Source organism: Mesoplodon bidens (genome assembly GCF_964165515.1).
Source record: "Mesoplodon bidens genome assembly, chromosome: 8".
In the NCBI taxonomy this organism is placed as follows: domain Eukaryota; kingdom Metazoa; phylum Chordata; class Mammalia; order Artiodactyla; family Ziphiidae; genus Mesoplodon; species Mesoplodon bidens.
This window is the reverse complement of record NC_138165.1, coordinates 111,388,774-111,532,952: the sequence shown is the minus strand read 5'-3', so window position 1 is coordinate 111,532,952 and position 144,179 is coordinate 111,388,774. Positions and strand designations below refer to the sequence as shown.

The 144,179-nt window shown below is 48.4% G+C and overlaps 2 protein-coding genes across 18 annotated transcripts; both read right to left on the bottom strand.

Annotated features, from left to right (window-relative positions):
* Positions 1–23,872: 23,872 nt before the first annotated feature.
* On the bottom strand, positions 23,873–45,184 carry ASB1 (ankyrin repeat and SOCS box containing 1). Of its 2 annotated transcripts, none has more exons than XM_081242340.1 (5): positions 45,082–45,184; positions 40,897–41,038; positions 38,521–38,823; positions 30,979–31,364; positions 23,873–29,786 (listed from the first exon to the last, which is right to left on the bottom strand). In XM_081242340.1, exons 1-5 carry the CDS (start codon positions 45,119–45,121, stop codon positions 29,581–29,583), a joined length of 1,077 nt encoding a protein of 358 aa, XP_081098466.1. In that variant the 5' UTR covers positions 45,122–45,184; the 3' UTR covers positions 23,873–29,580. The 2 variants fall into 2 exon arrangements, with proteins under 2 accessions (XP_081098466.1, XP_081098465.1); XM_081242339.1 differs by lacking the exon at positions 45,082–45,184 and adding an exon at positions 41,369–42,078 and having other exon boundaries at positions 40,897–41,043.
* A 22,111-nt stretch (positions 45,185–67,295) lies between these two features.
* TRAF3IP1 (TRAF3 interacting protein 1) lies at positions 67,296–143,245 on the bottom strand. Of its 16 annotated transcripts, XR_014016555.1 has the most exons (21): positions 142,972–143,244; positions 139,751–139,819; positions 139,161–139,322; positions 137,232–137,375; positions 136,722–137,129; positions 133,772–133,843; positions 132,630–132,705; positions 129,368–129,469; positions 127,566–127,661; positions 124,307–124,399; positions 122,655–122,756; positions 120,521–120,604; positions 120,113–120,133; positions 119,070–119,154; positions 118,546–118,629; positions 115,725–115,848; positions 115,478–115,511; positions 112,382–112,458; positions 70,169–70,392; positions 68,989–69,654; positions 67,297–68,893 (listed from the first exon to the last, which is right to left on the bottom strand). XR_014016555.1 is itself a non-coding variant. In XM_081243110.1 (20 exons), exons 2-20 carry the CDS (start codon positions 139,808–139,810, stop codon positions 69,489–69,491), a joined length of 2,214 nt encoding a protein of 737 aa, XP_081099236.1. In that variant the 5' UTR covers positions 139,811–139,819; positions 142,332–142,492; the 3' UTR covers positions 67,297–69,488. The 16 variants fall into 16 exon arrangements, 15 of the variants coding, with proteins under 15 accessions (XP_081099231.1, XP_081099236.1, XP_081099223.1 ...); XM_081243110.1 differs by lacking the exon at positions 142,972–143,244 and adding an exon at positions 142,332–142,492 and having other exon boundaries at positions 67,297–69,654; XM_081243097.1 differs by having other exon boundaries at positions 67,298–69,654.
* Positions 143,246–144,179: the final 934 nt, after the last annotated feature.

The window sequence follows — 144,179 nt, the reverse complement described above, 5'->3', positions numbered from 1 at the left end:
ACCACGGGGAAGGCCCTGGGAGGCAGGTGGACACTTGTTCACAAGGGCCGTTGAGGGGTCCTTTCAGGAGCTTACATCGGCACCTGACTCTGCGGGCGGCTCCACACAGCACTGCTCGCATGAAGGAGCCAATGTCAGTTTAAGGCCCACATGGGCTGCTTGGCCAAACAAAATGGACCCTGATGCAGTAATACCGTGGAGTAAATTAGCTGAACTCTTAACCCAGCACTTAGTTTCCCAGGTTAATGGTACTGTTAGCTCCCCTAGGGTCAATGGGTGTGCAAGGACCCGGCATGGTTCTCTGACAGATGGGGACCACCTGTCAGAGAACCACATGTTTGGAAATGGTGGGGGGGGTGCTTTTGGTTGTCACAGTGTCTGGGACATTTATATTGGCATTAGTGGCCAGAACCAGAGACACCTGACACTGTGTAATGTCCAGAACGGAGCCACATGACAAAGATTTATCTCCTGCAGAATACCAGAGCACTTCCCTGACAAGGAACACTACCAGGGCCCATTCAGATGAATCCTCCAGAGGAAAGCAACAGTCCACCCCCAAATAGTACTGAAGACCCCTGAGACCAAAAACTGCATGTTGCTTTTAGATGAGTTTTTCCTAGGTTCTGCTTATTGGCCTCCTGACAGGTACCCTTGACTCCTTCAGCTAGAGTCTCTCTGTCTCTCCCCTGCCCTGTGACACGTATGTGTACTCAGTGACCTTGAGGGGAGAGCAGGCACAGACACATCACTTGAACACACAGCAGCACTTAGGGAAGACACCGTATCCCAGTACCAGATCCTGCCCAGTGCCAAGTGTTCTGTGCACTTTCTGATTTCCACAGTGGTTTCTGAGAGTGTTTTTTTCCCTTCTTTAAAGTGCAGCTCCGTGATGAAGAACCGGAGAGCCCACTTTGAATCTTCAAAGGATTGGTATCCAGAAGTTCCACAGGTCATTTGAACAAAAAATTAGATGGCTTTGTCGATCAGAACAGGCAAGACAGAGGATCTCTGTTTATAAATCCATTTTAGACCTGCCTAGAGCAGAGAAAGCATTTGGAAAACGTATATTTATTTTTACAGCAAATTACTCTAGTGTGAGGAATTCATTATAGAGTAGTAAGATTAAATGGTTGCATTTCATTTATAAGTATCGTTTCACAATGTGCTTCTTGCATCTGAAGGAACTGTTGCCTAACATGAAATATTTTCTGCCTCATGAAAAAAAAAAAAGTTAAGCAGAAAGTGGGTACTACGAGTGAGAGAAGTTAAGCAGAGTCTCATCAGTCTTACAGGGATAAGGGGAAAAAAAACCCTGAGGTTCAAGGCTACCAAGTCAGCCAAAACCTGAGGACTCAGGAGACCACGGAAATGCTCAGAAGTGAGCCCAACACTGCATCACTTATCTCTCCAAAGTGATTGCTAATTTGCAAACAGTACCCCAGAGGCTGACCAGCCCTGGAGAAAACAAAAGTTGAGAGTCTGAAAAGCCAAGCAGAGCTTTGGGCACTCTCACTATGCTGTGGAGTAACTAAGAGTTCAGGAGGCACTGAGGAGCATCACCCATGAATATGGATAATCCAGCAACACACTTCACTTTACAAAAACTGAAAATTGCCTCAAATCAGCTTACTACCGGATTGTATTAAATTAGTCTGCCCCAAATTTAATTGCCTGTCATAAGCAAAAGTAAACTCTCTCTGGAGGAAGATAACATCATTCAGAGCCACAACAATTTATGATCAAAATATCCAACATTCATTCAAAAATAACTAGACACACTGGACATGGGTCCAAGAGAAAAAAGTCAGAAGAGAATACTACTGTGAAAAACTTCAAGTGTCCGTCAACAGTAGAATAAATAAAATGTAGTATATTCGGGCTTCCCTGGTGGCGCAGTGGTTGGGAGTCCACCTGCCGATGCAGGGGACACGGGTTCATGCCCCAGTCCAGGAAGATCCCACATGCCTCGGAGTGGCTAGGCCCGTGAGCCATGGCCGCTGAGCCTGCGCGTCTGGAGCCTGTGCTCCTCAAAGGGAGAGGCCACAACAGTAAGAGGCCTGCGTACCACAAAAAAAAAAAAAAAAAAAAAAAAAAGTAGTATATTCATATAATGAATTGCTACATAGCAATTTTTAAAAAACAAATTATTACTACACAAAAAAGCATGATGTATCTCAGACACAATGTTGAGTAAACATGTCAGATACAAAACAGTACATACTATGGGATCCATTTATAGGAAATGCATAAATAGATGAAACTATGCCATGATGACAGAGGTCAAAAAATTGGCTGTCTTTGAGGAAAATATCAAATGCAAGGGACATAAGGGAGAGTCTGGGGTGTTAAGCACTTTAAATGTCCTGATATGGGTGATAACTGTTTGGATATGGAGATAGATATAGATATAGGTGTGTGTGTGTGACAATTCATCAGGCTAAATAAACACTTAGGTAACTTTACAGTCAGCCCTCCATATCCATGGTTCCACATCCACAGAGCCAACCAACCACAGATCATGTAGTACTATTATAAATATTTAGTGAAAAAAAAATTAGTGTGTAAGTGGACCTGTGTAGTTCAAACCTGTACTCTTCAACTGTATATGACTTTAAAAGCAGATCATACACGGCTGAAGAGAGAATTAAGAGAATTAAAAGACAAGTCAGTAGAAGTTAAATACAGAAAGAAATATGTAGATGAAAAATACAGAAAATCATTTGAGAGAAATTTGGAACAAGGAACATTTGACATGTGATCAAAGGAAAAATAACAAGGTGGTAGGTAGATTTAAGCCCAAATATATCAGTAATTACAATGTAAATTTAACTATACCAATTAAAAGACAAATTATCAAATTGGATAAAAATACAAAGTTCAACTCTATGACACTTATAAGAGACACACCTAAAATATAAGGATACAGAGAACGTGAAAGTAAAAGCATTTTTTAAAAAGATATACCATGCAAACACTAACCAAAGGAACGTCAGTGATGTTATACTTCTATCAAATTAAATTCAAAAGCAATAAGCATTAATAAAGAGATATTTTATAATAAAAGGGTCAATCCACCAAGGAGACATGACAATTCCAACTGTCATGCACCTAATAATATAGGCTTAAAATATATAAAGCAAATATCTACACAAATAGAAGTAAAAACAGATGCAACTGCAATCAAAATGGATTACTTTAACAAACATCTATGGATAGAATGGATAGAATAAGAAGCCAGAAATATCAATAAATATACAGAAGATTTGATCAACATGTTGAAATCTCACCAATTTCAAAGAATTAAAAACATACAGATCATATTCTGTTTTCTGACTACAGTGGAATTAAGCTACCATTGGGGAAAATTTTTAAATTCCGAATACTCTTTTAAATAACCTATGAGTCAAAAAGAATTAATAATGGAAATTAGAAATTAATTTGAAATTAATGCAAATGAAAATATAACAACGAAATTTATGAGACTAAAGCTAAAGCCATACTCAGAGGGATATTTTATAACTTTAAGTGCACATAAAAGAAAAGAAAGGCTAAAAATCAATTATCAAAGTCTCCATTTCAAGAAATTTACAAAGAACAGCAAACTAAACCCAAAGAAGGAAGAGAAACAAAGCTTAGAGGTTTATCTAGAAGAGATTTGTGAATGTAGCTTCTAATGGGGTAAACCCCAATGAGATTCACATGTAGCCCACAATTAAATTAGAAAAATCGCTGCCAGCCTAAACTGAACACAATTAAATTAGAAAAAACACTGCCAGCCTAAACTGAAAGGGACAGAGGTAGCCCTAAATTAAAGGAGCCAGTTTGACCCCAAAAATTCTACTGGCAGGTATAAAGCCATAAAAACCACTCCACTGCAAACATGCATTATCCTTCACAAAAAAGGAAGGATAACTCAGAGGGTGGAATCAAGAGGCCAAACACTATGAAGAATCATTTCCAGGCCTTGAAACCTAATCAAGGAACTGCAACTTGTGTCCAACTGGACGTTAGAATTGCTATGGACCAGGGACTCCTTTGTGCCTCCCATTTTCCCATTTTTAAAGAGAAATACCGGGGCTTCCCTGGTGGCTCAGTGGTCAAGAATCTGCCTGCTAATGCAGGGGACACGAGTTCGAGCCCTGGTCTGGGAAGATCCCACATGCTGCAGAGCAACTAAGCCCGTGTGCCACAACTACTGAGCCTGCGCTCTAGAGCCCGTGAACCACGACTACTGAGCCCACATGCCACAACTACTGAAGCCTGCGTGCCTAGAGCCCACGCTCCGTGACAAGAGAAGCCACCTCTATGAGAAGCCCGCGCACCGCAATGAAGAGTAGCCCCCACTCGCTGCAACTAAAGCAAGGCCACACACAGCAACGAAGACACAACACAGCCAAAATAAAGATAAGTAAAACAAACAAATTTATTTAAAACAAAACAAGGAATATCTACAGTGGTAGATGATCTTATGCCTATCTGACCATTGCATGTTAGGTATAGGAAGCAGATAACTTTCTCTTAATTTTCATGGATCCAAAGATGGAAAGGAACTATACACCCAAGGAGCTGTTCTTCAGGAACTGTATTTGAAGAGCCTCAAAGAGGGGCAGCAAACTTGGAGGAGCTGAACTATGCATGGGAGGAGACGGGTAAGGTGGGTATAGCTGGGGGAGGGTGAGGGGTTGAGAAAGATTGGAGGGGTGTTACATCAAAGAGACCTGAGCCTCCCATCAAGGGTTGGGAAAGTCTTCTCTGCCTCTCAAGGGAGGAACTGGAATGCTGCATGGTAACTGGTGTGGACACAAGAAAGGGTGAAAAAGCAGGGCCAGGCTTCCGCTGAGTTCCGTATCAGTACTTCCAAGTAACCTAGCCCACATTTTTCACTGGAACATCTCAAAGGTACCTTAAATTCGATATTTCCAAGACCCAGCTTCGTCTGGCTGCTTCCATCTCAGTGAATAACAAGACTCTACCTGGCTGCATACAGCAGAAATCTAGGGGGTACCTTCCTCTTCCTCATCATTATCCAAACAGCCACCAAGATCAGAAGCTCCTACCTCCTGAGCAATCCTAAGACCTGCTCACTTCTCTCCATCCTCCACCACCATCCCGCCAACCACCACGGCAGTCCAGGCCGCCAGGATCAAAGCTGGCCTCGGGAAAGAGCCAAATTGTCCTGGCCTGGACGTCAAGGCTGGCTCCCACAGCCAGTGTGCCCTTTTCAAAACACAAGGCCCCTTGTGACTTTCCCTGCTTCAGCCATTAAGTGGCTTCTCAAGGCTCTTGGGATGAGGATCAGAGTGCTCCCCTGGCCCAGCAGGTGCTCCATGGTCTCCACCTGCAGCTGGAGGGGCTGAGGGGAGGCAGGCAGCAAGGCTGGAAGGAGGGAGGAACAAGGTTGCTGGGCACCCTTCCAGCCCGGGCCTCTGCACAAGCTCCCCGCTCCCTCCGTGCTCAGACCGGCCCCCTGTCGATGAAGAATTCATCAGCCCATCTAAGAAAGAACTGGAAATTTTTATTTGAGCCAAATTTGAGAATTATAACCTGGGAAGAGTATCTCAAAAAGCTCTGAGAGGGGCTTCCCTGGTGGTGCAGCGGTTGAGAGTCCGCCTGCCGATGCAGGGGACACGGGTTCGTGCCCCGGTCCGGGAAGATCCCACATGCCACGGAGCGGCTGGGCCCGTGAGCCATGGCTGCTGAGCCTGCACGTCCGGAGCCTGTGCTCCGCAACGGGAGAGGCCGCAACAGTGAGAGGCCCGCGTACCGCATAAAAAAAAAAAAAAAAGCTCTGAGAACTGTTCCACCCGCTGGAAGTCAAGGCACAGTTACATAAGTTTTTTGAGACAGAGGGTTGTACTTCAAATGACATATCGTTGACAGTTTACATAATCCAGATCTAAGTGTCATCCTGGTGGGTCATCTGACCCCGTAGGATGAAGAAGGAGTGTTATCTTTTAAGGAGCTGTCTTGTTGATGCTGGGAGAATGTTGCTCCCTGTGGCTGAGTGGGTATTCCTGCCAAGGGAGGAGGTTTGGTCCATGCATAATGCAGACACACAGAGCACAGTGGGGTTGAGAAGTGAGACCAAAAGGCAGAGAAGATTTTTTATGTTTAAATGTTTCTTGCCGGGCTTCCCTGGTGGCGCAGTGGTTGAGAGTCCACCTGCCGATGCAGGGCACACGTGTTTGTGCCCCGGTCCGGGAAGATCCCACATGCCGCGAAGCGGCTGGGCCCGTGAGCCGTGGCCGCTGAGCCTGCGCATCCGGAGCCTGTGCTCCGCAACGGGAGAGGCCACAACAGCGAGAGGCCCGCATACCGCAAAAAAAAAAAAAAATGTTTCTTGCCTTGCCAGGAAATATGAATTATATTTCACACTCCTCTCCTAACAAACTCCTCCCTAACATCAGATTCCTGCAAAGTGCAGCTTCGTGGGGAGCCCTTTCACACACACGTGCACCACACGCACACACACACACGGCTCTAATGCATGCCTGATTAAACAGTGCTCCTTTCCTCAGCATCCCTTGTTCAGGTTCATTTAACCTCTAAAATAAGCCTAAGCTGTGGACAACACACGTGCTCAAGAAGAGACACAGGCCCAGGGAACTGAAGAGGAATGGCCAAGGTCACAGAGCTGGGGACAGTTCCCTCCTGCTGAAGAAACCAGGGTCAGTTCACGTCTGATTAAGGAGGGAAAAAGCCTATCAGGAAAGTACATCTTACCTGGAAAATGATGCTACTAAGAACAAGCAGAGAAGTAAAATGCTGTGATAGGGGTTCCTCACTCTTAAATTCCTTTCTTTCTTTTTCTTTCTCTCTGTTCCGCCCCTGTTCTCCTCCTTCCCTGCATTCAGTAGCTGACCTGTCTCCCTTTAAATACTTCCCAAGGAAGCAGCCTGAACAGTCTTTCCCACAGATTTGAAAATTCCCTGTAATAAAAATGTCAAGGGTGAAATAAGACAATGCATTTTCTCAGCCCTACATCAGGCCAAATTACATATTAAAGGACCAACATCTGAACAATAAAACTCAGGATAAAAGCCCCCTTCAACTTGCTGGAACCCTGGCTGAGGTCTGGGTTAAACGGAGTGGGCGATGGAGCTAAGGCTGCCATTCTTCAGGGTTTTTCTTTGTACACGGGCCCAACTCGGCTTGGCCCGTCCGCCCAGCCCCTCCCCTCCCCACACCTCGCTCCCCTGCCAGAGTGATTCAACCCTGGAGAGGCTCTGATGAACTGGGGCGGGGGGAGGGGTGATCGATTACTGCGAAATTTTTTCTTGCCAGGAGGAAAAGCCTGCATAGTGCCTGCTCAAAGCTCCTCCAGCAGAGGACAGGTACCCTGGGGGCCGAATGTCCCTGGGGCTCTAGAAGCCGTAGCTCTGCACTAGGTACAATGTACCTGCTGAATTCAGTGAAGGATTGTGATCACAAACACCCCAAATAGACCAGCTCTGGCTGCCACATGCCACAATTTAAAAAAAAAAAAAAAAAAAAGATAATGCTTGAAATCTGAGGTGCTTTTAAGTATCAGTGACAAGGCGACCCTGGGTTTAGGGCTTCCCCTGAGATGGCTGAGGAGCTATGATATAGACTTAGTCTAAAGGAAATTAGCACACACACATCCTCCACACACATCCTCTGCACTAGACCTCCTCCCCCTGCTCCTCCGGCGTCAGTGGAGGTCTAGTGCAGAGCCAAGACTTTCACCACTGCCCAGTGGTAACAAGGTAACCACCCTGCCATCCCACACCCCTGTGGTTCCGGGGGGCCATTCTCTCCATCCCCCACAGTGTCAGCAGAGGCCAAGAGGGGAACCCGGATTTCCACCCCACCTGACAGTAGCAAGGCCACACTCCCTTCTCCCAGGGACAAGGTGGCAGAGGTTGCCTGCTAAAACAGATTTAAATAAAATCCTGAATACTTAAAATGTCTGGGATACAACTGAAAATCACGAGTCATACCAAGGAAATCTCAACTTGAATGAGAAAAGATAGTCAACAGATGCCAACACCAAGATGACACATGTGCTGGAATTATCTGACAAGGATTTTAAAGCAGCCATCATAACCATGCTTAAACAAGGAACTATAAATACACTGGAAATAAATGAAAAAATGGACGCCTCAGCAAATAAACAGAAGATATGAAGAAGAAACAAATGGAAATTTGAGAACTGAATAGTATAATAACCAAAGTTTTGAGGTTTTTTTTTTTTTTTTTAACTCACTGGATGGCTCCACAGCGAATAGAGAAGGCAGAGGAAATAACTGGGAGAACAATAGAAATTACCAATCTTAACAAGAGGAAAAAAATACTAAAAAAAATAATAATAACAGAGCCTGAGGGGCCTGTGGGACTATAATGAAAGATGCAACATTCATGTCATCAGAGACCTGGAAAGAAGGGGGGACTGACAAATCCTCAAAGAGACAATGGCTGAAATTTTCCCAAATTTGGCAAAAAACAACAAGCCTACAGATTCAAGAAGCTAAACAAGGACCAAAAAGGATAAAACCAAAGAACTCTGCACCAAAACACATCATAATGAAATTTCTGAAAACTAAGGACAAGGAAAAATCTTGAAGGCAGCAAGAGAGAAACATGTTACCTAAATGAGAAAAATGACTTCAATGACACGATTTCTCATCAGCAACCACAGAGGACACAAGGAAGTGGGATGACATTTGTCAGGTGCTGAACAAAAGTGTCAGTGAAAATACCTTTCAGAAATGAAGGAGGAACCAAGACATTCTCAAATGAAGGAAAAACTAAGAGAATTTGTCACCAGCAGACCTGCCCTAAAGAATGACTAAAGGAAGATCTTGAAATGGAAAGGAAATGATAAAAGAAGGATCTTGGAACATCAGGAGGGAAAACTGAACAACAAAAGGTAAAAATATAGGTAAATACAATACATCAGGCTTTAGGAAAATATTCTGTTAAACATTCATGTTTTTTCAGGCCTTTTCAATGGTTATCATTATCAGAGGCATGGATGGTGAGCACCTGGGAAATAGCTGATACTTTTTTAATTTTTTTGAAGCTAATTTAGAAGCGTTTTATTCAGGTTTCATAAATAAAAAGCAATGTCTCTCTGATTACTTTGTTTGCTTCTCAAAATACTCACCATCCCTATTTATAGGTCAGATTTCCCACTGACAGAATTACATACTCATAAAAACTTTAATTTTATTCCCAAGTTTATTCCAAATAGAACTGCCAGATCTAGCAAATAAAAATATGGGGCGTCCAGTTAAATTTAAATATTACATGGGACATAGTTTACTAAAAATTAGTTGCTGTTTATCTGAAATTCAAATTTAACAGGGCATCCTGTATCGTCTGGCAACCCTATAGGGCTTGAATCATCAGCGCCTATAGAACAGAAAAACAGCTCTCCTGGAACCTCATCCTCTCTCAGCAAGAACCTGCCAAGGGACCCACCATCTCGTGTCGGCACGTATTAAACAATAAATAAAGTCCTTCTTCAGAAATGTCCCATTTCCATAGATGAGGAAGTTTGGGGGTTAAGTTTTAATTCATAAGGGTAAAACTTATCTGCTCCCAGGGACCCTACAGAAGAAACAAAAAGCTTTAGAGCTACCACCCTGTAGAGGCCAGCTGCGGTGGGGGGTTGTATAACGCAGACTCCCTGAGCACATGCCCCCAGCCCTGATCTACACACATTCACGGAGCAGACTGGAAGACCAAAGCCTGTACTCAGACCCTGATGACAAATGTTCAGGGGTGAGGTCACAGGCCTTGGGGAGCACAGGGGACACCATTTAGCTGGGAGGGAAGGGAAGGCTTCCCAGCAGAAATGGCATCTAGGGGAGGGTTTCCAGCACAGCTTGTGAGAAGGAGCATGGCACGTGGGGGGTGGGGGGGGAACGAAGCAGCTCCATGTGGCCAGGAGGTGGGGGTGGGGGCAGAGGGGCCACGTCAGAGCTGGAGACGACAAAATTTACTCAGGCAGGTGGGAGGCGGAGCCACACTCGGGAAAGCTCCTTCCAGCTGTGGGGGAGGATGGAGAGGAGCAGACAAGAGGCGGGATGCTCTCCCGGCCGGCACAGGAGCTGCCAGGGGCGGCCGTGGGGAAGAAGACGGAAGGGGAGAAGGGGGGCAGGAAGGGATGCAAGGGGTCAAGGTGCACCCACCCAAGTCCTGTTTAGCAGATTCTTCCCTTCTCTTCCCTTCCACAACGTGCTCTGAACCCCTGCCATGTGCCGGGCATGGGCCTGGGGGTCTTCCCTGCATTTCCATAGCAACGGATGGGGGAGGTGGGAGCGAGCTGAAATTGGCAACACTGGTCCACCAGGCTTTTCGAGGTCTGTCCTCAAGTAGCCCACCCTGGCCATTACTTGCACGTTAAGTGCGGTTTTATCTCGCACACCTGGAATTCCATTGGGGTTTTTTTAAAATAAATTTATGCATTTATTTATTTATTTTTGGCTGTGTTGGGTCTTCCTTGCTGCGTGTGGGCTTCCTCTAGTTGCAGGGAGCGGGGGCTACTCTTCATTGCGGTGCGCGGGTTTCTCATTGTGGTGGCTTCTCTTGTTGCGGAGCATGGGCTCTAGGGCTCACGGGCTTCAGTAGTTGCGGCACGCGGGCTTCAGTAGTTGTGGCACACGGGCTCAGTAGTTGTGGCGCGTGGGCTGTAGAGCACAGGCTCAGTAGTTGTGGCACATGGGCTTAGCTGCTCTGCGACACGTGGGATCTTCCCGGACCAGGGCTCGAACCTGCGTCCCCTGCATTGGCAGGCGGATTCTCAACCACTGCGCCACCAGGTTAGTCCCCCATTTGGGTTTTATAGGCCATGACACTCAAACTCTCCCGTGTCCTGGGCCCCTCGGTGCTCTAGAGCTGCCCTCGAACCCACAGCCCACCACAGCTGGGCTCACGCTCCTTCTGAAATAGTATGGATATCCCATTTGGATTTCAAAACCATAAATGCAGTTTCCAACCCCCCGCCCCAGGGCTGCTGGCCGTGAAGCCAGACACCCCAGATAGGAGACCCGGGGGGAGATGGGAGCCTCGGGGAACCCACTGGTGCACAGTCACCTGGGGCGAGAAGGCCTACATGTCAGGGTCTCAGCAAGGGGCTCTCCAGAAGCTATTTCAATCCACAAAATGATTTCACTTTTGCTGAAATACATCATTCACCTGCAGTTATGAGGCACCTACCAGAAGCCAGGCCCTGTACGAGGGGCCAAGGATACACAGCAAATGAATGGGAGGCCCCTTCAGAACAAAGGGCACTGGTTTCCCCAGAAAACACCAGTTGCTACTGCAACTTACTTCCTCAAAGAACAGCCTCTTCTTTGGCTGGAAAGGCACTGCGACCGACATCCAGGCACAAACAGATGTGCAGAGCTGAGGCCCTGGCTCCGTCCCTGCCGCCACGTGGGGGGGGGCGTGACCACAGCGGGCCACGCCCCCTCCTCCCTGCGCCTCAGCGCTTGTGGTGAAAGCCAGGCTGAGTCCAGGGCCTTCTCCCACCAGGAGGGTCAAAGCCAGTGTCCTCATGCTGGGGCCGCCATTCCCCGACACTCACAGTGGGGTCACGTCCCTGATGCATGTAAAAAAGCCCATTAAATCATTTGCCCTCTGTCCTTGGCCCAAGGATAAGCCACTTGAAACCACGGAATAGGCTTTACTCGTGTCATCAGTACATGTGTTTATACCCACAAGCACCTTGCCCTGGACCTCCGTGTACATCGATGTGCAGGACGACACAGCCTTGCAAGTCCGCCTGCAGCACACAGGAGACGTGCTCACCGCAGTTCCTGGCCAACATCAGGGCCGGCTGCCCGCTCCGAACAAAGCCGGCATGGAGGGAGTGTGGACCCCCAGCCACGCAGCAGCGCCCTCCTCGCCACTTGCTGTCAGCACGGGTCCCCACATACCTTTTTCAGCACATCTCCCATCCTCCTGGAGCATAAATTTTCAATAATAAACAGTACCAGAAGTTCCAATTGTCCCTTCTCAGACATGCTCTGAGTACACGTCTCTGGCTGACTCACAGTCTGCACATCAAGGCTAAATTCAAGTCGAAAGCAAACTATTCGATGGCATGGCCTTGGGACAGAGATTCTTCCACATCCCATCATGTATCAACTAAAAATATTTGATAAAGCAGCTCTGAGTTAACCCCTTTGAGTTCCCCCAGGCAAGAGGGCCAGAAACCCTGCCTCGCCTTTTCCAGCTTTCTTTGGTTCAGGGGTGCAGCACCCCAGCCTCTGCTTTGTCATCACAGCTCCACCTTGACCCTCCTGCCTCCCTCTTATAAGGAGAAAATCCAGGATAATCTCCCCATGGCAAGATCCTTAATTTAATGCCATCTGCAAAGTTCTTTCTGCCCTACTAGGTAACATATTCACAGGTTTCAGGGATTAGAGCACGGACATTTTGGAAGAGCCATTATTCTGGCTATCACAACACAATAGAAAGAATGTTTAAGGTGAAAACTTAAGCATAAACAATAATTGGTAAGTTACATGAAAATACGGAGCCCAGATAAACTGTACTCTGTTGCCCGGATGGCAGCCCCTGGAAGCTAACACAAGCCTTGCTTTGCAGCCCTGTGAAAGCTTCAGGATATGATCCGTTAAGACCAGGACTCCTGTGAAGACCATAATCTATCACACACTCCAAACGTATGAAAGGAATGCAATCAATGCCAGTTCACTGGTTTTCTTTATGAATTTGCCAGCCCTCTTTGGTGTTTCTTGGAGGGGCCCCCAAAGGCACACGCTGAGAAGCATCGGTCTGCAGGCTAAAATCTAAACTCGTCTCCACGACACGCTCTCTCGTGCTCCACCCCGCTTCAGCCCCTGTCCTCTGCCCCAGCCCCCCAGCCCCCCAGCCATTCTGAACCCGCAGGATCTCAGGACTGCACACTCTCAAAAAGCCACTTCCCTCCTCCTGGGACACCAGTCCCGTCCCGGTGCCCCAAACACACCCCCGCAGGCTTCCAGAGTCTGCCAGGCCACACCTCCGCCCCACGTGCAACAGAGCCCTCATCCTAGGAGGCCAAGGGCGTTTCAGGGACCTGCATGGACCATCTGAAGGTGTCAGGGTGTGGCCAGCATCAAGGGACTGTGGTACGCAGAGGCCCGAGAGGGGCAGGGGCACAAACAGCGAGGGGGAGGCGGGGAGGCCACAGGTGGAGATACAGGGAGTGGAACGTCTGCACACCCAGGAGAACTGCGCCCAGTGGAAACGGCCTCTCTCCTCGGCCACAGTGGGGAGGGGACGGCACAAGGAGCTAGAAGTGGAGGACTTGGAACCCCTCCTGGACCCCCTGCAAGCCAGAACACCCACCAGGGACAGCAGTCAGAACTTAATAGGTTCAGTGGAAACTTGTGGGGTTTTACTTAAAAGCAATTGGCAGTTTGTACTACTCTGAGTTTTCCAATCACGCCGAAGGCCCAGGATTGTGTGGCTTATTTTTCTTCTTCCTGACTGAAGACGAGGGGGTTTGGTTTTAACAGCTTTACTGAGGGATAAACCGACTTAACAGTAAACTGCACACATCTGAAGTGCACAGATGGATACAGCTGACACACGGGCCCCCTGTCGCGACACTCCAGGCGGTGAACACAGCCACAAGCTCCTTGGTGACCCCTGTCCTGCACCTCTCCACCGCCCCACGCCAGGCAAGGCTGGGCGGCTTTCTGTCACTATAGTTTGCATTTTCTAAAATTTTATATAAAGGGACTCATACAACATGTGGCCTTTTGTGTCTAGCTTCTCTCACTGAGCGTGTTTTCACGGTTCATGTTGTTGCAGTATCACTAGTCCATTCCTTTCTATGCTGGGTAGTACTCCATTACATGGGTGTATCACAGTTTATCTCCTCTCCTTGACAGATACTGAGATTTTTCCAATTTGGGACTGTTATGAATAAATACGAATATTTGTATACAAGTCTTTGTATGGACAAACGTTTTCATTTCTTTGGGGTAAATCCCTAGGAGTGGAATCGCTGGGTGCTATGGTAGGCGTATGTTTAACTTTTTAAGAAACTACCACACTGTTTTCCAAAGTGTTAGTGCCATTTTACATTTCCACCAAGAGTGACAACTCCTGACTTTTTGCCCATCTGTTAGGTATGTACTGGATTCGCACTGTGGTTTTCACTTGCATTTCCCTGATCACTACTGAAGTGGAACACTTTTCATGTGTCTGTTGGCCATTTGGATTTCCTCTTTTATGAAGTTCCTGTTCAGGTCTTTTCTATTTGGTTATCAGTCTTTTTTTCTTATTGATTTGTAGAAGATTATTTACTTATTCTAGATGCAAGACCTTTGTCTCATCCCAATTATCTTCTCCCACTTAGTGATTTGTCTTTCATTCACTTTATAGTGTCTTTTGATGAACAGAACTTCTTCATTTTAATGCAGATTAATTTATCAATCTTCTCTTTGTGGCTTACAAATTTTGTGTCTTTTTAAGACTCCGAGGTCATGAAGATTTCCCTATTTTATCTGCAATTTTTTTTTTTTTGCCTTTCTCGTGTCTATCAATAAACGCACCTGGAATTGACTTTAGTATGGTGAAATGTGGAGATCCATTTTCGTGCGTGCGTGAGTGCGTGCGTGCGTGCGTGCGTGCGTGTGTGTGTATGTGAGACTATGGATCCCCACTGTCCCAACATTATTATTCAACAGACCATTTCCCCCGTTGTTTGGCAGTGTCTGTTTCATCATAAATCAAGGACAAACACATACACATTGATCTACTTCTGGTTCTTTGTTCTGGCCATTTGTCTCCCCTTGTACATAACCCCATTCTCTCTCTTTAGCTTTATACTAAGTCTTGAAATCTGGTAGAGCAAGATCTCTCAGCATCTCCTTTTTCTTCCAGAACTTGTTGACTAGCTTCATCCTTTTAGGTTAGCATATAATTATTAGAACTGTCTTTTCAAATCCAAAAAGAAACATGTAAGGATCTTTATCTGGATTGCATTAAATCTACAGGTCAACATGCAGAAATTTGACATCTTTTATATAGCCTCCTTATTTGGTTCTTCTCTCATGTTTCCCAAAGTTTTCTTACGTGTCTTTTGTTATACATATTCCTGTGTACTTGATTTTTATGCCATTATAAATTGCACCTTTTTAAGTCTTAATTTCTAATTTTCTAGTTTTGGTGCACAGAATGCAACTGGTTTTATAGTTGATTATGTATTCAACAACTTTAAAAACTTCCTTATTAATCTAAAAATGTACCTGTAAGTAATTTTGGATTTTCTATATTTACATTGTCAAATAAGTTCTGTTTTCACCTTTCTAATTCTTATATCATTTGTTTATTTTGTTTGGTTGCTAATTGCCTTAGTGGACCCAACTCAAAAGTAAAGCTTTAAATTTTTCACCATTAGTTATAATGCTTGCTGTGGATCTTTTATAAATAACCTGTGTCAGAACAAAGACATTCCCTTCCACTCCTAGTTGCCAGGGGTTTTTTATTAAACACTTTCTCTTCATCTGTTAACATGATCATATCATTTTTATCCCTTAATAAGCTGTTAATATAGTGAACTATATAACTTATAAATATGGCTAGGTAAGGCTAAAACACACACATACACATACATACCTATGCCGAAGTGGGCACTAGCTCAAAACATGAGAAGTTTATCACCTGTTTAGCCAGGATGGTAGCTGGATTGGCAGGAAGCTCTTCATACGCCACCACCTTGTAACTCCTCCATCTCCAAGGGGCCGGTCATCATCTGCACCCGGAAAGCAGAAGGGGAAAGAGACGGGGAGGAGGCCCAGTGCTCTCTTCCTGAAAGCCTTAGCCTGGAGGCAGCATTCCACTGATGAGGTCACCTGGTCACAGCTGGGTGCTTCGCGGTGACAGCCCCGTACTATGAAAGAAGAGCACAGATTTCGGTGGAGAGCCAGCGGACACCAATACAAACCCAAGGTGGTCTTAATGCATCATAGTTTATATATTGCTAAATCCAGTTTTCTGAGTTTTTTTTAGCATTTTGCATCCATGCACATGACACGGCCCAGTATTCGTTTCCTCCTGCTGTCTTTGCTGGGTTTTGCCATCGAGGGTGTACCAGTGTCATAACATGACTTTCGTGGTACAGGTGGTAAACGCGTGGCCTCTCAGCCCTGACCCCACTTCCCACTGTCCTGCTTCTGGTCCAGACCACGTCTTCCTTGCAGCTGGCGCAACGCCAGGCTCTGTCGCTAGAGGGAGCCGGAGGGGCACTGGAGGAGCAAATTTCTCCTCCTGGCTCTGGGCGCCTTCCTTCCTCCTCGCTCCCCGGGTGCTTGGCTGGAGTGCTGTGCACCCAGGAGCTCGCCCCCCAGTGAGCTTCAGGGCATCTGAGGTGGCTTCCTGGTGGGGAGCTCAGTGGCACCCCTCTAAGCAGTTTCCAGAGGGTTCAAGGGCACTCCCTGGAGGGCTTCTCAGCTGCTCACCAGCAAGCCCAGCCACGACCCAGCAGGCTTCTAGGCAAAGTTGACAGCACCTCCCTTCCCATGGGTAGCTTCCAGGTGAATCACGTAGGCACCCCAGTGCAGGGGGTGGGGGGCGCTGGGGATAGGGGGTCCCGCCTTCCACTAGCTCAGAGTTCAAGCCCATCAGGCTTGCCCAACGCTGGCCCAGATCAACCCTGCGAACTTTTCTGCCATCTGTCTGTTGAGTTAAAACAACACCATCTCCAACAAGGTGTCAATCCAGCCTTAGGGAGGGCTCCCTGCCTTCCACACTTGTTCCTTCCCTGGGTACTCTCCCTTGGGGGTATTCCTTCGAATGCTCTTTTTTCTCCCTGGAAATAGTTAATAATCCTTATCTCAAACCTTCCTTGCTCGTATTATTGTGTGGTTACTGTATGCTGGACTGGACCCTGACTGATACAGAACTGCTACCGGGAGTGATCACAGGAGATGGACTTGCAAAGTGGGATCTGGGAATTGATCTGTTGTGATTTCAAGCTTAAGCAGTGTTGAGCTCTTTGCCAGTGGGAAACGGGAAGCTAGTAATCCGTGGCATGGCCGCATGCACCAGCATCAGAATTAATGAAGCCATCGCCTTCGGTTGCTTGTGATGAAGTGCTGACTGAAGCAAGTGACTTGGAGCGCCTGTGGCTACTGAACCTTTTTTTTCTTTTTTAAAATGGTAGTAAAGATGACTACAGGCAGTACAGTATGGGATAGAGCTTCGAATGCACTGGAGTGCATAGAGAGAGAAAATGACAAGTCACGGTGACTTAACTCTCAGGACAAGTAGTAGTGAGAACCAGAATACTTCAGTAAAGAACCTCTTTCTTTTCTTGCAGTCACAGGGCTGATATTTCTAAAAATCATACAGAAAAGTTCACTGTACTGCTTGTGAACAGCTAGATTCAGTCTCACCAGTAACTCAAGGGAAAGTCAGGCACTGTCTGAGAAAGGGTAGGAGCATGAAACTGGGAGTGGGGACGTGTGGTTAGGTCCAGGGAAACTGATCATCCTAAAGCCCCAAGTTGTTCTAAGCCTCCCTCATCAGTAGAGGTCGTCTGTCCGTGGCGTCTTCCTTTGCTTGAAAATCCGGTGACACCGCTGCCAAGGGGAGACGCCTTGAAAAGGGACACCTACTCTCAAGACCCAGCACAACTACCCCCTGTTGCCACCAGACACGTGACTAAGGTCAAAGCACAGCATGCTCCAGTGGGACAGGAATACACAGTGCTCCGGGAAGACTAGCTTGCCCATCTAGAAAATGAGCAAGCCTTTTCTAATATATACCAGAAATATGGGAAACATGTGCCATGGATTCTAAGGGTGTTAGACCACGGAGGGTGGAACATAACACTAGATCAGGCCAAGTTTATGGATGATGGTAAAGGGACTAGAGTCCAGATTTAATGCACTCACTTGAGCAGCTGGAGGTGTTTCTAAACAACATATCTGACTGTGTGACTGAGACTTATCCTCAAAAATGGCCTACCTTTAGCTAGGGTGAGATGCCAGAGCTTCCCTGGCATGGAGGAGGGAATCCAAAGGCCTAGGGAGATAGGAATGTTGGACTGGATTCATCCCGTGTGACCTGCACACCTCCCTCCCAACTACGAACTTCCGGAAAACCCAGAAGGCGTTCCTTTCACTAGGGCACCGAGAAACACATTCGTAAGGGAGCACTCACCTCCTTGGAAAGCTTCGGGATTGTTCTCCTCGACGGCATGCATGATGGTGGGGACGCTGCCACTGAGGTGGGCTCCCCAATGTCAACGGAGATGATGGGACTCCAGAGGAGCAGAGGCCAAACGGCAGGAATCGACCACCAAAGGCAAGGGGGGTGCCTCCACCAAGAAAGACAGCGGATGTGTACCCGCACTCAGAACACCCTGGTCCCCAGGGATCTTCAACAGTGGTTCACTGAACACAGTGCCCCTAAGAATAAGAGTACTGACTGATCTATAAAACAGGGGGGAAAAAAAAAAAAAAAAAAAAAAAACCTTGAGGCCTAAGAGCCAAAACCCTGACTTGAGTCACAACTGTGGCTAGGAACTGCCTCTCACCCAGTTCTCAGACCCAAGTCAATTCACAGGCCAGACCCCTTGACCACAGGGGAGGCCGGGTCTGAGACGCCTCCCCCAAGCCTTCCCAAATCCCAGCTCCACTGCTCAGCTGTGATACTGGAACTGGAACGCTGTTAAGCTGGTCAGGAGGGGGTGCTGGAGGGACGCTGGGAAGAGGGGGGTCTTCTCTTCACAGTCCCATAGCGCTCCCCTTCTTCCTAACCCCCTAGGCGCCTGGCTGGCATACGAGACACCGGTGGAGCGTACCTGCTGCAGTGTCAGCGGCACCCAGCAGGCAGCTTCCCAGCTGAGCTCCTCAGGTATCCTAACGGGCTTCCCAGAAACTTCAACTTCCCCACAGGCAGCCTCCCAGCTCTCCCCGGGAGTCCAGCCTGCTCCCGCCAGCGTCCCGCCAGGTTCAACGGAACCCCCTGCAAGCAGCTTCCCAGGGAATCTCTCTGGCACAACGCCAACAGGTGGTTTCCTGCCCACCAGCCTCAGACCAGCAGCCCAGGGCAACCAGCAAACCTCTCGGCCCTGGAGCAGGTGCAACCACTGCAGAACCTTTAGGTTATTTGCTGACGGTAAGCTTGGAGAGACATGCGTCTGGGGGCCTGGAGCATTTCTGTACACTCTCATTTTTCAGAGCCAGAGTTACCAGCACACCTATGAATGTGTGTTTAAAAGGGGCACACTGCCCCCTAACTTTGCCACAGACTCCCCTGTTCCCTACTATTACACCTAGTGTTTCTTCACTAATTATGGCTCCTACAGGGCCCCCGTAGGTCTTACGGTCGATGACACATGCCTACCGGGTTCTTAACTTCAGGAGACGAGGCTCCTAGAGAGGTGCTGGGAAGAAGCTTCCCCTCAGCAGTGGAACACCCCCTGGATACAAGGGACCAAACCCATACGGCTCTGAGATGCACTGGGGCTGTCACACCAACCACCCCTCCTCAGGGTGATCTCTGTGTCCAGAATAATCCTGCTTCCCAGGCCACGGGATTAAGCCCACTAAGCTTCAGTCATTCCCTGAAGGTCTTGAGCAGCAATACACACTAAGCCAAAAGGAGGCAGGTTTTCCCCCTCATTTTCTCTCCCCTTCCCCACCCGCCCTCTTAATGCTGGCAGACCCCAATCCTGTTCTCAACTCACCCTACACAGTAAGCCGAAATCCCCAGGTTCAAGGTGGCTTCAGTAACAAGGCCTTTATTTCCACACCCAGCAGAATAATGGGAGGCAGGCAGTTCCCTTGGAAGTCTGCCTTGGAAGCTGGACAAATCCATCGAGAGTCACAGGAGGCCAACAATGTCCCTGAAAAAAGGTAAACCATCCCTGAGAGCCACAGAAAGGCCCCAGCTGAGGTCCTCCTAGCCAATGCTGGGTCACACCCACGCCCTAACTAGTCAGGAAGGAGATGAGGCCCATCAACAGGCCCAGGCTGCTCAGGGGTCCCTCCAGGGACTGGAACGAGCACAGGTGACGAGTCCCTCCCAGCTGGCAGAGTGGTAAGATGGCTTCTGCCACGGGCACTGCCAGCGAGAGAACTCTGGCAAGGGCCCCGGGCAGGTGCGAGCACCCGAAAGCTCCCCACACACCTAGCACTCATCAGGAATATCCCGTTTGACCCTGGGAAGCTCAACTTCCAGCCAAGGGCATCCTCACAGAGGCTCCCTCAGTTCGTCTCTGGCACGCGTCCTGTTCCGCTGAACGAGGAGAGGACGCATTCCCTGCACACTTAAGGTATCTCCCCAGCATGAACTTCGTGACGCTTTACGAGGTGAGGCCCTTGACTGAAGGTTTTCTCACATCGTCTGCACTCATAGGCCTCTCTACCGCGAAAGTTCTGCTGCTAAATGAAGAAGCCTCTTGGGTGGAAGGCCTTCCCCCATCTCTGCACCCATGAGGTCTTCCTCGAGGGTGAACCTGCCAGGGGTGAATGGGGTTGGACCTGTAGCTTAACGCTTTCTCACACTGGGCATACTCAACAGACTTCCATGCAGCACAAGCTTGACGTTTTGGCAGGAGGTTTTCCCACGTCTGCTGCACTCCTAACACTTTTCTGGGTGGTGAACCTTCCAGTGTGAATCAGAGCACACCTTTGGCAAAACGCTTTCATTCCATGCATTCAAAGGGACTTGCTCCAGTATAAACTTTCTGATGCCGACTGAGCTTAGAGATGTCGCTAAAGGTTCTCTGATATTACTGCACTCATCAGGCTTTTATTTGGGGGGGGGGGGCGGGGGCGGTGCTGCGCCCTTTGGCTTGAGGGGATCTTAGTTCCCCGACCAGGGATGGAACCCGTGCCCCCTGCAGTGGAAGCGCGGAGTCCTAACCACCGGACCGCCAGGGAAGTCCCAGGCCTTTCGGCTGTGAACCTTCTGGTGCCAAACAAGCGTGTACCCTTCGTTGAATGCATCCTTCCCACGGTGGCTGCACCCATAAGGCTCTTCTCCAGCGTGGATTCTCCGCCGTTGAAAGAGGCGGGGGTCACCTGCACTAAGACCTGCCCCGGTGAGGCGGCCGTAGGCTCCCTCCCACTTGCCGTACAGTCCGGGATGAGCGGCCTCCCAGCCTGCGGCGCTCCTGCCGGCCTTCCCCGTCCTGGTGCTGGAGGAGGCCGGCGCTGGCGGGGACCCGTCCTCCCCGCACACCGAGGGCTTCTCTGACACGTGGACTCCACAGTGCCTCGCCACGAGGCCCTACCCTGCCCACCTCTGCTGGGTTTCTCTCGGCTGGGCTGCTTTGGGGCCGGGAGCGCTGAGGGCGAGGCCTCTCCCACACGCCTCCTCACTGCAGCTTCTGCCCGCGGCGGCTCCCAGGTGCTCAGCCAGGAGCAACTCGTCTTTCCAGCCTCGGCCACACATCTCAGGGAAGGCGCCCAAGCAGACGAACCTGCGAGGGGCGTCCTGACCTGAGACGCGCTTACAAAAGCGCCCCGCTCGGCCGGTGCCTCCCGCTCTACTCCACACCGACCACGCCGGGGCCGCAGGTGCCAAGTTCCCCCACGTCCAACCTCCACGCAGCAGGCGCCGGGCCACTCCTCCTGGGAGAAGCACAGGCCACATCCTCGGAGACCACGCGGCCCTGCCGCCAGGGGAGCCCCAGCCGAGAATTCTCCAGTACCGCCCCAGCCAGCTCTCGTGTCCTTCGGCTGATGGCCGACCCCCGAGCCGACGGGATCCCAGGAGGACGGTTCCAGAAGTCCCGCCCCCACCTCGTCCACACGCACAGGAACGCCCCCCTCCCGGGCCCTCATTGGCCCTCCACGTCGTGACGTACATCACAACGGGCGCTGAGAAATGGCGTTCCCACGTGGGGCGGGGCTTCACCTCCTCTTAAAGGAGACGCGCCAAGATTTCCGCGTCAAGTACTCAAATGCCACTTCCTTTCGGGCAGTAGCTGCCCCCGCGGCTGTCCGAGTACTTCCATAAATTAGATAAATTCTATTTTCTAGGAGTGTGTCCATTTCCTCTAAATTTTCACATTTACTATCGTAAAGTTGTTTATAATATACCCTTATCTTTTTATATGACCTATAAAATTGCCCTTTTAAATTCTTAAGTGATTTGTATGTCCTTTTTGTCTTGATTAGTCTCTCTGGAGGTGTGTCAATTTTTTCCTTAGAAAGCAGCAGCTTTGGGCTTTGTTGCTGCCCTCTGTCGGTTGTAATGAGTTCTGCTCTTTATTATTTAGCTTTCACCGACACACACTTCCCCACCCTCCATCCCCCCAGTAGCGTTTATGGTAGTAGGTGCATGTTATTTGGACTGTGTAAATACTAATCACAGCTGAGGCATCTAGTATTACCGTGGTAACTTTTTCTTTCTTGCCCAACCTTTTGTTCTCCTTGGAGTTATGTCCCTTGGTTTCCTGGGTACTTGTCAATAAATCAATCCCAACTCCTATCTAAACATGTTCAGAGACAACAGGTATTCTAATAATTAAGGCATCTTCTCCGGGGCCTCAGCCCCTCACATCTAGTCTTGATGGGGTGCCGTCTCCGTGCCTGATGCACAGCCGTCATCCTCAAGGCTTTCACTGTGCTCCTGGGAGTCACCTTGCCTCTTTGTGTTGGATCCCACATTTCCTGAATACCAGGTTTTCTCCTTTCTTGGTTTACCCCTTTGTTCTGGAAGAGTACATCCTCTAATAGTTTCTTAAGAAAGGGTGTGTGGAACATACATTTTTAAAGAAACTACAAGTCTTTTTAGCATGACTTTTATATGCATTTCCTTCAGAATTCTGAAAGGTCCCAATTCCTCTGTTATCCAATGTGACATCTGAGGATTCCAAAGCTATTTTGATTCCTGATACTTTGTATGTGTCCTGTTTATCCGTTCCAGAAGTTATAGACTCTTTTCCCCCCAGCATTCTGAAATTCCACAGCGATGTGTCCTGGCTGGTCACTAGCCGTGGTTAGTACTTGGCCAGTCCTTGTGACTTGGAAACACGGCCTTCGTTCTCAGAATTTTCTTGAATTATTCACTGGAACCCACTGTTAGAAGTGTGTGATTTTCTTTGGCCACGTTCAGTACTGGTATCTTTAGGTGTTCCCTTTTAGGCTGGTGAGATCTCTCAAGAAGTCTCTTTCTCCTTTACGTCCTGCCTGGAGGATACAGCCTGTTTCCTGAGCTGCGGATTTTACATACTGAAGGCCGATGTCTCGCCTCCCTCGGTCTGCCGCGGGACTGGGGCAGGAAGAGCTGCCCCACCGTGTGGAGTGGAGGGTTGTAACTGCTTCTGAAAAGGGCCTCCAGCCGGCCCCCCTGCTGTCACTCTGTCACTCCCACTTCTAGAGGCACCTGGAACTGCCAATCGCAGAGCCTCTGGGAGCTTTGCAATAAAATCGGATTCTCAGATGCTCTCATTTCTGTTTTACAACGTTGTCTCCTCGGGTATTTCTAAGTCAGTTACCATTCATCTATTTTCTCGAGAGGTTCCAAAATTTTGTTGCTACGTATAGTCATCCTAGTGGATTTATGCCTTTTTAAAAAATTAAAATTCCCTGTAACTTTAATGGGATTTCAGGAAGGAGCTATGGTAAATGGCCACATCGAGCTACAAGAAGTCTGGGAAATGAAGCCCTATTCAGAGAATTCAAGTCTCCAGCTAGAACTGTGGGTCTGTTATCATAGATGGAGGCAATGAAGGAAAACCAGCAATCTCTGCCACACAGATGCAGCTGGTTTTGAGGTAGACTGAAAGTGAGGCCATCTTTCAGTAGAGCAGGAGAAGTGTACATATGGGGGTAGGGGGTTGGGCATCGGTGTGAGGAACAAAGAAAACATCTGAAACAGCAAACGGAGAGACATGCCAGGGAGTCACTGAGAGATGAATAAATGCTTTATTTAGTTCATTCACTCCCGAAGCTTCACACCTCACCCTCCCACTTTCAAACGAAGTCACAAAGAACAGGGGCCCGCAGTCTCCACCACCTCCCCACCCGACAGAGCACAGTAGGGACAGTGTCATCCTGACTGAAAGCCATGTGTTTCAACCACTTTTAGGGGCACACTCTCTTCAAACTAGAAACCCCACCAAGTAAAACAGGCTCATCCATCAATTTAAACCTGGGCAACGTTTTGGGTGCCTCCCTAGAGCACCAGGGTCCCCCGGAGCAGTTTAAAACTCCTGTGTTAGATGAGCCCTTCTCTTCGAAGCATTAGGAACTCTCCAAAGAGCCAGCTTCTTCTACCTGAAGTTCATGTACAAAGATTTCACATGGTCAGTTCTTCTATCCAATGAGATAAACAGTCCACAAAATTAAGGCATTGGGGGAAAGTAAAGGGGAATAAAGCATTTACTAAAGTTATAATAACATATCAAAGATGTCCACTGTATTTCTGAAAGCTCTTAACCAGGCACAAGTGCAAAGAACAGTCATGGTCCCAGCTGCTGCGGGCAAGCACACAGTCATTACCAAAGGAGGAAGGAGAAACTGAGGGATGATGGTCAGCGTTCCCCTTCAGCATGTGTGCAGGCACACGGGCCCCAGTGCGTGTCACACCTCACGTGCCCGACCCCAAACAGAAGCAGCAGGAGCTGTGCAAACACCGCAGCGCGGAGCAGGGGCACTGCTGGCTAAATCACAGCAGCAAACTGATGTTATACACACGGCAGAGCCGTGCTCACAAATACCACACTAAACTGCACGTATGCACATGCATACGTCACTTGGGAGAGATCTGAAATCCAAGCGACTTAAAAAAAGAAAAGCTCCCCAAGCATTCCAGACACTGAGCAATTACAAGTTAAGGCAACAGAAGTCACCCTTCCCCCACCTCTCTTCTCCATCCGACTGTCTTCCTAGAATTTATAGCATATATTCCACACGTCACTGCACTTCAAACTCTGCACGTCCCCCCCCACCATGGAATTCTCCTAGGACGTGATCCCACTAACCACTCACGTGTGCACATCAGTTATTTTAGTCCACATCAAGAGAGTCCGGTTGGGGGCGGGGGATGAGGAGAGAAGTGAGGCATAAGCGAGCGAGGGAGAGAGAGGTCATGTGGCAAATGAGGCACTTCCAGGAGGGAGAGCCAAGCTGGCGGGGAACCCAGACCCCTCGGGACTGGCCACTGAGTGGCAGGCGGCTGAGAGGGGCACAAGCAGAAGTCGGCAGCCCCGGCGCCAGAAGGCCCACCCCCAGCGCCATCGCTCGGGGGTGCCTCAGGTGCCCAGGCCTGAGGTCAGGGGCAGCGTCGCTGAGGAGGCCACATGAACCTCCTGGGAGTGTCTCTCAGGGGATTCGGGGAGGCCAGAGGCCCATCACCCCAGGGACGTTGCTCTGCCGTGGGCAGGACACAAGCACGCACTTCCTAACAGCTCACGCAGTGATCTCAGAGCTTGTTCTTGGACTACCAGGCAGAGCAGATGCTGGGCTCTCCTTCAACCACGTACAGGATGTTTCAAGACTCCAAGAGAAACTCCTCGGCACGTAAACATACACTGTAGCGAGACTGCGGGTCCCCGATGCTGGATTTCAGAGACAGGCAAACTCAATAAGAAATTCTGTGCTTTGACAAAAGGGCAGCCGACGTTTTATTCTGCAACCAGGAGCATTTTAAAGTAAAAATATTGCCCTCTAGTATCACCTTCATTACATAAGAGGACATTTTATCACCCAAATTAGGAAGGACGTAATCTCAGAATAAAAGACAACCCTTTAAATTGAATGAACCTGACTTCCTATACTATTTAACATGTGTCCTTGTACTTCCGACCTGCACAGGAGGCCTATGCCATGGGCGCCGTGATTCTCGCTGCCCCCTGGGGCACAAGCCCAGCCGACCACCAAGATCACAGGCTGTCCCAGCACCATCATGGCCTCGAAGACCCATCCACTGAGAAGAGGGACCACACTCACAAGGACAGCAGTGCACACGTCGCAGGGATGGCTTAAGTGCAAAGTGCTTTCACATACGTTCTCTCACGTGTCCTCCCAAAAGCTCCGTGGGAAAGGCACGGCCAGACCCGGCCCGTGTAAGAGAGCAGCCTCCCTGGGAACAGGACCTGCTCAAGGCCAGGCAGGAGGCAGCAAGCACAGGAGAGCGCTTCTCTCTAGGGCAGGTTTTCCTTTGCTCAGCCTGACCTTGGCTGCACGTTCCTCTCTTTCTATTTATGCATGAACCTTTTATTTGAAGAATCAACTCATGGAAGCAAGAGGACAAAATTAAAATGATGGCACTCAGGCCTGATAACAGAAACATATTCAACATCAGGAAACTGCTAATTGTCCTTTCTTTTTTTAAAACTGCCTGTTTAACAACAAGCGCATGTTGACTACAACTTATCAAATGTCAAAAGAGAACATCAAAAACTAAGCATCACTGCCTTAAACCCTCTTCTGGAACAAGGTAGGGCATAAATAAGTAAATAAATACATAAATAGCTTAAGTAATATGAAAAGGCACAGATATGTATGACACTGATGGGTTCTGGAAATACATGCAGAAACGCCACCCAGGATGCCACAGCTGAATTCTCAGAGGTTCTCAGAGGTGTCAGCGCTGCCTCCACCACACACCTCCCCCCCACCCCCGCCTGTCCGCAGCAGCCAAGGCCCAGGCACAGGACTCCGTTCAGTGGCCGGCAGGCGCCCCAGCAGGGGCAACAGCAGGACACTCCCGGGACCAGGCTGGGGGACCTCGGGCTCCTTCCCACTGGTCCATCAGGCCCCTCCCTGCGGAGGGCTCTGGGGCTGCAGCTGCATCAAGTACCATCACGTTTCCTGGCTCTGTGGGACTGGTGCCCCAGGGCTTAGAAACATGAGTTTATAAAGTGCTCTGATGGAGAGAGTTACTTTTGCCTATTCTGTATCTTATCCCTGCCAACAAAAGAAAAAGGGAGCTTTAGCAAAGCGTCACTCAAAACAAGCAGGAATGACCTTAAGTAGCTATCTACGCTATGTTCAGATTCAGGTTTGGCAGCTGTGAAATGTCAAACCAGAGCATGAACCTCGAAGTTGCTGGGATTGTGAAAAAATCTCTAAAAGTTGGCTGCACAAAGAGAAAGCCAACCTGTCTCTGCAAAGGAAGAGCTGAGGCCCTGGCCCCTGCGGACCGGCCCTGAGCACACCATGCTCAGGGGCCCCACTCCCCGGCTCAACCCCTCCCCAGTCCCACTGCCTCCCCGGCCAGCTCTGGGCCAGGCCCAACAATGAGCGTTGACTCAGTCCGCTCCTTCCAGAGAGACCCCAGAAAAGCGGTTCCATCCCCCAGAAACAAGCCCTGCACTCACTTCACCTGCAAAGGAGGCTGACACCCACTCTGCTGGTGCAGCCCCAAGGTCGCACCGGCACGCCTGGGACCCCCGCGCTGGCAGCATTCCCACATGCTGCCTTCCAGAAGGTCTGAGAACAGAGACACCCTCCTACCCAGGGCCGGGCTGGGGAGGCTCTGTCCCTAACAGACCCCTGCAGAAAACACCCAGCAGGGCAAACTCAGTGTCCTGCGAGCCTGCAGCATGGCTCACCCGCAGGGAACCCGAGCCAAAGGGCAGCTGCAAGAGCTTAAAAAGTAAGGGGAGCTAACCACTCCTGATACTCCTCTCTCAGACCGACCAAGGAGGTGACAAGCCAGCGCTGACACACCCGCAGTGACATGAAGCCCCCTCCAGCGTCCCAGCCCACCTCTGGGTGGCCCGAGCTTCCACACCACCCTTCCCTAAATGCAGGCAGAGCCCCAGCTCCCCGCAGCTCCTGGCCCAGCCGCAGTCCAACTGTGGTGTGGTCCCACCACAAGTGCCACAGGAACGCAGCTGATCCCGGGCCCGGGCTGAAGCCCTGCAGCGCTCGGCTCCGGCTGCAAAGGGCCACATCGGCCGCCCACCCGCAGCTCTTCTCCTCTCAGGAAGCCTCTCGTGACTCCGAGCTCGGAATGCGACCAGCCAAGCAGGCACCCCGTCCCGAGGAGCAGCACACAGCCCGGTCTCGGGCCTCAGAAGCCATCCAACACTTACGCCTTGGCCACCGATTGTTATGAGGTGAAGCCTCCAGCGGCTATATCGGCGCCCCCCCAAATCATCGATGGCTGTTCTCCCCTCAGACCTCATACGTGCATATACGGGCCAGCCTGGCTTTCCAACACACGTCCATCCATGACACAGGAGGTGGAGTTCAGAATTCCATCCTCAAGCCACAGAAGACAATGACCAGGCACTGCCTGTCTGGTCGGTGAAGACACATAAAGACGCTAATAATTAAATAAACCCCTATCATTAGTTCAATTGTTACAAATTAGATTTCTCTTATTGTAGAAAATCCAAATACAGATTTGAAATCTGCCTGTTTCTAAACACTTCTAAAGGTCAGAATCATCCGGGATCCACACAATGGCCCTGAGGCCTCAAATTACCAGATGTGATTTCCCTGGAAACAGCAGCACCTGGATGCTCTAAAGAGGCAGCCACTGGCCCACCTGTGCCGACATGGCCACACACCTGGCCGCGCAGCCCAGGTGTGAGAGTGAGCCCCGCCCACAGCCGAGCCGTCCGTCAGGTGACAAGCCAGCTCATTCCTCTCACTTCTCACCACCCCCAGCAGGCCAGGGGAAGACCTCTGACCTCACTGCTATCCCCTTTCTTCGGTTCTAGGAGCAACTACCAAGACATTAGGTCCAAAAAAGTGAAGGTCAATCAACCAAACACCAGATGTCTTGTCCACTGAACACAAAGCAACTGAAAGCTTAGAACCATCCAGAAGATGACTAAAGTTTCCACTTTCTGGTACGTGCAGGGACTAGAAGACAGCGCCGCAGGCATCTTCTTCTTTTAGAACTGGCAGTGAATGCTGTTGGACGGTCCTTGGTCCGAATGTAGGCAGTCAATTACTGGCTATTTCAGCATTGGCCTCCTAAAATCAATCAACTGTCTGGAAGCTCCCCAAAGTGAAATGGCAGAGAACTCATGAGACCTGTTGGCATGATGCTAGGCACAGGTAGGTATCAGAACAGGTGCAGCGCTGCAGAACGCTGAGCGTTACCTCAAGAGGCTGTGAACAAGTGCAGGTATTGACTGTGAGGCAGTAAAGCCAGTCCATGTGGCTAGGAAACCATCCTTGAACGAAGACGATTAGTATGACGCCTCCGCCACACGGAGAGGACAGTGAAGCGGCAAGGAAAGGGGGTGCGCGTGATAAATGTCACACGTCTACCCCAGGAGCAGGGAAAACAAACTAGTAAGTTCAGGAACTGCATCTCTGCACTTTTATACTAAGACTCCTTTGCATTTCGCGTTAATCAAGCTATCAAGTTGAGAGGTAAACGCAGAAGCACAGTTCTGGGAGTGCTAGTCCCCCCACTGGGGACGTTAGCAGGCCTCCAACCTCAGCCCAAACTTGCTCACATTTCAAGGCCCATTTCATTAATTTCCAAAACACAGATATTGAGGAAGAACAAAATTAAGTTTTATAAGAGCCTTTCGGCTGATACCGACCTAAGGACTGTCCGACGCCCCAAGCACCTGAGATGGAGTACAGTCCATGAGAACAAGGCTGATTCCGCTTCACCAACAGCCAGGTGGGATTTAGTCAGCAGCACAGGACGTGGTCACAGGGGCAAGAATCGGTGTCGACTTGATCTGCAGATTGCTTCCTCCTCACTGCAGTCAACCACTGCTCGCGAATTCTGCTCATACAGTAGAAACTTTTTTATGGGGTCCGGCAGAGGCAGCGAGGGAATCAGATGGAGTCGGTATTTGCCAAGCGCTCTTCTCACGGCCACGCGGCACAGATTCAGCAAGGTCCTGGGGACACCTGGAACGCATGGGAAGAAAGGGAGAGACAGAGGGAGAGAGGTTAAATGCCTCTCCTAACCCTACAGACCACACGCTGGCTGTGAGGACAGGCGGAACTGCGCTAATGCTCGCTGCCACTCCCACCTCCAGAGGAGAGCAGGCCCTGCTGAGAAAGGTCTTGTCATCCGCTCAACCCTGTGGAATTCCCTAGACAGAGAAACAGAGCTGACCACTGCAAGCCCCAGCAGGTGTGAAAAACTGCCCTCTGCCCTCTGTCAGTCTCTGCTCTTGGTCCCTCCCAGAAGCTCCAAGGGGGTCTGGAGGGGACAGGCCGAGCAACACGGGAGGAGGGCAGGCTGACAGTTCTGCTCTGGGTCAGAAAAAGCCTCGCCGTGTCTCTGCGTGTGCAACAGGCGTGAGCACAGGGTGCCTAACTCTGTCAGTGCGGCTCCAGCTGACCAGCAAGCACCTCTTCTGGGGAAGTCTCAACAGGACCAGGTTTTAATGACTGGTTTAAGGAAGGCCAGTAACAAGAACACAACAAACGTAAGTTCTGCGAGAGGTAAGGGACTGGGGAAAAGGTGGTCACTCAGATGCCCTCAAGACCCAGACGGGAAAGGGGCAGGGTGTGGGCGGGTCAGAGGGCGCACAGGGTCAACTTCTGAGTCCTGGAGAGAGAAGGACAACAACTGCCAAGCCACGGATCCACTGCGAACTCCCTGGCCGTCAACTTAATTCACGGGCAAAATCCTTCTTCATGAATAAGCAAACTGTAGACCTTATTCTAACAAAAATCATACCTAGCACACAATGCAGAACAATGGTATTTGAGTGGAACTGAACAAGGGGAAGTGAGGCGCCCTAGAGAAGGAAGGGCTTGCAATTTGTCGTAAAGCAAACACTTAAAAGCCATAAACACAGCAGTGAAAGAATCTGGGATCACAAAGCAGAGCAAAGGGGTAAAGAGAACATAATTCTAGGAACTCTGAGAACATGCACTTTGATAGATTTCTTGGTATTAAGTCTTAGTGTCTGGGAATTTAAAAAGAGAAGACCAATCTGGAAGACCATTCTAGAAAATTCCTAGCCCTCACTGAAGGTTTTGACCAAGTGCTTAGTTGGAGGTTGTTTTTTTTTTTTAATTGCTACAACTTGGCTCATTCAATTGACTTAAAGAGACTGCCAGTCAGAGTTCAACTAAGGCCACTTACTTCTGGCCTCTTTAAAGACCTGCAGAGCCTCAGGGTCCACCTTCCTTCTGCCTCTTGACTCTGGGCCCAAGGATTCCCACTTCACCAGGTTCAGGTTGGCTCCGAACTCCACAAGCAGGCTAACGAAGGCCGCCTCACAGCCGTGACGCAGGACAGCATCCATGACGCACCCGGGGGAGCCCCTGTAGAAGCCCTGCGTATTGACGGGACCGTTGCAGTTGAAGTCCGGGTTTGCCCCAGCCTGCAGGAGCAGCTTGAAGCACTGGAGGTTGTGGTAGGCTGCGCTGATGTACAGAGGGCAGACCACCAAGGAGGTGAGCCGCCGGGAGAAAGGGGGCTGGACATCAGGAGTCAGGTGGTGGTTGACATCGACGTCGGCCCCGTACCTGCAGGGTAGACACATGGACAGTGAGACCTCACAGCAGGCCAACCGCAGCCAACGCATCCCCACGGCACCCGGTGGAGATGGGCCCGAACTCCAGGAGCGCTGGGAGCACCGGAGAGCCCCCCAGTCACAGTGGTCCCGTGACCACCAGCAGGTACCACGGTAGTTAGGAACCTTGGAATCCACTCACGCAAAAGAACTTGTAAGGGAGTTCTTTCAAACCTTTGAAGATCCAACAATCCCATGGCTAGTTTAACTATTTCAAAGCAAAGAAAAAGAAGGAAAACTTCCAAATTCAGCTTATGAAATTAACAAAACAATAATCTCCAAACCTGACAAAGGCCACACCGTAAAGAGAAACTACCAACCAACTGCACTTACCAATATCAACTTAACAACCTCCAATAAGACATTAGCAAAGAGAATCTAAAAACATTAAGAAAGCAACATACAATGACCTCATGGGGGTTATTCCAGGGGGTAGTTCTTAAATTAGAAACTCTATTAACATAATCCATCATATTCATAGAACTAAGGGGAAAATCCATGATTATCTACATAGATGCAAAAAAAAGGCATATAACAAAACTCAACACTTAAGCATGTTTGCAAATACTTAATAAAAAAGAAAGTAATGGATATTTCCTTAACATGATAAAAAATATTTCCTCAACCCAGAAGTCAGCCTCTCGCCTAGTGGGGGAACACGAGCAGCAGCTCTGCCGGAATCAAGGCACACAGCCCCACTTTCCAGCCCACTAGTTTTAAAGACTCTTTTTTTTTTTTTTTAAGTACTAGTGCAATTAGACAAGAGAAAGCAATTAGTTGACTAAAATTGGAAAGGAAGAGGTAAAACTTTCCCTATTTACAGAGGATATAACTGTCTGGAAAGCCTTAAATAATGAAAATGCAGTTAACAAGCAATGAGAGAATTTATTAAAGTAGCAAGTTTTAAACCAACAGCCTTCTATATACAAACAAAAACAAGTTGAAAGGTAAAATGAAAAAGACCTCATTTCTGATAGCAAAATAAATTTTAAAGTGAGATATCTAAGCATAAACTTAACAGTATATGTCCAAAATTTGCATGAGTAAAATTATAAAATACTACTGAAAGTCACATAAGTAGACCTAAGGAAATAGAAAGACACACCATAGTCTTAGACAAGAAGACTCAATATCATTAAGATGTCATTTTCCCTAAGTTTATTATATAAATGAAAATACCCTCCCCAGAACTAAATAAGTTGACTATAAATGTAAATACATAAAAATAACATCCCTGGAGCTACATAAGTTGATTATAAAGTGGATTTGGAAGACCAGGAAAAGATATAAAAACAAAGCTTTTTTAACATAAGTAAAGTAAAACAATAAGTGACAAATTGGGGGAAATGTTACAAAGGGTTGACATCCTTAACATATAGAGACCTTCTAAAAGGAAAAGATCAACAGCTCTATAGATAAATGAGCCAGAGATGGATACAGACACACGAGCAAACAGCTCTCAACCAGATGAAAAGAAGCTCAGCCTCACTCACAACAGAAATGCAAATTAAAACTACTCGAGACACCACTTCTCACCTATCAGATTGGGAAAAATCCAAAAACTTACTGACCAAGCTTTAAAGAAAAAGGAAGTCCTATTCATCGCTGGGGGCCAGGCACAATGGAGCGATCCCTGTAGAGGGAAATCTGGTGATAGATGGCAAACTTACCTATGCATGTACCCTCTGACTCACCAATCACAACTCCTGGAATCTAGTCCCAAGACACCTTTGCAAAACTCTGAAAAGATGCATACACAAGGCAATTCATTAAAACAGTACCCGTAATAGCCAAAGGCAGGAAACGAGCCACAGGTTCGTCAAGAGGGCCTGGCCCATCCACATAAAGGAGCGCTGCACCATCTGAAAAGGAACGAGGAGCAGGGCTAAGGACTGCTCTGCAGTGGCCTCCAGGACACCCTGATTGATAGTGAGAAAAGCAGGACGATGAACGTGAAGTATGCCACTGTTTATCCTGGGGAGGAGGCTGCAATACCAATGTGTACATGACACACGCCTAGACACATACACATATCTGCCTATTTTTTAATGATGGAAGGATAAACCACAAAACCTTTTAAATGGTTATCTATGGGCAGGGATGAAGCAGATGAGGATGGAAGCTAGACTGCTTTTAATATACTCTGTTTTATAGATTTGACTTTGGAACCACGTAAATACATACTATAAAAAACTAGGGGCTTCCCTGGTGGCGCAGTGGTTGAGAGTCTGCCTGCCGATGCAGGGGACACAGGTTCATGCCCCAGTCCGGGAAGATCCCACGTGCCGCGGAGTGGCTGGGCCCTTGAGCCATGGCCGCTGAGCCTGCGCGTCCGGAGCCTGTGCTCCGCAACGGGAGAGGCCACAACAGTGAGAGGCCCACGTACCACCAAAAAAAAAAAAAAAAAAAAAAAAATTAAACAGCAATCCTTAAAAACTGCAAGCAAAAAGAAATACTTAACCCAACTGTGTATCCAGTTGGTGCCATCATGTCCTGCCCGCCAGTGTGGCTCTTCTTTTCAGGCACACTGAACATCCAGAGTAGCCAGCCCATTCCCAGCATCAGATTCACCTAGAAGGACCTAGGGCAGGAAGCACAGCAAGGCAGCCTCGCGCAGCCGCCAGAGGTGGGAGCACTCACGACAGTCCCTGAGCTGATCTGTACGGCTGCCCAGGACTCTCCTCTTCTGACTCCCAGAGACAGCCCAGATGTGAGGATGCATCTCACACAGGCCGATGCAGGGGCCACCTGACCCGGAAGCCTCCTTTTCCACCAGAGCCAATCTCTAAACGACTCTACAGGCAGAGCCTTCAGGATCCCCTCAAGGGACCTGCCCTTGTCCTTGCACCCAAGGACGCCCAAATACATGGCTTTCTATGGGACATTTAGGGTTCTTCCAGGCCAAGCACAAACTACCAGCTGGGTCATTTTACACTAAGCAGGGGCCACTGACTACAGTAGGGAGGGCGGCCTGCTCAAGCTGTTGGGAGTCCTGGCCGAGTGAAGAGGGTGCCTGCTAAGGATGCTGCCTTGCAATGGTGCTACGGCCCATGGCGGGGGAGGAGGCATGTGTGGGAGGGGCAGCTGGTTCAATACACGGGATTTTGGCAAAATAAGTTAACATGTTAAAGGTAAGGGAACCAGGTCTCTCAATGTTGCAAAAGAATAATAAATTTGGAAAGGGAGAAAAGTAGGATGAACCCTGTGGTGCTGGATTGGATTAGAGGCATCAGGGTGAACTCTGTAACTGTCAATGTATAATAGATACAGAAATGTAGACAGAAACATGTTTAAGTAACCTTAGCTCTGTCCAGTAGGAGAGGCTGAAAACAGTGACACCCCATAAGCAATAAGCACTCCTAGCGCCCACATCTTAGCTTTTAAACAGCATTCGCCACGAAAAGAAACCAGGATTCCTTGGAGAAATGACTAATTCCAGGGATGAATCAGGCAAAGTACACAAGAGCCTAGAATAATTGTAACTCCACAGGAAACCATGAGTCTAACATAAATAAATGAATAAATTAAAAATCTGATGAGGAATAGGATATATACATGGTTCCAAAGTACCTAGCCACAAAAATATTTTTTAATTACAGAGGGAAAAAGAGGAGCTTTACAATGGAAAAAGCTGGCAGACACCACCTTAATCAAAACATGAAAGTGAACACCAGCAGTATTGGGACCAACTGAAAACATGTGCAACCTGAGAGGACGTAACGAGAAGAGCACAGCCTCACTTCGGTGAGACTGCTGCCCAAAAGGCGGTACCCAGCTCTACCGTGAGTGAACATTAGCCAGCACCTGTGTACTTGAGCTTCCATTGCCCTAGACAGTGCTGCAGTGCCTCACAAACTTTGTCATCACATATTTCATCTGAATTAGGAAATGACAGAATGTAGGAAGTAATGATGATGGGGCCTGACACGCAGGGGTCCAGGGCGGAGGGGAGAGCATCGTTTTCCATGCCTTAATAAAAACAGCTGGCCACCACTCACAGCCAGCAATCATGTTTTATCAGCCGTCTCTTCAGTACTATTCCAAGCATCCAAAGGAACTTCCCCCTGGAAGGGACACTGCTGCCTGTCAGCAGCACAGAGCTGAGGAAGAGAAAGGACAGCACAGACCCATGAGCTCACATGACAACCTGCTTCCCCACTGATGCCACGCAGCATCGTCAGCCACTACAAACGCAAATATCACCCAATATTCTCCAGGATATCCTAGGAGTGACAAGAGAAACATTCTAAAACACATACCAAACCAAGCAGAAACCGCTATTTCATTTCACACACTCAGCCAATTAAGAGAACTAGATTTCAAGCAGTGATACTGCTTTGTCTCCTTATTCTTACAGATATGTCTTCTAGAATGTTTGTAATTTGGGGCAATAAGACAATCTGGTATTAGCTGAGCTATGGGAAAGACAGTCCTTCATCCACTCATAAATATATAATGGATGGGATCCAGTTAATTTTAATCCTGAATATTTTCCAAAATTCCCCTACTGCTTTTAATATCACTGGCAAGGAACCACCGGGACGACTCAATAAATCAGTGTAACTTTTGCACATACAGAAATACCACTCCTTACCTTTTTAGAAAAACATCAGTAATATATACCAAGGGAAATGAGAAGTAACAAAATGGAGGTTACTTGCAGAGGGACACCAAATCACAACAGTGACAGAAGAGAGCCCTGCCTATGAGGGACAATGACACAGGGAAGGCAGGAGTTGCGTTTAGATTGTGTTTAGATTGTATTATCTGTTCAGTAACTTAACCCCATTTTCCAGAAGTCAATTATCTGGTAATTTAGAACCCAGAAAACTTTTCAATAGAACAATATATGCTCTTGGTACCTCACTGTAAAAGTAATGTCCTGTGCTCCAGCGGGGCAGCAAAATGTCTTAATAACGCTTCCTCAAGAAGGGCACCTGTAAATATATCTGAAAGTCAAGGCTGCAGTTAATTCAAAGCAGTTGTGCATCATGAATTGACTGAAATGCCTTATGGGATTTCTAGAACCAAGATGAAATTTCATGGATTGATCCTACTGAAAGACATCTCCAAATTAATGACTTACATTCTCCAAGATGCAAAGATACGGGACTGAGGTGGTTTAGATTATCAGGCTAGAAATCCTTCAAAAGAAGGGGAAGAAAGAAAAAAGCATCATCACGTCTTCATCACCCGCCAGTATAACCATCACCTCACCCTCAATTATCTTTCCAGAAGTCAATTCCAAAGCCATTTAATATATAAATCCTTTTGATATAATATATTCTCAGTACCTGATTTAAAAAACCATGTCCTGCACTGGGCGAGGGCGACACCAGGTCCCTGCTCCTCAGAACACCCCCAATGCAGGCCGTAACAATGCTGTAACCCTCTCCTGTAATACTTTCCCACACCGACAACCAGCTACCTGAACTGCACTCAGTCCAGCCACAGAACAAACAGCCTCTAGAGCCGGCGGGGGGTGGCGGGTGGGGGTGGCGGGGGCTGCTGGGCAAGGAAGCATCTTTAGTAGAAAGAAGTCACTGGAGACATGAGACTGAAAATGCAATCTGGCTCAAATTTTTAAAAAGGTAACCGTTAGTACAATTAAAATAAGACCAGAAATGGTCTAAAACCACAGAAAGGGAAAGCAAAGAAAACACAGATCATGGAAAAAAGATATAAAATAAAGGTAAAGTTAAGACACAGAAAGACAACAGTAATAGACCTAACATCAGCTATGGCAACAATGTTAACCGTATTAAAAAACAAAGAATCCCTTTATCCTACAAAAGCTTCTTGCTTTTCACCCCATTTTGCAGTTCTCGGAGACTATCCACTTCCTTAAGTGTGAAATAAAAGTTCATTTGTATCACCTAAAAAAAACAAAAGAATCCCAGACAGTCAAACAGTAAAAGTGAGCTCACAAAGAATTACTTAAACCCACTAAGATTAAAACTAAAAGTTACAGAATGCTACATAAATGAGCCCTCGATGAAACCAATGGTCTCCTTTTGGTTTGATAAAGGGCACAATCCATAAGCAAGAACTTTCATGAGCCCAATGAGCATGAAAATATGGTAAGCAAAATTATTAGAAATACAAGAGGAAACTGACAAATCACAACAGTAATTACAGACTAACAGACTTCTCTGAATTTGGGGCAGATCCAATGGTTAAAGATGTAAAAAGAAATGAGAGAGAGGGAGTCTGAATAACATAACTGAGGCTGTCATCTTGTACTATACAAATAAAACCCTGTGGTTATATACTTTATTACAAGTATCCACAACAACGTAGTTGGACATTAAAAAAATAATTTTAAAAAAGCCCAAAGAATCTTCAAAATGGAAATTATATGGTCCGTGTTATCTGAGCACAATACAATAAAACTGGACGTTCACAAAAGTTTTTATTAAAACTTTCTCCTCCATAACTATAAGAACAAAGAGGAAATCAACTTCGATTATACTGATTCAAAAAATGAGAAAAGGGGCTTCCCTGGTGTCACAGTGGTTGAGAGTCCACCTGCCGATGCAGGGGACACGGGTTCGTGCCCCGGTCTGGGAAGATCACACATGCTGCGGAGCGGCTGGGCCCGTCAGCCATGACCGCTGAGCCTGCGCGTCTGGAGCCTGTGCTCCACAGCGGGAGAGGCCACAACAGTGAGAGGCCTGCGTACCGCAAAAAAAAAAAAAAAAAAAAAGAGAAAAAAGCTTAGCAGACACAGCCAAAGCTATAGACAAAGGTAAATTCATAACCTTGAAAGTTTACATTATTAATCAAGAAAAAAATGAATAAGCATGCAACTCAGAAAGTTAGGGAAAATATTAAGTAAAATTAAAGAAAATGAGAAAAAATAAAGATAAACATAGAAATTAATCAGTAAGTAAAAAAATAAGAGAACTGATAAAGCTAAGAAGCAGCTCTTTAGAAAGACTAACAAAATAGACAAATCCTCTAACAAGTCTAATTGGAGAGAGAGAGAAAAAAAAGGCAAATACAGAAAACAAGAAATGAGAATGTGGCTGCGAGAACCTGCTCACGCAGCCACGCTCCCCGTGGTGGCAATCGCAGGGCAACGGTGGCCCGGCCCCTGTGGTACTGACCTGATGAGGGCCTTCAGGATGTCTGCCCTGCCCACCCGGGAGGCGTGGTAGACAGGGGTGCTGCGGTGGTGCCGGCTTCCATTGGGGTCGGCGCCGGCCTCCAGAAGGATCTGGGCGCTCTCCAGGTGCCCGTTCACCACGGCCACGTACAGGGCCGTCTGTCCCTTCACGTCCACCAGGTCCACCTCAGCCCCCTTCCGGATCAGGAAGTCCACGCAGTTCCCGTGGCCTGCTGTGGCCGCGATGCGCAGTGGTGTGCAGGGCAGCCAGCCGCAGCACCACACAGACTTCTCGTTGATGCGGCTGCGAGAGAGCACAGGGAGCCAGGCTGGGAGGGGCGCTGGGAGACGGCCAGCCACTCCACCTCCTCTCGGGCGGGACCCTGAGACACGGAGCAGGAGGGCAGCCTTCGCTTTAATAATGCTTCCAGGTGCTCTTGTTGCATGACATGCTTTCACGTACCCACCCTGCTGTGTCCACGCCTGAGGCAAGACAGGCAATAAATTAAGAGCCCAGTTCTACAGATGAGGAAATTCGAGGTGCAGGTAAGACTGCTGAGCACTAGAGTTAAGATCTCCAATTTCCTAACTCACGGTCCAAAGCTCTTTGCTCCACAAAGGGGAGAAGGGCCTGCCCGGGAGGCAGCGCAGGATGGAGGACAGCACACCTGCTCGGGACCTAGGTCAGGGCCCCGAGGCCCCTCTTCACCAGCTACTACCTGTGAAGGCCTGAGGCTGGACCGCTCTCTGGGCCTCGGTATCCTCACTGGGGCTAGGTGACCACTGTGGTCCCTCTACCTCTGACACAGCACAAAGGACAGCCTGCAGGAATCACCACACTCCTGGCCAGCAGCAGCAGAGGGAAACCGTCCAGGCTCAGCCCTCATTGCAAGTGACACTCAGACCACGACTCCCCCCACATCAAGGGATGCCAGGGTCATGCAATGCATGGACCCATCACGTGACCAGCTGAGGCTCTTCACCTCAAGCTCCCAGCGCAGCTCTGAACAAAGCTGAGGAATACAGATCACTAAAGCAGTGACCCAGAAACATGCAGCAGGTCAGGCTTCCTCCTTCAGCTGGTTACTAGCTTCCACTAGCCAAGGAGGCCAAGGAATGCTCCAAGGACTCATCACCAAAATAGTACATAGCAATAGCAAAATATCGTCAAGAGACCAGAGATTCACTGAACCTGAGTGAAAGAAAGAAAAACGGTACTTGAAAAAGCAATATGAACATACTTGGTCTATTTTAGTAGCTTAACTCTACTTTATTCTACTGTTATATCTGCAAATTTAAGGTTTTCTTTGGACTTGAGTCATTCATGTTAAATATTCATGTGCAATCCACCTAATTTCTCTTTATGACGATCCTTTCTGGCTCTTTGGCGCTTTTTAATTTTTAACATGAATATCTATTCTAATGAAATAATGTTAAGACATTAGAAGGGAAAGAAGAAACTTGTTCTTGTATTGTTAGAAATCCTTCTCTTGGGAACTGTCCCCGAAAAGTGGTCTAAGTTTCAGTATCAATACACAGGCATTTCTTCTATCAACTCACTGCCATCCTAGCCCTGGAGGGGAAACAGAAACACAGAAAGAGCCTGAAGGAGTTTCTGGCTGCAGGTGAGTTTCAAGTCTACTTGAGACTCCAATCTTAGACACACGGAGAACAGGCAGAGTCTCTGTGCTCCCCGGGTGTCTCGAGTGGGGAAAAGTAACAGCAAGACTCCGATGCCATGAGGTGCTTGAGCCGGTCTGGAGGAGCGAGCAGGATGTGGCAAGGCAACAGGCAGGGCGCTACCAACCAAAGGAGCATGTCCCTGGGTAATGAGACAGCTGGCCAGACGCTGAGCCCCAGGCCCTGGAGGCAGATGACTGAGGCCCTGAGAAGCCAGAGGAGAGCGCGTCAGGAACGCTGTACAGGTTTGGTCCATCAGGAAGTCCGGGCCCAAAGGGGGATAACGATGCAATAATTAAGGGAGGAGAATTTATGCGTGCGCCTTAGGATAAAGAGCCAGAAGAGACTCGCAAGGGAGCAGGGCCGCTGTTGAAGACAGTAATGAGGCTGTCGTCAAGGGTAACGTCAGGGAAGCTGACGCCCAGAGAGCACCAGAAGTTGCCGAAAAATACAAAGGTCAGTGACAGAACTGGACTTGAACTCGGGTCTCTCTGCCCTCGCCATCAGGCTGTGGCCTACAAGTCTGACCACGCTTCCGGCCATCCCCTCTTTTCCCATCCTCGGAAAGTGCAAATGCTCAGGGTCTCCACCTGCAAATCGGAGACCGCAGTGCCTCCCTCACAGCTCCCGAGCCTTAGCTTCATGCAGACCCACAGGCCAAACCCTGGGCAGCCCCGAGGCAGGCAGCCGCGCTCACATCCGGTAGCTCTCCTCCTGCAGCAGGCTCCGGAGGGTCTGGAGGTCCCCCACATAGGCTGCATCGTGGAGCCTCGTGTCCTCACAGCGCTCCAGCGGATGGTCACAAAACTGCTCCCTCAGCCACTCCTTCAGATTCGGACCTGCACTGAAGAGAGGGGCGCCTGTCAGCTCAGGGAAGCCTTGCCAACACCAACTGTGAGGGGCCACCCTCGGCCACCAGCCCTGCCTCTGCCCAACACAGGTGCTCTCCAACTCTCAAGAACACATCATTCCCCTGCTCCAGAAACTTCCAGAGCCAGAAAAATGTAGAAAGTTTCCCTTAATGAAGCTAGCACACTCCTGACACCAAACCTGGCAAGATTTTAAAACTTTGATGGGGTGGGCGATAATGAGCCAAAACTAGTTAAGGATAAAGATCCTAAATAAAATACTAACAAAGTGAAATTTAAAATATGTATCAAAAGAGTCACCATAGGGCTTCCCTGGTGGCGCAGTGGTTGAGAGTCCGCCTGCCGATGCAGGGGACACGGGTTCGTGCCCCGGTCTGGGAAGATCCCACATGCCGCAGAGCGGCTAGGCCCGTGAGCCATGGCTGCTGAGCCTGCGCATCCGGAGCCTGTGCTCTGCAAGGGGAGAGGCCACAACAGTGAGAGGCCCGCATACCGCAAAAAAAAAAAAAAAAAAGAGTCACCATAAAATTACTCTAATTTATTCCAAGAATGTCTTAGTATTGGGAAAAACCATATAATCAGCTGCTACATTACAAAAGGCCACCTGACTTTGGCAAAACTCAACAGCCAGAAAAACACTGCTGCTTGTAACCTGAATGACTCTGCCATGGGATCTGGGAAATGGCCTTGCCACGCGAGAGTCCCCGTGAGTGACAAATCTGACAGTAACCTAAGATGGGTGTACTTTTTTGAATATAAGCTGCACCACAGTAAAAAGGAAAATTTTTAAATACATGCATACAAATAGAAAGCCAGCCCTATACAATGAAGACAGAAAACAGAAAAACAATAAAGACTAGAATAAATGGTGAAAACCATACCATGTACTTGAGTGAGAGTCAATGCTAGGAAAAGTTTAAGTGATACCAAATAAATTAAGAGGTTTAACAAATCTCTTTGGGGTTTTTATATGAGATGTGACAAAAATCTTCTAGAAGTTTATTTGGAAATAAAAATAAGAATCACTTTTTGTTTTTTTTAGTATGTATGAGAAGAGATCTACCCTACTAGATAATAGAAATTCTCTCTCAACAGAATAAAAAGATAAATAGATCAAACAATCAACTGCCCAGAAAAGAGCTTAGTATAAAAACCTTGGTATGTGAGAAACGGGCAACAAAATCAGTGAGGAATGGGAGTAGTAGTTGCTATAAACTGAACGTTTGTGTCCCCCAAAATGCCCTGCCAAATAATATGATGGGAGTCCTAACCCCCAAGGTGATTAGTAAGAGGTAGGACCTTTAGGTCATGAGGGTGGAGCCCTCATGAATGGGATTAGTGCCCTTATAAAAGAGACCCTGGAGAGCTCCCTCACCCCCTCCACCACGTGAGGACACAGTGAGAAGACAGCCACCTAGGAACCAGGAAGCAAGCCCTCACCAGACATCAAATCTGCCCGTGTCTTAGTCTTGGACTTTCCAACCACCAGAGCTGTGAGAAATAAATTTCTGTTGTTTATAAGCCATCCAGTCTATTCTGTTATTACATCCTGAATGGACTAGAACAAGTACCGTTGATCACTGAACAACGCAGGTTTCATCTGCAGGGGTCCACTTACATGTAGATATTTTCAACAGTAAATAGCACAATACTGCACGATCTGTGGTTGGTTGAATCCACAGATGCCTAGGAACCTCAGATGCAGAGGACCGACTATAAGTTATATGCAGATCAACCCCCAAGTTGTTCAATAGTCAACTGTAGTCATCAAATTTGTACAATTAGATACCTACAGCTGACCCTTGAATAGCATGGTCTGAACTATGTGGGTCCACTCACACATGGATTTTTCTCACTAAATACATACTACACTACACAATCCGCAGTTGGCTGAATTCTTAGATGCAGAACCTCGAATATGGAGGGCCAACTGTAAAGTTTTATGGGGATTTTTGACTGTGCAGGGGTTTGGCAACCCCCACCCCGTGTCGTCAAGGGTCAACTGTAATTGAGTTCTTCACCTCACACTGGAGCCCAAAATATCTCTAGATAATTAAGAGCTTTATAAACATAATTGCACAGAGAGGGGCATAAGGAAAGCGCATGAACTCAGACGGCCTTCATTCAAGTCCCCACGGTGCCAGCTGTCCTAGTGTGTGACCACGCACAGTTTAAAGCACACCCTGCCACAGGTGGACTCTCTCCAATGCTGAAGTTGTTTTTTACATTCAAATCAAATCTCTTTTGAGTACCTACTGTATACAAGGCTGGGCCACAATACAACAGGGGTGATGCGTACGTTTCCTTACACTCCAGGATTTAATAGTTCAATGGCAGAGGTAAGACACAAAGGCCACAGGCAGGTGGGCAGAGCAGCGAGGGTTCACAAACGCACGGGTCACTCGAGCTCATGCCCCAACCAGACCTGCAGCAGATCAACAGGCAGGCCTCAAGGACCCCTTGGGCCCCCGTGCCAATCCTCCTTCGGTAGTTATCCTCCACTGTAGTTATCCCCCAGTTTCACTCCACAGGCTGAAAAAGTTCAAAGTAGGGGTAAGATTCAGAAGGGGTAAGGAGACTGACAAACTTTTGCTAAGTTCTCCCCTAGGCCTCCCTTTGCTGGCCTCTTTTTGACCCACTACCTGCCCAGGTCAACACAGCCTCCTCTTCCCCAGCTCCAGCTCCAAGATAACTTTAAGTTTGCATTTTTCTGATCAGCTTCTCCAATGACAACACAATTACTCGACACAGAAGTTAAGCTTTAACTCTGGCCCCTCTAGTCCCAGGCCTGCAACACACTAAATAGTAAAACAGCACCGCCTGGATATGGACAAGAGTGCCTCTGTTTAAGGCAGAGCCAGTCTTCCTGCCACAAGACTCTTCTCCACACTGGGAAGCAGCTGCCAGTCCTCTTCCCCCAAGTGAACACCTCTCAGTCCATCCCGCACTCTCACGTGAAGTGATGTCCCAGACCCTAAGGTCCTGGCTGTCCCTGGGGTCAAAGTCAATACCAACCGAAGCCCAGGACGGAAAAGGCTTTGTTTGTATTTTTATTCACTGCAGTATCCCCAGCCCCAGCCAGGTCCAGCCAATAGCAGGTCCTCAATAAACCGTTTGTTGGATGAATGAATGGATGGTGGGAGGGATGAAAGGCACTAGTTACACCCGTCTCCAAATCAACATTATACCTTAAATTCTGGCACATTTAAGAGTAATAAACTCCTTAGTTTATTTCTAACTAATAAACTCTTTGGAGAGGTATCTCTCCAGAGACACGGGTGAGCGTGTAAAGTCCAGGGCACACAGAAGCATTTGGTACCCGGGGCAAACTGAGACAACAGACCAGGAGGGCACCTCCCCCCACCCCCGACCCCGCAGGTTAAAAGGAAGCCTCTCCCGAAGCGGGGCAAACGCACTCCCCGCAAATTCACATTTGTTTGGCAGGAATAGTTCAAGGTGGAGACCCTCAGTCAGATGGCTATTTGGGGCGCGAGCCTTTCTAGCCGCCTAAACCAAACTATGGCACGGCTGCCTCCTCTGCCGGTGGGCAAGGGCCCCTGGACCTGCTGTGTCACTGACAGCTCGCTGGGGGTGGCGTTATCGCTGTCCCTGGCCTGTGCGGGGAGGGGGGCGGTTGTTGAGGGGGACCGATGTCAGGATGGAGAGAAGGCACCCGCCCTCCCGGGAGCTGACCTCTGGGGGCTCTCCCGACCGCTGCGCTCAGAGCTGGAGGATGACCCACGTCCTCTCTTTACAGTTGGGGTCCCATCCAGCCCTAGAGGCCAGCCGGCTGGCAGTTACGGTGCAAGTTCCACAGGAGGGGAAATCGGCGCGAGGGCTGCTCTCGCGAAGCCGGGCAGCCGGGCACCCCGTGAGCCGCGCTGACCGACCCCCGGCTGCGGGGCGCGGCTCCGTGGGTCCCGGCCGGCCGCAGGGCAACACGCAGGGACCCGGCCCGGGCAGCCGCCCCGGCCCCCCGCCGCCCCGCGGCCCGGCGGCCGCGCGCACGTTACCTGCGGGCCCAGGTCCGACCCGCCCGCCGCCCTCCGCCATGGGTGCCGGCCTTCAGCCCGTCGGCTGCCCGCCTCCCCCGCGGCCCCCGCCCGGAGCGCCTCCCGCAGACCGGAAGCAGCGCGACCGCGACCGGGACCACTTCCGGCGCCTCAGGCTGTGGGCCGTGTCGGGGGCGCGGCTTCCGGCGGGCGCGCGCCGCCCTCAGGGGCTTCTGGCGCCTCTAGCAGGGCGCCAGGACCTCCACCTCCCGCTTCGCTCCCGATGTGAGGACGAACGAGGGGCGGCGCCGGGCGCGCGCTGTCGGAGACGCGTGCTCAGGGGTGCGGGCTGTCGGGGGCGCGCGCCGTCGGGCCCCACCGGGGCTGTGTTTCACCACAGAAGCAGCAGAGGACTCTGGGAAATCACGCTCACCTGGGGGACGGAGCTAATTTGCATGTTCTGGGAACTCTGGTTGGTCGGGCCCGTCCCCGCCCCCAAGGAAAGGGCGAGGCCTTCTGCCGGGAGGGTGTGGGCGGGGCCGCGGGAGGTTCGGGCCGGGGTTTGAATCCCACCTGAGCCGGGCTGAATGGCCGTCCCCTGGGAGTGCCGGCTAAAGGAGGCCTGCGCCGGGCAGCGATGGCTCAGCGCCACTGTGTCCCCGCGCGCTCAGCCGGGGACTGGGAGCAGCCCCGGGAGAGCGTGGACGTGAAGGTGGGGGACTTCCAGCTCTGTTCCTTGCAACAGATTCTGCTGGAGGGGCACGGCACGGCTGGGCATATATTACTGTGGTATTAGGTGAATGCCCCCCCGAAATTCCTTCCATGAAGTCAGGAATCATGTCTATCAAATTACTATAGCCCAGTGCCTGACACAAAGCGTTTATTGAATAAATTAGTGAACAAAGAAATAACTTTTCTTGCCCACTCGCTTATTAAAATAATGTCGGGCCATGTGTACTGAGTTTTGATTTGTAAGCATGGATTCCTTAGGCTCCTTCCACGCTCCCCACGGCTGGGGAGAAGGGTTCTGCAGGAGAAGGAGAAGGAGGTCTCCAGCAGACGGGCAGGGAGGGGGGACTGAGGACAGGTGAAGAGCGTGTTCCGAGTTTTACAGGTGGAGAAAAGGAGCTCCAGCAGGGGACCGATGCGTGTGAGGCTGGAGACCCCGCCAGCAAGCGTGCATATGACCCGCTGGCCTGGCCTGTGTTGTAATCACAGGACCGGCCTGGCGTAGGTGGAGCCACACGGAGGGGCTTTGCATCCCAGGAGGAGTGCTCAAGTTCAGTGGGTGGCACCACCTGGACAGCAGGCCCTGCAGGGGTGTCTGTTGGGGGAAGGGAGCTTCCTGCAGCTCTGTTCGGGCTTGATAACAGCAGAGACCACCGCTGGCAGGAAAGCCAGGAGTGATGTGCCCTCCAGGGAGCCAGGGGCTTGCCATGCCCACTGGCCCTCCACCAGACCTGCACCTCGGAAACACCTGGGAGCTTGAAAAACTCAGAAGCCTGGACCACCCAAGTGTCCATCAGCGATGAATGGGTGGGTAAACAGTGTGGTCTACCCATATGGTGGGATATCATTCAGCCTTAAAAGGGAAGGAAATTCTAACGCATATTACAGCATGCGTGAACCTTAAGGACACCAAGCTGAGTGAAAGAAGCCAGTCACCAAGGGCTTCCCTGGTGGCGCAGTGGTTGAGAGTCCGCCTGCCGATGCAGGGGACACGGGTTCGTGCCCCAGTCCGGGAAGATCCCACATGCCGCGGAGCGGCTGGGCCCGTGAGCCATGGCCGCTGAGCCTGCGCGTCCCGAGCCTGTGCTCCGCAACGGGAGGGGCCGCAGCAGTGAGGGGCCCGCGTACCGCAAAAAAAAAAAAAAAAAGAAAGAAAGAAGCCAGTCACCAAAAGGCGAATACTGTTTGATTCCACTCATGAGTTTCCTAGAGAAGTCAAAGTCATAGAGACAGAAAGTAGATGGTGGTGCCAGGGGCTGGGGGAGGGAGAGCGGCAAGTTGTTTAATGGGCCCGGAGTTTCAGTTTGAGAGACGATAAAGTTCTGGAGGTCGCTTGGTTGCACAACAGTGAATGTACTCACTACAAAACTGTGCACTTAAGGTTAAAATGGTAAAGTTTATTATGTATATCTTACCACAGTTATTTAAAAAAAAAAAAAAAAGCAAGCCTGATGCCACCCCACCCCAGAGATCCTGATGCAGGCGATCTACGATGTGGCCTGGGCATCAGGATTTTTGAGGCTCCCAGATGATTTGAATGCAGCCAGGCTGAGACACCTGCCCCAGCCAGCTTCAGCTGCACTGCCCCCCCACCCCCTCACCCCCCCACCCCGTCCCAATATCAGGGCCTTTGTATCCAGAGGTTAAGTGGCCTGAGCAGAGTGTCACTCCCTGCGGGCGCCTGGCTCTGATATTGCCCTGGGGATCCCGTCTGTTCTCTAGAAAGACCTGAGGCCCCACTGGGTCAGAGGCATCCCACCCCTTCTCCTAACTGCCTGCTGGGCATGGGTCAATGCTCTCAACACCATCAGGTACTGGAGGTAGCACTAACGCTCGCCCTGTTTTTTTCACGGCCCTGAGGTCAGGGAGTCTTGGTACCGCGCCCACAACACACAGTGGCCCAGTCAGGACTCAAACCCAGGACCGTCCAGCCCTGCAGCCGCCTCTCCTCAGGTCTCACCTTCCCTCCAGGTCCTTTAAGCCCAAAACACCCACCGACAAAGGGCTGCCAATGAATGGAACAGATGGAATTCATCAGATCACACGACCGACCCCCTCCCAACAGGAACTCCCTGGTGCTGCCACAGCTCTGGGAGCAGCAGCCCTGGACAGACACAGGGCCAGTGCCACCTTCAGGCAGAGTAGGGGGCTGTCCCTGCACCCCTCCAAGTCCCAGGGGCACCCTGGCATTTTCCCACCCCGTCACTTCCTCCTACCCCAAAATCCCCCGTGGCCTCCTGCTGACATCTGACAGCTCAGGCCTGCCCCACAGCAGCCCACTTATCTGTGTCCCCAAAGCAAAACACCCAATGTCTGCAAATGATCCCTCCTTGGAGTCTGGACCAGTCTTTCTGGAGGGCAACTTGGCATAAAATGTTCATCATCCTTGACCAGAAATTGCTCTTCTAAGCGTTTATTCTAGGGAAATAATCAGATGCGTGAGAGATGTTGCTACAGTGTTGCTCATTAAGGCATAATGTTTACAGAGAGGAGTCCTTGCCCCTTCCCGGACCTCCTGAGCCAGAACGCTATTGTTGGACATTTTTTTCTGTAAACGTCCCCTCGCCGCTGCAGGGAGCCAGGACCTCCTCTGGAAACGCTGCAGGTGCTGGGGCAGCTAGAAGCCAGAGCCCCAAGCTCCGCGGGGGGAGGGCTCCTGCCCCGGGCTTGGCGGTGCTGGTGCTGCCGGCAGCTCGACCCCCGGAGCCCAGCCCAGGACGGGGCAGCAGACGGCCACCCCGCAGGGTGGGAAACGGGCAGCTCTCCTGATCCTGGGCCCCTGGGCCTGTGTTTGGGGCGTCTGCTGTCGGGGCCTCGGGCCTCAACCCCCTTTCGGAGATCTCCTTTGCTGCTCCCCTCCCCCCCGCCCTTGGCCTCGAAGGAGGAAGCAGGGCCACTCCTCACGTCTACCCGGGAGGCCGTGAGCGAGGGCAGCCCTCACCCTCGGCTTTGCCCTGGCAACACCTGACCGGCCCAGCTCTGCAGACCCTGCCTCTGCCCTTCAGAGTCCCCGTCGCGGAGCCGAGGTGCCGACCATCCGAAAGGGGGCGGAGCCTGGAGTCCGTCAGGAGCGGGGGGTGGGGAGGGGGCAAGTCCTTCTGGCCGAGTCACCGGTTCAAGGCGCAGCTCCTCCGGGCCTCGATCTCCTGTAAAATGGGGCGGATGACCCCTGTCTGCAGGATTACTGTAAAGACACGAAATTCCTCAGGAAGTGCACTCGCTTCCCGGTGCAGAGAGAGCCTCAGAACGAAACGGGCATCAGTGCCACGGGCTGCTCCGCTCTCCACCCAACACCAGCCCGGGGCACCTACTGCGCTGCTGGCCCCTGGGGGTGGGGGGCGGGGTCCAGACGTGGGAGAAGCCTGAACCTGAGTCCCCGGGGAGCAGAAGGGGCAGACTCTTGGAGAATGACTCCCCCATCCCAGGCCAGCCCAGTCTGCCCCAGGCTGAGGGGGTCCCAGAACGCAGGACCCCAGTTTTCAAACCGGAGTGAGCTGGGACCCTCCCCAACCACCCTGCCTCACCCTCCCTCCCTCCGGCCCCACCAGGTTGGTTCTGTGCCCTGCGACTCAGGCTCTGTCGCTCTGACCGACAAACTCCTAAATGGTCCCCAGAACTCCGGAATGTTCCTTCGCTGGGCATCTGGGGCCCTCTACAATGCAGACTCCAACCTCCCACCTAGAACCCAATGTCTGCACACACCCGGAGGCCCGTCCACACCCTCAGCCAGGGGACCTCCCTCCCAGCTCAGCAGATGCCTCCGCCATCCCCACCCGCCCAGCTGGGCACCTGGGCTCCTGGCCAGCCTCCACCCATGCGTGCTGGGCCCCATCTCCTCTCACCTTGACTTGCGGCTGCGGGAGGAGGTGTCTTATCTCTCCTGGCAGAGGTGCAGCTTCCTCGAAAGCTGCTTCTGCTCACAAAGATATTTAGATTCCCTCACAAGAGCTCGCTCGGGACTTGACATTGAACAAACGGCCAGAAGTGACAGCCACTTCGGCTGGGCACTGAGCCTGGTGCAGGGTGAGCCAGAGTGGACACTGACCATGGAGCCTGTGATCCAGTAGGTGGGGTGAATAGTGGTTCCCCAAAAAGATAAGTCCACCTCCTAACCCCTGAAAAAACCTATGAATGGGACGTTATTTGGGAAAAGGGGTTTTGCCGATGTAATTAAGTAAACGATCTCCATCATCCTGCATTTAGGGTGACCCTAAATCCAATGACAGATCTTTGGTTTTGAAACGAAGAGGGAGATTTGAGACTCAGACACAGAGCAAGAAGCCCACGTGAGCAGACAGAGCCTGGAGGGATGCGGCCACAAGCTAAGAGCCACCAGAAGCTGGAAAAGACAGGAAGGGTCCTGCCCGGGAGCCTCCAGACGGAGCGTGGCCCTGCCGACACGTTGATTTCAGACCTCTGCCCTCTGAACTGAGCAAGAGTACGTGTCCGTTGGTTGAAGCCTCCCAGTGTGCGCCGTTTGTCACGGCAGCCACAGGAAACTCACACCCAGCCATGGACCAGAATCACAGATCACCCGCGAGTGAGGGCCACAAAGGATGGAGCAGGGCCGGGGAGTGGGAGGACGTCTGCAGGAGTCAGGGAGGGTGAGAAGGTAACCACAACGAGAGAGGACGCCTCGCAACTGAGGCCCCAGACAGTTGAGCAAAGGCCCTTCTGGGGCCTGGGAGGGGAGGCCCTGTGGGCCTGGTGATGCCGGGTCCTGTGCTGGGTCACAGGAGGCCAGCAGGGTCTTACTAAGCAGTGTGGCGATCAGACCCAGGTTTGGATAGAGCCACGCTGGCTCCTGTGTGTGGGAAATCGAGGGGAAAAGGGCACAGACCCGGGCAACCCCGTCCCCACACCGGCTGAGGGGACAGGAGACGCTGGCCTTCAAGGGGCCGCTGCCCCCGCGTCCAGCGCTGAGCCATCCTGTGCATCCCTGTGAGCTAAGAGTGTGTCCTGTGAGAGACGGCCAGGCGGCAAAACAAACACAGACCAGGCGTCCCCGGGAGCTGGTTCAAGTACCAGGAGACTTTGGTTTGGTCTGGGGACACGGGGTGGCCTGGGCGTCAGGCCAAGCTGAGCTTGGAAGGCTGGCTGCACGGGACCCAGCAGCCTCTCTGCTCTGTTTCCCTCCTTGACATGCCGTGTGTGTCTCTTTGTGTCACCAGGTGACAAAGCGGTGGCCTCAATAATCACCAGGTGTCGTAGTATGTCATCCCGCACGGTTGTTGTGCGGTGGGAACCTGGGCCGGGCACGGCGGGAACCTGGACCAGGCACGGCGGGAACCCGGGCCGGGCACGGCGGGAACCTGGGCCGGGCACGGCGGGAATGGCTTGGCTCTGCCCCATGACTGCGGTCTCAGCCGGGAGACCCCGAGGCTGGGGTGGGCCATCTGAAGGGACACAGGCTGATGCTGGCTGTTGGCTGCGGCTTAGCTGGGGCTGCGGAAGGAACACCCGCATGTGGCCTCCCCACGTGGTTAGGGCTCCCACAACGTGGTGGCCTGATTCCACTGGGAGCATCCAGAGAGAAGGGGAGACAAAGAGGAGAGAGGGAGCGACGGAGGGGGATGCATGTCTTACGACACCTCGGAAGCCGTGAGCATCATTCCTGCTGTGTTCTATTGGTCCAAGAAGTTACAAAGGTCCGCCCGTGTTCAAGATGGCAGCATGGACCGCACCTATCTCTCTGTGGAGGAACATCAATGTCACGTCCAAAGAAAGGATGTGAGATGGGATATATTTTGCTGCAGCTATTCTGAGTAATACAATCTCTCTTTCTCTCCATCTCTCTCTGTCTCTGCCTTTGTCTCTCACCGTTTCCCTGAACCTTGGTGTTTCTCTGTCCCTCTCTGTCTCTTTAGCACCCTCCCTGTCTCTCTCCCTGCCTGTCCTGTGCATGTGCCCATCCCCTCTCTGCAGATGGACTTCCTTGGCCCGGCCGTCTCTCAGCTTCTGCCCCCGGCAGCCCTCAGTCTCACTGAGTCAGAAACTCCAGCCTGACTCTAGGTGACCAACAGTTCAGGCATCCACCTCCCCCTGGGTCTCTGGATTCATGTTCTGGGGACAGAACCCTGGCCAGCCAGTCGGCCATGATCAGCTTCCTCTGGCCCAGGAGCCCCTGCTCCAAGCCTGGACTCCACAGGCTGTGTCAACCAGCAGAGTCTGGCCACCTGGATAATTAAAAGCCTTTGCTGTGGTCTGTAGCTGAGGGGTTGTTGCCAAAAGCTCGGCCTCTGTGCACCGATGCTGAATCAGATCTTGGAGTTTTGGGTGAAGCAGAAAAGAGCAGCTTTATTGCTTTGCCAGGCAAAGAGGGCCACATGCCCCTCAGAAACTGTGTGTCCCAACCCAGGAAGATTTGGTGAGGAGTTTATAGCAGTGGTTCAAGGGCAGGTTTGCTGATAAGGATCAGGGTACTTGCAGGCCTGTGCTGCTTTCATCTGGCCTCAGGCGGTCTCCTCCTAATGAGCTTCTCTGGTTCCTTTCATCTGGCCTCAGGTGGTCCCTTGATGAGGTTATGTAACTGTGATGTTCTCTGGAATGAAGAATGCTGACATCTTCCATTTGTTGGGGGTTTTAGTTCTGTAAAGAGCTCAAATACATTGTTATATGCATCCCTGGAGGAGGGACCAGGACCCTGGCCCAAGGCTGCACTGTTGTTTCTTGGCTGCCCCTCCCTTGTCTCTGCATCCCCTCCCTTCTGTGATTAGCAGCTGTTTGGATCTGCGCTTTAGAACTCAGGGAAGGTCATGGAGGCTGGAGTCTGTTCCCTACAAACAAGAAACGGGGGACATGGAAAGGTGTCCGTGCCCAGGAGCCCCACAGGGTCCTGCTCAGTTTCAGAGTTTCCCTCTGAACAGCACAGTGAGTTGATGATTTGTCAGGTGGGGCTCTACTCAAACCAGTAAAGGAGAAAAGAATCTATTGACCTGTTGTAGCAGAAGCTCTTGGTGCCCTGGAACCGTTGCAAGGAGGTGAGAGAGAGAAGGGCCTGGGAGTTGCAGCCCTTACCTGAGGCAGGGTAAACTCTGACTGTGATTCATACCTCAGAGCCCCCCATGGGATCCAGCTGAGGCCTGAAATCAGAGTCCACCTGTTTCCACTCTTCCATGTCCCCCCGTTGCCACTCCCCGTCCCCCTCCCCAGGCAGCCACTGCCTTAATAAATCACTTGCACACACATCCTTGCCTTAGGGTCTGCCCAGGGAACAAGGAGTTGGCGCATGTAATTGAGAAAGCTGGCAAGTGTGAAGTCCAGGCTGGCAGCCTGGAAACTCAGACAAGAGCTGGTGTTGTCATCTGGAGCCCGAAATGTGTAGGGAAGCCTAGCAAGCTGGAAACTCAGACAGGATTTCTATGCTGCAGTCTTGAGTCAGAATTCCTTTTTCTCAGGGAAACCTGGTTTTGTTCTTAAGCTTTCAACTGGCTGAGGCCCACCCAGATTATCCAAGGTAATCTCTTTAAAGTCAAGTCAGTGAATTGTAGATGCTAATTCCATTTATAAAACACCTTCACAGAAGCACCCAGACAGGTGTTTGACCAATAACCTAGCCAAGGTGACCCATAAAATTGAACCATCACACCTACCAAGACATCTACAGAATGGGATGTCAAGGGTGGGATTGTCTTCAGGCACAGCTGGATCCAGGACCTCAAAGTCTGGCCCTAGGTCTCACCCACCTCCAGACTTGCTTTCCTCCGTGTGCAGTCTCCACTGTGACAGTTTCTTTTGTGTTGCATCACCACAGGCCTTCAAGCTCCTTGCTCAGTAACTGCAGGAGAAACCTCTCAGCCAACATCACACGTCCATCCCAAAGGGTACTCTGGCTGTCCTTCTGGGCCACGTGCCGACACAAAGACCAGTGCAAGCCCATGGCTGGGTCCTCCACCAGGGCACTGGGGTGAAGGAGGAGTTCCCCAGAGAACTGGAAAAAGGAGAGCCAGAAGGTGACCAAAGGAGCCAACACAGCACGTAGCTCCTCTAAGCCACGCTGCTCAAAGCGCCTTGCTTTGGTCACTTCCCTTCTCAGAACTTATGATGTTTGAAGACAACATAAATTTATCTTATTTTCTCACAGGTCGAAAGCCAGAAAACACATGCCATTCAACTGCCAGTGGACACTGAGATGGTCACCTTCATCCCGGTGACACAGCGCCACCTGCTCTGTTTTTCCCTGCAGTGGTCGGTCGCACTGGGGTCAGCATGAAGGGTGCATGCCCTGCACAAGGGCCCAATGAAAGGCTACTTCTGAATCCATAAAGTAACAGAAGAACGTCCTGGGTTACAATTAATAAAGGTCATTGTTACTAGATGTGAACAAAGCCGGCCTTCATTTCTTTATTTGGTGGCCCATTTGGTGAAGCACTTAAGAAGCGCCCAGGCCAACATACACGTATAATGGTTTTAATTACATCCTGTGAGTTTATTTTTCCAGAGAGAAATATTTCTCAGGGAAATGTCCATAAAAGCAGCTTTCGCAGCAGTGTGATTGTGTGTGTTTCCTAGAGGAAGTCTGTTTAGTTTAAGTCCCACTCTGAGTACAACTTTTTACAAAGACAGGGGGCCCGAGAAGGCTGCCAACAGCCCCAGAGATGGTGAGGTCATGGCCTGGGACACCGGGGATACTGGGCGTGCGGCCTGCCCCCCATGAAAAGAAGGCAGAGTGGGTGAGGGCTGAGTGGTTCCCACTGACTCACTCTCCGGGCAACCTTTAGTGAGTTTGCAGGGTCATTTCCACACTCAAAATAAGCTTGACAGAATGGCCAAATACAGATACAGCATCGTATGCAACCATTTGAAAGTACAGATTCTTTTCAAAGTAACATGAGAAGAACAAGTGTGGGCAAGCATGGAGGTTCCTCAACAAATTAAACAGAGAAAGACCACGTGATCCAGCAGTTCCAGTTCTGGGTATGTATCCCAAAAAATGGAAAGCAGGTATGCAAATAGATATTTGCACACCCACACTCATAGTGGCATTATTCACAATAGCCAAAAGGTGAAAGCAGCCCAGGTATCCACTGACAAGTGAGTGGGTAAACAAAATGGGGTCCATCCATAGCATGGAATGTTATTCACCCTCGGCAAGAAATGAAATTCTGACACAGGCTACGACATGGATGAACCTTGAAGACACCGTGCTGAGTGAAAGAAGCCACTCACAAAAAGACACATCCTGCATGACTCCACTTATATGAGGTCCCTGGAAGAGTCAGATTCAGATTCATCGACACAGAAAGTAAAATGAGTGTCGCCAGGGGCTGGAGGAGGAGGGATGGGGAGTGAGTGTTTCATGGGGACAGAGTTTCCGTTTGGGAAGATGAGAAAGTTCTGGCAATGGATGGTGGTGACGGTTGTACAACAATGTGAATGTGCTTGATGTCCCTGAATATACACTTAAAAATGCTTAAGCTAGTGAATTTTATGTTATGTGTATTTTACCACAATAAGAATAAAAGAGGGGATAATGACATGTCAAAATGTTGTTTGTTAAGCCCAATAAAGTGATACATTGTGAAAAAAAAGTTACATGGCATTTTATGAAATTGACTACATGTTAGGCCATATGCAGGCTCCACTCAGCTCAAAGGTGTGGCTGTTCCCATTCTCTCATGTGATGCAATCAAACCAGAAATCAAGAACAAAAAGATAAAATGGGGGAGGGGAAAGTATGTATCTGACAACAGGCCAAAGAAGAAATGATTATGGAATGAGAAAATATTTGCCGCTGAACCAAAATAAGCCCTCCATTCAATGAAATAGTTTTCAGCTATCAAACTGATGGTTAAGAGAACAAAAGGACAAGGGGGATATACACTAAATTCTTTCCTGAAGATAAGAAGTCAACATTGAGTAACAGTATAAGCCACATTGTCTCAACAGTGTAAAAATGTGTGCTGATGTGTTGCACATGCATAAAAATAGATGCGATTGTAAAAAAAAAAAAAGGAAATTTAAAGATGGGAAAACAGATACCAGCAAGCAGCATATAAATCGTTAACTTTGGAAGATGGGATTATGAGTCATGTTTATTTCCTTCTTGATGCTGTTTTCTAACTGAACAAAAATTAAGTAAGCAGGAAACTAAAACAATGAATGTCATTGGGACAAAAGTAACAGTAGCTGTGTGGGCGGAGCACAAGGAACCCCCAGCACCCAACTTTTGGTCCCCTGGGTGTTGATCCAGCCACTCAAGCAGGATCAATGGAAGGGCATTGGGTGGAAAGAGAAAGACACGAGACCCCGCTTCCATCCTCTGCCTTCCCAGGTGAGGGGTGCCCCCGGCGGGACCCCTGGAGGTGATGAGGCCAGTTCTGCTCTGTCTGCAATGCCCCCCTAAGTCCTCTGGCTCTCCTCTCATCCTGGAGCCCCAGCCGACCAGGCCAGACCCCGGGGAGCACCTCAGTACCCCAGAGCCTGCTAAATCAAGGGGACTCAGAACTTTCAGGAGGCCCTCCAGCCCCCAGTCAGAACCAGAGGTCCAAACGGAAGACATCTCCTCCCCTGATCGGAGGGAAGGGAATTATAAATATCAACGAGACAATACACAATAATATATTCTAAAAAAAATAGTGGTATAAATATGTGTAGCACACAACTTACAAACAGTAAGATATACAATACTCTATTATAAATTCCACAGAGGTCGATCATCGATTCTCACAGAATGCTTTTGTGGATTTTGCTGAACTCTTGTGTTCATAGTCAAACTATGGCTGTAACTGACAAACAAGTGTAGTTCTGACCTGAATGTCGGTTAACGTTTTCATTTATTTTAACAAGTAAGAGAAAAGAAATAAAATTCCTGCAGAGGAACTTCGCTCGTTTGGCAATGACACGAGTGATGACTTTGCTGAACTGAATAATCATTTTTGAACCCTGGAATGAATTGCCTCCGTTTTTTGTGCTATTCACCATGTAATGGCTACAGATACGCATACTTTATTATCACTCTCACTCTATCAAAGTTGCCAGTTTCCATGGTGTAAATACTTCAACCTTGGCCAAAAGGGACTTAACTGAATTTGGATTCGGGGAGAGATGCAACACACAGTAGTATTCCACCATACAGATAGCCCCAAAGGCAGAGATGAGAGTAGAAAGTGATAAAATAATTAAGAAGCGATGAGTTTTCAGTATCCACTACTTTTGTTTTTTAACACAACAGCTCGCAGAGTTCTGGAAAGTTTAACAATCGCTCGTACGAGCAGCTCCAGCTCACCGTGCACCACTCAACCTGTGCTCTGGCCCTCGGGGTGCCAGTGTTTGGGACATGTGGCCCTGGAGGTCTGGAGGTGCCCCTCAGGCAGGGCCCTGCCAGGCTCCTTCTGCGGGGACAGCGAGGGGAATACTCACCCCAGAGACAATTCTTCTCTTTATAAACTGTGACCTTTTCATTCCGTTGCTAAGGAGTCTAATAAGAGTTTTATTTTAAAACCACAAATGGTTGTTTTGGCAGCTGTAAAAATAGGGGAAATACTGAGATGGGTGTGCAGTCTTACAGGTGACAGGAGGGAGGCTTGTGGAGGGCTGGAGGCTGGACCACAAGCCCTGCCCGCGGGATTGTGCTGGCAGCGGGACACAGAAGCCACTGCTAAGGGGACAGCTTCCTTCCACAGCACTGCGGGCTGCAAGAGGCACATCCACGCGCTGATATGAGGTTCTGATTTTGCATCCATCCGAACGAGCTTAATGCCTGCCTAAAAGCCACGGTTTAAGAGCTTCTATTTGCAAGTTCTATTTTTAAATGCATCCCGGTGTTTGTACTGAAACTGCCCCAAAGATGCTTTCCTTCCGAACCATAATCCCTGAAAATGGAAAACCCACCAGAAGAATGCAGTTCTGCCCCACTCCCTGGGTGCGTCCGGGTAAAGTGAGGAGTGAGGTCACCTTCGAGTTAGGTCCAGCCACACTGGGGACCGGACGGGCGTGAGTCCCAGCAGCCGGGCGGCACTCAGGCTGCACGATGGTCCATGGCACTTGTGCCTTTGTGGGCCCTTCTTTCACAAAAAAATATTAAAAATTCTATTTTATAACCATATAGTTATAAAGGCAGATGTATTAATATTATATATTCAAACATTTACTCTGACCTAAAAGCTAATTTTTTTATTATACAAAGTTACAACACTTTCCCGGGCCCCTCAAAGTGCTGCACCTGCGTGCCCGGTGGGTTGGTGGGTCCTGCCAATGTGCCCAGTGGCTGTGGCCCTCGGGCTGATGGGCCAGGTATCAAGGTCTTGGCTCAGGTGTGCAGTTTGAGACGGGCAGGGGGTGACCGTCACCGTACAGAGTCGGGAGGGGAGGCGTCCTTGCTGGGGCACCAGCCAAAACAAACAGGGGCTTTTAGAAATCACTGACTCGCCCTTTCTTAGCTGTGTGCTTACCCAGATGACAGAACAAGGAACCCACCCCAGGGACCGGCAAGTGATGTGTTCTCAGCCCAAAGGCAAGCAGCCCTGGACCCGGCCTCATGCTCTTCAACTCAGCCCAGGTTTGCTCACCCCAAAGGCAGCCGGACAACATGCCTGGGGCTTAGACCTGGCAGAGGCCTGAGACTTGCTATCACAGCCTCGGTTTTCTCATCTGTAAAATGGGTAGCTAAGGCCTGACTCCCAGCCCCAGAGAGGCTCACATGAGAAGGTGGGAGGGAAAGATCTTTGTAAACAATTCCATGCCAGGAGGGCTCTTTCTTTTCCCCTGTAGCTCTAACAAAAGAGCGGAAGAGGCTTCCCTGACAGAGGGAGTTCCAGGCCCTGACCGAGTTGCCAAGCCCTGGAAACCTGCAGGGCAGCTACAGCCAACCCAGAGAGCCAGTGCCAGGCACGCGATTGCAGAGGACAACTTTCCCCGGGGTTTAAATGAAAACTTTGGAACACCCTGGAAGGGTCTCAGGCTGCTTGAAAGTGAAACAGAAAAATTAGCAAATGCTCCTGTCCCAATCGGTCTCTGTCCTGAGAGGCACATCGCCCTGAAGCTGCCTGTCCGTTGCCCCCAGTTTCCTGGGGCCACGATGAAACCTCCTGAAAGGCGGTTTGTATTCGGGAGAGAACGATGACATCCACCCCTGGCTGGAGGAGGGCAAGGCGAGGCCTCTCCCAGCAAACTTTGAGCAGCAGAGGGGAATAGAGGCTGCAGGTCCATCAGGGGAGCAGGAAGCACGGCTGGGCTCAGCCTGCAGGGTCTCCTGAAGACCACCTCTGCTGACCCGGCAGAGTCGGCAGGTAGAGCAGGGAGGAGGGTGGATGGAGATCTGGGCTAGTGGGATGGGTCATTCCTTGCGGTGGGCAAGGCCTAAAGAAGCAGAGGGAGCCTCCAGCGAACCCCCCAAGGCATCCCTGGGAAGTGGTCAACCAGCCTCTGCTTGCACACCTCCTGAGACGGGGAGCTCGCTATCCATACCACCTACAGACCGCTCTGTCTGAATGGACACGTATTCCTTACACAGGGCCAAGGCCATCTCCCTATATTTCGCATCCACGGTCAGTGCTAGGGCCACAGAGAACCTTTCATTTGAAGATAGTGGTCATCTCCCTGCTCCAGCTTTTTCTTCACTTGGCAAAATATTCCTGTTTTTAATTTTGAGAAGTGCTTCCAGAACACCCTCTAAAAATACTGACCGACTTACACACCACATCCTCAACCACACCATGCATTATTAATCTTTCTAACCTCTGCCAGCTGAAAACTTGTGCCAGTGTGATGCTGACATTACATTACGTGAATACTAGTCGATACTTATATAGCCCGTACAACGTGCCAATTATTGATCTTTGTACTTTATAACCAGTAACATATTTATCCTCTGACAACAAACTATGAAGCCGGTCCCATGTGGATTAACCCAATCAAACACATGGGCAAGTGAGGCAAAAGGTTAGGCCATTTGCCCAAAGTCACCAGCTAACAAAGGAGCCCTCCTCAGGCTGAGGGCTGGGCACCCTGACCTGCTGGGGTCTGAACCCGAGTCACTCTCTCCAGCCTGGACTCCCAAGCTGTCTGCCCCTTTATCCCTTGATGATAAGGCCAAACATTTGTTTCTGGCTCCTTCCATGAATTGACTGCCTATTTTGTCACTTCCTTCCATCATTCAACTGGGCCATAAGTATTTTTCTTATTAATGAGAAAGCCTTTGCCTCTTATGAATATTAACTCTTTGTTAGAGACATTGCAAGTATTTCTCCCAGGGAACCATTTTTCACTTTTGCTTGGCTATACAGAAATTTTTATTTCTTTTTCTTTTTCTTTTTTCTTTCTTTCTTTTTTTTTTTTTTGCGGTACACGGGCCTCTCACTGTTGTGGCCTCTCCCGTTGCGGAGCACAGGCTCTGGACGCGCAGGCCCAGCGGCCATGGCTCACGGGCCCAGCCACTCCACGGCATGTGGGATCTTCCCGGACCGGGGCACGAACCCGTGTCCCCTGCATCGGCAGGAAGACTCTCAACCACTGCGCCACCAGACAAGCCCAGAAATTTTTATTTCTTATAGAGCCAAGTATGTATAATATTTTTCCCTTAAGCCTTCTGAAAATGTCTTTTTTAGGACGTTCTTCTTCACCTTAAAATATGTTTAGCACTTAGTACCCTCTCTTCTAAGTGCTTTATTCCGATACATTACACTGCCTCTCACAAAACAGAACTATCATAAATAACAAATTTATTAATAGTATAATAAATATATCAATAAATTATATAAACATATTTATACATATTATAAATATAAAATATTCTTCAATTATTTTCTTCCGGTACTCTCATATGTTTTGAACTGTTTAATTTCTTGGAATTTACTTTTGTATGTAATAGTTTTGCCGTATGGAAAACCATACGTTCCAATGCCATTTAGTTGGACAACAATCTGAAATACTTCTGCTTTGAAGTACCACATTTATCAGAAATCAAAATTCCTAGATTTATGTATCTGGTGGGGGTTCCTGTGCTATTTCAGTGATTCACATTTTCCTACACCGGTACCACTCTGTTACAATGACTAGAGCCTCATCGAATGTGATCAGCTTACATTTCTTCAATAACGTCACTGGGATTTTAATTTTTACTGTTCAATTTCCAGGTTTCAGGGAGAAAGGTCAGTTTGCGTCCCTGAGGCCTGCACCCTGCCCATGCTCTGCACCCACCGGGCACGCAGACTCGCCGTTTCCCTGGCCCTTGCCTGTGCCGCGCCCTTGCCCACCTTCCTGGGCACCCCTCCTCCACCCCCCAGGCAGAGGAAGCTAAGGGTCCACACAGCAGAGCTGAACCCGGGCAGCCCACCGTGCTGGCTGGAGTGCAGTCCCGTGTCGGGCTGTCCTCCACGTGCCCACCCTTGGCCTCCTGTCCTGGGGGGAGCCGGCAGCCAGCCCTGCCTGGTCCCGCCCCTCCAAGCGCCCTGTGGCTCACGACCAGGATGAAAGCCGGAGCCCCGGAGAGATCTGTGCCCACCTAGCCCCGTCTGTCTGTCCCCTGGGCAGGGTGGGCACATCTGCACTCAGGAAGCTGGGAGTCTGGGAGGGCTGGGCTAGCCCCTCACTGCCCAGGTCAGAGGGCTTCATGCACTTTATGAAGACAGCACCTCCCAGAACCGTCAGGGCCCTCAGCCCCAAGGGGCCCCGTGCCATATCGCTCCTCGGTGCCACCAGCCAGGAGGCCCGAGTACCCTCAGTGGCCACAGGCCAAGGCAAAGCTGCCCCTTTTGTGTCCAGCTCTGGGTGTCCTCAGGCCAAGGCCTGGTCAGGCCTTTCCTAAGACCTCAGCTCAGACCACAGTCCGGTCTCTCACAGGAAAACGCTCGTAGCCAGCGATCCAAACGCGGACGAGGGGACAGTCCCGGACTCAACTGTGCGTCTGCGGCACATTCTCTCCTCGAGCCAGGAAGGAGACGTGCGACCCTCCAGCAAGATGGGGACACGGCCCACCTGCCCTGAAGGATGAAGGAGCTGAGCAGGAGCCCCCAGGAGCCCCTGTGTGAGCCGGAACGCTCTTGAGAAGCCCCCCGATGCTGAGGGGTCGTGGCGACCCCGTCCACAGGCATCTACAGCTCAGAGATGGTGTGCGGGGACACCTAGGCCACACAGCCTCCAAGTCCTGAGCTCTCCCCAGGCCACTGGCCTCCTTCCCACCAGGTCTGCCTTTGCCTGTGGGGTTTAAGGGAAAGAAAAGCATCTGTCACCAGAGGAGACCACCTCGGCAAGGGCAGAATTCACCCGGAGAGGTGGGGTCCGGCAGGGAGAGGGACCTGCACTCCTCCGTGGGGCACCTTGGTTCTTCTCTGCCAGCGGAGGAGAGACATGGCTCAAGTCCTAGTTGGGGGGCTGGGGGAAAGGTCCAGGGGTCATGGGGGGTGCATCCCGTCTGTAACCCTGGTGGCCAGTGAGACGTGCCCCCAGCTAGCACGCCACCCTCAGGCTTCAGCTACTGACCCGTCTGCCCCTTACTGTTGATGATGAACCTTGTTTGGGCTTTGTAACACTGTGGCATGATCCATGGACACGACAGAGACCAGTGATGGCAGCAAGTCACTATCTGGCCCAACCTTTGATTTTCAGGTCCATCGGGGGCTTTCAGTCTACAGTTCAGAGCAAGACCCAGGAACCAGCCCCCAGGACCGGCAGAGGAGGACGTCTTGCTCCACTTGGGAAAAAGGCTGCACAAGCCTGAGACTTTTCTTGAGCTGGGAGCTGAGGCCACAGGACAGGCACGCGGCACAGAACCCAAAAGAGGGCAGAGCCCAACCCAGAAGGGAGAAAGCCTGGAGCCCGGGGCCACCCTCCTGCGGGTGTTCTCCACAACCTCCCGGAAGACGCTGGATAGCTTTTCACCATGTATCCCTCGCAGTGTAGACCTGGGAAAGGGAGCAGCAGCCACTGGAGGGGCAACACCTCCTACTGGAAACTTCTCCCCCTCCCCCTCTGCGGGGCAGCGACAAGCACTGTCCGCTTCAGGGCACTGCAGGCAGGGAAGTGTACTGGGTCCAGACCTGCAGCCCAGGGCGGGCAGGAGTGCTGGGGGGCCGCACCCCAGGGACAGAGAACCACAGAGGACTGGGGTTAACCGAACAACAGAGGGCGCCCCTGCAGCCCCGAAAGCCAGGCCACAAGCGTCTGGCAACAGGAAATCCCGGAATAATGAATATGTAACACAACTAATTGATAGAGCAAAAGAAGAATCCATCCTGATCAGGCAGGATTTGATCTATGCCTGTAAGGATATTCTGACACCAGGTGACCTAGAATCTGACATCACCAGGCCAAAGGAGAAGAAGATACACTCTCCCTAACAGAAAAGAATGATTCAACGTCCATTCGTGTTGATCACTCTTTGTGAGCCGGGAATAGGACATGTTTTCAACATAATAAAAGTACCTTAAAGCCACGGTCAACACTGCTCTGAGCAGTAGCACTGGAGGGTCCATCCGTCAAGTCGGTTACAAAATGAGGATGATTAGCATCATTATTTGTTTAGCATCACTTTGGGTGAAAGGCAAAGTGGAAAATAATATTTACAACGCAAGACACAAAGGGCTTCTAGAAACAAATCAGAAGAAAAAGGCCAAGAGTCCACCAGAATCAAGGGCAGCTGATCAGAAGACTCAGTTCACAGAAAGCAAACATTCCTTAAACACACCGCCAGATGCTCGAACCCATTCGAAATAAGAGAAGTGCAAATTAAACCTCACTGAGATCCTCTTTCTCACCTGTCAGAGTAACAAAAGGCCAAACGTGTGACAATACGCTGCTGGAAAGGCTGTGGCGAAGCAGACATGCCTGCACCTATGCTGGTGGGAGACCAAATAGCACAGCCCACGACCATCGCCTTGAAGCGGAGGTGCCGACATTACGGTCCGTCTACCCAGCAACCCGGCAACCTCACTTCTGGGGGGTCCATCCACGGACACACCTGCCGTTTCTTACACACACGTAAGAAACGAAGCAAAACAAGGTTGGTCACTGCACAAGGCTGGGAACCACCCAAGGCCAGCAACAGGGAGCTGGGCCGCATGCACCGGGCACGTCCTCGGGACACTCCGCATAGCTCTGCAGGGAATGACGATGGCCTCTAGGGACTGGCAGGGTGCAGTCCCCAGGATTTGGGAAAATTTTTAAAACCAAGATGCAGAATGGCATATATATAGCATTCTACCTTTCGTGATACTGTGTGTTGTGGGAGTATAAAAATATGTATGCGTATTTCCCTAAAGAAACAGAGAGATAAAGGAGAATCTAATAAAAGAGGCTGCCTACAGGGGCAAGAAGAAACAGTGCAGACAGGGATGAGAAGGCGGAGGCGGCTCGGTGCAAACCTTCGGCATCACTTAAGATTATTGATCCATGTTAATATCTAACCTATTTCTTAAAAAAGCACTTTAGGGCTTCCCTGGTGGCGCAGTGGTTGAGAGTCCGCCTGCCGATGCAGGGGACACGGGTTTGTGCCCCGGTCCGGGAAGATCCCACATGCCGCGGAGCGGCTGGGCCCGTGAGCCATGGCCGCTGAGCCTGCGCGTCCGGAGCCTGTGCTCTGCAATGGGAGAGGCCACAACAGTGAGAGGCCCGCGTACTGAAAAAAAAAAAAAAAAAAAAAAAGCACTTTAAATAAAAATATGGAAGACATATTTTTTAAATTATAGTTATGCCACATACAAAAATGTGGAATTGGGCCTCCCTGGTGGCGCAGTGGTTGAGAGTCCGCCTGCCGATGCAGGGGATACGGGTTCGTGCCCCGGTCTGGGAGGATCCCATATGCCGCGGAGCGGCTGGGCCTGTGAGCCGTGGCCGCTGGGCCTGCGCGTCCGGAGCCTGTGCTCCGCAACGGGAGAGGCCACAACAGTGAGAGGCCCGCATACCACAAAAAGAAAAAAAAAAAAAAAAAAAAAAAAAAAAAAAAATGTGGAATGACTAAGAATACTGATACGTGAGAGCAGTTAACGGTCATTTTCTTTTTAAAAAAGACATTTACATGTAACACTGTCATCGGGTGTCACGCCGGGCTCCGTGGGAACATGGCCCAGCCCCGCCGTCCACGCGGACCAGCCGGGCCTCGCCTCCACGGGCACCCCCTGAGGTTGCGCTGTGCCGGCTTCACCACGGAACGCCCGAAGTGGGGGGGCGTCTCCGCGCGCCCAGCGCATCCTGACTGCGGTGCCAGGAGCCCCAGGGTTCCTCCTGCCGCTCTTCTCCAAGCAGGGTCAGCCTGGTCCCATCTTGCCGCGGCCTGGGGAGGTTCTCCAGGGCCTCTGTCCTTCCCGGTCAAGGTCATGCCAGCTGCACACGGCACAGACCAACCTCCTGGAGCTCCATCCAGACAGCTGGAAGGGCGTCCAGCAGGCCCCCTGCGATTCCCTTCAGGCAACGCCAGCTCACACGGGAGCCTTTGGGGAAGGCCCTGCAACAGTCATGAAGCCAAGACACACGTCCACGTCTCGCCGCGGGCAAGCAGAGGCCCTGTCACCTGTCTGCAGTGTGGACGCGTCACGAACGGCCCCTGACCTACGGCAGAGATGTGGCGACAGTGGGACCCACACGGCTCTCCTGTCGCTCAGAGGGGCCCCGTCACCCTTCACGGCCATGTGTCACCACTCCTAGGTATCAAATAGGGAGAGGGAGAAGGTCATTTGTCATCCAAACCAGGACCCTCCTGCAGGCGGGGAAGGGAGGTATTAATAATTATGCCTCAAGAAAAGGCACGGCTGCCACCGTCCTGAGCAGATCAGGGCTATGGCTCCGCTCCCGGGGGGTGAGCGTCGCGCCCCAAGTACAGGAGGGCGCAAGAGGCACCGCGCAACTGGCGTTCAGGCCGGGGTCCGGCAAGCGAGGCCCGCGATCGCTGGCCACCATCACCCGGCAAAGTGCTGGCTTTGACGGCGTCCGTAAACGGCAGACCTAAGTGTTTTTTGGTTTGTTACGTCACGGCGACAACAATGCTAAGAGCCTTTTCCGAGAATAGAACGGGAAGTCCGAGAGTGCAGTGCGGAACAGGACAGATGCTGTGAGTTAGCCGACAAGCTGTGGCTGCAAACTGGTGCGGGCGGAGCGCCCTGCGAGCTGCCCCGATTCGCCGGCCGCGCGCATGCGGGGTGTGCTGAGCCGGCGGTGCTGGGGGCAGAGGGCGGGGCTGCCGGGGAACCTCGCACACCGAGCGCACCCACCGCACTCGCTTACAAAGCCCTGGTTGCTCCTCGGCTGGCCGGCACAGCCTCCGTGACTTAGGCCTTGACTTCCTTCTGAACCCCGTTTTCGGTTTTTTTGCGGGGGGCGGGGGGTCTGCACCACGAAGCTTGTGGGATCTTAGTTCCCCGACCGGGGACTGAACCCACGCCCTCGGCAGTGCAAGCGCGGGGCCCTAACCACTGGTCGGCCAGGGAAGTCCCTGAACCCCATTTTCTCACCAGAAAGACCAACTTGCTTGGTTTAAGAAGATGATAATCAATCTGGAACTCAGCTCTAAATATGGACTTAAACACTAGTTTTATAGCTTAAAAAGCCATTTAAATGTCATTTCTCTCACTGAATTAAAAGAAAAAAAAGTCCTTCCCAAACTCCCTTTATGAAAACACACATAAGCGGCAGAAGGGGGACTCTTCCAGGGGACTCCTTCCGCCCTCCTGCAGAGCTTGTGTGAACTGTACTCACCCGAACACTTTTTAGGAAAACATGAGGCCTTTTGATTAGTGAAGTGCATCACAGGATAGAGGTGAACACAGCCCCGCCACGGCAAGAGCTCACCCCGGGAGTGGACGGGCCTGGGGCTTTCTCCCAGCTCGGGCGGTGGGCTCCTGGGGGCGGGCAGAAGACGCCGGAGCCGGGAGGGGGTCTGGGTCTGTGCGGAAACCCGTCCTTCAGGGCGGCCGCCTGAGCACAGGGTCCTGCGTGCGGCCTCATCCTGAACCCGATTCTTGTGGGAACTCAAGCAGACTGGTCGTCCTAAGCCTGCGACTGGTGACAGCAAGCTGGTAAAGGTCCAGCCACCTCTCCTCTCGCCCCAGGGCTGTGCCCCAGGGCTGCGCAAGTCAGCAGAAGACACATCCCGGTCAGTTCAGGGCAGCTTGGAAAAGAAGTCTGGGAATATCTCAGGGGCACTTGTCAAGAGACTGAGAATTCCAGACCGCCCCCATAATCCTAAACTGCACTTATACTGTCACTAAATAACATCATCTCTCTTCACAGATTCCAGTTATCATTTTTTAAGTTGCTTATTGAGAAGAAAAATAAGCATGAATATCAAAGTAGAAAGCTCGAATTTTAGTCTTGTTATTTTTTCAAAGGTTTATGTATTTCCTTTAGATATAAATATGTCAGCTCAACTTTTAAATTAAAATTTCTTTTTTTTTTTTTTGTGGCCGCACCACGCAGCATGCGGGATCTTAGTTTCCCCCACCAGGGACTGAACCCGTGCACCCTGCGGTGGAAGTATGGAGTCCTAACCACTGGACCGCCAGGGAAGTCCCTTAAATTAAAATTTCTGAAGTATGACTCCAGTACTTCTTGAAAACTTACAAGCCAAAGCAGAGAAAAACACTTAATAATCCCATTTGTGCATTCTATCAAAATAATTAATAACAGGATTTAATTCGTTTGTGATAAGATACAGTAATAACTACATGCAGAGACTTTCTAAAACTTCCTGAATGGTCTTAAAATTTCTGATAAATGCTTAACTGCCATATATAATTCTTCAATTTATACAGAAAAGGGGTGTCACAAAAAGTGAAAATATAAATTTCCCTGAACTTTCTTCAAAGAAAAACAAACTGCACACATTTGAAAACTAAAAAAAAATCCAAATGCTTACAAATGCTTTTTTCCAGGTGTGAACTGAACTGCACAACCCATACACTGATAGAAAAAATATCTGATTATTTTTAATGATTTATGTATAAAAGAAAAATAAATTTTATGATACAATTTGAGAGACTACGTCATACAAAATTTTACTCACATACAATGTATGCAATTTTTTGCAACACAAAATCTCTAGTCTTACATACAAATTCATTAAAGGTAGACACCTTCACTTGAAGCAAAACAGGGTCCCTTTAGGATGGTGGCTGCCATTCAAGTCAGTGGAAAAGAGACTATGAGCATGTGAAGGGCTGGGGACTGACACACCTCCCCGCCGCCAGTGCTGCATTAGTGGAGCCTCGCCAAACTGAATTTTATGGTAAACTACAGAAAGGAGAAGACCAATGTTTCACGACGGCACTTAATAATCTGACCTTGAACTTAGCTTCGAAAATCATAGAACTACCTTTGTAACAGATTTAGTTTGGAAATTACACTAAGAAAAACTTAACCATGCCATTTGTGCTAGTCTTTTTTTTTTTTTTTTTTTTTTTTGTGGTACGTGGGCCTCTCACTGTTGTGGCCTCTCCCGTTGCGGAGCACAGGCTCCGGACGCGCAGGCTCAGCGGCCATGGCTCACGGGCCCAGCCACTCCACGGCATGTGGGATCTTCCCAGACCGGGGCACGAACCCGTGTCCCCTGCATCGGCAGGCAGACTCTCAACCACTGTGCCACCAGGGAATCCCTGTGCTAGTCCTTTAAAGAAACAAAACTTTCTCAGGCAAATTCTAACACTTAAAATGGCCCTCCTTGGGTTACATAATAAATACAGTGTCTAGAAATAAAAGTATCAGGACCCAGACCTTAAGACCCGTAAGTATGTCTCCAAACAGTGAAATTCTTTATATACAAATTGAAGACTTTAGTAAGTATTTACAATATTATATGCAGTGAAAAACTAAATATAAACCATGTTTAAAACAAAAAACAAAAACTTTTGCTTTAAAAAAACAATTTCCAAAAAATGCTAACATTAAAAAATTTTGCAAATCCATGTATCCTTTTAAGTCTTCCTTTTGCAGTTTTCCCTAAGCTACCTGTCTCTCAGGTAGCTACCTGTCTCAAAGGAAAAGGCATGATGCCAATGCCTTGGAGAGCAAGCCCCTCTTCTGGAGAGAACGCGGCAAGTGACACAAGTATGCACGTGGCGAAAACCCAGGGGCAAAATGTTGAAGAAAGTGAGGATACAGCCTGGGACAATCTCATGTCCAGATGACGTCCATGAAGGCCATACTCAAATCTCCTTTTTAAATGTATGAACTTTAAGGGCTGGAAATATAAGCAAAAGATAAAAGGGACCAGTAAGAAAATTACATAACGTGTATGCAATTACAAAGAGGTTAAAAATTAAAGTTCACGCGTACCTTATAAAGATATGGGCCGAAATTAATCCTTTTCAAGTGGAAATGAGCTAAAAATATAATTCATTCATTTTCAGGCTTCATTGTATTTATGAAGCTCCTATCAAAATGTACAGCCATCCTTCACTCAGTGCTTGACTCACGGAAGTCCTGTCACTAGACTCAGAGTCTGAAATCACGGACGCCTGCATCCCTGGCTAGGCCAGCACCACTTACCTGCTGGAGAATCTGGCACAGAACTGAACAGCCTAGTAAAGAAACTTTTCACACAGGCATTTGCAAGAGCTATTTATAAGTAGCAAGTATTCTAGCCGGAAGAAGGTAGGAACACATGGTCTTTCACACACTGAATATGCCTCAAGCTGTAAAGCTCTGAAAATTAGTTGGATAACATTGTAAACTGTTCATTGTCTTCGAACGGCAATTTAAGGAGTAACGATGCTCTAGCCTCCTTTTTACGTGCAAACTGAAGACGACCTTTAGTCTCTGAGACGTTTGAGCTTTCAACTTCTGGAACTCAAATGGATACTATGTACCATTTTCTGAATTTTCTCTTCATTCTTCAGAATACTGGCCTTCACGGCGCAGATCCTGTCCTGCTGGTCTCTGACCAGCTGCTCCAGCTCCGCCAGCTCCGCCTCCAAGGGCTCCAGGGCACAGTCTGTGATGCTGACGGAAAGCAAAGCCAGGGGCTCATAAATATCTTTCACATTTTACATTTGCTTCTTAATTAAAACAGTGGAAGGCAACAAAAGGGAATTAGTAATTGCATCCAAAGAAAAAGGGTAAAAACATAAACGTACTCTTTTAGAGTGAAAAATTAAAATACTTTCAAATTACAGTCACAAAGCTTTGGGGATTTTGATGAGATACATGAAAAATATGGTATCCAAACTGCAAAGTTTGCAGTTTGTTTTAATGTCTAAATCTCGTTTTTGAACACTGACTGCAGATCTCCTCTAACTGCTACAAAGAAATGCACGTTATGCTATGAATGAAAAAGAAACGTGTTTCCTTCGGGGGAGGGGAGGAGGTAAGAAAGAGAGAGTCGAGAGGCCGTGGGCTCTCCGGAGCTCTCCCCCTGGGCTGCGGGCCCACGTGGGCCCTGGGCCCCGCCCCGGCTCCCCCACTCCCCCCACCCCGCTTTCCCCCTCCCCGGCTCTCCCCCGTCCCGGCCCCCCACCTCTGTTCCTTCTGCAGGGCTTCAGCATGCTGCCGGTTCTCGCTGTGCCACAGCTGCAACTCGTTCTGCATGGCATCCACGTCCTCCTGGATGTAGTCCATGATCTTGCCCAGGGGAAGTGCGCTCCTGCACAGGGTCTGGATGGACCCACGGAGCTTCTCTATCTCCTTGGAGACTATGTCCTTCTCCTTCTTCCACGCCGACTCAAAGACGAGCAGTTTCTCCTACAGTCAGTGGGAAGAGAATGAAGAGAGAGCAACACCCTCACTCCTAAGGCAGGACAGGGCCTGCTAAGGGTGGAAGGGGCATGGGCGTGGGGACAGTGCCGGTTCGGGACCCACCGGACTATGGATACTGCTTCACGCCTGTGACCGTGAGGCTAGGCCAGCAGTGACCCCGGGGTGCCAAGCCCTGTGTGAGCACGTCAGCAGAGCCCCGTAAGGGCCTGTCCCTGGAAGGCTGTCCGAGGGGCACATTTCTGTAGGGTAAGATTTTCATTTCCCAACTGACCAGAAACTTACTGCCGCTATTGTTACAAAAGCTCAGGCAGGGCCACTGATGATCTTCCCAAACCGTCTGGCGGGAAGGGGACCTGGCCCTGCATCTCACTCCTTGATGCACCACCTTCCCAGCTTAAATGACTCTGCAACCCAGCCTGCCAGGCCAGAGGAGGGCAGCCGCCAGCCGAGGAGAGGAGGGCCGCGAGGTGGAGAGAGGGAGGTGCGGTGTGCGGACGGAGGGCGCGGCCAAGGGCAGCGCGGGGGCTGCAGGCGAGGTCGAGGAGGGCTGGCCTGGGCTGGCCGGTGCGGAGGTGATGGGGCCTGGGGCCCCGGCGGGCATCGAGGGTGCAGGGTCGGCGGGGGAGGGGCTCAGGCACAGCAGGTGAAGGAGGTGACGATGGAGGTGACCAGGGAGCTTCATGCAGTTTTGGCCAGGAGTTCTTGGGCTCTTTGACAAGCAATATTTAATTCCCTTCATATGAGGTTTTACCACAGACGTCTCTGAATTTTAAAAACTGATGTAAGAATCAACAAGCAGTTTGGGTTGGGAAACCTTTCCTGGGGAAATGAACAATGTTTAGCAAGTCCCCCCTGGGTGCCCCCACTCCACACAGGCTGACTAAAGCTCCTTGCTTTACCCACTGACACTATGAGTCAGATGCATTAGGTTATAATTAATCAACGTCTTGTTTTATTTTTAAACTTCTTTTATTAAGTTAGATAACCGCTTGTGTCACTTCTAATTCCGGTTTCAGACCATACACCCCAGGAGGGCAGGAACCCTGCATCTGGTCCATATAAGTGCTCCTTAAATATTTGCCAAATGAACAGATGAAGTGAATAAGTAAGTTATGAGTCAAGATCCTAGCCCCACCACGTCCTGGCCTTTGGCAAACACACGGAAAGCCTTAACATAATGCCTGACACACAGAAAGTGTTAAGTACACAGGACTACAAATAAAAGGCCAAGCTCATAGAACTAATAAGTGAGCTCTGCAAGGTTGCAGGATACAAGATAAACATACAAAAATCAACTGTGTTCCTATTTACTGGCAATGAACACACGGATACCAAATTTAAAAATACAATGCCATTTATAATTGCTCAAAAAAAAGAAATACTAGGTGTGAATCTAACCGAATATGTATAGAACTTGTATACTGAAAACTACACAATGTGGATGAAATAAATCAAAGGAGATCTAAAAAGAGAGAGCCATACGCTGTTCATCAATTGCAAGATTCAACATAGTAGAGATGTCAATTCTCCCCAAATTGATATATAGGTTTAATACAATTCCTACCAAAATCCCAAATTCTCTGTAGACATGGACAGGATTATCCTTACATAGAAAGTCAAAGGAACTAGCATAGCTAAAACATTTTGAAAAAGAAGAAATAAGAGGGAAGAATCAGGCTACCCAATTTCAGGACTTCCCAGATAGCTACAGTAATCAAGACAGGGTGGTACTGGCAGGATGGACACACAGATCAATGGAACAGAACAGAGAATCCAGAAACAGATCCTCACAAATATGCCCAACTGATTTTTGACGATGGTGCACAAGCAATCCAGTGGAGGGAACACAGCCTGTCAACATAAGGCACTGGAGCAACTGGACATCCACAGGGAAAAATGAACCTTGATCTAAGTCTCACATCTTGTACAAAAATTAACTCAAAATGGATCACAGACTTAAATGTAAAACAGAAAACTATAAAACTTCTAGAAAAAAAGCTAGAAGAAAATCCTTGGGATTTAGGGACCAGGCAAAGAGTTCTGACTTGACACCGAAAGCATGATCAATTAAAGGAAAAACTGATAAGCTGGACTTCATCAGAAGTAAAAACTGTCGCTGGGCAAAAAACCCTGTTGAGAGCATGCAAGACAGCCTAGAGGGTGAGGGGACGTATGTTCAGACCACAGACCTGGTGAAGGACAAGTACCTAGGATGTAAAAACTCTCAAAAGTCAAAACAGCAAAAAAAGCAAACAGTCAAATTAGAAAACGGACAAAAGAACAGAAATTCCACCAAAGATGATATACAGAAGGCCAACGAGCATGTGAAAAGATGTTCAAAATCATTCCCTATTAAGGAAATGTAAATCAGAACCACAATGAGGTAACACTCCACACCTATCAGAATGTTTAAAACAAAAAACAGCGGCCACACAAAATGCTGGGAAGGGCGCAGAGAAACTGGATCCCTCATTCACGGATGGTGGGAATGTAAAATGGTACAGCTGCTCTGGAAAACCATTTGGCAGTTTCTTTAAAAGCTAAACATGCAACTGCCATACAACCCAGCAATTGTACTCCTGGGCACTGATCCCAGAGAAGAAAAGACATGTTCACACAAAAACCTGTATAGGTATGTTTACAGAAGCTGTATTCAAAGGAGCCAAAAATTGGACACAACCCAGATGCCCTTCAAGGAGTGAGTAGTTAAATAAACTATGCTACATCTGTATCATGGAATACTACTTGGCAATAAAAAAGGAATGAACTGTTGATTCACACAACAACCTGGATGGACCTTGAGAGAGTTATGCTGAGTGAAAAAAGCCAGTCTCAAAACTTACATGCTATGGGCTTCTCTGGTGGCGCAGTGGTTAAGAATCTGCCTGCCAATGCAGGGGACACGGGTTCGAGCCCTGGTCTAGGAGGATCCCACATGCCGTGGAGCAACTAAGCCCATGCGTCATAACTACTGAGCCTGTGCTCTAGAGCCCGTGAGCCACAATTACTGAACCCATGTGCTGCAACTACTGAAGCCTGCGTGCCTAGAGCCCGTGCTCCGCAACAAGAGAAGCCACCACAATGAGAAGCCTGCGCACCGCAATGAAGAGCAGCCCCCGCTCGCCACAACTAGAGAAAGCCCGCACGCGGCAACGAAGACCCAACACAGCCAAAACTAAATAAAAATTTTAAAATTAAAAAAAAACACATGCTGCATTATTCCATTTATATAACATTCTTAAAATGATAAAACTATAAAAACGGAGAAGAGATTAGTGGTTGCCAGGGGTTCAGGACGGGGTGGGGTGGAAGGTAGAGGGTGGATTGTGGTCAAGGGCAACAAGAGGGATCCTTGTGATGATGGAGATGTTGTATCTTGACTGTATCAAGGTCAGCATCCTGGGAGTCATACTGCACTTGGTTTTGTAAGATGTTATCAGCGAGAAAAACTGAGTAAGACGTCCCTGGGATCTCTCTATTATTTCTTACAACTGCATTTGAATCTACAGTTATCTCAAAATAAGTTTAATTAAAGAAAAAAGGTAGTAGCTACAAAAATGCTTTTAAATTAAAATGCTAAGTGACTAAAATGAATCAATACAATGACAAACGACTTCCCAGGAAAAACTGTGTTGTCTTTATTATATTGACTACTTACTTAGTTGAGACATTTAAAATTCTATTTAAACCCACTCATAATGATTATTAAGTAATTCCTATGTGTCTGGCATCATGTTGTCTCTAACACAAAACTGTTTAGGGCATAGAGCTTAGGATGGAGACTAACAGGCACAACGTCTTGCCAAACTGGCAAGTCCCAATGTGGATGAAGACAATAAGGGGTCATCTGTCAAAATTCTTCATGTTTCTGTGGCACAGAACCAAACAGGATTGGGAACACTAATCTTGCCTTTTTTTTTTTTTTTTTTTTTTTTGCGGTACGCGGGCCTCTCTCTGTTGTGGCCTCTCCCGTTGCGGAGCACAGGCTCCGGACGCGCAGGCTCAGCAGCCATGGCTCACGGGCCCAGCTGCTCCGCGGCATGTGGGATCTTCCCGGACCGGGGCACGAACCCGTGTCCCCTGCATCGGCAGGCAGACTCTCAACCACTGCGCCACCAGGGAAGCCCGGGAACACTAATCTTAAAAGTCATAGGGAGCGCAGGGAGAGGACTGGGGCTGGCGGCAGGAAGAGAGCCTGAAGGGGTTAGTGCACCACGGCTAGCCCGGAGGGAGTCCGGGGAAAGGGTCTGGAGCTGCTGAAGAGGCAAGAGACTTTTTTCCCTTTTGTTTCCTGGTGCGCGAGGAGAGGGCATTAAGAGGGCTGCTTGGGGAAGCGCCGGAGACAGGCACGAGCCGCGCGGGTAAGGCACGGACCTCGGAGACGGGCGTGGGCCGCCGCCGCCGCCGCCCGCCGCCGCGGCCCGCCGCGGCCGCCGCCGCCGCCGCGGCCCGCTGCTGCCGCCGCTGCCGCCGCCGCCGCGGGGCCTGTGTGCGAGCGCGGGTCACTGTCCGCCCCGCCTTCCGGGGGGCCTGTGCACCCCGCCACTGCCGGGGTCCCCGAGACCCGGGGACGGCTTTCCCGGAAAGCGCACGGAGCGCCACGGGCTGCTGCAACGTCACGCCGGCCTCTGCCGCCGCAGGCCCGCCCCACACTGCGCGCCCCTCCCTCCCCTCTGCCTGAGTGAGCCAGAGCCCCCGAATCAGCGGCTCCTTTAAACCCGTCCTGTCTGAGCGAAGAACGGACGCCCTCCGGCGACCTACGCGCAGAGGCGGGGCCAGGTCCAAGGCTGAGACCCGGGAGCTGTGAGAGCAGAGGCAGGGAAATCTCTCTGTGCAGCCTCGGAGGCAGCGGATTAAAGCTCCACGGTCCATTTGATGTGCCCTGCGTCTGTGGAGTGCATGAATGGACAGCGAATCATCCCAAATTGAGGAAGTGGACTTTGAGGACAAGATTTAAGACTTTCCCCCCTTTTCCTCTTTTTACAACGAAGTATCCCAAATTGAGGAGGTGGACTTGGAGAGCAAGATTTTTGATTTTTCCCCCTGCTCTCTTTTTGTAAATGTGTATGTGTAATCTTCTGTGTAAGATTCTCTCTGTATAGCTTTGCTTCCACCATATGTCCCAGGGTTCTATCGGTCCGTTTTTTTTTTTCAATAATTACCTTCTAATTTTAATAACGCTACTATATTTCATACTTTATTCTATTTTACTTTACCTGCTTTCTTTTTTTCCTACCTTCCCTTCCTCCCTCCCTCCCTCCGCTCCTCCTTCTTTCTTTTTCTTTCCTCCCTCCCTCCCACCCTTCTTCTTTCCACTTTCTCTTTCCTTCCTCCCTCCCTCCCTCCTGTCTTTCTTTCTTTCTTTCCTTCCTCCCTCCCTCCCTTCTTCCATTCACTCTTCCTTTTGCTTTCATTCCTCCCTCCCTCCCTCCTTTCTTTCCTTCTTTCTTTCCATCCTTTCTCCCTCCCTCCCTCCTTTCTTCCTTCCTTCCTTCCTTTCTTCCCTTCTTCCTTTCTTTCCCTCTCTCTTTCTTTCTTCTACTAATTCTTTCTTTCTACTTTTTCTCCCTGTTATTCTGAGCTGGGTGGATGAAAGGCTCTTGGTGCTGCAGCCAGGAGCCAGTGCTGTGCCTCTGAAGTGGGAGAGCCAACTTCAGGACACGGGTCCACAAGAGACCTCCCAGCTCCACATAATATCAAGCAGCGAAAATCTCCCAGAGATCTCCATCCCAACACCAGCACCCAGCTTCAGTCAACGACCAGCAAGCTACAGTGTGGGTCACCCTATGCCAAGCAACTAGCAAGGCAGGAACACAACCCCACCCATTAGCAGAGAGGCTACCTAAAAACATAATAAGGCCATAGGCACCCCAAAACACACCACCAGACGTGGACCTGTCCACCAGAAAGACAAGATCGAGCCCCAACCACCAGAGCACAGGAATTAGTCCCCCCCACCAGGAAGCCTACACAACCTACTGAAACAACCTTAGCCACTGGGGTCAGACACCAAAAACAACGGGAACTACGAATCTGCAGCCGGCAAAAAGGAGACCCCAAACACAGTAACATAAGCAAAATGAGAAGGCAGAAAAACACACAGCAGGTGAAGGAGCAAGATAAACACCTACCAGACCTAACAAATGAAGAGGTAATAGGCAGTCTACCTGAAAAAGAATTCAGAATAATGATAGTAAAGCTGATCCAAGATTCTATTTCCAAGATCCATAATCTTGGAAATAGAATAGACAACATGCAAGAAACAGTTAACAAGGACCTAGAAGAACTAAAGATGAATCAAGCATCGATTAAAAACACAATAAATGAAATGAAAAATACTCTAGATGGGATCAATAGCAGAATAACTGAGGCAGAAGAACGGATAAGTGAGGTGGAAGATAAAATAGTGGAAATAACTGATGCAGAGCAAAATAAAGAAAAAAGAATGAAAAGAACAGAGGACAGTCTCAGAGACCTCTGGGACAACATGAAACGCACCAACATTCGAATTATAGGGGTTCCAGAAGAAGAAGAGAAAAAGAAAGGGACTGAGAAAATATTTGAAGAGATTATAGTTGAAAACTTCCCCAATATGGGAAAGGAAATAGTTAATCAAGTCCAGGAGGCACAGAGAGTCCCATACAGAATAAATCCAAGGAGAAATACACCAAGACACATATTAATCAAACTGTCAAAAATTAAACACAAAGAAATCATATTAAAAGCAGCAAGGCAAAAACAACAAATAACACACAAGGGAATCCCCATAAGGTTAACAGCTGATCTCTCAGCAGAAACCCTACAAGCCAGAAGGGAGTGGCAGGACATAATTAAAGTGATGAAGGAGAGAAACCTGCAACCTAGATTACTCTACCCAGCAAGGATCTCATTCAGATTTGATGGAGAAATTAAAACCTTTACAGACAAGCAAAAGCTGAGAGAGTTCAGCACCACCAAACCAGCTTTACAACAAATGCTAAAGGAACTTCTCTAGGCAAGAAACACAACAGAAGGAATATACCTACAATAACGAACCCAAAGCAATTAAGGAAATGGGAATAGGAACATACATATCAATAATTACCTTAAATGTAAATGGACTAAATGCTCCCACCAAAAGACACAGAGTGGCTGAATGGATACAAAAACAAGACCCATATATATGCTGTCTACAAGAGACACACTTCAGACCTAGAGACACATACAGATTGAAAGTAAAGGGATGGAAAAAGATATTCCATGCAAATGGAAATCAAAAGAAAGCTGGAGTAGCAATTCTTATATCAGACAAAATAGACTTTAAAATAAAGACTATTAGAAGAGACAAGGAAGGACACTACATAACGATAAAGGGATCGATCCAAGAAGAAGATATAACAATTGTAAATATTTATGCACCCAACATAGGAGCACCTCAATACATAAGGCAAATACTAACAGCCATAAAAGGGGAAATCGACAGTAACACAATCATAGTAGGGGACTTTAACACCCCACTTTCACCAATGGACAGATCATCCAAAATGAAAATAAATAAGGAAACACAAGCTTTAAATGATACATTAAACGAGATGGACTTAGTTGATATTTATAGGACATTCCATCCAAAAACAACAGAATACACATTTTTCTCAAGTGCTCATGGAACATTCTCCAGGATAGATCATATCTTGGGTCACAAATCAAGCCTCGGTAATTTTAAGAAAATTGAAATTGTATCAAGTATCTTCTCCGACCACAATGCTATGAGACTAGACATCAATTACAGGAAAAGATGTGTAAAAAATACAAACACATGGAGGCTAAACAATACACTACTCAATAACGAAGTGATCACTGAAGAAATCAAAGAGGAAATTAAAAAATACCTAGAAACAAATGACAATGGAGACACGACGACCCAAAACCTATGGGACGCAGCAAAAGCAGTTCTAAGGGGGAAGTTTATAGCAATACAATCCCACCTTAAGAAACAGGAAGCATTTCGAGTAAACAACCTGACCCTGCACCTAAAGCAATTAGAGAAAGAAGAACAAAAATACCCCAAAGCTAGCAGAAGGAAAGAAATCATAAAGATCAGATCAGAAATAAATGAAAAAGAAATGAAGGAAACGATAGCAAAGATCAAACTAAAAGCTGGTTCTTTGAGAAGATAAACAAAATTGACAAACCATTAGCCAGACTCATCAAGAAAAAAAGGGAGAAGACTCAAATCAATAGAATTAGAAATGAAAAAGGAGAAGTAACAACTGACACTGCAGAAATACAAAAGATTATGAGAGATTACTATAAGCAACTCTATTCCAATAAAATGGACAACCTGGAAGAAATGGACACATTCTTAGAAATGCACAACCTGCCAAGACTGACTCAGGAAGAAATAGAAAATATGAATAGACTAATCACAAGCACTGAAATTGAAACTGTGATTAAAAATCTTCCATCAAACAAAAGCCCAGGACCAGATGGCTTCACAGGTGAATTCTATCAAACATTTAGAGAAGAGCTAACACCTATCCTTCTCAAACTCTTCCAAAATATAGCAGAGGGAGGAACACTCCCAAACTCATTCTACGAGGCCGACATCACCTTGATACCGAAACCAGGCAAGGATGTCACAAAGAAAGAAAACTACAGGCCAATATCACTGATGAACATAGATGCAAAAATCCTCAACAAAATACTAGCAAACAGAATCCAACAGCACATTAAAAGGATCATACACCATGATCAAGTGGGGTTTATCCCAGGAATGCAAGGATTCTTCAATATACGCAAATCAATCAATGTAATACACCATATTAACAAGTTGAAGGAGAAAAACCATATGATCATCTCAATAGATGCAGAGAAAGCTTTCGACAAAATTCAACACCCATTTATGATAAAAACCCTGCAGAAAGTAGGTATAGAGGGATCTTTCCTCAACATAATAAAGGCCATATATGACAAACCCACAGCCAACATTGTCCTCAATGGTGAAAAACTGAAACCATTTCCACTAAGATCAGGAACAAGACAAGGCTGCCCACTCTCACCACTCTTATTCAACATAGTTTTGGAAGTTTTAGCCACAGCAATCAGAGAAGAAAAGGAAATAAAAGGAATCCAAATTGGAAAAGAAGAAGTAAAGCTGTCACTGTTTGCAGATGACATGATACTATACATAGAGAACCCTAAAGATGCTACCGAAAAACTACTAGAGCTAATCAATGAATTTGGTAAAGTAGCAGGATATAAAATTAATGTACAGAAATCTCTGGCATTCCTGTACACTAATGATGAAAAATCTGAAAATGAAATCAAGAAAACACTCCCATTTACCATTGCAACAAAAAGAATAAAATATCTAGGAATAAACCTACCTAAGGAGACAAAAGACCTGTATGCAGAAAACTATAAGACACTGATGAAAGAAATTAAAGATGATACAAATAGATGGAGAGATATACCATGCTCCTGGATTGGAAGAATCAATATTGTGAAAATGACTCTACTACCCAAAGCAATCTACAGATTCAATGCAATCCCTATCAAACTACCAATGGCATCTTTCACAGAACTAGAACAAAAAATTTCAAAATTTGTTTGGAAAAACAAAAGGCCCCGAATAGCTAAAGCAATCTTGAGAACGAAAAACGGAGCTGGAGGAATCAGGCTCCCTGACTTCAGACTATACTACAAAGCTACAGTAATTAAGACAGTCTGGTACTGGCATAAAAACAGAAAGATAGATCAGTGGATCAGGATAGAAAGCCCAGAGATAAACCCACGCACATATGGCCAACTTATCTTTGATAAAGGAGCCAGGAATGTACAGTGGAGAAAGGACAGCCTCTTCAATAAGTGGTGCTGGGAAAACTGGACAGGGACATGTAAAAGTTTGAGATTAGATCATTCCCTAGCACCATACACAAAAATAAGCTCAAAATGGATTAAAGACTTAAATGTAAGGCCAGAAACTATCAAACTCTTAGAGGAAAACATAGGTAGAACACTCTATGACATAAATCACAGCAAGATCCTTTTGGACCCACCTCCTAGAGAAATGGAAATAAAAACAAAGATAAACAAATGGGACCTAATGAAACTTCAAAGCTTTTGCACAGCAAAGGAAACCATAAAGAAGACCAAAAGACAACCCTCAGAATGGGAGAAAATATTTGCAAATGAAGCAACTGACAAAGGATTAATCTCCAAAATTTATAAACAGCTCATGCAGCTCAATAGCAAAAAAACAGACAACCCAATCCAAAAATGGGCAGAAGACTTAAATAGGCATTTCTCCAAAGAAGATATACAGACTGCCAACAAACACATGAAAGAATGCTCAACATCATTAATCATTAGAGAAATGCAAATCAAAACTACAATGAGATATCATCTCACACCAGTCAGAATGGCCATCATCAAGAAATCTAGAAACAATAAATGCTGGAGAGGGTGTGGAGAAAAGGGAACACTCTTGCACTGCTGGTGGGAATGTGAATTGGTACAGCCACTATGGAGAACGGTATGGAGGTTCCTTAAAAAACTACAAATAGAACTACCATATGACCCAGCAATCCCACTACTGGGCATATACCCTGAGAAAACCATAATTCAAAAAGAGACATGTACCAAAATGTTCATTGCAGCTCTATTCACAATAGCCCGGAGCTGGAAACAACCTAAGTGTCCATCATCGGATGAATGGATAAAGAAGATGTGGCACATATATACAATGGAATATTACTCAGCCATAAAAAGAAACGAAACTGAGCTATTTGTAATGAGGTGGATAGACCTAGAGTCTGTCATACAGAGTGAAGTTAGTCAGAAAGAGAAAGACAAATACCGTATGCTAACACATATATACGGAATTAAAAAAAAAAAATGTCATGAAGAACCTAGGGGTAAAACGGGAATAAAGACACAGACCTACTTGAGAATGGACTTGAGGATATGGGGAGGGGGAAGGGTAAGCTGTGACAAAGCGAAAGAGAGGCATGGACGTGTATACACTACCAAACGTAAGGTAGATAGATAGTGGGAAGCAGCCGCAGAGCACAGGGAGATCAGCTCGGTGCTTTGTGACCGCCTGGAGGGGTGGGATGGGGAGGGTGGGAGGGAGGGAGATGCATGAGGGAAGGGATGTGGGAACAGATGTATATGTATGACTGATTCACTTTGTTATAAAGCAGAAACTAATTAAAAAAAAAAAAGTCATAATTTTACTTTTAAGAGCCTAAGAGTTTTAAACAAGATACATTTGGGCTTGGATTATGACAGTCAGGAGAGGCTTTTATTATTGCTGCAAAATATCAAAATTCTGGCATTTTTCAAACTTTCACTTAAAGTGGCAGGTGGGGTGGATAAGTCAAGCACTGATTATGTGCTTTAAAAGCACACTCCACTGACGACAGCCTCTGATTTACGCATAGCTTCTACTGCTATATCAACAACTTTCCAGACAAATACAACAATTATAAACCCTTGTTTTTATAGACTTTTAATATGTACGGTAGAATTGGAGAATCCACCACCGTATCACCACACAGGAATTAGTCACATGAAATATGCTTAATTTTTGAAAACGGAAGAGCAAAAAATAACAAAACTGTATCATGACCCAAAATAGCACCTAAAACCGCCTAGAACACAGGAGGGCCTGTGGGCGAGGCGCGAGCGGTCAGGAGCGTGTGGTCTGCAGGGCCCAAGCCGGTCCCAGCCCGCCTCACTGTCTCCCACCTTTACGGCCTCGGGAGCTTGACGTGACCTCTCTGTACCTCCGCTTCCTCGCCATAAAACGGAAGTAATAATATTTACCCTGCAGGTCGGATTAAGTGGGGTAATATAAAATAAGCAGCTCAGTGCGTCGCACGGAGTAAGCCCTCAGTAAACGGTAACCATTATCATAAATTTATCCACCATGAAGGACGAAGCCGCAAGGCCTGCAGGGGGAGCAGGCGAGTTCCTGCTTCAGTGCCGGCGCCGCCGCCGCTCCAGGCAAGGCGAAAGGCTGACAGGTACGCTGATGGACTGTCAACACCAACCGACAAGCTGTACGCCCAGCTTCAGGCAGACAAGTTCTTTCACCAAAAAATCATTTGCCTTCCTTCCTGACACATCCCCTTCCCCATTGCCACTTTATAAATAACCCAAACCATGAAATTGGCCCTGAAAAATCTTTACCGAAAGACTGCAGTGCTGAGCTCGGAGATCTGCAGCTCCTGCGTGTGGCTTGCCACGGGATCAGCTGCTACAGGTGACACAGAAGGGCACGCACACCCGCCCGCCCTCCGGCCTGGCCAGCCCTCCGCCTGCTGCAGGCTGCAGACTGTTTGCTCAGCTGGTAGCGTCTGGCCGGCCACTTCGCAAGTGTGCTTCAGAAAAAGTGACTTTCCAAGAGTTTTCAGGTGAACGGTTACTCCTGGGACTTAATATTATTTGCATTTACCACACACACACTTGTCCCCAGAACTGTGGGCATTTGTGTTTATAGTGCTTTTTAAATTTATAATGATTTATTATTATAAGTCATACACATAAAAACTGCTGACCTCCGAGATTTGTTTCTTTAAATTTCAATTACAATGCTTCAGGGCAAAAAAGTACTATTGTTAAAATGCTTGGAAGCCTGACCCTTAGATTCTGCTAGAAGTCTCTCAGAAGCGGGACCTGGGGTACGACACTGCCCTCCACTCTGCCGCTGATCTGAGGGGTCACGGACACTCCTGAGCAGAGCTCTACCCTACGTGAAGCCAACCCAATAAACAAAGGCCTGATTCATTGAGGAGGGGGTAATAAATCAAAGAGTGTGAGTATTTGCTTTAAATAACATACTCTCCCGTGACTTCAGGAAGCGATTTATATACAGCCTGTCAAAAGTTCATTTTCTTCGTAAACCGAGGAATGCCTGCATCCAAGTTACATGAGTAAAGCAGAGACCCACAGAATAATGATTCCAAGCGTCCTGTTCATCCAGAAATATTCCATCACCAAACTTCTCTGTAAACCACACATTCATTTCTAGTGTGGGTCAAATTGGTATCTTGAACGCACAGTAAAACAGTCTGGAATCAAACACTTTAACCTTTACACACACACAGAAAACCACCTAAGACATAAATGAACGGTTTAACAAAATGATAAAGTGACACATGCAGCCATCATCTGGGTGAGGAAAGCAAACCCTGCCAGGGTCCCCAAAGCCCAAGGTCACTGTCAGTCTGCCGTCCCTGGTGTTCGAATCTCGGGTCTGCATGACGGGCTCTGCTGTTTGCTGACCCGTGTGCCTGTCCTATGTGCACGGGACAAATGGAATCACACATGTATCTGCATGTGTTGGCCTCTGTTGCTCAACGCTGTACTTGAGAATCAACCATGCAATTACGAGCACACGCGTTCTGTTCATCTGCATTGCTGAATGGTTATGTCATCATATGAATACACCATGATTTATCCAACCACTCCACTGCTGGTGGACACTTGGGTGATTCTTGGTCTGGGGCCATGACAAACAAGGCAACTCGGAACAATCTTATACATTTGTCCTAATACACACGGGCACAGGATTCTCCACGGCATGCAACAAGTGGCATTGCTGGGTCAACGGGTACGTGTGTCACACAGTTGTCCAAAGTGGTTGTACCAATTTATATCAAATATTTTTCACAAGCCAGTATTTTACTTCTGTGCATATATAAGAACATCGACTCCGATGGCATTTCCACAATCTGACAGCTGCAGGTATAACTACTGAACACTGGCAGCAGAGAGAAAACCACCGGTCCAAGTCAGGGATATGCTGTTAAAAAACCTCCCAGCTGGTAAAATCTGCTCACTGCAGCCACTACGGATAAGAAATAAACATGAGCAGGAAGCTTTTAGAACGTATGTATGAGAAGCTATATAGTGTGAGGTTCACTGATGTCCTACCTGTGCAACTGTCTACATAATCTTGGTCAAGATAACTCTTGTGCCTCAGTTTCCTAACCTAGAAAATGGGGATGACACCTATCTCATAAATTACTGTGAGGATTAAATGAAGTGATGTATGCAATTCCTTAGGGATAGTAAGTGCTCTATCAATGTCAGCTGTTGTTATAATTATTATATTGTCTACGACTGAGAATATCCGATGGGTAAGCTTCTACAGGAGAAGAAATGCATATAAGGAACCACCTAGAACCTGGTGCAGAGAGAAATCAAAAGATCATTAAATGTTAGCTACTTCTACAAACATTAATGTCCTTGGAAAGGAACGAGGAACCCTCTCGGAAGGCTGGTGTGTTAAGATAAGAGTACAGAGGCTTGGCGTGGGGTCACTGCGGCTGAAGCCAAAGGTTACTGCACAGAACAGAGAAGACGTACCTTCAGCCTGGCCTTTCAGACTGACCTGAAAATGGAAAGAATTTAAAAAATCATCTTGTCACATGGAGGACTGACCATACTGACACTAACAAAGCAGGCAACCGGGAAATGTAGAACTCAGATCCCCAGCTAAAATGATCCCTTCTCTACTTAAAGTAATGAAAGTAAGTTAAGAATATGACATTACTGGCCTAAACCTGGTCCTCTCAAACATTTTTATGAAAGGCTATTCTCATATATTTATGCTTTCAGAAAAACTTCAGAATATTCCCTGCCAAATTCCAAAACATCCATTGAATATTTACTGGAATTGCATTAAACTTACAAGTTAACTTGAGAGAAGTGACACCTCTATAATATTGAGTTTCCACCCAGAAACACAATGTCTCTCTCGACTTTTTCCAGACCTTTTATATGTCTTGGTAAAATTCTGTGGCTTCTCAATACAGTTACTATAAATTCTTATTAAATGCACACATGCCTTGGAAACTTACATTTTTGTTTCCAGTTCTGGATGGGGGACTTGATATACATTGTTTCCAACTGGTTATTGCTGACATATAGGAAAAGTACTGACTCCTGTGTATTTATTTTGTCACTGGCCACCTTATAAATTTTTTAAATAGTTTTATCTTTTAGGGGGTTGATTGACTTGGTACACTGTTGTCATCTTCAAATGTTGGTGACCCTGTCTCCCTTCCAGAATTCAACCTCATTTCTTTTTGTACCAGTTAGACCCTCCAGAATATCTCAGCCAGGTTTCATTTCACATCCTTGTTCCTGAATCCCATGGAAACACCTGCAGCCCCTCCCTGTTGTGTAGGGTGCTGACTGCTTGATGCAGGTACTCTCCCGCCTGTGGCCAGAGGTACCTTCCTACCCCTCGTTCACTGCAAACTTGTAGAAATAATGGATGCTGAATTTTTTTTTTTTTTTTTTTTTTTTTTTTGTGGTACGCTGGCCCCTCACTGTTGTGGCCTCTCCCCTTGCGGAGCACAGGCTCCGGACGCACAGGCTCAGCGGCCATGGCTCACGGGCCTAGCCGCTCTGCGGCATGTGGGATCTTCCCAGACCGGGGCACGAACCCGTGTCCCCTGCATCGGCAGGCGGACTCTCAACCACTGCGCCACCAGGGAAGCCCCCTATGCTGAATTTTATATGTGCTATTTATTCTTGAGAGACAACCCACTCACTAGTGATTTTACCTGAGACACAACACACTCACTAGTGGTTTTATTTGGTTCAAGAATAATTTCTTGGTTAAATGTAAGGTAAGTAAGCTGAGTTTAAAGGATGCTACAACAGCTGACTTGAGTTTTTTTTTTAACTGAAACAACTGACTCTTTCCTGGATGTGGCAGCCCAAAAGAAGAAGAAACACTGACTATTAAAGAAAATGGACAAAAATATATTTACCCACTAGGGAATAGAGTTTCCATTCCTAGAGTGTATTCTATTTCACTATTAATCATATAATAAAATGTGTGCTTTAGAAAAAAATAAGATTAGGAATTCGTAACCATGAACCTTTATTTTTGTATTTCTTTATCTTTGTTTAAATCTTTAAAATTCATTCTAGCTAGAGATTTTTAGGATTCTGCAATTCTTTTAAGCTACACCAAGTAGATTCTGCCCAAATAACAAAACTGAAACCGAACTAGGGAACAACTATAAAACAGAACAAAATGTCAGAGGCAACCATGCTCAGGAGATGGACAAAGGCAGTGGACGGCTCAGAGCTGGACAGGAGGACACTCGGGCAGCCAGCCCACTCTCGCTCCGATCTCCACGTAGGGACAATCTCCCAACTGCGGCACAGAGTAGGGGGCCACCAAGCTTTGGAGACTCCACCACAAGGCAGCGGATGTGCTGACTCTGCAGGCAGGGAGCCCTTGGAGAATGCTGTCTTAGGCGATCACCCATGATGGGAGCCTCTGCGGAAACTCAGGTTTCCGCGGAGAGGTCCAGCGCACCACCAGAGCAAAACAATCCAAGTGTGGATGCATTGGAGAGGGAAAGAGAAACAGCCTGACTTCACCCATGGTGTCACTCCTCCCCAAAGTGGAACAGCTTAGGGCCAAGAGAGACCACCATGGCCTGTGATTTCTCCCGAGGGGGACAGTGAGAGCGCCGGACTGGGCACTCCGCTTCCCCAGCTCTGTGGGAAGCTGCCAAAGAGGCTCCTTTCTCTCTCGCCCCATCCAGAGTCATGAGCTGCATGCCTGGGGGCTCGGAGTGGCTGGGAGAGAGTGGCAGGTAGCTAAACTGATGCAGATCCTACTACCCCCACTGCAGACTCCACCTACAAGTCCGCCTATGAGCCGCTGGGGACGCCTTACCTACGGACCCCCAGCTGGCCCATGGGTGCCCCCCAGCGCTCAGCGTGCCTCACCCACACGCACTCCCACTCTGCAGCCACTCCTGTGTGTGATCCCCACACGGTGAGAGCAAGCTCTGATGGACGGCTACTGAGCACGTGCAGAGAGCCAGCCTGAGTCTGTGGAGAGAGAGACCACAACCTTCAGCTTGAGCTCCACTCCTGGGAAAAGAGACAGAGGCTGTCATCACCCAGCCGGGAGCTGCAGGGCGGAGAGATGGCACAGAAGCTGAGGAATTCTGCTGAAGGAGGGAGCAAGAAACGGCAAGAAACATGGAGCTAGCCTACGCATAGGAGACAAGAAAGCCTCAGAATCCCTAGCAGGGCTGGTGGAAATATTTATCACCCAAAGTCAGTTAGTAAAGATTGGAGGAGATGGCTGCTACTTCAAACGTGAAGACAGCAACATAAGACTCAAGGAACAAGGGGCTTCCCTGGTGGCGCAGTGGTTGAGAATCCACCTGCCAATGCAGGGGATGTAGGTTCGAGCTCTGGTCTGGAAAGATCCCACATGCTGCGGAGCAACTAAGCCCATGTGCCACAACTACTGAGCCTGCGCTCTAGAGCCCGCGAGCCACAACTACTGAGCCCACATGCCACAACTACTGAAGCCCACACGCCTAGAGCCCGTACTCCACAACAAGAGAAGCCACCGCAATGAGAAGCCCGCGCACCACAACAAAGAGTAGCCCCTGCTCACTGCAACTAGAGAAAGCCCGCGTGCAGCAACAAAGACCCAATGCAGCCAAAAATAAATAAATAAGATAAATAAATTTAAAAAAAAGACTCAAGGAACATGAAAAATCAAGAAAACATGACACCACCAATACTCTTCCAGTAACCAATACCAAAGACATGGAGAGCTCCAATTTACCTGATAAAGAACCCAAAATAGCTATTTTAAGGAAGTTCAATGAGCTGCAAGGAAACACAGAAAGTTCAACAAATCAGGAAAATTATATAGGAAAAAAAAATGAAAGTTTAACAAAGAGATAGAAACAGAAGTTCTGGAGCTGAATAACACAACCAATGAAATGAAAAATGTGACGAGAGCATCAACAACAGAATGGTTCAAGCGGAAGAAGAATCTGTGAAGTAGAAGACAAGACCTTCAAAATTATCCTGTCTGGGGGGAAAGAATGAATGAAAAAGAGTGAAGAAAGCCTACGTGATCAATGGGCACCATCAAGAGAAGCAATCTACAAATTACTGGAGTCCCTGAAGAAAAGAGGGAGAAAGGGGCAGAAAGCTTATTTAAAGAAATAATGGCTGAGAACTTCCCAAATCTGGAAGAAGATTTGGACATCCAAGTTCACGAAGCTCACAGTTCATCAAGCAAACTTCACCTAAGGAGATCTTCTCCAAGATGCACGATAATGAAACTGTCAAAAATCAAAGACAAGAAGAGACTCTTCAAGCAGCAAGAGAAAAGCAGCTTGTAACTTCCAGCTATCCCCATAAAGCAATCTGCAGATCTGTCAGCAGAAACTTTACAGGCCAGGAAAGAGTGGGACAAAATATTCAAAGAGATGAAGGAAAAAACTGCCAACCAAGAATACTCTGTCCAGCAAAGCTGTCCTTCAGAAATGAAGGAGAGATGAGACTTTCTCAGATAAACAAAAGCTGAGGGAGTTCATCACCACTAGATCTGCCTTATAAGAAATGCTGAAAGTTCTTCAGGCTGAAACTAAAGGACACTAATTAGTAACATGAAAGCATGAAAATATACGATACACTGGTGAAGGTAAGTATACTGTCAAATTCAAAATACTCTAATACTGGCCTCTTGCCTTCCAAGATGGCCCACACTCTGTCTATGGAGTGTGTATCTCCCTGAATAAACCTGCTTTCGCTTTCAAAATAAATAAATAGATAAATAAATAGGTGCATGTATAAATGCAATTATTTTTCTTGAAATGTAGTATTAACCAAATTTAAAACAATTCATCTGAAACAAAATGCTGATCTTGAAGGAAGCAATCTCAAGATGGGACCTCATAGTTCTTATGTCATGACATATAGTTACTCTTAGATTTATGGCTGTTAAATAAGAAGCCATAAAGTCTCAAAAATAGCATATTTGTTAACTGTAGACAATCCCGTGTAAATCGTGCCTTCTAAAGTGTCACAGACAGAGAAGAAATGTCACAAGCCTTATCCATGTCTAGCATTTCTGCTAAAGCCAAAAGAAACAACAACAACAACAAAACTCTAGTACTGTAATGTGATGGAGGTATTAACCACTTAACTCTAGTATAAAGGTTTGAGGAAAAGAGTATTAAAAATAACTACAGCTACAATAATTTGTTAATAAATACACAATATAAAAAGAGGTAGACCACAATATCAAAAACATAAGGGGGAGTAAAAGGGTAGAGTTTTTGTATGCAATTGAAGTTAAGCTGTTATCAGTGTAAAACAGACTGTTATATCTATAAGATGTTTTATGTAAGCCTCAGAAAAAAACAAAGCAAAAAAAAAAAAAAAGCAGAGCAAAAACCTACAGTAGATACACAAAAGATAAAGAGAAGAGAATCAAGGCATACCACTATGGAAAATCATGAATTCACAAAGACAGGCAGAAAGAGAAGAAGAAAGGAACATGGGAATCAGAAAACAGCCAGGAAATAACAGGATGGCATTATTAAGTCCTTACTTAGCGTAATTACTCTACATGTAAATAGATTAAATTCTCCAAGCAAGAAGCACAGAGCGGACCCAGCAGCTCCACTTCTGGGAACATATCTGAAGGAAATGAAAGCACCATGTCCGAGAGCCATCTGCAGCCCCATGTTCACTGCAGCTCTATTCACAACAGCAAGACATGGAAACAACCTAAGTGTCCATCAACAGATGAGTGGATAAAGAAGTCGTGGGATGGATGGACAGATAGTTATACACAGTGGAATATTATTCACCCACACAAAGCGAAGAAATCCTACCATTTGCAACACACAGGTAGACCCTGGGGCATTATGCTAAGGGAAATACATCAGGTGGAGAAAGACAAATACAGTGTGATGGGGGTAAAGGGAGAAGGAATTGGAGGAAGGTGGTCAAAAGGTACGAACTTCCAGTTACAAGACAAAATAAGTACTGGGAATGTGATGTACAACGCGATGGATATAGCTAACACTGCTGTACAGTATATATGAAAGTTGTTAGGAGAATAGATCCTAAGAGTTCTCATCACAAGGAAAAAATTTCTTTTTTTTTGTATCTATAAGAGATGATGGATGTTAGCTAACTTGTTATGGCAATCATTTCACGATATATTTAAGTCAAATCATTACGCTGTACACCTTAAAAGTGCACAGTGCTATATGTCAATTATATTTCAAAAAAACTGGGAGAAAGAAGGCATAGAGTGGCTGGAAGGATAAAAAAAAAAAAAAAAAGACTCAAGTACCCGTTGCCTGCAAGAGACTCACTTCATCTTTAAAGATACACATAGGTTAAAAGTGAAGGGATGGAAAAAGATATTTCACAAAATTAGAAACCAAAAGAGAGCAGGGGTATCTATACTTGTATCAGACAAAATAGAGTTTAAGCCAAAAACTGTAAGAAGAGACAAAAAAGGTCATTATATATAATGATAAAGGGGTCAATTCATCAACAGTTTGTAACAACCATAAATATATATGCATATATATGCATATGCATTATAAATATATATGCACCCAACATCGGCACACCTAGGTATATGAAGCAAATACTAATAGGAAAGAGGAAGATAAACTCTTGGGCTCAAGCTGCCCCATCTGACCCAGAAGTTCCATGGAAACAGAATTCTGAAAAAGTATTGAGCCTCCTACTGAGTCCCGTCATCAAGGCAAGAAAACCAGTGGCCATTCTGTGAAGAGGACGGATGGCTCTGGGAGAACCCTCAGACCACCAGACCAGAGGCACCGGGCTCAACAGATGGAGAAAACTGGTACCGAGCACTCAGAGGAACCTAATCCTGAGAAGACCTTCCCAGGAAGGGCCCCTGCTTTCCATCCAAGGCATCTCCAAGGCATCTCCATGGCATCTCCAAGGCATCTCCATGGCATCTCCATGGCATCTCCATGGCATCTCCATGGCTACAGCATTCACATTTAAGCATCAACTAATAAATCTTCAGGGACATCAAAGTTATTAACATCCTTTTATGTCATTTTCATTATATCTCACATTCCTCTCATCTCTTTACAAGTCTATATTTGTTATCTAGATTTCTCAGGAGCTCAAGACTAAAAAGGTGTGTGCAGGCATTTCCTGTACAATATTGTTAGGATGATCTCACCTTGGGGAAGTGGGGAGAGCCATGGGGTAAGTGAGTAAGCTTGGAGTGGCTAGGCTCATGCAAGCCAGGGCCAACAAGAAACACTCCCTGCTCCTGACACAGCAACCTGGGCAGACGCACCAGCGAGAAAGAGGCCCCACTCCCTGCATGTCAGCAAGAGGAAGAAGCTATAACTGGATCACACAGGGCACCAGGCAGGAGGTAGTGCATGTTCCCTATTGGTTAGGACGATGCTTTTAGATCTGACTCAAGTCCATAGCTCCATAGCCCCCCCACCCAAATGAGCCAGGTCCAAGAAGGCCACTGCTACCACCCAGGGATGGAGGGAGTGGACAGGCTCTTTCCTCCCCGAGTACTGACCCCAGGTCTTCTAAGGGTTTAATGGGATCAGCCCTTGTGCACAGGAACCAGAAGTGGAGGTTAAGCAACTCCTACCTCATCCCTCCCGGGGTCAGCGACCACCTGGCGCAGAAGCTTGAAGGCACCGTCTCATTCCTGGCTGTGCATCAGAATCATCTGGGGAAGTTTTTAAACATACCCACACCAGGATCCTGTCCAAAGACTGACCTATGGGTTTGGGCAGACCCAGCACCAATATTTAACCAGACCCTTTGGACAGGGCTAATGCACAGACTGTTTGAGCAGATGAACCTTAAGGAAATTTCAAAGGATACAGGGTTCTAAAGTTCACTTACTTTATACCTTATAATCACCTCCCATGATGTAGGCAGTGGCAGCAAATGAATCTAAGTTTAGAAATATACTTTAGAAGTGCTTTTCTCTTTTCACTATCATCTCTGGAAATGCCCATTAGGATTATTAAATTATTTTGCTTTTCCTTTCCATCCCTTTATTAACTAATTGAATTTGCTACTTTAAATGTCTTGCTAAAATATTTATCATTTTCTATTGAGCCTATTGCTCCAATCTATCCTTATAATTCTGGCTCCAGTTTTATTTTTTCATATTTAGACTTCTCAATTCTTACCATATTTAATGGCTCTAAAAATACCAGATAAAATAATCACACCCAAATTAAGCATTAACCCCTAAATGCAGTTACTGGGCTATGACCCCAGTGAATTTCACAGTTGGCATGTGAAATGGAGAAGAAATCAACACTCAAACCTGTAACTGGAAGTACCCGGATATCAGAGGTCTTCAGCAGAAAATAAATTCCGCAGAATTCGTGATGAGCATAAGCAGCGTGCCCAAAGCTAGGAGGAGCAAAGGAAATGCAAATAAAGGCCTCTGCGTCCCTGACACCCTGAGGGTGCTGAGGACAGCGGCAAGAGTGCTGCAGGTGCCCTGCAGACACAGACGGCACAATTCGGTCTTCTTATGCTGGGGCTCATTAGTCTTCGCTCCTCCAGCACTCAAGTCAGTCCAAAAACACATCCTACAATTCCAGGTGGCCACCGATGCCGTGAAGAAAACAGTCGGGTCGGACACTCGTGGGTGAGGGGCTGGAGGGAGGGATGGTGTAGCCGGCAGGTAGGGAAGGCCTCTCTGAAGAGGCGACATGTGAGCGGGGACTTGAGCGGGGGTTTCTGCGACAGGTCCTGATACTGGCCACCCGGCGAGAGGCCGGAAGCCGCCGGCCCGGCAGCACAACCCAAGAGAGGAGGGGGCTTGCCTGCAGGAAAGCAATCAGGAAAGCAAGCCGCTAATTACACCCTGACAACAGCCCCGCCCCACCTCCTACAGACAGACAGACAGACGGAGGGAGCGCAGAGGGGACAAACCTCAGCTCTGGGATCCCGCCGAGCCCCCGAAGGGCAGCTGCACCCAGTGTCCCTCCTAGGGCTTCCGGGGGCGGGGCAAGCTGACCCACGTGTGTAGGAGAAGGACCCCTACCCAGGCCTCGCTACCCGCGACCTATGTGCCCCGCAGACAAGAGCATGAGAACCTGTGACTGTCAGCAGCTGGGGACCAGGAAACCCTGTGAGCTCTGAGCTACTGGTTCTCAAGCTGTCGTCAGATAAGAAGTGAGCTCCTGCTTCTGATAGCAGCCCTGGGGAGAGGAGCCCCCGAGGGGACCAACCTCTGTCTGAGAGGAAGGAAGGGCACCCAGCCTCGAGGCTCCAGGAAACCTCTGGGAACCAGATCACGCCTCTGACTTCAACTGTCCAGGGCACAGGAAAAAAATGAATTTTATAAAACCAACATAATCTTGATCGTAACACCTAATGACAATACACAGACACATTCGAACAAACACCCCAGGTTAATTTCACTTGAATAAAGATACAAACTTCTATTTTAAAATAGTAGTAAATTGAATATAGCTCTGCAGTGGACAAATAATAGTCTATGACCAAGCAAAGGTTATTTTAGCAATGTAAGAATTGCTCAACATTAGGAATTCTATTAATATATGATAATCTCAACAGTTGCCAAAAAGATATTTGATAGCATTTAACATCCATTTCTGATTTGATGCCTAGAACAGTGCCCAGGATATGGCAGGTGATCCATCAATAAATGGCTGGTGAGTGAATGAACACTGACTTGTTTTTTCTTTGGCTGCGCTATGCGCTGTGCGGGATCTTAGTTCCCTGAGCAGGGATGAACCCGTGCCCCTTGCAGTGGAATCGCGAAGTCTTAACAACTGGACCACCAGGGAAGTCCCGAATACTGACTTCTAAAACAAAATAACTTATAATCATAAAACAAGTTTATATTAAGGTTTTTTTTAAAGGCTAAATAAAAACTAGTAACGAGTGTCCAACTTAAGAAATTAAAAAACAAAACAAGGGCTTCCCTGGTGGCGCAGTGGTTGAGAGTCCGCCTGCCGATGCAGGGGACACGGGTTCGTGCACCGGTCTGGGAAGATCCCACATGCCGCGGAGCGGCTGGGCCCGTGAGCCATGGCCGCTGAGCCTGCGCGTCCGGAGCCTGTGCTCCGCAATGGGAGAGGCCACAACAGTGAGAGGCCCGTGTACCGCAAAAGAAAAAAGAAAGAAAAAAAAACAAAACAAAACAAAACAAAACAAAACAGAATAAACTCCAAGAGTAGAAGGAAGGAAATAAAGAAAACTTGAAATATCAGCAAAAAGTAAAATCAAAGATACAAAGTGAAGATCAACAAAGCCACAATTTGATGGTTTTAAGAGAGTGACAGACAAATTTCTGTAAAAAGTGATTTAAGGGCCTCCCTGGTGGCGCAGTGGTTGAGAGTCCGCCTGCCAATGCAGGGGATACGGGTTCGTGCCCCGGTCTGGGAGGATCCCATATGCCGCGGAGCGGCTGGGCCCGTGAGCCATGGCCGCTGAGCCTGCGCGTCCGGAGCCTGTGCTCCGCAACGGGAGGGGCCACAACAGTGAGAGGCCCGCATACCGCAAAAAAAAAAAAAAAAAAAAAAAGTGATTTAAAAAAAAGGAAAAAGCACAAATAAGTAATATTATTGATTAAAAAAAAACCCTAAATTACAAATAGAGCAGATGTTTAAGAGTTCTATCAAAAGCTTTTTTGTGGGCTTCCCTGGTGGTGCAGTGGTTGGGAGCCTGCCTGCCAATGCTGGGGGCACAGGTTTAAGCCCTGGTCCGGGAAGATCCCACATGCCACAGAGCAGCTGGGACTGTGAGCCACAACTACTGAGCCTGTGCTCTAGAGCCTGCGAGCCACAACTACTGAGCCCATGTGCCACAACTACCGAAGCCCGTGTACCTAGAGCCCATGCTCCGCAACAAGAGAAGCCACCGCAATGAGAAGCCCACACACCTCAACAAAGAGTAGCCCCCGCTCGCCATAACCAGAGAAAAACCCGCACGCAGCAACGAAGACCCAACGCAGCTGAAAAATAAATAAATAAAATAATAAAATAAATTTTTTTAAAATGCTTTTTTGCAATAAGCTTGATAGTTTAAAAGAAATTAATAACCAGAACTGACTCAGGAAGAAATAGAAGCCTGAATACGCCCACAATTAATACAAAAATAAAAGCAGTAGTTTAAATTTTTCCCACAAAAGAAACACCACCCTCGGATGGTTTCACAGGTGAGTCCCACCAAACTGTCAAGAAATGTATCATTCCATCATCTACAATCTCTTCCAGAGAGAAGAAAAGGACACTCCCCAATTCATTCTTAACCGGGGACAAAAACAAGATGAAGACCACATGAGGAAGAAAATCAGGGGCCCATTTCACCCACGAATATAAGTGGAAAAATACTTATCAGCAACTAGAATCTAGCAGTGGATAAAAAAGATAGCATATCATAGCAATGCTGGTTTTATACCAGGAATGTAAGAATAGTTTATATGAGAAAAGCTATAAATGACATTTATCAAATTAAAACAGACAATAGAATCATCTCAATCAATGTGGAAAGAACATTTAATAAAATCAACACCCATTCAAGATAAAAGCCCCATACTGGGAAAAATCGTACTTTCTCAACTTGTTTTTGCTACAACAGTATCAGGAAGGGGTAACTTCTAGAATCATGTCCATTAAAAATCAGGAAGGAAACAAGATTGCTCACTCTCACTACTACTATTTCATTACTACCCCAGCCAGAGCAATTAGACCCTAAAAAGAAAACCGTGAGGACAGGAGAGGAGGAGGTGAAGCCACCTTGACTCGAGGTGGCACATGGGCTGGGGTCAGAAGGCCTGGGTGGGAGTCCCCGCTGCGCGCTGACCAGTCCCTTAGCCTCCTGGAGGCCCCCCCGTCTGCATCTCAATATCATCCACCTTAGTATCCAGTGGCTGTTACAGCATAGACACAAAAGCATCAATAGACGCATTTGGAACATAATCCGTTTATCGAGGAAGCTGGTTATGAATCAACAACACTCCTACCTACCAGCAACAAACAGAACAGTTTGTAAACATACAGCACTTACAGTAACTGAGCGAACTCTGGAGCACCCAGACAGAATCCAACAAGAGATGTGCACAACCTCTACAGAGAAGATCCTCAACATTCACGGAAAGACCCAAAAGGCGGCTAAAGAAATGCAGAATCTTGTGCATGAATATGCCCACTGAACTCAAGAAGCTGGTTCTAACGTTTATGTGGCAGTGGAAAGGGCCAGTAACAGCCAAACTCCCAGATGTGGGGCCTTATTATAAAGCTACAGGGACTGAAGCAGGGTGGACAGGGCAGGGCCAGCGAGACAGTGCAGCCCACAGCCCGCAGCCCGCAGGCTGGCCCACCGCCTGCTTTTCATACAGCCCATGAGCTGAGAATGGTGACCTTTCACTTTCTTAAACACTTGACAAAATATTTAAAGAATAATACTCTGTGACACACACGAAAGTCCTATAAAATTCACATTTCGGTGTCCATAAATAAAAGTTTATATATGGATACATTCATACGTTCATGTGCGTGTTGTCTACGGCTGCTTTCACTACAGTGGCCACGTTGAGTACTGGGCACAGACCTCACGGCTCTCATAGCCGCACATCTTTACTACCTGGCCCTCTACAGGAAAAGTTTGCAAGCCTCTCGTGTAGAGAATCCAGGAAGAGCTTTCATATACAGCAGGGCCAGCATCACAGGTCAGTGTGGGAAGGAGGGAAAACGGGGAGAAAAACTAGCTCCGCCTCAAGGAGTACAGGAAAATCAGCTCCACGTGGATCAAGGACGTAAACGTCGTGACAAAGCATTCGTTGTTTAAAGAGAATAAATACCTTTCTGGCCTTAGAAGAGACAAGGACTTCTCAACGAAGACACAGAAAGCACTAATGAGAAGGGATAAGACTGAAAAGTTTGACTAGATTAAAATTAAGAACTGAGTAATCAAGAGACACTGCAGAAGGACGAGGAAACGTGAATAAATGACGCCTTTCATGCGAATTGACCTCCCTTGACTCTCCACCCCACTACCTGCTACTGTGTTATTTTTCTATACAACTGATGTTTTGAAAGTTGTCTTAAGGATTTCACATGTAATTCTGTAGCCCATTCAAATTCTCTTTGCTTCACTGGTTTTAATGCTCAATTTTAATTCATTTTGTTCACACCAAGGATGCCCATTACAAACACGTGAGCCACATATGTAACTTAACATTGTCTTCTAGTTTCGTTAAAAAAGGGAAACGAAATAGGTGAAATTAACTTCAATAGAGTTTTAATTAACATTGTCCAAAATCTTGCTTCAACATGCAGTCAATATAAAAATTACTAACGAGATGGTTTCTGTCTTCTTTCCTTCTACGACTTCTATAAAACCGCTGGCATCTGTTAAGCTTACAGCACACTTTCCAGTTCAGACCAGCCACTTGCGGGTGCCCAAATGCATCTGACCAGTGGCTCCTACACTGGCCAGGCCTACCTTCCCCTTTCCAGAGGGGTGGGCTTGGGCTGCCTTTTTTTTTTTTTTTTTTTTTGCGTTACGCGGGCTTCTCACTGTTGTGGCCTCTCCCGTTGCGGAGCACAGGCTCCGGACACGCAGGCTCAGCGGCCATGGCTCATGGGCCTAGCTGCTCCACGGCGGGCTGCTTTTTTTGATCTCTTAGTTATCTAGATAGACTATATTTTAGGCAATCATTGTTTCCAAGAAGAATCCAAGAGCAATACTTTTTGAGCCCTTGCATTATCTGGGTATGTCTTTCATTATTTCTGCACATGAGATGCCAATCTGACTAAATAATAAGAATCTTGGGTCAATTTGTTTCTCTCCAAATGCCATAACCACTATTATTATTCCATTTTCTTCAGGCATTTAGGGCTGCTGAGAAGTGTAAAAGCAAATCTGACTTCGGTTCCTTTGAAAAGAACCTATTGGGGCTTCCCTGGTGGCGCAGTGGTTGAGAGTCCACCTGCCGACGCAGGGGACACGGGTTTGTGCCTTGGTCCGGGAAGATCCCACATGCCACGGAGCGGCTGGGCCCGTGAGCCATGGCTGCTGAGCCTGCGCATCCGGAGCCTGTGCTCCGCAACGGGAGAGGCCACAACAGTGAGAGACGCGTGTACTGCAAAAAAAAAAAAAAAAAGAACCTATTGTTTCTTGCCCTACGGTATACCTATAGAATAGTTAAAAACAAACAAACAAAAAAACACCTCAATCCCAACAATACTGCCAATATTGTGAGTTATCTTTTTACCCAGAACATAATTTTAAGTGCAGGCCCACCGCAGGTTAAGCTTCTTGCTTTTGTGAAAGTACCAAAGCACCTCTTAAAAAGCATACTTTTATGTTTAACATCACATTAATCTAGGTCAGAAAACCATTTAAGCGTCATGCCTATCACACTTTACTTGGAAATCTGAATCACTGTTCAAACCACAAACTTCCAAGTTGTGGCAGAAAACCGCAGAGCAAGGGGGCTGTGCCTGCTCTCCACCACCCGACGGCCTGCGGTCCGGCCATCCAGGGCTTTGCGCCAGGAGAGCTCCACTGGAGGGGCTGGAAGCACCACCCAGCAGCTTAGCATGCGGCTCCTGAGGCTGCAGCCACCACTGTTTATTTCACCTCTGCCAAGGGCTTGCTCACGTGTTAGCGTTCCTTCTCTTCCATGTCCCTCTTTCTCTTCTAACTGTTGTTCAGTAGCTCTGAAATTCACCTAGTCAACAGGTAATGATCACTCACTTATGTCCGATACTATGCGAGCCACGGGAGGGGGAAATGAGACGCACGGGTCCTCACCTTACGAGATTCCCTTCTGAGGGAACGTCAGTAAGTGGCCTTTCCTGGCCCCTTTCCCTCCTGAACCATTCAGCCCTGAAGGGCAGAGCAAGGAAAGCATCTGCACAGGGTGGGAAGCCTCGGGGGCCCAGGGTGGGGAGGGGAAAGGGAGGAAGGGAGCAGGAGTCAACGCAGGCTGCAGAGAGGGCACCTACGCGGGGAGACTGGCTAGTCCAGGAGCGATGGGGAGCTCGTCCACAGGGCAGCGGTCACACTGGTGTTCCAGCGAGGGCTGCTGGAACCCAAGGTGGGTGAAGAGGGCAGCCACACAGGCCTGGGGCAACAGCAGCAACAGGGACTGGCTACATGCGAGGGGGATTCATGTATAAGTTCATCTACAAAGGACAGTAAGAGCCAGGTTTCACACTGTTGGAAAAGAGAAATACAAATACAGAAACAGAAAACTGGAACACACACACACACACACTCACACACACACACACTCACACACTTTTTCTCTTTAGCTCTGACCAGCGAGAGGGCCTGACAGCAGAAACGCTTCAAAAGCAGTGAGCACACCTAGTGAGCAGATCTTGGTTTCTAAAGACCCTTCTCCACTGCGAGGAACCAGGAGAAGCGGCTCATGCCAGGGCTGAGGCAGGGCAAGCACAGGCAAGGCCTAGAACATCGTGGTGAACCAGAAGGACGGGAAGAACTCAAAGAATGACAGGGCCAGGATGAAAGCACACAGAAGCCAGTCTGAAGGAGCCCCCACTGGCCAAGTCAGAGGCCATGTGAGCGTCAAGATAACGAGAAAACTAAATTGGAAACCATGAGCCCACAGTGATACAAATAATTAAATTGAAAGTTAGTGAAGAACAGGATATTCACCTGGTTCCAAAGCACTTCCCCACAAAGCATGATTTATGACAAAAAGTAACTTGACAGTGGAGAAGCCTGGCAGGCACAAGAGATCCGAGGCAGCGCTAGCAGTAACGGGACAGATTAAAACACATGCCCCGTGATAGGACCCAGTGAGAAGAGCAGGGCCTTGCTTCTGGGCCATTCCCACCCAAACCATGGTAACAATGTAGCAGTGCTCATTTCCTGGGGAAGGTGGCCCTGTTGTAGTGATGAAAACGCCCTTGTTCAGAGAACTTACTCAGGAAAGTATCTGGGAGTGATATCACCAATTCGTTCTCAGAGAGCTCAGAGGGGCAACTTCTTTGTATTGTACGTGCACCTTTTCTCTAAGTGTCAGATTACTGTGAGAATTAACAGTGGCAACATATCCAGGCACGTGGCTCAGGGCCTGGCCCGTAACAGAAGCTCACCAACCCTGGGGCACGATGACTACTGATGCCACCCCACGGTGGGCTTCGGAGAAGGCCTTCCTTCCCTAGAACCCAAGCCGGCTTCACGCACTCGAGGGCTGAATGCGGAGCCCAGACTAACCAGAGGAGCAGACCGGGGCGGCGGTGGCGGGGGTGCCATGACACACACTCCTTTTTCACATTAAACATCCCGACCAGTCATCTCTGAAGTATCTGAAAGTGCTCAGAAGTGCTCCTCACAACTTTAAATGTCTGACCTGCTTCTAAATCTGCTTTTCTTCAAAAGTAGCTTTTAAAATTGTTTAAAAGTATTTTCTTTGCCTTGTTTAGCTGTTACTATTACAACATAATTGTCTATCATTTTTCACTGCAAGTGACTCTATTTGTAGTATGGTAAAGCTTTTAAAAGCTACCTGGAAACCTAATCAGTCTCAAAAATATTAATACGCAGAAATGACTCCTGAGTTTCAAAACCTAACAAATAAAACTTTTATAACACATCTTGTTTGTAATATGGAGTACCCATGGAAGAGTATTAGGATACAGTGTATTTATTTGTAAATAATTTATAAATAGCAATGTCTAAAAAAATACACATTTCTACTTTATTTTAAGATCTTTTTTTCTTTAAGGGATTTAAGAATATTCTCTAAAATTTATAGCTTATGTAGAGCAAAACCCTGACATAAAACAAGCCCTTCACTAAGTGGCCATCAGTCCTGGCCTCTGTGACAACAAGGATTATGGAAAGGCTTTATTAGTCATTAAAGGGTTCCTCCTGCTGGGGAGAGGTCTTCGGCCAGAAGGAATGTTTTAGAGATTTGATCAGAAAACCTTGATAATGCTCCAATGTGAAAAATTATACATGCATCACTGCTATAAGTAGGAAATCAAGTATTTCAATGCCAAGCATTTCAGTTTTCCTTGACTCTACAGCACCCCTGTGACCTGGACCCCAGGAGAGCGGCAGGGCCGTGCCCTTGGTTCCTCCAGCTCGGTCTGGCTGACATGGCCATGTGGCCCAGATTACATTAGAAACTCAAGGAAACCTAATTTATTCATCCAGGTCTGGTCCCTCCAGCAACAGAGCTTCCCTGGAAGCTGCTTTTCAAGTCATAAGTAAACACACAGGAACAACAGAGACAAGAACTAGCAAAATAAAATAAACATGTTTCTCACTTAAAACAGTAAGCACAAATGGGTATGTTTCAGGATGGACAAAAATAACTAAGAATAAGAATAGTTACCAGGAAATAAATGTCTTTGTTTAAAGTGAAGACAAAGACATATGGATTTCAGGATTAAACCAGTTCTAGGAACGAGCTGCTCCACCCAATCCACACAGCACAGGTTCTGCCCCTGAAAACTGGGGGGGCAGGGAGGGGAGGTTTCTGGTGAATCTGAGATGTGTCCCCAAGCAGCCCATGGGCCCTACTGCGTTAAGACCCTCTGCCCAGGAGTGGAATAAGAGCTGGGCCCCAGGCCTTGGGCGTGAGACCTCCGCAAGGTACGTAGACGCCCGGACCCCAACTTCCTCAGCAGTGCAGTCCTCCCCCAGTATCTGGGGACTGGTTCAGGACCACCCCCCAACCCCAGACACCAAAATCTTTGGATGCTTAAGTCCCTTATGTAAAATGGCGAACTATTTGCATATAACCAAGGCATATCCTCCCGTATACTTTAAATCACCTCTAGATTATTTATAACACCTAATACAGTATAAGTGCTATATAAATAGCTGTAAATTTAATGTAAATGCCATGTAAACAGTTGCCAGCACTGCAAATTTAAGTTTTGCTTTTTGGAACTTTCTGGAATTTTTTTTTCTTGAAATATCTTCTGTCTAAGGTTGGTTGAATCTGTGGATTCAGACCCCATGGGTGGAGAAGGCCCACTGTAAATCGTCGATGGTACCAGGCAGGGCTCTGAGCAACGTGGTGAGATTACAGGAGGTGCTGCATGGGGAACGTGGCTCTCCTACCTCTGTCACCCACGGACCTGCGGTCCACCTGGACCAGCAGAAACAACTGGGGACCCGCTCTGCAAGGCTGCTCTGTGCTGGGCTTCAGGGGACCAGGCCAGACCTGCACCAGCAGGCCAGCCAAGGCAGGCTGAGCCGGCAGTGGCTCAGCTAGATCATTTTTACGCCACTCCTTGTAAGCCTTGATTTCTAATGTGTTTTTTTTTTTTCTTAAAAAACAGTTTCGTGGGGCTTCCCTGGTGGCGCAGTGGTTGAGAGTCCGCCTGCCGATGCAGGGGACACGGGTTCGTGCCCCGGTCCAGGAGGATCCCACATGCCGCAGAGCAGCTGGGCCCGTGAGCCATGGCCACTGAGCCTGCGCGTCCGGAGCCTGTGCTCCTCCACAGGAGAGGCCACAACAGTGAGAGGCCCGCGTACAGCAAAAAAAAAAAAAAAACAGTTTCATGACATCTCATGGATATTTTCTAGTCTTCCTACCTCCACAAACTAGCGAGAATTACCCTTCAGTCAGGGCAGTGCACCTGCAGTCTCTTCTTGTCGACAGAGCCAGAGTCTGCAGCTGGAGCTTCTGTGACATGTGACGAAATCTCTCTTATTTGTCTACTTTCTGCTCCCAAGACTACCCCCTGCACTCTTCTACAGTCAATTTGTCTAAACTCACTCTGAATCCTAACCCTAACCAACTGACGTCCACCCTGTGGCTTCCATAGCACAGTCCCATCCTGCGTTCATTAACGTGTCACAGTGAGTATAGTTAAACCCCAGGCTCACATACTACTTTGTAACTGAATGTCCATCTACAGGCTTAGGCTGTCAAAATCAATCAAACTAAAGATATTTTTTATGCAAAGCACAGAACTTTGGAATTGAGGCCAAAATTACTTATCGCGACAGAACTAAAATCTAGGAAAGTACAGATATAATATGATATGAATTTTAAGTTGACATTTTGAGTAAAAATATTTATTTGTCACATTATCATTCACTGAGTAAACATATTAAAGAGAAAATGATGACCATTCAATTTGGAAATGTTTATAAGACTATAGCTCATTCTTATAATCCAAATTGTTAAGTCACATATATATTTTTTCAGGTAGTTTCCTCATCCACGTAACAAACCACATCACAGGATATACAGAGAAGGCCTGTGTCCTCATAATTATTTTCACAAAGTTCAGATACATATAATGTTTTGATGGTTCCTAAACCACTTTTGTTGTCTATAATATATCCATGGTATATTATCTGTAAGTATTTTGAAGTGATACTGTTGATAATGCTGCTTTTTTTTTTTTTTTTTTTTGCGGTACGCGGGCCTCTCACTGTTGTGGCCTCTCCCATTGCGGAGCACAGGCTCCGGGCGCGCAGGCTCAGTGGCCATGGCTCACAGGCGCAGCCGCTCCGCGGCATGTGGGATCTTCCCGACTGGGGCACAAACCCGTGTCCCCTGCATCGGCAGGCGGACTCTCAACCACTGTGCCACCAGGGAAGCCCCTGTTTTAATTTTATATCCCAAACTCCAAATCCCCAGCCTGTGTATTGGAAAACACTGCACTACTTGGGAACGTAAAACTATCCCCTTATTTCCAAATAAATAAAGAAAGAAATACAAAAACCCTATAACTCTTCATGATTACAATCAATTTCAGTGGTTCCCCAGTTTAGCTATTAAAGTCTCACCAGTGAAGAAATATCGAGGCATACGTCCCCTTTTATTTCTTTCATAGCAATTTAAACAGGAACAATATTCTTAGCAAAAGAACATCCAATAATACTAGGACCATGAACTTCCAAACTAAGAATACATTTATCAGGCGCAGAATTTCAGTTAAGCAGGGATTTGGAATAGCAGTTTTCTAACAGGGTTAAGGAATTTGTAATGAAATTGCACCATCTAGCTACCAAAATAAGAAATAACTTGACGATCTATTCAGATCACCAAAGTAAAAGAGAATATGACCGAAACCCCTGACTTTCATAAAAGAATTTAGGTAATTACTATTAGCTATATTCTACTTATTACAATTAAAATATAACATGTTTGTGATAAGATCATTTTATCCATCAAGATGTATTTCAAGATACAAGAGGTTCTCATATGCCCAAATAAGTGCTTCTTTAAGACAGTCATCCATAATCTCGATGATGTGTGGGTGCCACCTTAGATCCTTATGACAGCTTTCCTTCAGAAGGACAGTGAAATACATACTGCAGGTCCAATTCAACACACGCTCAGGTTCTCATCTGAAGAGATGTATGACCTCTAGCAGTCCCAGTACAATAGATGGTTTATGTGACCGAGAAGATGAAGAGAGTAAAATCACCAAAACTTTAAATAAAGGAAGAGAAAGAAATCTACGAAGAGAAATAGTCTGAGTCTATTTCAAAATAAAGAATTTAAATGCAAAGAAAAAGCATCTGAACTTTAACATTCACAGAACAGATATAAAATGAAAAAGCACCCGAGAGAAGACTGTATAAAAGGAGATTGAAAAATTAGGAGTGAGAAATCTTTAAATGGTACTTTAAACTGAGTGAACCATCCTTGACACTGCTGGTTATTCTCCAAAGCATCTTCATTTATAAAGCTTAAAAAGCAAGCATTTTTAAAGCATAAGGAACACTGTAATAAAACTGCTTTTCTGGTTGTTTTTCAAAAACTTCATAAATCTGAAGGAAAAAAATACTTGGCATGGGCTAATATCTTACTATTAACAAAGTTTATATTTCCTCTTGAAAAGAGAGCAAGTAAGTCAGGATGATGAAGAAAATGCTCAAAGCAATCTGACTCACATATTTATTCTATAATGTATTCCTCAAGTCCATTAGCACAATAAGAAACGGCTTTTCTTCCAACACAACTTCAAAGACAGGCTGGAGAGATGCCCAGATTACAAATATGTATTTCCTTAGCATTGAAAAGAGTGCTCCTTCCAAAAAAATAAAAAGTACCGAAACTGAGGGCACACTACAAGTTACGTGAGAGCAAACACCTACTATTTGAATTTTTGAATAAGATAAAGAAGATAAGCAATTAATATTATGAATAATACATAAAAATCAATAATGATCATAGATAGATACAGTCTGCACATAGTCGTCCAATCACCTCTCCGTGAAATCAACAGTGTGCACTGAAGTGTGGACATGAAAGAGAGAAAGTAAACATACTCTGCAAGCACTCTGAAACATTTATAAAAACTGACCACAAACTAGGCCACAAAGAAAGTCTCAATTCCAAATAGTCAACATCATACAGACCAAATTCTTTGAACATGCAACTATATTAGATACTGTTAAAAAAAAAAAAAAAACTTTTTAAAAACCTTTATGTTTAAAAACTAAAGACCAGGGCTTCCCTGGTGGCGCAGTGGTTGAGAGTTTGCCTGTCGATGCAGGGGACACGGGTTCATGCCCCGGTCCGGGAGGATCCCACATGCCACGGAGCGGCTAGGCCCGTGAGCCATGGCTGCTGAGCCTGTGCGTCCAGAGCCTGTGCTCCGCAACAGGAGAGGCCACAACAGTGAGAGGCCCGCGCACCGCAAAAAACAAAAAAAAAACTAAAGACCAGACTCCGAAATAGCCCACGTGTTAAAAAAGAAATAACAACCAACTACTTCATATTAAAATTCAAGGAGTTTTTAGTATTCAAAAAATTCTAAACTTAAGGATATAAAGCATGCTTAAAGGGAGATGTACAGTCTTAAACATATTTGTTTAAAATTATAAAGACTAAAAATAAATGAGTTGTGTCTTTTACTCAAGAGGCTAGAAAAACTAAACACCCAAAGAAATTAAGAGGAAGAATAAAGAGTAGATACCAATGAAATGAAAATAAAAGTGAATATCTACAAAACCAAAAGGTGATTCTTTGCTAGAGGGTGTCTCCTTCAATAGTTTTTTCAAAGTTTTATCAAAGGAAAAAAGAGGCAAAAATTTTGGAAGAAAAGGAAAACTATAACTATAGATATAGTTTTTAAATCATAAAAGTATCTCAAAACATCTTTTTGCCATGACTCTGTAAAATGTGCATGAAATAAGCAACTTCCTAGAGAAGCACCGGGGAAGGGACTGCTGGTTGACCCCCGTGTCTGATCTCCCTACTTATAGCAAAGCTTCCTGCCCTGTGTGCAGCCCACATGTGGTAGCCGTGCTGGTTCCAGAACCCTCGGCCCCTAGCCAGGCAGGCAGCCTCCGCCACTTACCCAAGTGCCTTGCAAAAACATCATTTTCTGACCATGCCAGGCAATGAGAAAATTTGGCAAGTTCTAGTCTGTATTAATGGAACCTCTGATTGCTAGCTAAGCAAACGGATGCCTGGAATAAAGGTGTCACTTCACAGACCCCTTCGTGACAAAGATCTGGCCAATATAATGTAAGTAGAAGTAGTGTGCATCACTTCCATTAAATAGCCTAAAAGAGAAGAGGTGGGCCCTTCTCCTACTTCCCTTTTCCTTCTTGCTGGCTGGAACGCAGTCGTGAAGGCTAGAGCCGACAGCTATTGTGGCCCATGACATGCCCTGAGGGATGGAAGTCACGCATGGAGGAAGGAGGCAGAAGGGTCTGGATCACCACCACCTCCAGACTGACTCGTGACCTTCCACCTCACTTTAGCCACTATTGCTTCAGATCTTTCCTCCACCCACAGGTAACCCTAATCCTAACTGATTCAAATATTAATTACCATAATAAACTTAAAAAGAAATAGGAAATGGAATAGACTCACTTAGGAAAGTGACTTGGTAAAACAAACAGAAAGGACCAGTCTGAGAGAACAGAAAAGCTAGCAACGTAGATGCCAATACTAAGAAAAGTGAGAGAGGAGGAGGAACCAGCAATGGAGACAGAGGAGAGGTGACCAGCACTGAGCAGGGGTGACCGGCACCAAGCAGGTGTGACTGGCACCAAGCAGGGGCACCAGAGAGGCACGCTGCTGTCCTGGGAGCCAAAGGGAGAAGGCACATCAAGGAAGAGCGCCCAAGTGAATGAGGTGCTGCTGCTAATTCCAGTAAGATGAGGACTGAGAATGACACGAGGAGGATTTAACAACCAGGAAGGCAGGTGACCTTGACAAGAGCAACTCAGAAGAGTCATTCACGAGAGAATGGGAAGGGGTGAGCTGTAGCTGGTGAGTACATCCACCGAGGAGTTCTGCTACATAGGGAGGCCAGGCAATGGAGCAAGAGTGAGCAGCCAAAGCAAAATCAAGAAGGATGAAAACAATTCCAATCAACATCACAGTAGGATTTCTAATGGAACCACACAAACTGATTCTAAAATTCATACAAAGCCAGAAAGATTTAAGAATAATAGCCAAGGGCTTCCCTGGTGGTGCAGTGGTTGGGAGTCCGCCTGCCAATGCAGGGGACACAGGTTCGTGCCCCGGTCCAGGAGGATCCCACATGCCACGGAGCGGCTGGGCCCGTGAGCCATGGCCGCTGAGCCTGCGCTCCACAACAGGAGAGGCCACAGCAGTGAGAGGCCCGCATACTGAAAAAAAAAAAAAAAAAGAATAGCCAAGACAACCCGGGGGTGGGAGGAGTGGAGGGGAACAATTAGAAGGTCTTTCCCAGACATAAAAACATAGGACTTAAAACAGGAGGAACACAGCAGAGCCCAGAAATACACCCACACACGAGGGGTCTGGGTTCACTAGAGGGTGGCACCACTTACAAGGAGGAAACAAGCAAATCCCTACCCACGACATAAACAAAAACTCCAGATTAGAGACCTAGATGTAAAAAAGAAAACAAACTATTTTAAGAAAACTATTGAGACCATCTCTATTACCAGGATAGGACAGTTTTGTGTTTTTTTTTAACGCAAGAGCAAAACAACTTATAAAGGAAAAGGCTGATTAAATTTTATATCAAAATAGAAAAGTTCTGTATATAAAAAGACATTAAGTTAGACAAGTAACAGACTGGAAAGATGTTTACAGCATGAGACACAAGGGATTATTCCATGACACATGTAATACATGCAACCATAACATATACCATACGATTATTATTATAGGATATATGACATATGCAACCATTTTACACACACACACACACACACACACACACACACATAACAAAAGGAAAAACACCACTAAAGAAAGTGGGCAAAGATGTGAACAGGCAACACACGCGAAGAAACCACAGTGTCAATTCCAAAACCCACAAGCGCTGAAAATGGAAAGATTTTTCATAAACTTGGCACCAAAACTCATGTGAGGTTATTTTTAGCATTCTGCCCACCCCCTTAGTGGGACTCTTAACCCATGCTGTTGTGGAACTGTTCATGCATTTGATTACCTCTGACCTCAACAGGGATTAGAGGATATACAGTATATGTACCACATCACATTTCTAAATCCAAATACTTCTGGCATCAGGAGTTCTGCATACAGGACTGTGACTGAACCGACACCAGACAGTTGATATGAGGCCAGAGCAATCAATACAAAGCCCCTAGCACAAAGGGAGGCAACAAATGTGAGTTGCTATTAATATTAAATTAAAGAAACAAGAAGATACAATCGTACATCCTTCAGACTGGCCAAAAAATTTGTTAAGGGTGACAATTTAACAAATGATGCTGGAACATTTGGATACCATATGCAAAAACAAATAAATAAACTTCAATATACCTCACATTCTATATAAAAATTAACTCAAAATATAAAACCTAAAGCTATGAAACCTCTAGAAAATATATGAAGAAACCTCTATGACTGAGGGTTAGGCAAGACTTCTTAGACACAACACCAAAAGCACAACCAACAAAAAGAGCAAACCACTACATCTGACTGCTTTAAAATTTTAAACTTCTGCTCTTTGAAAGACACTGTTAAGAGAAGGAAAAGACAAGCCACAGACTGGATGAAAATATTTGCACATCATGTCTGATAAGGGTCTCATATCCAGAATATACGAAGAATTCTCAGAACTCAACAGGAAGAAAACCACCAGCCTAATTTTAAAAGGGGCAAAAAAATTTGGACACTTTACCAAAGAAGATATTAGAATGGAAAAATAAGCACAGAAAAGACGTTCAACATCATTAGCAACTAAGAAAATGCAAATCAAAACCACAGGAAATTAAAAAGACTGGCCATCCCGAGTGTTGATGAGGGTGTGGAGGAACTGGAACTCAACTGCTGGCTGGAACGGAAGGTGGTGCAGCCGCCCTGGAAGACAGTCTGGTAGTGTTTTAAAAAGGTGAACACACATTTACCACATGACCCAGCAGGCCCACTCCTAAGTACTTACCCAATGGGATGAAGTATTTGTCTACACAAAGACTTGTTCACAGCAGCTTTGTCTGCAACACTCCCAAACTGGAAACAACCCAGATGTTCCTTGGCTGACACATGGGTAAGCACGCAGCGGTACACCCACACCGCCGACTACTTACTACTCAGCAGTAAAAGAAAAAGTGAACTGTTGATACACGATGCAACGTGGAGATATCTCAAAACAATCAGGATGGATAAAAGGAGCCAGACCCAGTGAAAAGTATATACCAACTGAGTCCATTCATATCCAGTTCTAGGAACGCAAACTAAAGTGACAGAAGGCAGATGAGCGGCTGCTGGGGACTGGGGGGAGGGGGGGACATGGAGAGAAGTGGGTGGGAGGGATGCCCAAGGGCCACTTCTGAGGGCGGTGGGCATGTTCGTTATCTTGGCTGTGGCTGCACGGATGTGTGGCAACAGAGACTTCCTTTCCATTCGGAGAACAAATCGGTACCGCCTTGGACAGCACCTGGTGAAACTGCAGCTCTGCCTACGCTCTGGTAGAGCAATTCCAGGTCTGGCACGGCCTCTAAAGTACGGGGGTCGCAAGTCACAGGCCCAGGCCTGGTTCTGCTGTTGTGAATACAGTCTCATTGGAACGTGGCCACACATCTGTTTACTGGTATCTATGCTATAGCCGTTTGCTCGTCAGCAGAGATGAGACGTTACAACGGACACTGTATGGCCCTGAAGCCTTAAATATTTACTATCTGGCCTTTTACAGAAGACGTCTCCTGACCACTGCTGGAGAGAGACACTGGCTCTTGTGTGCCAGGACACACGCAAAGGAGCCTGTGGAAGCACTGTTCACAACAGCGAAAGGCTGAAGAATCCTAAATGTCCATCAGTAAAGGAATTAATTACTGACAAAGACTGGAATACCATTCATCAATTAAAATGAATAAACTAGATCTACTGGTATCAAAACAGGCAGGGTCTCAGAAGCATCACGCTGTCTGAAGAAAGCAACTTGCACAACAAATCAACAACAGGATAAAGTTACAAACTCATAAAGCAATGCAGATACACGTAAAAGTAAGGAGCACACCGAATCCATCTTAGTGGTTTTGCCCTCGTGAGAACAGGATTAGAGCGAGGACAGAAAGGACTTCAACTTTTCCTATACATTTTAACTTATTTTTGAAAATCTAATTAAAATGTTTTTAGAAGACCCGCAAGTTAAATTTAAATCTGATGTCTATAACATACCAAAGAAAAAAAAGCCAAGAAACTTGCTGACTTTTCCCTCCCAACTGTAATACACATCACCCCTGACTTTAGAACACTCACAAACTGTACTTCTTTAAAGCAGCAAATGTTCACCAAACAAGGGAATTTTTTCCCTTTTATCTTCTGAAGTCAGAAGATCTACTAATCTGAAATTTACTCTTCAGAGGAAACTGGAACACAGGCCTAGTGTGCTTTGCAGAAAAACATAGCTATAAAATTTAAACCAACTGAAGCTTCAAAGGTTACCTACAGTAACAGCCTGGGGCCCACACTGGAGGTTTCTGACAGGGTTGCAGAAACACTGCCAGGGACACCGGGACAAGTCCTCAGGCCTATGAAAAGGACTATGACATATTAAAATTCCACAGCAATAGACAATAAACCGCAGAAAGAGTTTTTCTCCTTTCAGAAGAGCTGGCGGTGGTGTTGCCGGCAGAACTCGGGCTACGCTACTCTCCCGTTACTGCTGTAAAGGGCTCCCTCTAACGGTGGGCTCTACATGCAGCTCTCCTCAGTAGCTATTAATCCTGCAGGCCGTATCTGCACGCCAAACCAGGACATTTTAAGCAAAATTATCTAAAACAAATAACCGTTCATTCAACTGGAAGGAAAGAAAAGTGTCTGTGGGAGTGTGTATGTAAAACTTACTGGAACTGGCTGCTGATAAAGCTAACTAACCAAGAAACTTCTGTTAAAAAACCCCAAAATAGGGCTTCCCTGGTGGCGCAGTGGTTGAGAGTCCGTCTGCCAATGCAGGGGACACAGGTTCGTGCCCCGGTCCGGGAAGATCCCACGTACTGCGGAGCGGCTGGGCCCGAGAGCCATGACCGCTGAGCCTGCACGTCCGGAGCCTGTGCTGCGCAACGGGAGAGGCCACAACAGTGAGAGGCCCGCGTACCAAAAAAAAAAACCCAAAAAACAAAAAACCCCAAAATGAAGACTTATTCTTTTTTTTTAAGGCATGATAACGGAAACGTCACCGTGGCATTTGAGGCACACTACCCGGCCTGCAGGTATTCACCCCAGGTCACGTGCCCAAGGGCAGTGGCTGGTAGGAGGCCGTGGGTTCCAACAAAGCCACATCACACACCTGTAAGAGAGATGGCTGGAGGCCACATACAAATAGCACGTGTATTTAAAAGCCAGCCCTGAAAACGTCCCCCGACTCTTACTTTGTCATCAGCCAGGGCCATGCGGACAGCCTGTCCACTCTGCGCAGGGAGAAGGGATGCACCAGGCAGGAAGGGGTCAACAGGGGGTCAGAGCAGAACAGGCCTTGGACCCTGACTCCTGAGCTCCCAAGCAAGGCCACTGCCCCACCCAGGACGGGACTGGATGTGGGTCCAGGGAAGCAACGTCGCACCCCAAAAGCCCCAAATCTTCTATCCTCCCAACTGGAGGGTGGGGCAGATGGGAAGAGGCTTGTAAACATGTAAACAGACATTACTGATAATCACAACATTTTAAAGATGCTTCTAATTTTTAAATGTAAATGTGTGAAACAGACTGCTAAAATGCCACTGTTCACAAAAATCATTTTGTTACCTTCTCTCCAGGTTTGGGTGACTGCTGCAACTTCTCATAATCTTTCTTAGTCTCCAAAATTTTTTTGACAAGTCCTCCTGTTGAAAACCAGTGGTTTTATGTTAAAGTGATTCTCTGCCCTAAGAAGCTATCCTGTTCTAAAGGGGTGGGGGGCTGGGGGTGAGGAGGAATACTTAGTTCTTATTCTTTCACTCTCTATACTGAAACAGCTTCAGATAATCATTATATGATAAAAGATCAAAGCAATTCTCTCAGCCTATTGTAGACTAAGTACGAATACTTTTTTTATATTGGGACAAGTGATCAACTTTTTTTTTTTTTTAAAGATTACTCGTGGGGTAAGTATCCTATGAAAAACCATTTGAATATATCTTGTTTGGTACATTTGACCTTGGAACCATGTGAATATTTTACATAAGGGGATATTTTACATAAATAAAACAAAATTAAATCAAAAACTTCAAAGCCTAAAACTTGAAAGCAAAATGAAACTATAAATGTAACAGTATCGAAACCCTGAAGCATCATGAACTGTTAGCTCTTATTTGAAATCGTGTATCCACTGAATCAGAAGCTGGAGCAGTGTCACAATCCATGCTCTGCAGGACTGAGACCCGAGGAAGAAGAGGTTCATCTGAAACCCTGAAATCAGACCTGCCTCCTTCCCCTTGACCCTGTTCCCGCCCCACCCCCCGTTACAGCTATGCAGGCCAAACACACTTTTCATCACGTCCACCTTCTCCCATCATGCCTTGCAACCAGAGCCCTAAGACCCTGGAGGTACATCAGAGAAAACTCACAGGAACAAATGCCTCCCTTTTTCCAGTTCTGAGGGACCATGAAGCAAATATCATGAAAGAGTCCCTTCTAATTGCTCCTTGAGGACAGAAGTGATGGTGACTTTTTCATTTTGGTTTTTTGCTTTTGTTTCTTAATTTTTTATAAATAAATAAAAAATAAACATAACAGTATCATGTTGGCAAGCATAACCGAACAGAGAAGAATTGGTTGTACATCCCTAATGGGATACGCACTAAGAACAAAAAGGCAAGCAGATCTGCCAAAAACGATCCTAAGGCGTTTCCAGTCATCACGCTGTTGTTAACCACCAGTGGTGTTGCTCTAAATTGCTGTGAGTACACAATGTAGGGTAAAGAAGCAAACAGCTACGGCTGCTGGGAGCCAGGACTGGGGCACAAGACAGGAATGTACCTGCAAAAATCAAAGAACTTAGGAAGAACCCTGCAATCATAAATCTAAGTTGGAAATACCAGTACAAACTCAGGATATACTTTCCTACAAAAAAAATTAGAAAACCCCCAGAAACAATGACCAACCCAGAAGCAAGTTGCAGCCAGACTCCTTAGAGACACGGGGCGGGAAATACACAAAACGAGTCTGAAACATCTGTCCTACCGTAAACAAGGAACCTACAAAGTCCACTGGGACGCGTCAAAAGGCCCCCATGGTCCAACACTGGACAATAGAGCATCAAGGAGAAACTGAGATGGACTGAAATGGAACACGTCAAGTGTGTTAAAAACCATGACATCAGGGCTTCCCTGGCGGCGCAGTGGTTGAGAGTCCGCCTGCCGATGCAGGGGACACGGGTTCGTGCCCCGGTGTGGGAAGATCCCACATGCCGCTGAGCGACTAAGCCCGTGCGCCATGGCCGCTGAGCCTGCGCATCAGGAGGCTGTGCTCCGCAACGGGAGAGGCCACAACAGTGAGAGGCCCGCGTACCACAAAAAAAAAACAAAAACATGACATCATAGAGACATCAAGCGCTTGCTTCGGCAGCACCTATACTAAAATTGGAACAATACAAAGAAGATTAGCATGACACCTGTGCAAGGATGGCATGCAAATTCGTTCCATATTTTTGTAAATCAGCTACTCCAATAAAAATTTAAAAAAAAAACAACCCACCACCACCACCAAAGCCCTCATTAGTCACCCCTGAAGGTGCCAGGAGACAAATGCACTATTAAGACAACTGATCAGTGAAGGGGAAGCAAGAAGCTGGGCCTCGGAGCGGCAAATTCCTGCAGAGCGAAAGCCTCACAGTGTGGAGACTGCCAACAAAAACGTGCTGGAGGGGGGAGGGGGCGGGACGAGAACGGTCACTGTCCCCACAACCCTCATGAAACAACAGACTGAGACCAACCTCCAAGCACAGAGATGGGCCGGTGTGATGAAGAACCAGCACCACTTGTCAAGCGTTCTTGCCCGAAAAACCTGAATCTGACCAAGTCTCTAGAACCAATTTACAGGAACCGAAGAACATGGAAGAAACCCACAACACTGGGGTGTGACAAGCAACACCCAACTGTGAGGAACTCTGCTGGACAACCGACCAGTCTCTTCAACAAATAAATTACAAGGGGGATGGGGTGGTAGGGGACCTACAGGCTAAGAGCGGATTCAGAGTTAGATCCACCAGCTGCAAACACAGGGACCTTATTTGGATTCTGACTCATACAAACTAGGAAAAAAACACACAAAACAACTGGAAAAAAAAACAGGCATTTGATGATATTAAGGAATGACTGCGGTTTTTTATATATAATAATGGAGTTACGGTTATGCTTTTTAAAAAAGAACATGTTTATGGCAAAAATGATGCTCTCCGGGACTTGAAAGCAGTCGGTGGAGACTGAGATCAGACCAGATGACCGTTCGCCGCAAAAGCTGCACAACAGTCAGGGGTTCACAAGACTATTCTCTCTGCTTCTATAAATGTTTGAAATCAAAGAAGACATTGTACTTGGGAAGAAAACAGTATGACAGAACTGTCGACCTGGAAGGACTTCAGGGGTCATCCAACCCCACAGTCTAACTGTGCAGAAAAGAAGTGATGTCATCCCCACAGCTGCCTACGGCTGCCCTCCGGGGTCCTGGCCACCCCCCACCCCCCAGCAGCTTCCATCACCTCCCAGAATAAACCACACACGGAGGAGGCATCCGTGCCCACGGCATCCTATCTACTGCTACTCAGACCCCTGACCAAACCCTGGCAGACAAAGCTCATTTCACCAGATCCTTTCAAAACACACGGAGCAGACACACGTGTGCACACACAACCCCACGACTCACCATGCTTCTCATCTTCTAATTCCATCGCTTGTACCTGAGCAGGAAAGGAAGAAGAAGAGGAGATTCAGATTTGTTGGAATCTCAAACTCATGCTTGCATGCATCTCAGCAGAGGTGACAAAATTAAAGATGGCAGAGAACTAACTGAAACACTGGAGGCAAATTCTGTCTACACAAATCTCAAAGTTGGAGAATTAATTCAGTGCTATTTGAGTGTGATTATAAAACATACGCTGTGGCTGACCAACCATTTCAAGCTCTGACATCTCAGAGAGCTGGGGGGCGGCTTCCACCACAAACTCATCGGCGTCCTCATTGTCAGAATTCTGTGACTCTACGATCACATTTGAGATGGTTTTACCACTTCCTGTCCTAAATGAAAAGAAATTAGATTAAATTAGAAACATCCTCCAGGTCACACGTCCTCATCAATCCCAGCGTCTGGAGCTGTGCCTGAGGTTCCCTGAGAAGAGGCCGGAGCTGAGATGCAGTCTGCAAACGTGAAGTCTGGGGAAAGCAGCCAGGCCCCGCCCCCCCCATGCCGCCCCGCCCCACGCTGTGCCCTCCTCCCAGCCGGGCTCGCTGCGGGACCAGCCCTGGGCCTGCAGCCCTCTCCAGGAGAGGCCCAGTCTCCCAAGTCGCAAACCTCAGGGCAGGGGTGGCACTGGTGGCCCTGCTGGCCAGCGCCGCCCCAGACCCCCGCTCCTTGGTCTCTCGCAGGAACACAGCAGCCTCCTCGAGGCCCCTCATTTGGCTGCTGGGCGCTGTCCCTGACCTACGCCCCCGCCCAGCACCCTCACTTACACACCTCCTCTCCCCGAGGGCCTGCCATCATTCTGGACCAGTCTGATGTCCACGGGCTCCTGACCTGGTCTCCCTGGTAACCGTCTCCATCCAAGGGCTCCCTCCTGCCTCCAGTGGCCGCCACCGGAACTGCCCCACCTACTGTCACCCCCGCGGCAGACCACCACCATCTGCCTGCTGCTTAGGCACTGACTTCTGCTGCGCCTGCACTTGGACCACAGCCCCCAGACCCAAACACTCCATGGCTCCCCACCAGCCCCTCCTACCCTCATTTCTTCCCTACCAACCTGACACAGTCACGCTTCAACAAATACCTTTCGGCCCCTGCCACTCTCTCTCCAGCACACGTACACACGCGTGCACACACACCCTTCAGTGGGATGGGAGGTCCAGAAGCCAGTCCCTGCACTTGGGTGTGAGCTCTCAACGCCACACCCACTTCCCACTAACACCTTCGGCTCCACCCCCAGGGTCCTCAGACACTCCCAGCTGCCAGTCCTGCCCCACCAGGCCCTTATCTCGTCCTTGGTCCTCCACGCCCTCTGCACACCCAGTCCGGCCTACATCCCACCACTTCCAACTCCCGAAACCCTCCCCCGCATCCTTCCCCTCAGCAAACCCTCTCCATCCTCACCCTCGTCCCCGAATGCTGCCGCCACATGCCTGCCCTACGAGGCCTTCCTCCTTCTGGCCTCCGACCGCCAGGTCCCAAGGAGGGTCAAGGTTTTCCTTGGGCTCATGGAGGCTTCCAAATCTTTCTCCCTAAAATCTCCCAACTCTGAATCTCATGCTGTCAGAGATTCCCCGAGAATCAGAGTCTCGCCCTGAACCCCATTATGAGTGCCGCCATCTGCCAATCCCGGGCCTCACCCCTGCACTCCAGGCTCCTGGCTTCACTCTTGAGGATTTCAAGGGCTGAGAAATGATCCCTCCCAGTCCCTGGGCTCTAGGGTCCCCGGATTCTCCCACATCCGTCTCTTAGCCACACTCCCAGGGTGATGCCTTGTCACTGCCACTGACAGCAAATGCTTAACCGCGGATCCAAGCACCCACTCTGTGACCTCCCCCACCCATCTTCCCAGCTCCGTCTGGAGAACAAAGTCCACGCGATCCTGACCTGTCACTCCACCCCACGTGCCCCGGGAGGCACGCCACAGACCTCTGGGGCGGGGCTGCCTGTCCTCCACAGGATGTCCAGCAGCATCCTTGGCTCCGAGCCCCAGCTAGAGGCCAAGGGCCTCCCCTCCATCTCTTCCCCAGTCACGGTGCTACAAAACGCCCCCAGACGTGGCCCGGGCTGGGGCGGCCCCTGGATGAGGACCTCTGCCCTCGCCCGTTCACCAGCCCCTCTCGTGGAAGACGCTATCCACCACCTCCTCTCCTCTGAGCCCTGCTCCTCCACCCCCAGACTCGCTGTTGGCTCAGGAGAAAGATGAAGAGCCAGGGTCTCACCTCCCGGGATCTCACCCGCCCACCAGCCTCCCGGCCTTCTCTGAGGCCATTCCCTCCACATGTCCTGGCCCACCCAGGGGCTCTGTTCCCACAATCCCCTCTCCCCACCCGGCAACACCGGCATCTCCGGTCTCCCCCTCTCCACTGGACCATCCCCTGCACCAGAAAAATGTGCTAGCCGTCTCATCTTAAAAACAGAGACCCCTAACTTCCCTTGACGTTGCACATCCCTCCACTTCCCCCGGCAACCACATGTAAAACGCGTCTACGCCGCCTCCAGGCCCCGCCTCCCATTCCATCTGAAGCCCACTCCGACCAGCCTGTTTTCATCTTCCTAGTTTTCTGATTTTCTGTACTGGATCCACAGGTAGATTTGTAAAATTTATAAAAGCCCTGCCCGAGGCTTGTCTTTATACTGCTGATGACTTTCTGACCACCTTTTGTTTTTTAATTTTTGTGCAATTAAACCTTAAAATTTTTTTATCCTATTTTTCCCCTAATTGTTTTTATGCTTAGAAAATCCTCTATTTAGAGATAGGGGCAATCCACTTTCCCCGTAACTGTAAAGACATAACTGTACGAGCACGAACACCTGTGTTTTCCCTCACTTCTATCTGAAGTGTGTGGCAGGCACGAGGTTTGAGGTCACGGTCTACCCCGGGTTCTCTTTTATTCAACATCAAGTGCTCCCTGCACCGTCTGCTGCCGGCTCCACCCCCTCTCTCAGCACACGCACAATCCTCACCCATCCCTGTCCCACCAGCGCCAGGGAAGCCCTGCCCCTCGGTGCCAACGTGGGTGCTAGGGCCTCACCTGTCCGTCGTCAGCACCTCTGCACTCTCCTGCCGCCTGACCCGGGGAGGCGCGGGCCGTGCACTCCCGGGCCGAGGTATCCTCCTAAAAAGGGATACAAAACACTTGCACGTTTCAAAGTGGACAGATGAAAACCCACATTAATGTTAATGCTAATTTCCAGGCCACCATCAATATGCCAGTTAGGACATAGCCTGCAGAATATTAAGAACGTTCCATTAACCTGACAAGTCTAAAAGTATCCATCTTTTAATCTTACATTCTCGTTAATTTTAAGGTACAAAAAGTAGTAACATAACTATCAGGAATCAAACCATGACATAATTTAGCCTTAAGTACGAATTTCCCTAAATCTCTAAAACATTCTACGTGAGTTAGTTACACCTCAGGTACAAGAAAATTAAACAGTTTTTGCTTTCTTTGTACACATACTTCCTCACAATTAAGCTCAAGCATTAAATGAGCTGTGGAAGGTACGGAGAGGAGCAGGGCAGCTGCCCGGGTGGGAACCAGAGCACACGAACCTGACGGCGGCTGGGAGCTCGCCTGGCAGCTCGGAATTCTCTGGCACCTCACACTTCTCCTGGCCAGAAGGTCCAACGTCTCCTTCTGGACAGACAGCAAGCCAGCCAGCAGTTCACAGAGAAAGAAACAAGCAACTAGTAAATATGTGGAGAGACAGCAATCAAACAGCTGCAAATACAAATGAGCTTTTTTTCATCTATCATTTTGATGAAGTTAAAACAGACACTTGGTATCCAAATTTGGGGGGAGGTTTGGGGAAACGGGCACACTCAAACCCTGGGAATACAAACTGGTTTAACTTCTCAAGAAACAGAATTCAAAAGGTAGGTTAATCAAGTCAGCAATCTAACTTAAAGGAAATACAGGCTAAGGGAAGAAGCGGACACGCGTAACCTCGTGTCAAGACGCTCACCCATCAGCATTTCCAACAGTGACAGACACTAGGAAACTTCAGGAAACTGCGGTTTGTGAGACCCTCGTATAAAACAGTCATCATGTTAATGTATGTATAATCAATAGAGTAGGGTAACATATCTGATAATTACATAAACATAGGTGGGGTTCTAGAAGGACATTCATTCAAGTTATGAGCAGGGGGATTGCCAGTGCTTTTCATTTTCTTCTTCATATTTTTCTGCATTTTTAAGGTTTTTTACTTTGGCTCTGTACCATATTATTTTTATAATCTGAATAAAGTTTTGTTCATTGTGATAAATATTTAATCAGTAAATACTAAACCCAAACTATAATATTAACACAATTAAATTTACTATTTAAAGTAAAAGGACTTTATACATTAGAAAAGAGTAAAATCAGAATTTGATTATTGGAAATACAGTTTACACTCAGGAAGAAATTCTGAAATGTATTCTTTTGAAACATATTTTCATAAAATATGAAAATTAAATCTTAACTTGGTGTAGTTATGTTTCCTTAAGTTACTTTCACTAATTTGTAAAACATAAATCTGAGAGTACATGTTAATAACTATACACACGTACACAATTTACACCAAACAGATTTACTTAAGGCGATTCCTTACCTGCATCACTAGGAGAATCACCTAAAAAAAAAAAAAAGTGCATCAGAAAATCAACTTCTGTGTTAGGAGACCTCAGTATATTAAATGAGCAGAACAGGATTGGAGAGAAATACATAATTACTAATTCTGGAAGTCTACTGGGGAAACATGGTCATGTCCTCAGAGCCTTTTCTCTAGATTCCTACTGCCACTGCTTTCTTTTCAAAGAGAGAAAGACAAAGAACAAACAAAACTATGAATCAGAACATGTTATTACATGGAAACAGGAAGCAGCGATGAGAAGAAAGTGTATCCATCAAAGAGATGAATGAAAGAAACAGAAGAGGGAGATGGTGACAGAGCCTCGAAGCCACGGATGGACGGACTCCATGTGTCGGGGACGAGCCAGCGGTGAACTGGCGAACACACCTGGGGGCAGTTTCAAGGCTCTGGATGGAAGCAAACAAGAGTCCATCTTGCATAACTCAGCAGCGAGTGTTTCTCCATCGGCTCCTAAATAAGGAGAAAGTGTCTCTGCCCCACACGGGCCTGCCTTGGCACTCTTCCCCCAGGACCCTTTCTCTTCAAGTGCCGCTTTATGGGGACAAACGTGACCGACGCAGCCACAGTCAACGAATGAAGCATTGCAGGGGTGGGTGGACCCAGGAAGGTCTCTGTGTTACACTCCTAAAATGCATAAATGCGTGTGCAGAAGACCCAAAACTCCCTGGATTCAGGTGAGGGCCTGGACAGACGCCCCCCGGGGATGGGCCCAGCTTACCCCCAGGACACACAGACGCGACAGACAAGCGCCCCTCAGACCCTGGAGCTGTGCACCGGCGGGGGGACCTCGAGCGCTTTGAGTGGCCTGTGGACGCCGTGGTCAGAGCCACAGAAACACTGCCCCAAAGAGGGCGGCTTTAGGGGTGGGGGGGCCCCCGCTTAGGGCATCGGGGGGACCCGGGAGCCCTCCAGGACCCCATCTGCGTGAGACACAGAGACTCCCGGAGGTCCCGCCCCACAGAGGGACAAGGCGAGGACAGGCCTGGGGAGCGTGGCTCCAGACAGAGCCTCTGGAAGACGGGGTGACGGGGGCTGCCCGGCAAGACGCGCAGCGGCCGCAGCCGCCCTCCTCGCTACCCTGTTGCCTGGTGCGCGGGAAAGAGACCAGCGTGAGAGCCGCTGGGCCCCCGGGGCCCCCGGGGCCCCGACGTCATACCCTCAGACTCTCTTCAAAGCCCATGCCCTCGGCGTCGCTGGGGACAGGCCGTGGGTCCCGGAAAGGTGGCTGAGTCACGAGCTGATGCCCAGGTGGTGAGGGCACGCGGCAGCCCCGCCCACAGATCGGCCCGGCCCCTGGGCGCCCCGTCCTCGCGGATGCCCAGGTCCTCTGCGGCTCCACCTCCTCCCCAGATCCCAGGCCGAGGCGGCCCCCACGTGCAGGCGTTGTCCCCCTAGTCCCTCGTCCTAGGTGAGCGCACCCTCACAGCCGGCCGCGCCCCCCTCTGAGCTCGGGAGCCTGCCCTCAGGTGTCTGTGCGCTGCGAGACTCTGCCGCTCCCCCCTCCCCGCCACTCCACAGCCCAGGCCGCTCTCGCCTTGGACCGCGCGCTGCGCTGCCCACATAGAGGCCATCTGACTAGGGCTCAGCCAGCCACGCATCGTAAAAATGCCATCGGCTTCCTGCTGCAAAGCTCCCTGCTCTCACCGCTGCCCCTGCCCAAAGGCTCTCCCTGACCCTCCCCCAGAGAGTGCAGAGTCCCTCCCCCCAGACCACCCCCAGCACCCCTTAGGGCACCTACTGGCTTCTGCCCACTCATGCACTCACTGCCTTAGGGCCTAGCACACAGTAGGCCTTCAACCAACATTTTCTACTGGAACAAACTGACAAACGTCGGCCTTCACCTGGCCGTGCCCCTGCTGTCCCGGTCCCAACACCCTGCACCAGGCCCAGCAGTGGGGCACGCACAACTCACGTGCCAGGGGGCACGTGCACCCTTCCATGCTCGAAGGAGCTCCAGGGCCTTAAAAAGCAAATGCTGAACGTGGACTTTACCACGACTTTTTTTTTTTTTTTTTTACTGCTGAGAAAAATTATGCCAAAAGCAGAACCCCACCGAGGTAGGACTTAAGACACTCAGAGAACATCACAGACAGAAAAGTCACAGTCGTGACAGCGCTCTGAGCTGCTTAAAAGTCCTCTTTGGACCTGAAACCTGGGGGATGCAGCTCGGCCTCTGGGACCCCCAGCAGCAACTGAGGCTTGTTCCTGTCATCCCGACACCCCGGGCTTTCCCACAGTATCTCAGAAGGAACACTGGGGACACAGGAGAGTCTGCTGCCATCAGGCAGTGACTAGAAGACGCTTTCTAGTTTCTGCCACGTTCAGTCCTGATGGTGTGGAGAACGAGGGACTGGACTCTCTGGGGGTGTCAAAGACTCAGGGAACCTGTGGTTGCAGCCATGGCCTTGGGCTGAGAGGCGTCCACACAAGCAGCGCCACATCTGGGGTGCTGGGTCTCCCTCACGGGACAGGAGTGGTTGACAAGGGGCCCCCTTCTCACCTTTCTGCTTTACTGCTGGTTCTGGCTCAGCACTTTCTCGCTGCAGACTAGATGAATTAGCATCTGAAACACTAGCTGAGTTAGTATTAGCTTCCTTTGTTCCTGATGTAAGACAGTTAAATGGGTTATTAAGACGGAACTGGTCATCAGCGGCACCTTACTTATCTATGCTTCCCCCACCGCAAGCTTCCCAAGGATGACCCAGGGCAACTTCTAGAAAACGCACCTAGAACACTCCTCCCGGGCCTGGCTCTGGGATCAGGAGAGCGCGAAGGGACACCCAGACGTGAGCAGACCCTGCCCACGTGGCCCAGGCAGAGGCCTGGGCTCCCACAGCCAAAGCACCCTGGCCCCCCATTTCCAGAACCACCGGACACTACCAGTCTCCCCTCATTTCCCCACGACAGCCAGGCCTGGGAGTCACAAGCTGCAAATAGGTTGCAACTTCAGGAAAGCAGGAGGAAAAGGAAAAATATTTCTGGCCTCGTGCGCAGCCCCTGACGTGTCAAAAGCTCCCATATACTTGCCTCCTGATTACAGACTCATATGCGAATGTTTATAAAAATAGAAAAAAAACACCAAATACCTGAGAAATAAAACATTTTTTCCTAGTAAAAAGAAAAGGATGGGTGCTGGGGGAACAGATTTTGAATTGTGGCAGGACCCAGGGAGGAAACCTGACCCGTTACTAACGGACCCTCACACACACTCTCTAAAATGGATCAGGAGACACAAATAAAATTAGGAAAATGTTCCCTTTCCTGAAACACGATCTTACAATTTCTTAAAAGTACTCAAAGAAATAGTTTATGTCAGAATTAAACATAAATTAGTTTATGAATTAGTGCAGAATTAGTGCAACTACATAAAATAGACAACATATAATTTTCTGAGGAAATTTTTTTTTGATCTGCAAAAACGATGCTGACTTAAACAGTCTGATTCATGTCTACAGTTAATTATTTATGATATTTCATAGGACCAACAAGAAATACCATTAAGTTCTAAAACAAACAAATCTAAAAATAAGTATAAGCTAGGCAGCTGTAGATTATCAATTTTAGAAGAAAACACCTCAATAACTTTAAGTTGTCATATGTTATTTGAAAGTATCAAATATTTTCTATATTGTACAAAACCCACCAGCACAGTAAGTAAATTACAAATGCATTACTTCTGTCCATAGCTTGAGGAGACCAGTGACACTCTGCACAATTTTATCTCCTCAAAGCTCTTTCTTTCTTTACTTTTTTGAGAGGCCTATGATGGTTGTTTTAACGTTTCCAGTGGTATTCTTAAGTAAGGTTTACTAAACCCCAAATTCACACAAACAGAAAGAACATAAAAACAGACTATCATTCACTAATAATACTACAATCGATTCTTAATCAGAGGGCAGGTTAACCAGCTTGCCTTTAAAAAAATAACGCACCCATAAGAAATTAAAATTACTATGAATTGGGAAAAAAAAATCAGTGCATTAGCACGATCTGCTGTCTGAGTTATCGGCAATTACTGAGCCCCGCAGGTAAGGACGTGGGCGGAGCGCCGCGCCCTGAGGGGGTTCTCGCCCCAATAAGATCACCTGCGCAAAGCTGGGGGCACCGGCTGGGGCCACGGTGTCTGCGCCAGTCACTCTCCCTGAAACTCACCAAGCAGCGCAGAACCCACAGCACTGCACAAGCAGCTTGCCGTTCTGCCAGGCCTCTGTGCAAAGTTCAGCTGCACGGAGGTGCTGACTACATCTGAGGGTAAATGCAAATAACCAGGGCTTAAAACGGGCGGATCTGCCTGGCCCAGTGACCAGCCTTAGCATCATATCATGGGATGCAGAGACACTAAGTGCATCCTGACAGGACATAAGGTAAAGGACACAGCATCACCTACGTAGGGGTGAGGGAGAAGCAATCTCTTCAACCAAAATCTGATCAGGCCTTTAGATCTAACAGAAATACCAGGGGGCGGGGGGGGGGGTGCCATAAGTTAAATGACACCACAAGGAAGCAATCAGACAAACACAGAGGAGGGAACGCTGTACAGGACAAGCAACCTCACCTCTCCAGAAAGTCAATGTTCTGGAACGAAAGGTGGGGTAAGGGGGGCTGTTCCACATTCAAAGAGGTTAAAGAGACAAAAAGAATAATAAAAAACATAGGGCTTCCCTGGTGGCGCAGTGGTTGAGGGTCCGCCTGCCGATGCAGGGGACACGGGTTCGTGCCCCGGTCTGGGAGGATCCCACATGCCGCGGAGCGGTTGGGCCCGTGAGCCATGGCCGTTGAGCCTGCGCGTCCGGAGCCTGTGCTCCGCAACGGGAGAGGCCACAACGGTGAGAGGCCCACGTACAGCAAAAAAAAAAAAAAAAAAAAAACATACAGTGTGTTCTGGATCCTGATTTTTAAAAAATAACATTGTTGAGACAATAAGTGCAGACTGGGTTTTAGATGCTCTTGGGGAATGACAAGTCTGTTGGGTGCAACAATAATTTTACGGCTATGTAGGAACATTTTTTTTTTTTTTGAGGTGCATGCTGAAGTATATAAATGGAGTTATTTAGAGATAAAGTATTAAAATATTTTTTAATACTCTGAAATATTTCATAAAACTATGTCACTATAGATGAAGCAAATATGTCAGAATGTTAGGACTACTGAATCTACATGAGGTACGTGGGTGCGAATCATTCTATTCTTTCTATGTATTTTTCATAATGAAACGTCTAAACAATCAAACAAAATGAAATGAGCAAACCCAAGCAAAATGAAGACATGGATGGCATAAGGTTCCGGGAAAACATAAGACGATCAAACAGCTGTAGAAGGAGCGAGTCTCCTCAGACAGCCTGCATGACGATGTGAGCAGGGAAAGAAGACGTTCATGTTTTGAGAAAGAAATGGATAAATTCCTTGTTGAATTCTTCAATCCACCTGCAAAGGCAAATGAGAACCACCAAGCCCAGCCATTCTCCCGGGACACCCCAACAGTAACACAGGCCGGCCAGGCCCTGGAGCAGTCAGCATGACCCGGCCAGGCGTTGGTTTGAAGCGCTGGCCAGGACAGGAAGGGGACTGGGAGGACAGACCCAGTGGCCTGGATCTGGAAGCCATAATCAATCTGGGAACTTAAGGAACCCTAACAACTGCTGGCAAACCCTGAATTCCGGAAGTAAAATGACTGCCAGTGCAGGACGACATCTGTGATGACAGGGACCCGGGGTGTGTGCAGTGACAGGACTCAAGGGAGGAAGGGTGTGTGGGGAGGGGGGCTCACGAGGGCCACCCAGGGACGGGGAGCGCACAGGACTCTGCTCGCGGCCACCAGGTGGCACCAGGCTTGCTTCTAATCTCCGCAAAGCACTCAGCTGAGAATCGCCTGCTGCAATGTTCTGTGCTTCTTAAACACTGAGCTTTTATTATTTTCACACATGCAGATAAAGATCTATAAAGATCCATAAAGTCTAACATATGTCTAAAGAACTGCCCTCAATTTATTTTAAATCCAGCATACCATCTCAGAACAGCGCTGACTCACCCTGACTTGGGGCTCTCGGTAAACTTTATATATAAAGTGACGGGTACTAAAGCAATGGCGCACGACACGTCTGTGACAAGCCAGCCACTTCACCATCATCATCTCATTTACCCTCAAGGCAGGTCTTCTCACACCCGTGTACCCACGAGGAGACACTGGCTCAGAGGGCACACCTGTGCGGCTCGTTCCAGGCCAGCAGGTACGCAGGTTTGGGTTTGGATGAGAGGTGTGCCCACGTGGGCCGCCCAGGGCCTGTGCAGGGCAAGCCCTCACTCAAGCTTCGCCCCGCCCACTCCCCTCTCCTACAGCACCGGGACTGCCCTGTGCTGCCCCCCACAGGACCCGCCTGTGGCTGAGAAAAGCTCCTGCAGAAATGAAATAAACCATCACAAGATGCAGCTGAATTGCTACAGGCGTGGCCACCGAGAAAAGCACTTTCATCCGTAAGAACTCATTCTGTCCCAGTTTAGGTCGTTCGGTCCTCCCACACTGCTCAGGACGCAGATAAACCACACAGAGCTGACCTACTTGGAAGAGAATAACCACAGACCATCACTGCTGAACCAGCGATGGAGCAGTCGGCTTGCAAACACGCCCCTCTTAGAAAAGCAAAAGCCAGTAAAGGGAGAACGCAAGTGCAGAAAGATGGGCTTATGGTTATTCTAGCTACAGTTACAGAATGTTAAACAACCAGACAGATCCGGGGCAAGTTCAGCCTAGAAAAATTTTATCTTTCCCTGGGGGCAAGATTTACACTATTTTCCCCCTCAAATGTCACTCAAGAATTGCCATATTTTTGAAGAATTTAGTTAAACATCACAGAAGACCACATACAGTTACAATCTTGGATCATCCCACTGAAATTCCAAATCCGTACATCTAATCACCCAGTATCAGCAGGGTGAGGATGTGCACACACGTCACACTGCCAGCCTCGAATGTAAAAGGTGTGCCACAGGGACACCTTCCCTGGGTGTTCCGAGCAAGCACTTTAAAATAGTTCTCGTGGAGCATTTTCTTAACAGAACACAGCAGAGCACGCTGGAGAACTGAAAGATAATTTCTCTAACTATCCACAACCCTTTTTAAAATTCCAGGAGTAAGATGAAGAAAGCATTCTGACTTAGATGCAAAGATGTTACACATAATAAAGCATGTAAAGGTTAACTTAAAGCTGAGTTAATCTTCTTTATCAAAAAACTTAGCAAATTAAAGCAAACAGACTATGAAGTCATTTCTGTTCTTCAGTACACTGTGGGAAAAATTAACCTGATGAACATTAAAGTGGTTAGAAAAATAAAGAATAATGACAACCGCACTGAGACGTAGACATTTCAGACCAAGGTGGTGAGGAATTTAAACTAAAGACTAAATTTTTCTTACCCATTTCTGAAGTTGTAGTTTCCTGATCTGGTTCATTATTTAATCCAGACACTATGGGGTCTAAACTTTTAGCTGAAACATCATCCTCCTTTCTTCCTGACATAAAATAGTGAACAACAGATTAAACTATTGCAAAGGTTTTTGCGTTTGGTTGCTTTGGTTGGGATTTACAAGGCTTTATGCCAAGGTCACCAACTAACTGTCCCATCAACTCAGCGGTTAGCGCTCAGCCTCCACGGGAGCCGTCTCGGAAGCGCTGGATAAGCCCCTGGCTTTCAGGGCGCTGGCTCTCCAACCCCCCCAACTTGCTGGCCTCTGTCTCCTCTGCCAGAGCCCTCTCCTCCTCTCCGACCCTCGAATCCTGGGCTCCACGCTCCCCGGAGGCCATTACTGCGTGAAGGCCCGCGCGCTAATCTGGGAACCCCCAAGTTCTTCATTTGAACGTCAGCTTCTCCAGCTCTGCCCCTGACCCCCAGGCCCACACACCCGCCCGCTGTCCCAATGCCTCCACCTGCTTGTTTCACAGGCATCTTGAACTTAGCGCCTCTAGAACCGATCCGCCAACCAGCTTCTCCCAAAGCCTTCCCTACTTCAATAAATGACACCACAGCGGTGCCGGACACCCCCGACCGATCCCACCTGTGGTTCCTCTCTAACAGGCGCGCTGTCGTCCCTTCCGTGAGAGCGGCCTACCCCGCTCCCCCGCCCCACCCCGATCTCCGCAGCAGTGACCTTGAGTCCCAGACCTCACGGCCTCTCACCTGGACGCCACAGCACCACCTAACTGCTCTCCGGCCTTCATTCCCACCCCTGCAGTTTTTTTTTTTTTTTTTCGGTACGCGGGCCTCTCACTGTTGTGGCCTCTCCCGTTGCGAAGCACAGGCTCCGGACGCGCAGGCTCAGCGGCCATGGCTCACGGGCCCAGCCGCTCTGCGGCATGTGGGATCTTCCCGGACCGGGGCACGAACCCTTGTCCCCTGCATTGGCAGGCAGATTCTCAACCACTGCGCCACCAGGGAAGCCCTACCCCCTGCAGTTTTAACGGGGGCGCTTCTCAAACCTAAGCCAGAGCCTGTCTCTGTCCTGCTGGGCACCCCAGGGACCTCGCTCCCACCTACTCCACCATGCCCCCAGCCTGCCCGCTCACGAGCCCCTTCTCCTGGCACCTGCCCTCTCTCTGCTCCAGTCTCACCACCCGGCTTCCAGTCACTCAAACAGGCAGACCTGTCCCCAGCTCGGGGCCTCTGGCCGTTCCTGGACACCGACAGGTCATGTGCTCTGTGACGCTAGTGGACTCTGTCCAGACAGCCCCTCCTCAGTGGCCCTCCCGGCCTACGCCCCCCCTCCACCTCTCTCGGCTTCACCTCCCTTCAAAAGGCTCATGGTTAACTAACACGAATGTATACATCCTGAGTTCTCTTTATTATCTGTCTTCTCCTTCTAGATCATACTCTCCACGAGGGCAGGTACTCCACAGACATCTGCAGAATTAAGAAAGGAAGGCTCCCATGGACGAGTTCGGCCAGTGCGGGGGTCACGGTCAGGAATCCATGCACGGCAGGGGCAGCCCCGTGGCGCAGACAAGGGGGCCCACGGGTCCCCTGCCCCTACTCCACTTGGGGCCGAGAACACTTGGGGCTCTAGCACCCGGGTCCGCGTCAATCAAACAGGGCGCATCTCCTCTGTACCACCCACAGGGCTCCATCTGTTTAATGATCAAACGGAAGCAAGGGATCAGGCAGCTAAAGGTTTCGAGGCGCAAACCCTCACTCGCAGCCTCCCTGGGGTTCACTCAGTCTTACCGAGCTGTTTCCCGGTGTGTTCCTTCTTAGCTTTACTGCAGGAAGAGTTACGTTCTTTTTCAGGGGAGAGACTATTTTCACTGGTTCTAGAATCCCTCCTTCCTAACATGAAATTGCACAATGAAAATACGTATTTAAACTTAATTTGCGATGCTGCATATTATCGAACAAATGAAATTAAAACGCACCCGCTAACTCAAAGTGCTTTGCTCTGCTAGACTCCACTAGTTAAGAAGAAGCAGGGGGCTTCCCTGGTGGCGTAGTGGTTGGGAGTCCGCCTGCCGATGCAGGGGACGCGGGTTCGTGCCCCGGGCCCGGAAGATCCCACATGCCGCGGAGCAACTAGGCCCGTGAGCCATGGCCGCTGAGCCTGCGCGTCCGGAGCCTGTGCTCTGCAATGGGAGAGGCCACAACAGTGAGAGGCCCGCATACCGCAAAAAGAAAAAAAAAAAAAAAAAAAAGAATAAGCAAAAATGATCATATTCTTATGCAGAATGTTTTTTGGATCCTATAGAGATTCTAGTATGGCCTTAAGATTCTAAGTACGTCTAACAAATGTGATGCCCTCCCTCTCTAGTAAAGGCAAGGCTTCTCTCCTCGGCGGGAACACAGAGGGCCTGTGTCTCGCACACCTCCTGGGTGCTGGACCCTTCCCCTAATGCTAAAGCGAGGCAGCACGATAGGGCGCAGTGCCAGCTTTGCTGGGCAAGGACCCGGGGTGAGGTCAGTGCCCGACTGGCAGAGGCAGGGAAGAAAGAGTTCACCAATTTGTCGACAGCTCAGTAAACCTTAATGTCATAAAGCTGGCAACTCTCTGATAACCAAATCTCTTAAAGATCAAATAAAAGGAACCCTACAGTTCAAGCTTACGGGTTAACTCAGATGCTAACATCCTGAGTTATTAAAAAAGAAAAGCAGATGATACGACCATCAGCTTAGAAAATCAAAACATCAATGGAACAATTATGGGTTAAGAGTCAATGCAAGCTAGATTTAAGATACATTTACAAAAATCAATAAAGCTTCTATATTCCAACAATGATCACTAAAAATTAATGAGGGGAAGAAAGATACCATTTCCAAAAAAACTGAAAACAAAACAAACAATCGAGCAATCCCTGACTGACAGACACACCCAAGCACCCAACACATGTCTCGGGAGAGGAGGAGACCCCTGTCTAACTTGAAAGTAGAGTTATCCAATCTTCCCAGAATAATGAAAGCCTAAGTTTCACCCAAGTCCGATTACATCCTGATCCATCTGTTTTGTGGGAGGTGGGATTCTTTGACTCATGAAGTGATTACAAAATACATCTGGAAGAACAGCAAATAAAAGGGCTTAAAACGTCTTTGAAAAGAAAAATGATAGGGAACTAGTAGTGAAACAGAAAACAGTAGGGAAAAAACAAAAACAGAAACACCAGACTCCAGACTCCAAAAGGCATGTGGGGAGATCACAGAGCAGGAGGGAAGGGAACAATTATTTAGTAAGTGACCCTGGAACACCTGATGAGTTATTATGAAAAAATAAATTCAGAGCCTCATTTTATACCATGAATTAAAATAAGAGATAACCAAAAAGATTAAATACTAAAACGTATGACAAAACACAAACCTTCATCTCTCAAATCTCTGGAAAAACTACAGAAAAAAGACTGGTAGCTACCAGTGCATAAAAATTAAATACCTAGGCAAGTCAGAAACCAAACAAAATTAGAATTTAAAAAAATGGAAAAAAAGTATAAGAAACAAATACTTATTTAAAAATCGGCAGGGGTTGGCGGTGGGATGAATTGGGAGATTGGGATTGACATACATACACTAATATGTATAAAATAGATACCTAATAAGAACCTGCTGTTAGCACAGGGAAGTCCACTTCCCTGTACAGTAGAAACCAACCCAACACTGTAAAACAACTATACCCCAATAAAAAATAAAACAATAAATACTTTAAAAAAAAATTGGCAGATGTCCTTAACATACAGGGAGCTCACGCAAATTAAGAACACTCAGACTCTGAGTGTTTTCCATCTATCAAAATCAGCAAGCCTTTCAAACAAACCCCCAGAGAAGGTGTGGGGTAGAGTGTACAGTGTCCACTGTAGCTAAAACCTCGGAATGTCCATAATGGCCCTCTGGGCCAGTAATTATACCCTGGGAACCTATCCCACAGACATCGCCCAAAAGGAAGAGAAAGTTTCTGGCACAAAGAAGTTCACTGAAGCATTTATCAATGTCAAAGAGTGGAACTTACCACCTAAGTTCAATTTCTCAGTGAAAAATTCCAACTACTACATTCTTGCCATACTTCTTTAAGTTTTACAATTTAGGAAAAGGATGACTTTTCAGGAACTACTACTGCTCATTCAAAGCAACTTCATGCTTCCACGGAAAGCCTCCGACACTGCCGGCCTCCAACTGTACTCCCCTGCATTGGACTGACATTATTTCCCTACTTATTGGTCTGTCATAAGGAGACATATCCTCGGGCAAACCCACGCCAGGCCCGTTTGCTTCAGCTTCAGCTTTTAGCATGACTGCCAGTGACATTTTCTGCTATGTTTTAAATGCATAAACATCACCTAAGGGCAGGATGCTCTTGATGTCCATCCTGCATCAGGACTAAATTAGCTTACCTATTCAGAAGAGTCAGTGAGACACGGATGACTGATAAATATTTCTGGAAAATTAACATTCAGTCACACCTTTTAGATTGGAACACAGATCACGCAGGTGTACTCTGCCCCTGGTGTCGTGAGCTCACACATGTGTGCAAGGGCATGCACATGCATGTGGGTGTGAAAGCCATATATCTTCATCATTTTCACAGAGTCTTTGTTCATTCCTTCCAAAGGCAAATCTGCTTTCTAGTCACAGAAGCTTTTTCCTACTAGATGTTGTGACTAAAGCAAAGAATCTAGTATTGGGTTTCCCTGGTGGCACAGTGGTTAAGAATCCGCCTGCCAATGCAGGGGACATGGGTTCGAGCCCTGGTCCAGGAGGATCCCACATACTGCGGAGCAGCTAAGCCTGCACGCCACAACTACTGAAGCCTGCGTGCCTAGAGCCCATGCTCCACAACAAAAGAAGCCAGCGCAACAAGAAGCCTGCATACCACAAAGAAGAGTAGCCCTCGCTTGCCACAACCAGAGAAAAGCCTGTGTGCAGCAACAAAGACCCAACACAGCCAAAAATAAAATAAATTTTAAAAAAAGAATCTAGTACTTTCAGCTACATTGTATGATAAATTTTGCAGTACCTTCCTCTGAATTTTTGGATCGCCGTTTTGATGTCTTTGCTGTCACTGACCTGGATGCTCTAGTGGAAATCTCAGTCTTAAAGAAAAGAGAATGAAAAAACAAAAATTAATTGATGCACCACAGAGCAACATCATGAGCAGATTCATTATTCAAGCTCCAGGAAGAACAAACAGGAAACACAACGACATCCGCACGCATTCAAAGGGGAACTGACTCCAAGTCGGTGCAGCTAAGCACTTAGGACCTAAGAGTGTGAGTTACAAGGAAGCTGAAAGCTCTTTCACTCTAAATGCAGAATTCCACTTTTTGGTACAGCCCTAAAAAGGTCAGCCGTCCACTGACCATACCTTGAGAATCACTGTCTCATCAGATGAGTTTATGAGGACTCGACTTCTGTCGCTATATGCTTAATTACTTCAATGCATTTGTGAACAACTCTGGGAGTGAAAATGTACACGATGTGTTTAAACAGAGCGTAAATCAGAGAAAACAGCACATCCTGTCCCTCCCACCGCTGGCTCAGTTCCCTGGCCTGACCCCTCCCTCAACCTGCCACGAGGGCCTCTTAACTAGCCTCCCAGCCTCCACTCCACGCCTGTCCATCTTGTCTGTGGCTGCCCGGATACACTTTCTGAAATGCAAACTGGACGATGAAGTTGGGGTGAGTCTAACGTCCCCAAGACAGCCCGGCCTGGCCTGTACCTCACTCACAGGAAATGCACTGCAGGGTCCCACCGGGCCAGGCAGAGCTTGGACGGGTCCCTCCAGCCGGCCCTCTGGTCCCTGTCTGCCTCGTGACTTAATCCTCTCCCAGACTCCTCTGAAGTGCCACCTCCATCCTCTCCCAAATGACTGCCTTACCCCTCTGTACACCATACATCATACTTGTCACATAAAGGTACGAGGAGACCCAAGAGTCCACCTCAGAGAAGCAGACGATAAACACACCCCACCTACTTTACAGGCAGTAAACCATTTAAAGCGGTACTTTTACAACAAAATAAATATGGACCTATTGTGTGTGAGCCTCCACCATGCCCCACCCCGTGCCTCCGTGGACTGGAGGAGGACCACACACAGCACTTACTATTTCAACACAGCTACGGGTTTATGTCTCTCAAAATTATTTTTTCAAGTTTACCTCTGTTTCAGCTTTGGAGTCTTTGAAAGATCCATCTGACGACTTTTTAGACATCTCTCCTGAGGTTGAGGACTACAGAAAAAAATTTTTTTTTCACACTCTAGAACTACTCAAGTCTGTAACATCTAAAAACGTGCCAAGATGTTTTCTCTAACACTGACCAACAACAAGATAACCCTTCACACGGGAGCACCATGTCACATCCCAGCCCTGCCCTCCTGCGGTCGCTGTGTGGTCTGGACCTCCAAAGGACCATCCAAGATCTCTGACCACTAGGGGCTGACCAGGAGGCCAAGGGCAGCAGAGACAGGGCCTCGCAGGGAACCGTAGGGAGCAGCGTCTCCCAGGCCCACACGGTCCCTACGCCAGGCCAGACTTCTCGGAGATGTTCCAGGGACACACAGGGAATCTGGAAACGAGGGAGTCACCCACTCCTATCTTCTGTGAGGGAACCACTCTCACCTCCCAGTGAAGCGGCTCTTTTTGAGCAAAGTCTTCAGACGCCACATCAGGAAAGCACTCTCAAAACAAAAATGACGTGAAAACTGTAAGCATGTTAAATCAACACCTTAAAAAATCTCACACTTAAACCAACTCCCAGAAAGACACATCTCGACATAAGAAGTAGAAGAGATACAATCACTGAGATTTTCCTCCATAAAAAGCAATGGATGCCTGTTGAATACTTCAACAATTAACTGTCCTCATGACTTCATTATGAAAGTAGCAGACTGTATCCGAAGTAGTTTCTTGTGCGGGCTGGGCTCTGTGCCTGGGGTCCCCCCAGCCCAGAGTGCTCAGTTCCCTGCAGACATGGGAGGAGGGCAGCACCCACACGTGGCCACTCTGACCTCAGACTCATCCTCCACCGCCACACAGGGACACACCCGTGACTTCTCAGAGTGCCTTCACACCTGCTGTTTCACAGGCTGAGAATGTCTCATCATCGTCTCTTCTAGGTCATGGGATTCGACCGGAGGCTGCAGACTGCCCGGCAGGGCCCAGGTGAGAGCTGAGTCTCCTCTTCCCCGGAGCTGCCCTTCTGGAAGCCTCAAGGCCCAGCTCTCTGGGGGTCCCACCACTCCTGGGGGAGAGAGCAGCCTGCCCCCAGAGCCCTGTTCCACAAAGGAGCCCCAGACGGACACAGAAGGGCCAGTCCAGCAAAATCGCCACGACAGGTCTATGAACACCTGCCTTTGGCCAACAAGGGCCAGCTGGGAGCAGGAACGCAGTCCGTTCACCCTGGTCTCACACACTTAAACAAAACCGTCACTCGCTCGTGGCTCCAATACGTCCCATATATCCACCTATAAAAGTTCTCTTTGGAACTGTCTCTCTGCTTAGAAAACCAGTCACACCACCAGCAACCTCAGTGAACATCACGGGTGGGACACTGCGTCTGAAGGCCTGGAGGGCTGAGAAGGTGCCCCAGGCAGGGGCTGCCTCGTGCACGGTAAAGTGCACTAGAATGTTCGAGCACCACACTAAAACCGGCTCAGTGAAAAAGACTTTTCTTAGACCTCTAAAAAGAAGCAAAAGACGGGGAAGGTCTTTGTTATTTCTAAAACTCCTACGGGAAACCAGGCTTTTATGATACATACGCCGTGGTGGGTTACATGACTCCAGGGTGTCCCTGGGAGACCCCAGGGTCCCAGGTAGCATACTGACAGCCAACAGAACCACCGAGCAGACCAGCTTCCAGGCCTGGCGTGCAGTCTGTCCCACGGGGCCCGCTCACCTCCCGGTGCCAGGGATGTAAGGCCACAAAACCAGAGGCCGGCTCGGCAGGAAAGAGCAAGCTGGCCCCTCACCACCTGGCCGCCTCACTCAGCAGACCTTGTACTTTTCCAGACCTCAGCTTCCTCCTTTCTAGCAGCTGGAGACAAGAGGATTTCCAGGACCTGCCCAGGACACTTTACAGTTACATGATGTCCCTGCAACAACCAGCATTTGCAATGCCAGCCCTGCCAGGACACTTACCCTATCTACAGCGGGTCCGAAATAACCTGCACATCTAGAAAACAGTGTCTGAAACCAAAAGAATTTTCTGGAAAATCCTAAATTTACCTGAAAATTTAATTAAACAAGAATTCAGTAAACTGAGGTCTAATTTTACTCATCTGCTAATGCTTCAGAGACTTAGAAAGTATCCCTAATCCTACCTAGAGTCTGTCATACAGAGTGAAGTAAGTCAGAAAGAGAAAGACAAATACCGTATGCTGACACATATATATGGAATCTAAGGGGGGAAAAAAAAGGTCATGAAGAACCTAGGGGTAAGACGGGAATAAAGACACAGACCTACTAGAGCATGGACTTGAGGATATGGGGAGGGTAAGGATAAGCTGTGACAAAGCGAGAGAGTGGCATGAACATATATACACTACCAAACGTAAAATAGATAGCTAGTGGGAAGCAGCTGCACAGCACAGGGAGATCAGCTCGGTGCTTTGTGACCACCTAGAGGGGTGGGATAGGGAGGGTGGGAGGGAGGGAGACGCAAGAGGGAAGAGATATGGGAACAGATGTATATGTATAACTGATTCACTTTGTTATAAAGCAGAAACTAACACACCATTGTAAAGCAATTATACTCTAATAAAGATGTAAAAAAAATAAAGTGTCCCTAATCCTTAATAAATGCAGCCATGCCCACACCCCAGGGACCCCACACACTGAGGCTGCCTGGAAACGCTGCTCACAAAGCCACGGGACCCACTGATCCCCAGTCTCCAGGAGAACGCCCAAAGGCACACACACACAGCAGACAGGAAAAGCAAAAACCACTATCACTTTAAGGTTCTCCTAGGAATCCACGACTGTCAGAATTTTAAATTGGTGATAAAGAAATCCAGTTTCCCAATCACACTACAACCAAGACCAAAGTCACTGTGGAGAACAACACGAACCCTTTCTAAGTTAAAGGCAGAGGTCTTCCAACAGGACTTACCTTTCTCCCCGGCTTCTCACGCTCGTGGCTCTCTTCCCTGTCGGGGTCCCTGGGGTGCTCCCCGTTCCGCGCCCTCTGCCGCTCCCGCTCCCGGCCCTTGTCTCGCTCGCGCTCTCTCTCCCGGTCTTTCCACTTCTCCTTCTCCTTTCCACCCTCATTCTTCCGCTCCCTCTCCCGCTCTGCGTCCTTGTCCCTGTCCCTCTCCAGCCGGGCCCTGTTCTTGGCCCGCTCTCTCTCCCCTTCGTGGTACTTGTCTCTCTCGGGATCTTTGTGTCTGTCTCGGTCATTCTCCTTGGCCTTTTCCTTGTCCCTTTCCTTTTCTCTTGGTTTGCTTTCTTCCTTTAATTCCTCTTTCTGTTTTCGACCTCCACTTGTATTTCTCTCGTTTATTTCAGAGTTTCTTCTATCCTAGAAAAAAAAAAGCTGGATGACAATATCGCTTATAACTGTCTACCTGAACCACAAAGAGCCTCATTATTTCATTTTCAGATGCACGTAACCTGCATTCACCTCTTTATCTTTACAAACCCTGGACGCGTCCTCCCTCGCGTTCTTATTGTCCAGTTCTTGAGGTTTCGACGTCAGTGAGGACCTTCCTTTTGTTTCCGCCTTCTCTCCGGCTAACACTCTCTTCACCGCATCGTCGCTGGAGAGCTTGTCCCAACGTGAGGAAATAAAATGCAAGGTTGCAATGAAATTAGTACATTTAATAAACATGAATGTCAACATTCAAAGATTGCTCATTAAACGGAATCTTTGTCTCCTAATGGATTTCAAAGGATAAAATATTAAAAGGAGATGAACGTTACCACAGACAACGTACAGCACCTCCTCTAACAGTCCCCTCCGGCACTCCTGCGGTAACAGCACAGCCCACTCAAGCTAAATGAACCCTGGGTCCCCTCTACCCGAGCTGCCAAGTTCGGACGTGTGTGCTGTTCAAGGACACCAAAGCTGACCACGCGACTCTACGACACCCTTCACTTCTCACGGGGCCACAGAGGCCCAGCACTGAAAGGGCCTAAGGAATGATCTAACTGGAGCCCCATCAAACGCCAAAATCCTGACCGCCCCCCAGAGTCTCTGAACACCTCGGGTCAGGAATCCCACTAGCCCTCACACCCCCGCTTTCCACAAGCCTGCGCTGAGTGACTGCTACACTCCAGGCACTAGACCCCAGGCCGAGGACACGCTGCACACCGGCAAGGCAGCCAAATACAACAACCAAAAGTCAGTGCGCTGGGGGAACACGACGGGGGTTCTGGCAAGAGCAGCCAATCCCACACGGCTCCCGGGAAGCAGCTCCACACAGAGAAACCAGCAGCCCAGCAGCACAAGCGAGGGAGTGGGACCAGGGGAGGAGACCTCAGGGGCGCAGGCACAAGGCGAGAGACGAGAGAAACGGACCAGAGGAGAGGGGCTTCGTGAGCGGTGCACGGAGCTGGGGGCAAGGGATTCAGCAGGAAGGCTAGTCAGATTTGCTTTTTGGAAAGATGAGCAACGAGAAGGATCTGGGGGTGGGGGCGGGGGACAGAGGCCAGTGCACTGGAAGATCAGCCTCTGCATCTTCATGCCTTGGACCCAGCACACCAGGGCGAGGCTATCCTGAGGCCCTGGGGGCCAGTCTGATTCCACTCCCCATCTCCCACTGCTGCTGTGTGAGCTAAAACCCACCTTTCCCACCTTGGTAACGTGAAAGGTTAGCCCCCAGCCCATCAGGTCCATGAAGGGCTCTATTAGCCATGCCCTTGATAAAGGTCCAACTCTGCTCCTGGGGGCTACTCAGATCCCACAAAGAAGGCAGGCCCTGGGGATGACCTGCTCTTATGGCCCCAGCTGGACTGTGAAGCCAGAGAAGCCAAGATTCTAGCCCATGGTGAGGATCTCAGGAAATCCAGTCCCTGCACAAGTGAAGTGGGATCTCCTTGAAGGCAGCACAGCTCTGCAAACACCCACCAGAGGAGAGGGAGGGATGGCGGGGAGGAGGCAAAGAGGGAGGTAAGCAGACCCAAGAGGCTGGAAAGGCGGGCAGAGAACAGGGACATCCCACAAGCCCCAAAGACGAAGAAAAGCAGCTCCTCCGGCCACCCGGTTGGAAACAGTCACCTGCCCTGAAAGGAGGCCCAAAAGGAGAAAGAATGCAGGGCTCAGCAGGCCGGGCACGCAGCCCCCAGCCACGTGCCCATGAGCAAAGTGCCTGCGGAGTCCCTATTTGATTCTGACAGCTCGGAGACCCTGTGTGTAGCACTGCCTTATCTGTTTCAGTGTACAGCTCTAAACTACTTCTGCAACTGTGAGGCTCCAGGAGAGGTGGGATCAGATTGCAAGCACAGGGTTAAAACCCCCTCCTTAAACACCCCGGGCTCCGTTGGGTGGCCTGCCCTCCCCGTCTGGTCATCCCTCCCGTGCTGGCAGCTTCCAGCTCGGGGGCGGCGCTACCTTGTTGAGACAGCACTTTCCGATTCTCTGGAGCAGCTCGTTGGTCCTTTCAGGCTCGTGCCCAGCCACGATCCGAGCCGGTTTTGCCAACAGTGGCTCTCCGGAGACCATGACCACCACGTCTATGGCCTTCTGAAGGAAGCTAATTTTGGCGTCTTTATCCTGAAAGATTTCCATTTAAAACACAAATATTAAAATACTTCAAAAAGAGCTTGTATTATCTTCAGTATGTCCAACAGGCACAGTTCCCATTTAGATAAAAAGCTATTTTTAGATGTGTGTTAAATTTAGAAATCCTGACTCTTTATAACAACAACCACCAAAAAAATCTTCGGTACAGCTTTTAGTTGTAGGTGGTGGGCTATAGCATCATGAACCTTTGGAACACTCATTCCATTTCTCCAGGATAACATGAGCGTGCTAGGCAGCTGCCACAAAGACCATGAAGTGAGGAAGGGCACATGGCAACTCCCAGAGCCACCAGCCTCGCATGCCAGCCACAGGTCAGCCGTGAGCGAGGGGCCACCACAGCGCACCGCTCACAGAAAGCCTGTTCATGAAGGCGAGCAGGGACAGCGCCTCAAACCTACCTTAACGTTATCGGACTTCATCTCGGCGTCTGTGTAGAGGCCCTTCATGAAACCAGTCATCCTGATCACCTTCAAAAGATAAAGCGAGGCCATGGTCAGCACCCCACAGGACAGCCCATGCCCTGGCCTCGCCCACTACCCCCGCTAAGGGCCGCCTGGATCTGTCTACGCCCAGGATGTCATTCATCCACTGACGCAATGAGCACTGAGCATCTGCCATGTGCAAGGCCTCGTCCCAGGCGGAAGCCAGCCTGGTCCTCACAGAACTCAGCCTGGTTGTGACGACAGGTAAACACGAAGGACCCGCGGGGCTATAAGGGGGGGACAGGATCACTCCTAGTCCAAGTGCAGGAGGTCCCGGGGAGTCAGGGAACACTTCCCAGAGCAAATCATATCTAAACTAAGACCAGCAGCTTACGGGAGAAGAATTGGGGGAGCAGGTATTGAGGAAGCACATGCCAGGCAAAAGAAACAGTCCCACAAGGTCCAACTAGGTCCTGTTCAAGGGGCCAGAAGAAGTTTGACAAGAGGAGTCTGAGGCCAGGGAGTCAGCACGGGCCTGACCAGATAGCCTTTGAAGCCATCAGGAGTATGGACTTAGCCTCACTGCCATGAGGAGGCCCCGAGAGGTGCACAAACAGGAAACGGCCTCTTGTGAGGAGGGCTCAGGGCAGTGGAGAGCGTGGATTCTGGAAGGAAGAGGAACTTCCCAGCCTGGGTTTCTCCTCACCACTGTGTCACTCACTTCCTGGGACAGAGGGGCGCTCTGTGCCACATCACTTTTGTTCTCCCCCCACCTCTTCCTCTCCTCAGTCAACCTGGACCTCCCAGTTACCCCGCAGTCAGGCTTTGGGGGTGGTGATGTTTTCCGTTCCTCCCCACCTCCAGACACACCAGGGCCCTGGCTTCTCTCAGACCAGAAGTTTTCAAAATGCGGCAGGTCACTATAAAGTCAATGTAATGGGTGGCAGTGAGCATTTTTTTAATAAAACAGATAAGAAAATATCAGACTGCACTGTATGTAGTAAGGATGAATATTGCCTATATGTGTGTGTCCTGGGTCAGACATAAAGAGTATTTATTACCTTAAGAAAAAAAAAGACAGTCCCACACTAATATTAGGCTCCTTCTCTGAGACCAAGCTACAACTAGCTAGCTATTAATTAAGCTAGCTTTCATGCCTCAAACTACTTAACAGCTGTGCTGTTTTTTTTCCTGACAAGACAGGTGGAATATGAAGAGTATCCTGCATTTAATATTCCTGGAACTCCTGCATCCGCAGAAGGAAAAACCTTTTGAGCTTTTTCCAGTGTGCTGACAACTTGTGAGCAACCATTTTAACCAAGAAGAGACGTGAATTTCGCAGGATCAGTGCTTCAATTTATGAAAGAGGCAGGGTTGGTTTAGCCAAAATACTAACAGGGAGACTTGAATCCAATACTCGGGGGCAGTGAAGAAGTTTCGTACAAGGATCTGCACAGATTATCTGAAAATGCTTTCCAGATGTCAATTGTCCTAACATCTTTATTGGGTAGGTGACAATTAACATATTTATCTTTACACGGGTAGAGAAATTAATTTTGACCTTAGATTAGGAAAAACCTGAGGAAGAAAAGCAGACCAGTGGATCCCGATTGGGAACACGGAACTCCTTCCCCACACCCTGGCTACCTGGCCAACCAAGTCGATTCCTGCCCGAAACTTCCTCCTCCTTCCGACCTTCCAGGAGGTGGGGACAGACAGCAGCCACCAGGAGCCCAGGGCCACACCAAGACCCACAGGACGAGGTATGGCCCCCAGCCTCCTTCCTGGCTCTGTTTCAGTGAAGAGATGGGACTAACACAGAAAATGAAAGTGTGAGGCTGGGCGGCAACCGCTGTAGTTGGCCACTCACCTCCTGGCTAAGTGACTTGACCCCTCCTGGGTTAGAGGACGCTACCTGCCTACTTCACAGGGCGGGGGTGATGCAGCTCAAGGCCCGGCTCCCACCAGGCTCTCCACGCAGCCACGTCCCTTCCCCAAACACTGTCCAGGGCAGGTCTAAGTGCTGCATTAGCTTAGGAGGAGGGGGAGGCCAGTCAAGGCAGACCCTTGGGATGTGGGTGGGTTTCAAGAGAGCTGTAAGCACGATGAGGGTTTTTAACAGAGAGAGGCACACATTGTAAGCTAAGCTAAAATGGCAAAAACAAGCCAAGCAAAGTTTGTGTAAGACGCCGCACCTGCTGGAAAGAGTGAGAAGTGAAGTTTAAGGACAAACATGGGGCAAGAGTGGGAGCCTGAGCCCCTGGACACCTGCAAGTTCGAGCTGACTCCTAACTCCCCAAGAGCATGCCCGAGTTCCCAAGGTCAGCACTGTACTCAGGTGCACCACGGAAACGGGCGCTGCCACCCTGAGTTACAGGAGCCTTGACCGATTCCATTCAGCAATGAATATTTGTCATGCACCTTCTGTGTACCGTACCCAGGATATCCAACACACAAGCTACCGTCCGCGTTACTCAGGAATTCACCAGCCAGTGGGGAAAAGTTTACGGACAACCAATGTCAAGACATGCTCTGCCGTTTATCAGCAAATACTGACCTGCTCTTTTATAGCTTCTTCTTTTCACGCCCCCTAAAACCACCTTCAATCAATTCACCTACAGGTACTGATTAAGCATCCAGTATGTGGTGACCACGGTGGAACAGGTGGAGGGAAACTTGAGGAGAGGGAGTTTATTAAAAAAAAAAAAAAAAGAATTGATTTCTTTCTCCCGGGATTTGTAAGCACTCTCCACATGCTAGACACTGCAGCAAAAAAAAAAAGCCCACAGAAACAGCTTTGCCAGGTAGAGTGGAAGATGTGCTCTAAGAGATACATGGGTAGGATGGGAAGAAATAAGAATGCGCCCCAAGGGGCCGGGAGTCTCCCTGGAAGAGGGGGCCCAGGGGGTTGGCGCGAACGGGAGCTCAGGGGTGAGAGCAGAGGCGCCGCGGAATCCGGCCAAAGCCCGGCTCCTCGGGCAGGGGACTAGCTCAGCGATGAGAGGTCCGACGCTGACGCCAGCCCTGGTCCCGACCCACAACCCGGCAGTGACCCCCGACCCGCATCCCGGCCCTCACCCCGACCTCCACAAGGGCCCTGACCCCCGGCCTGCATCCAGAAAGCGCGCAGGGACCCCGGCCCCGACCCCGAGTAACCCCGGCCGGCACCCCGACCCCCGCCCCAGCCCGGCGCTCACCTCCGTGATGATGTCGTGCAGGTAGCGGAACGGGGGCTTGTTCAGCAGCTTCTCCGTCAGAGGCGGCCTCCGAATCACCTTCCCCAGAGCCTCCTGCGTCCGCTTCACCACCGCCGCGTTCATGGCGGCGCCGCCCGCGTCTCGCCGGTCGCCGACACTAAGCCCCGCTCCTCGGCCGCCGCCGGCCCCGCCGCAGCCGCCAGGTCCGGCCTAGACGCGCCGCTCGGGTTTCCATCCCACAGTGCACCGGAGTCCGCCAAGGCGCGTGCGCGGGGCCGCGGCCCTCGGTCGCCAGGGCGGCGCGGCCTTAGCAACGGACCCGCGGCGGCACCCCGCCCCCTGTCCGGCTGCGCGCGCACGCGGGCGGCGTCTGCGGTGGGGCTGCCTCAGGGTCCCCGCCCGGTGACAGCGCCGAACCCCTCCACCGCTCAGCAGCCTCGGGAAAAAGCTGTTCGCCCCGCGTTAGAGGAGACCTCCGAGGACTGGATAGCAGCAGCACAGCTTCCAAGATTCATTTCAGGGGGACTGGACTAAGTTATCTCGAAGGACACATACCTTATCCTGTTGTTACTTAATATGGCTTCTTGGAAGAGTACCTCCTTTTCTCTGAGGCTATGTTTCTGTTCCTATAAAGCAGGGATAATATGTGCCAGCCTCCCTAGCTCCCAGGGAGATGAGGACTGAACGATGCTTCGGGGCTTTGTAACCAGGATGAAGCCGCTCCCTTGTTGTTCTGGCAGGTGTCTGTGGTTCTGTCCCATCTGTCTCCCATCCGCCACGCACAGGCTCACTGCAGATCCTTCTATCAATTTTGAAGCTTTGTGGTCTGTTTTTAGTTCTTCTGTTGGATACCTTTATAATTTTTATTTACATTCATTTTTACCATTTTCAATGCGCTCCATTCTTTATGTGTTCTTTGCTCGAGATGTATCTGGATGTGGAGTTTTTTAACTTAAAATTTATATTTGACTTTTTAAAATATTTATTTATTTGGCTACGTCAGGTCTTCGTTTCAGCACGCGGAATCTTCGTTGGCGGTATGTGGGATCTATTGTTGTGGCGCTCTGCGGCGCGCGGGCTTCTCTCTAGTTGTGGCGTGCGTGCAGGTTTTCTCTTCTCTAGTTGTGGCCTGGGCTCCAGAGCGCAGGGACTCTGTACTTTGCAGCACGCGGGCTCTCTAATTGAGGCGCGAGAGCTCGGTAGTGGCG

Excerpts from the sequence above, each read along its gene's own strand:
- ASB1 (XM_081242339.1), bottom strand. The coding sequence starts at position 41,592 with ATGGTGACTCTTTTTTTTTTTTTTTTTTGCGGTATGCGGGCCTCTCAC. Across the intron at positions 31,365-38,520 it reads ATCCTGAAGGCCCTCATCAG|GTACGGGGCCGACGTCGATG; the intron begins GTCAGTACCACA and ends TCTACCCTGCAG. Across the intron at positions 29,787-30,978 it reads GGTCTTTAAAGAGGCCAGAA|GTGTCCCCAGGACCTTGCTG; the intron begins GTAAGTGGCCTT and ends CATGCGTTCCAG.
- TRAF3IP1 (XM_081243097.1), bottom strand. The coding sequence starts at position 143,094 with ATGAACGCGGCGGTGGTGAAGCGGACGCAGGAGGCTCTGGGGAAGGTG. Across the intron at positions 120,134-120,520 it reads AGCCTTGAAACTGCCCCCAG|GTGATTCTCCTAGTGATGCA; the intron begins GTGTGTTCGCCA and ends TTTTTTTTTTAG. Across the intron at positions 112,459-115,477 it reads ATTAGAAGATGAGAAGCATG|GAGGACTTGTCAAAAAAATT; the intron begins GTGAGTCGTGGG and ends GGTTTTCAACAG.